This window comes from Psittacula echo (assembly GCF_963264785.1).
Source record: "Psittacula echo genome assembly, chromosome: 7".
Taxonomy (NCBI): Eukaryota; Metazoa; Chordata; class Aves; order Psittaciformes; family Psittacidae; genus Psittacula; species Psittacula echo.
Genome location: NC_137740.1, coordinates 47,085,340 through 47,229,518, shown reverse-complemented (window position 1 = coordinate 47,229,518; position 144,179 = coordinate 47,085,340). Strand labels below are relative to the sequence as shown.

The following is a 144,179-nucleotide window of genomic DNA, read 5'->3' as shown; positions in this document are numbered from 1 at the left end:
CAGGGCTCTTTCCACTAGACCAGGTTGCTCAAAGCCCCATCCAACCTGGCCTTGAACACTTCCACGAATGAGGCAGCCGCAGCTTCTCCAGGCAACCTGTTCCAGTGTCTCACCTCCCTCATGGTGAAGAATTCTTCCTCACATCTAATCTAAATCTACCCTTTGACACTGATCTGACACTGCCTTCCTTCACACATGTTCCCTCCTCTACTGTGCATTCAAATATGAAAGAGAGGTCTAGCCATCCTTCCCTTGTCCAGAAGTGGAAGGTCAGCCTTCAGCTCCAGTTCAGCTCATTTATTTAGGTCTCATTTACTTTGCCCCTCATTCCCCTTTTCCCTGTATTTAAAACAGAGACAGCAATGCTCCCTTCAAGGAGGACCTAATGTTTTCTAAGTGCTTCAGAGGGCTCAGACAATAAAGGTTACAAAAGAAAGAAAATCATCCTGGTATTCATTTGATCTCCATGTACATCTGTTATGCTTGAAAAGACAGAATACCTCCCATGCACAAATTATTTGGGAAGGCCAGGGTGATGTATGAGTTTAATCAAAATATCTGTGAAAAGGTTTGTCGTGGTTTAAGCCCAGGCCGTAAATCAGAACCACGCAGTCCACTTCCCCCCCCACCTTTCTTCCCTCCGCTTCTGGAGGGACAGGGAGGAGAATCAAAAGAATGCAACTCCCACGGGTTGAGATAAGAACAGTTTAATAACTAAGGTATAACACAAATCACTACTGCTACCACCAATAATAATAATGATAAAGGAAATAACAAGGAAGAGAATACAACCGCTCACCAACCGGTATCTCACCCCCACCCTGCAGTGATCCAGCCCTTCCGGGCCACTCTCCGTTCTACCTCCTGGGCATGACGTGCTGTGGTATGGAATACCTCTTTGGCTAGTTTGGGTCAGGTGTCCTGTGCCTGCTTCCTCCCAGCTTCTCCTCCTCCCTGGCAGAGCATGAGACTCACAAAGTCCTTGGTCAGTCTAAACATCTGTGTTATCAGCTCTGTTCCCAGGCCGAAAGTCAAAAACACAGTGCTGCAACAGCTACTAAGAAGAAGAAAAAATGACTGCTGCTGCTGAACCCAGGACAAGGTTCCACATCAGGATAAGCTGGGGTACATGAGCAACAGCAGAAGGAATGAACAGCTGGATGAAGAGCAGTGCTGTTACAGGACATCTAATTAAAAATAAAAATCTTGAAAAAGAGACTCTTATTTCTAGTCTTCCTACAGTAGGAAATAGGTCTTTCCAGCAGCACTGCCTACGCAGGCGAGGTTCTATTTGTTTCTCATACAAAAGAAGTTCAGCACAAGATAATACTATGAGAAGAGTCTTAGAGACCTTTGCTTTAGCATTTGTGTGCTATTCACCAAGTATTTTTTTCACTGAGTACTGTTGCCATCTGTGCCAAACTTCAAAAGCCATTACCAGGCCCCAAATTCAGTTCTGCAAAAGACCAGCTCAGTCTTAATCATAAAACGTTTCATCAGCTGAATATTTCAAGGTTTTCATTACCATCATAAGGAAGCATTAATGGTGATAAAATAATCAGTCAGCAAAAATTCTATTACTTCTGCCTTAGTGAATGTGATCATTACATCCTCACTCAAAATTCTCTCATTTCCTGAGGGATCAGAACAACTATTAGCTAAAAAGCACAGAGAAGGTAAAACTGACACCCATTAAATGCATAATCCCATTGCCATAGAGAAACCCCACTGAAACTGCACCCTGAATATCTGTTTCAGGTAGGTGGTTCAAAGTCTTCTTGCTTTTATTCAGATTAAGAACAAAAAATGTAGCAGAGAATGATGTAGCTGTATAACACAACTCTTCTCCTTTCTCTTGCATTTTGTCTTTCTGCACATTGAAAATTTATTCTTTTAACTGGATTAGTTAGTTAAAATGCACAGTATTCTTTTAAAACAGCTCTCCATATTTCTCTCTATGGATTACTTTGAAGCACAGCATGTCTATTCTTTTAAACAGATTCACTCTCTTCACAGGTGTTCATTAAAGTGAGTTCAACTCTAATCCCCTTAGCACTGAAGTATGCAGCTTTTAAAAAGGACCTGTGCTAAACCAGTATTGCTGAATCCTTCAATGCTGTGAAATGCAGACCTCCAAAAAGAAGAATTTCTTCAGTGTCTTAGAGACCACACATGCTCACCCTGAACAAATACCGACCTAGTTAGTTAACCTGTTTTTAAAATGGCATTTTATCTTTGAAGTTCATAGAGGAGAAACAACCACATCAGAATACAGTCAATTTGTATCTCTCTAGTTGGTGAGAGCACATATTGGAAAACCCACCACCCTATAAATAATAGAGGTGATTCTCTCGGCAGCTTGTTTACTGAAAAACTGACTTCATGGAGGAGAAAGGTTGAATAAACAACCAGCTTTTTAGATGCTTTTCTCACTACCCTTTGCAAAACATTCATGCAGCATACACAGAACATAGCTTCTCATCTACCACCCTTCCCAAACTGTCCTAGATTTGGTCCAGATTAAGTAGCATTAGGCTAGGTCCACATCAACAAATACTTTGACACAACAGTAACGGATCAGTAAGTGAAAGTGGCTGATGCTTGGCCTCCTGACATCTCCACTATATGTATTTCAGATTTACGTCCCATTAGATTTAGTCTGGCCCCTGGATTTAAATGCCCTAGATGAACATGTGCCTCTGCACATGTGGTTTGATGCTTTCACCTCTTGGGTCTCCTTCACCAGAGAAGCAACACACAAATTACATTCTGGCAGTTTTCCTCATGGCTATGCTGCCAACAGTCAGAGATTAGGGGCTCAAGAGATGAGCTGAAACTGATGGGACTGCATCGCCTTCAGATGCAGCATTACCAATAAGGGCTTGAAAACTCTCAGATGGGGGGGAAACACTGAGATCTCTACTGTGAGCTCAGCCAGTGACTGTACCTTCCTAAGGCAGTTATTATCAAAGGCCCCCAAAGCTAGAAAGCAAAAATCTCCTCTTCCTTGGATTTTTTTTTTTTTTTTTTTTTTTTTTTGCTATATAGATGTCATTGTTAACAGGAATTGGTGAAAAGTCAAAAAACTCTTACAGTTTTCCCTTCTTTCATGACTGTTCAAACATCTTCTGCATGTGCCAGTTTGATCAGGCTGGCAATCCAAAACATAGCAGGAGGCACCTGCTATATGTGCCAGTGCAGTTTTGCACCGTAAATTCAATTTATAATTCAACAAACATTCATAGATCTTAGTGAAGTGCATTCCCTGTAGGCAGCAGCAAGAGGCATCCACCACCAGCTTTCAAAATAACCCTTTGTAGGGCACTGGCAAAGTTGGATCCCTTTAAAACTGAATTTGTCTCATTTAAGCTCTTCTTGCACACTTCTCTGAAGATTTCAAAGCACTTAGAAAACATTACATACATTTCTCTTATTTGGGGAAGTATTAAAAACCACTTTACCAATAGAGAGATGAAAGAAGAGAGACTGCTAAAGGCAGCAAGTTGCTGGTAGGGGATATAAACACAAAAACAAACAAAAAACAAAAAAAAAGGAAAAATAAAGAAAAAAAAAAGGGAAAAAAGAAAAAAAGAGTAAGAATCCCCATTCATATCCCTTACATTTATCTGCCAGTGCTGTCCTAATACATGGGATTCAAGCATAGGGAAAACAATAGTAACCCAAAAAAGAAAACCCAAGTGCCCACAACTGTCACGTAGCACTTCACGCGGGAACAGGGGATAGGAACACCACAGTCTGCTCAAAGGATGTTTATGTAATTTACATGAAACCACACTTAACTAATCTGTCTTGGACCACAATTCTCATCTGCCCTACCTACGTAGGAACCTGCTCTAACCCTATGCTAAAAGCGTCATCCTTGTGACTTGCTCTTTCTGACTCAGTGATGACTGTGAAGAAAAGGACTCAAAAGAACAATGTCAGTACTGGGGGTAGCACTGTCACAACCCCTGGGCTACCTAGTAGTAGAAATACTAAGGGCTTGATCCTTCAAAAATGATTTTTACCTAATGTGGTTACTGGTACAAGTAAGATAAAATTATAAAAGTGATTCTTATGTGAATGTACTTTGGACAACATAAAGGAAATTCAGACACATGAACAATTCCTGTTGAAATAATTCCATTAATGACACCTGGCCCATAGACACTATGACTTTGTGCAACTGCAGCAAACTTTCATGTGCAGCTATTGAACTGGAATCATGTTTTGTTCTATACTGCATTGCAGAATCTTACGTATGTGTAAAATATGTATGGAGACAATTGTTGTGTAATGGTTCAAAATTCACACATGAATTGGAATTCCCAATGTTATGAAAAAGCTAAATATTTTGCTGTATTGTTGCATTCCCAAAATAGGACACCAAAAGGTCAATTTTCTCTAAGTATTGCACAATATTGTGTGCCAAGAAAAAGTGAATATTCTTGATTTGAAGCAGAGTGTTGTGCTCCGATATTTCATGAAAAACAAGCAATTGACATTTCCTAAATCCATGTACTTCATTGACATTTTGATGAACTGACTTAACCTTATACTGAATCATGACTCCTGAACTTTAAGCCCCATAAAGCAACAGACCATTTTTTTCCCAGGCAGTTAGCTTCCCAAAGCAAACTTCTTCTTGCCCAGTGCACCCTGTCGCACTCCTTTCAATGAACTCAGAGAAATCAGTGCATTTCTTGCCATCAGCCTCCATCTTTTTTCACGAACTTCAGTTTCCATAAGACGTCTTGTGTTTTACAAGGTAAAAACATAATTGTGGATACACTCAACAAAACCTTTTGAATTAGATCAAATTAACTTAAAAATGAAAGAACTAAAAAACTATCACAACCTTTATGAAAACTAGCCAAGGCAAATACTTCTTTTTACTCTTGACAGAAATATTTCCAAATAACATATGGAGAAAATATTGATTTTTCCAAAAGACAGCTTTCCAGTATAAAGTGAATGACTGTACTTGATACCCAATAGCTTGCATAATAAGAGTGCAGCAGAGGCATTTGTCATATTAAGGATTGTCCTGACAAGATCCTGCATTTGTACTGCACCCCTCAGTAGCATTTCTGCTTTTAAATGCCTGCTCCACGACCCTGCTAGTGCACAGAGCTCGCTCTTACAAATCTCTTTCCCAGTTTTGTGGGCTGTAGAAGCGCAGAAACATATTAGGATTCTTGATGTTAAGCCAAAATCCCTGCTCCAGCGAAAAAAAGTATTTGCGCAGATCTTCGCTGCATCAGGGCTCACATCTTTTCTAACTTAAAAATGCACATTTGTTTCTGTTTCTCAAAAATGATACTAATTCTAATTCCATTTAAAGCAATCCAGATTTTAATTGGGAAAGTAGGAAGGAAGAAGGTCTCTTCATAATGATACCGAGGAGGGGGGGAGGGAGGGAGGAGACACTGGTATAGAAGAAAAATACCCAAAATCATAGACATTGATAGGCCTTTAATTTCTAATAGACATTGAGCCAAATACATGCCCATCTAAAATAATAAACATGGATCTATTATAAATGTGACAATAACATTCTCCAGATAAATGTGTTTCAAATCACAAAAAGTATTTGAATAACTGGACGATTTACTTTTTGCACCAGCTACTTCTAAAGCGAAAATGCATCTACATCTTTTTTCTCATCTCATTAACACAGGGTTATTAATCATTGCAATGTGTGCTGGCATTTAACATATGCAAGATGATCAAAATGCATAAGCTTAAGCAAGAAAAAATACCAAGACTATATCCTTTCACCTGGAATTTTGTTGCTGTAAGTACGCCTTGAAATTATATCACTTTATAATATCTTACTGATCAGCAATTAAATCATATCTCCACTGTCAAAATAAATTAAATCAATTGAACTTTCCACTCTATTAAAACAGAAAATATTAACTTTAAAATATTTAAGAAAGCAAAAGCTGTGGATTCTGATGGCCTGCATAGTCACAAGCACTATTATAGAACTACAGACAACAGAAAGAAAAGTTACTTTATATATATATGTGTGTGTGTTCAGTAGTTAAACGCCAAATTCTCATTATTGGCAGATTGTTTCCTGTTTAGCCATGGAGGTGGAAAAAGTAATAAACAGTCTTTAGTAGGACCAGATAAAAATAGTATATATGCTTTATTCAGAGTGAATGCAAGTCTTGAACAGTGCTCAAATTCTGTAGCACTTTCAAATTAAGATCTAGATTAGACTTCAATGCATTTTTTACTCTGCAAGGTCCTTTGTTCAGTACACAAATTTTACTGATGATACTATGGTATGATCTCAAGTCTGTTCATCAAATACAACATCTGCAGAGCATTTTGATTGAATCTTAGCATAAACCAAGATTTTAGCCTGTGAGTTACCATATGAACATATTTTGCTTACACAGAAGGAAACCAGGTGGTTTGTGTGTTCAGATAGCGCAGTCAACTGCAAGCAATCTCCTCCCCAAACCTGTAACGTACACATCACCACTGTGACTGTTGATCTAGTTGGACAAAATGTCCCCTTACTAAGGAACTTTTGGATTCTTTTTACAGTTCACCACAGTCAGGTGTGTCACCAGAGCCTTCTGTACACTGTAGAGAGCAGAGTTAAGAGAAAGCACCCTTTGCTCCATGCTGCTGTGGTGCTGCATTTTAATCTCTGCTCACCAGCAAAGAGCCAAACTCTGATTCCTACTAGGTTCGCCTACAACATCCTTCCAAAAGTTGTTTCACAAATTCTTATTTAGGAAATTTACCTTTCCACACTAACGTAACAAAATCAGACCAGTCAACATTTGGCAGATGTGGTTAGTTTGCCAAAGGGAACAGAATTCTCTGTAGTCCATATTCACTCTATGGTATACTCTTATCCTCCCCTTCTCCCCATGGATTGCAGAAGGTTACCAGGTTACACTGACTGTATGCCAAGATATTCCTGATACACACCTTCCATGGTTTCTGCATTCATTTTGCTTCTCCACACTTCTGACACATGGTGAATCAAGTGGGCTTTTTGGACTCTATCCCACAGGCAGATAATGGTTTCAAGAGGCAGCGAAAGAGCCTGGAACTAATCCGAAGCTGGATACCTTCAGATTTTCTATGGATCGCTTTTCTAATTATAGCAGAAGTAAATATTTCCCTCCTGGCACTTTCCCACCGAACACTCACTGAGACATGGAACCGCTGATTCTAATGTCACCATCCGCTAATTCCACATACCCTCTCATCCTTGAAATGAGAAACAAAATTATCACAAATCCTACTTAAGATAAGCCAGGCCTTTGCTGCTTCTGATATGATAAGTAGTTTTGCTCGTTAGCTTCCCTGATTTTAAAGAATTATTGAAATATGTTTATGAAAAAAATCTGCTTCCCAAATTACCTCCAAAACCAGCAAGGCAGCAGCTGTGCTACCTATCCCTTGCAGCACCAGGAGGGCGAGAGGGTCCTCCATTTTCTCTGTCTGGGCTGACCTGAGCTGCTTGAAGAGAATCAGATTCACCCTCCACCTCCTGAAGGCAAGCAAATGGAAACTTATTTTCTACAAGACAAAAAAGAGTCAGCTTTGCTGATGAGTGGTGCCAACTTCAGCTGGGCCACGCAAACTCAAATAAAAACCTGACTCTGTGTGTGGGAAACCAGGACAGAGGGAAACTATTAGTCAACTCATTTCAGCAGAACATTTGTGCTGTTTTGGTAGAGATACTTTATACTTCCTGCAGCTGCTCAGACGTGCTCTCCCGGAGCTCTGGTTCTGCATGTTACTTACCAAACAAGTCCAAACTCCTCAGGCTCCCTCCAGTACAAGAGCCAGCCTTAGCAGACTCTGATGTCTTCTGCTTTTCCAGCTGTCAGTCAGCAGCAGGAATTCCCTCCCTGTATAGCTTTGTGGACTGGGGTTTTGCACCAGGCTTACTCCCAGGAGCACCCATCTCCATTTTAAGCATGGAGGAAGGCAATGGGAAGCAGCTTTTCACTGTGGATTCTTTTCTCAAAGATACAGACTTTTTTAAATTACATATATCTGTTTGTCATCAGAGCCTGCAGGGCAAAACCAGAAATGATCAGAAACTGATTCCTCCATTCTCTGCATGGCAGGGAGTCAGGAATACACTAGCTCCACACCAGTACAGTTTGACCAGCTGTATTCTTTTAAAAGGAGAGATTTGCTGGTGTTAAAATATTCCAGCCAACAAACAAACTGCAAGCTTATATGTTTCTAGATCCATTCTTGACTTGCCCTAGAAATTAACCCACTCTGCTTCTTTCCCCCTCTACCAGGCATTATTTCACATGTTTACAGTCTTACCCAAGACCTCTAATCTCTCTAATTTACCTGACCTCTAAGTAATACCTGATCTCACACACCTAATGTCTCAGATGGAAAACCATTACTCCTCCAGCTAATATCCTTTCTAAAAGGACAGCTTTTAAAGGGTTAGAACTAGCGCTAGGTTAGGAGTTTCAATAACTCTTTTAGCCACTTCTTTTACCATTGTGGTACGTAGTATTATAAATCTTAAAAGAATAAAAGGGGAGCAACACTGCCAGTTACAAAGGATGTGTCCTTTCTGTTAAAACCATATAGAGTTTTCTCTGAAAGAGAAGTTGTTCACACTACCCAGATTCTCTCAGTAGGGCTCCTAGCGAGGTATGTAAACTTGGCTGGCTGACTTGATCAGCTTAATTGTTCATTCTGACTGTTTGGCTTGATAAAACCAACTCACACGTCCTCAGATATTCTTTGACATGTTGCTGCAAAGACTGCTGGTAAGAGGGGAAGAATAACTTGATCTTCATATCTGCAGGAAGTAGTAGGCTTAATGTATAGCAAATATGACTTAAGCTAGCTATTAGGCAAAGCTTTGCAGTGGTGAGGATAATTAACAGATCATGGAGAGACTCTGATGTCTCTGTCCTTGAAAGTTTTTCGTTATAGCTTAGGCAATATCACACGGGGATGGGCTGTCACTGACAGTCATACTTCCTACAGTTCTGTGTATCTGTACTTGGATACAGAAGACACAGCCTCTAATGGCTAATAGAATCATAGAATCATAGAATAGTTAGGGTTGGAAAGGACCTTAAGATCATCTAGTTCCAACCCCCCTGCCATGGGCAGGGACACCCCACACTAAACCATGCCACCCGAGGCCTCATCCAACCTGGCCTTGAACACCGCCAAGGATGGAGCATTCACAACAATAGAGCCACTACTTCAATTTATCTAGTAGGTATTACAGAGATATCACAAAGTATGATATGAAGCATCATCAGATTAGTTAATACATGATAATTCAATAGTACTGAGAAGTCATGGAAGAAGTAAGTGGATGAACAAAACAAATGTACCTTTTCGCACAATTCATCACTCCACTAAACTTAGCTTAATATCTGCTTGGGTCTCTAAATGCCCTCTGGCTTGAAAACAGGGTAAGGAGACTGAATCAAAGACCTATGGCCTTTTTATGGCTATTATTTAATATGCATTTTTCATTTCTATTCTTAACTTGTTTATTCTTATTAAGTTATAGCCATCAACAAAGCAGCAATAGTAAAATACTTGGACCAAATTAAATTATGTCCTGCAGTGGACATCGCAGACATGTCAGTAAGTGAAAATACACTAAGTATAACTTGGAATGTGACATGTTTTCTTCTGCTAGAAATCAATTAAATTCCAGTTCCTCTGAAGCTGCATCTCCCTGCTGTTCCTTACCCAGATGAAGAGATTGGTCTCCCACAGGATTTTTAATCCCTGTCAACTTTTGCAGGAATGATGTGACACTTTGCTTGTCTTTTTGCTTACTCCTATTTAAAAAACTAAAATCTCATCTTAGCATGCCTCACACCTGCCAGACACATTCTAGCAACTGGTTGAGACTTGCAGGAGGATTTAACTTTTGCTAATCATCCAGAGGTGGATTGCAATCATGTAGGTGGAAAAAACCAAGTAGAAATAGCAAAATGTCACAGAGGCTCAACAAATATATCCTCTGAAATTCTCTCCATCAAATTGTTCCTGCCTTTGAAAGTCAAATAAGCCTAAATCAAATCTGAGCAATGATTGCATGCTGCAATACGCAGAATACGACTCCAGCATTTCCCAGAATTATTCCATCACTGAACACAAGAGAGCAGCCTTTCTCCAGCTTATGAAGAATCGCCGTGTTTTTCCCTCTGCTCTCAGAAGGCAAGACAAAATTGACCCCTATCATGAGAATTCAGTGCACTCCACGGAGAAGAATATTCAGATATTTGATCAGAATGGATTGAGCTGTCACTCTACTAGGTAGCATAATCACGGCACTTCTTATGGACACCAGCTGATGGCAGTTTCCACCCAGCCTTCAGTTACACATTTTTATTGCAGACTGTGTCTTCTCGTCGGGGTTATTTGTATTAGTGCAGTACCTAAAACTAAAACCAGACATGGCTCCAAAGGGAACTTGAAATTGGTAAGGAAATGCTCATGTCTGTTTGCAGTCTGCATTCTCAGTTTAAAAGGGTGTCCTGGGTTCAGCAGCAGCAGTCACTTCTTCTCCTCCTTAGTAGCTGATGCAGTGCTGTGGTTTTGACTTTCGGCCTGGGAATAATACTGATAAAGCCGATGTTTTCAGTTACTGGTGAGAATGTTTACCCTGACCAAGGACTTTGTGAGTCTCATGCTCTGCCAGGGAGGAGGAGAAGCCGGGAGGAAGCAGGCACAGGACACCTGACCCAAACTAGCCAAAGAGGTATTCCATACCATAGCACGTCATGCCCAGGATGTAGAAGGGAGAGTCCCCAGAAGGGCTGGATCACTACGGGGTGGGGGTGAGGTACCGGTCGGTGAGCGGTTGTATTCTCTTCCTTTCTTATTTCCTTTATCATTATTATTATTGGTGGTAGCAGTAGTGATTTGTGTTATACCTTAGTTATTAAACTGTTCTTATCTCAACCCGTGGGAGTTGCATTCTTTTGATTCTCCTCCCCGTCCCTCCAGGAGTAGAGGGAAGAAAGGTTGGGGGGGGGGGGGGGAAGTAGACTGCGTGGTTCTGATTTACGGCCTGGGCTTAAACCACGACAAAGGGTTAAATGATAAAGTAAGTTAACAGCAACACAGGGAATTGGACAAAAATGGCTTTAGCGCTAGCTCTTTTCAGTATTGTGTGCACTAAGCTCACATGGCTTAGGCCTTTGGAGTGTTTAGACTATACACTGAAATAGCAGTAACGGAATCTAAAATTAATTCCTACCACAGGTTATCATCAGGACTGGCAGACATACAAAGTTTCTTCCATAACCCCCACCAGTGCTTGGGCACATCTCTGACAAGGCCTTTTGTGGGGGAGACTGTTGTATCATACTTCTGCAGAGATGGCAGAAAATGATAGCTATTAGTGTTGCTCATAACAGCAAGCCCGTGACACATAAAACCTGTCTCCTGAGCAATGCAGCATGGTTTTCAGCTTCTCTGCTAGAGCCCTGAATCACCAGGGTGAAACACCACCAGTTCCACTGCTAAAAATCCACTGGCAGCTTCATTGCATTTCAAATAGCTTTAGTAAATACCATTCAGTTCAAGACACAACTTTAAAAGGCACAGAAAGACGTGTCCCTTGCTTGTCATAATACACAGATGTTCTTTTCCCAGGTGATGATATTTTTTTATACCTCTGGTATGAAACCCCATTGAAATAAGATGTATAAATGTATACAACAGCTATACGTATGTATTTAAAGCAGTACTGTCTTCAATGCTTCGCACATTAGCACTTAAAGGAAGTCCTAGTGTTGATAAGAATATAAATCATAATCATTGTACACAATTCATCACCATGACCATCAGATAACCTACATTCAGGCAGCAGCAAAGACGGAAGCAATGATTTTCAGTAGCAAAATCACAGGTCTCTATCACTTCAGTTCAAAAGGGTGTTATCAGATACAGACTTACTAAGGCTATTATTCTCTTTGGCATAGACAGCACTAGTAATTCCTTGGACCTCTGCCCTCGCATCACATCATTATTTCTATTTGTTCTCTTGTTCTAAATTGAAATGTTCAGAGCAGGGCAGTGTATTTTTGCTGAGTGCCTATATGTTTCCTAGCACAGGAGCTGCAGGGGGCCCCGAATGCAGCTGTGGTACAAATCATTAATTGTTTGTTTGACAGAAAGAAATCGCTAGCTAGACCTACTCCACAAGCTTTCTGTGACACATTTCAGGTTAACTTTTATAAATACTTAATCTGTATTTAAGTAAGACTTCTTACGCAAATGTTCATTAATATATATATACTTATATATATATATATATCATTAACATGAACATCGCTATGTCACAAGCAACTGTCCTGGTTTAGCAGTAGCAGTCATTTTTTCTACTGGTGCAGTGCTGTGTTTTGACTTTCGACCTGGGAATAATATGATAAAGCTGATGTTTTCAGTTGTGGGTCAGAATGTTTACCCTGACCAAGGACTTTGTGAGTCTCCTGCTCTGCTAGGGAGGAGGAGAAGCCGGGAGGAAGCAGAGACAGGACACCTGACCCAAACTAGCCAAAGAGGTATTCCATACCACAGCACGTCATGCCCAGGATGTAGAACGGAGAGTTCCCAGAAGGGCGGGATCATGGCAGGGTGGGGGTGAGGTACCGGTTGGTGAGCGGTTGTATTCTCTTCCTTGTTATTTCCTTTATCATTATTACTATTAGTGGTAGCAGTAGTGATTTGTGTTATACCTTAGTTATTAAACTGTTCTTATCTCAACCCGTGGGAGTTGCATTCTTTTGATTCTCCTCCCCGTCCCTCCAGAAGCGGAGGGAAGAAAGGTGGGGGGGGAAGTGGACTGCGTGGTTCTGATTTACGGCCTGGGCTTAAACCACGACAGCAACTAAGCTTTGCCCATTAAAGATATGTAACAAACCACACAGGATTCATTATAGACTGAGTCTAATTGCCTTGCTTGCTAGTAACAGCTCAGTTTAAATTAATATTGTATTAGGAAGCTTATGTCTTGAAAATAGATACAGCTAGTCTCTATGTTTTGTGATCCAGCTCCTTTCTTTTCCAGAAGACAACCCTTGCTAAACCCAGCTCGCATGAGATGGAAAGGGTGGAACCAGAAGCAGCCCCGGCCACATTCCTACCAACATCCAACCACTCACTACATGTTAAGCATGGCACAACTGCATATAAAGCTGTGAAAGACCCCTTTGAGGTAAAAAAGGTATTGGAGCTTTATAAATGAAGACAGAAAACACAAACACTGAAAGATTTACTGATGGACCTGTTGGAATCTAAGACCAGAAAGAAAGCATTCTACATACTAGTTTCTAACCCTGCTCACAAAACCTTTGGTCCCTTTGATATTTTGATAATTTTGATCATATTTAATATTGATCCTTTTCTTGTCTGAAATACCTAAAAGGAAGAAGATATAATGCATGCCTCAATAAGCAGCACTCTTTACTTCAGAATTCCTGATATCTTTCTGGTAACAAAACTAATGAAACTCAACTTCTCCACATTTTTACTGTTCCACCATACAAAGAAACAGTAGAAAGCAGGAAATGCCTCATTTGCATAAATTTAGTTCTACGGTAATTACTGCATATGAGGAAACATTTACTAGAGCGTAAATATGAAGAACTGTGGCTATTTGGTTTAAAATATGGAAATGGAAGATAAAAATGGGCTACAATGAAAAAAGAAATAAAATTAGGTTTAATAATATAAGCTTTGTCTCCATTATTCACTTATTGAAACAGGGATGTTAAACAAACATTCTCAGATTAGTCAAGTTGCAAATTCAAATAAAACCTTTAAATTAATTGTGCAATTGTAAAACACAAAGCACCCAGCAAAGTTGATAAGTAATTACTCTAAGTCCTCTTGTGGCAAATGAAGATAGCAGAAAATAATTGCTTGTTTTCAAAGTATTGTGAGATGAGTATTTGTGGGGGGAGGATGGGAGGAAGGTTTGCTTGGTTTGATTTTTCAATGTAAACAAAAGAACTCACAAAGTTACTTTTGTCATTTTCTTTCTCTTCCTGCTCAGCACTTTTGGTGCTGTATAGCAGAAACTCTGAACCAGAACATCACTAATAAAAAGCCTTATTTTCTTAAATTGCAATGACTTTTATACTAGCTCTTTTATACTATACTAGACAGTGCTGGTCAAAAAAATGCTGTACACAATGGTTTCCCCAAAGAAAAATGCAGATTTGATTAAGTTAAAATATCCCACAAGAAGTGTCTTTCATGAGAGATTGAACCATGTCATTTTTTACATTTTTCTATGAGAAAATAATCATAGCAACATTATCAAATATTCTGATAAGGATGAAGAAAGAATAACTATTTATTTTGGTAAACACTTATTTTTCTTTTATTCAGGCTGAAAACAGTGGACAGAAATGCAATTTGGGTGACATGGTCTACTGAGAGGTGTCCCTGCCCGAGGCAGGAGGGTTGGAACTAAATGATCTTAAGGTCTTTTCCGACCAAACCATTCCATGATTCTATGATTCTCAGCTGTTAGAACAGCTCTGCTAAGTTCAACTGAATTCAGGAAAAGTCTCTCATTAGCTCAAAGAAGCTCTAGAACAGGCCATAGAAATACAAAAGAACATGGAAGAACGATGCTGTGTGTGTCTCAGTCTTAAGGATCTTCTCCAGAGCTAAAACCTCTCCAATATTTGTTCAATCCAGGACTGCAAGGTATAGGATACCCTTCTCTAGTTCTACTGTCAGTTCAATTCTACAATTAGCATAGAGACTGATCTTTCTTAGACAGATGGCTTTTGCGCCTAAAATATTACAGATCAGATAATAACTGATGAATAAGATCCTGGTCCTTCATTGCCCCTATTGCAGTATACTGAATCAGAATACCATGGTCCATGGAGCAATATTTGAATTCTAATTCTGACTTTTTCTTGACCTTCTTTCATCCCTTTACACATCAGTCATTGCCCATGTCCCCTTTTTCCTAATTTGGTGTTATTTACTGCTTTATAATACATGTAGACATCTGTTATCTTTGATTGTCAGTAGTAGATACTCAGCAAAGAAGCCTTAACTGAAGGCTGCTGACAACAGTAAGACTTATCAAGTGATGAAATCTGGCAAGACAGAAGCAATGAACATCACTCCTTTGAAAAGCCAGCATGAAAGGTGTTTTCAACAGCTCCTTTCTATTTATGGACAGAAAATGCCAAGATAATGGAGTTTTCAACCACTTACCTGAAGGCAAGGAAGATGACTGTACTTACATTTGGGGTTTTTTGACCCCTTTATTTTTCAGCCAGAATACAAAGTCTGATACTGAAGGTAATTGTGGAAGGCATTGAGAGTTCTTCAATACCTTCCACAGGTATCCTAAAGCTCCAGGGTACCATACCAGTCTCTCCTACCTGTTCATTGGGAAAGAGCACCAAAGCACCTCAGCTTATGAGAGCGCTGAGGTCTATGGCAAAAACAACCCTCAACTTCTCAGCAACACTGAGGTAAGACAGGCATTAGGAACTGTAAGTACCTTTTGCATCACTGGCACTGTGACTGCTCAGATCCTGTCTGTTCAATCTGACTGTGATGCCAGTTACCCAGGTAGAGTCAACACTGAAAATACTTGGTGGGACCCAATGCTGGAAAGATCAACTACAGGAATAAAGACAACTTCAACAGTTGCATCTAGCACTACAGAACACTATCAGCTACAAGCATGCCCTGTATCCTGCGTCGCTTTTTCTTCATCACATAAGGTTATCAAAATTATCACAGAATGATGCATTATGTTACAAATCCTGTGTTTATTTTGGTGTGCACATAGCTAAGGACATGTAATAACTGTTACAGGATCAAGGCTGAAATGTTGCATTTTTCTCCATAACATCCAGATTCATTTTGGTAATCTTTAGGACCTCTGTCACTGTAGGTTCTTTCAGTAGACAGAAAAGAAAAATACATATGTGAAGAAGGGTATTTAACTTCCTTAGGCCTGAATGGAGATCTTGTTTTGCTTCATCAACTAAGAAATCTGGAGAGTCTTTCCCTCATATTTTAGGTGCCTCAAAGTGTCTAAACTTAGATGGGATGCAACCTAACGCCACAATCTCAGTGTGATTAAAAGCATCAGTCACTGTGTTCTGCAGATTGTCTATTTTAATTTATCAATACCTGAACTCTGTACACCTCGGCAACAAAACAGGAGTAAAAAAGATGTCGTCTTATCAGATGAAAAGGAACACAGGCCAACCAGATACCATTTATGAAAAGCAAGCATCAGAAGTGACAACTGAAGCCAACACTCCTGGGAGAGGGAATATTAGTTTGTCCTGTAATTAATTCATCCTCCCTTTGCCAAGCTTCCTAATCCTGTTTTGAGTGAGAGTCATTTTCTGACAGGGAAAATAACGTATATGGAATCAAGTTGCTTCAGGCAGAGTAGAGAAGGTGGGAAGAATGGGAAGCACACTCTATAGTTTCAACTCCTGCTTTCTGCCCACTGACCACAAGCTGTTGCAATGTGAACTGCACAACATGCTGTGAAGACCTGCCCAACCAAACACCCATCCTGCCATGGCTTCCTCTCTGCCCAATGTGTTTCCAATGAAGACCATGTCAAGGGAGCAGGAAATGAGAGCCTGATAGTTGAGACACTTAGTTGTTTGACCCAAAATAACCTCATCCTTTACAAAAAGGTCATGAGAACTTTTGATGCAAGTGTATAACCAAGCCCCTATCAGAAGCCTCAGAATTAGGCTTCAGGACTGGACACCAAGTCTTTACCTTGCCACTGACTTTCTTTGTGGTTTTTAAGAGTCTTGTCTCTATTACCCAGCTATATCACAGCATTGATAGAATATCAGATACTCTAAATCCTGCATGATTCTCTAGTCAGGGAAACATTAGCACCTCAAATATGATAGCTTTCCTGCTAAACCCAATTTCAAGTTTAGAATTATAGAATCATAGAATATCAGGCTGGAAGGGACCTTAAGGATCATCTAGTCCAACCTTTTGCAGCAAAAGTCTAGGAAAAAAGGCCCAGTGCCCTGTCCAGCTGAATCTTAAATGTATCCAATGTTGGGGAATCCACAGTTTCCTTAGGAGATTATTCCAATGGCTGACTGTTCTCACTGTAAAAAATTTTCTCGTGTCCAACTGGAATGTCCCTGGGAATAACTTGTGCCCATTACCCCTCATCTTTTCCATGTGTCTCTTTGTAAAAAAGAAGTCCTCATCTTTTTGTAGCCACTGGAACATGGGCATAAGGTCTCCCCTGAACCTTCTTTTCTCAAGACCAAACAAACCCAGTTCTCTCAACCTTGCCTCTCATGGCTTCCCAGTCCTTTGATCATATTTGTGGCCCTTCTCTGGACCCTTTCCATCTTCTCCACATCTTTTTTGTATAGCAGGGACTGAAACTGAACACATAATTCCAGATGTGGCCTGGCAAGCGCTGAATAGAGTGGGTTAATGACATCTTTGTCTCTGCTCATGATGTCCTTGCTGATGTAGCCCAGCATCCTTTTAGCTTTCTTCACCACAGCTGTGCACTGTTTACCTGCATTGAGCTTGTTGTCCACCAGGACCCCCAGGTCCCTTTCCACAGAGCTGCTCCCCAGCAAGGTAGATCTTAGCCTATGCTGTACTCCTGGATTGTATTCCCAGGTACAAGACCTTACACTTGTCCTTATTGAACTTCATAAGGTTCTTGTTAGCCCACTCCTGCAGCCTATCCAGGTCTTCCTGCAAGGTGGCTCTCCCTTCCAAAGGGTCCACTTCCCCACTCAGTTCAGTATTATTGGCAAAATTCATCCAGGTACACTTGATCCCACCTTCCAGTTGACTTTAAAAGATATTAAACAGCATTGGGCCCAATATCAATCCCTGGGGAACCCACTAGTGACAGGTTGCCTGTTTGAAAAAACCATTCACTACCACTTTCTGGGTGCAGCTGGTCTGCGAGTTCCCACCCAGCGCACAAACCACTTGTCTAGATCGTAGCAGACCAGTTTCTAGGATGGGGCTGTGGAAAACAGTATCAAAAGCCTTGCATAAATCTGGGTAGAAAATGTCCACTACTCATCTCACATCAGCTCAGCAGGTTACTTTGTCAAGCACAATTTGCCCCTGGTGAATCCATGCTGGCTTTTCCCAATCACATGCTTCACTTGACTTGTGATAGCCCCCAGGATGATTCGTTCCATAAACCTTCCCAAGGACTGAAGTAAGACTGATGTGCCTATAATTTCCTGGATTCTCCTTTGAGTCCTTTTTGTAGATGGAAATGACATTTGCTTTCTTCCAGTCTTCCGGGAGATACCTCGATCTCCATGGCTTCTCAAAGATTATGGAGAGCAACCTTGCAAGGATGTCAGCCAGCTCTCTTAACACCCTCAGGTGGATATTATCAGGGCCCATCAACTTACAGGTGTCAAGCTCCTGTAACAGTTCACATACTAACTCTTCTTTCACTGACGGTCTGTGCTTGCATCAACCTGGATTTTTGTTCCCAACGCTGGGAGGCCAAGTGTGCTGCTAAGGACAGAGTTGAAGAAAGTATTGAGAAACTCTACCTTTTGAGCATTGTTGGTGACTAAATCCCCTCTTCTGCTTAGCAGTGGGCCAATTTTTTCTTTCTGTTTCTGCTTGTTGTTTATGTACCTGAAAACCCTTTCATGTAGCTTTCGACATCTCTGGCCAATTTAAAAGCTGATCTTCTGCTTTTCTAACTGCATTTCTGCATATCTAGGCAATGCCCTTGTAGTTTTCAGTGGTTATTCATCTGCTTTTCCATCTCCAATATTGTTACCTTTTGGTTTTGAGCAGACTCAGAAGCTCACAGTTAAGCCAAAGGGGTCTCTTGCTCGCCTGCTTCCCTTACCTTTAAAGGGTAATAAATGGATGCAATCAAAAACTCAGGTTTAGAACTTTCTCCTGTAAGTCTGAGCACATATGCAATCTTGGGTTTGGCCATTATCTCCAGCAAAGCGAGTCTTTGCTGCATATGTGCACAATATAGGATAACATAGTTGCTTGTTAAGAAGGGGTTAGACAGATTCTCTGCTTTGCTCTAAGGGAGGCTTCAATAGGGATTCCTGTTCTAACTGAAAAACACTGATCATTAGCTGTTTCCAACCAATTTTATGGAAGTGTAACAATTTATAATAAAATTCTACTGCAGGAACACTTCATCTAGAAAAAAACTCCGTCCTGAACTGAGGACTGTTTGGAGCTCCTGCTTGAGTCAAAACAGTTTGAGGGTCTTTCTGAGATGGCTAAGATAGTTCTTTCTATTGTTTAACTGAAAGGTTAAACTTTTTCAAGCCCATCAGATGACTTGGATGATGAGGCAAAGGCAGAAAGACCTGATTCAGAACTTCTTTCCAATATTAACCATCTAACAAGAAAATAAGTCAGATCGTTGCTTCATGCATGACTTGTTCTCACTACTGTTTATTGGGTAACATTTGGTTGTTTGAGAGTTATTTGGCACTTTTCCAATACATCTGACAGCTAAATAATATATAATCTGTTTTTCAGCAAAGCAATTACTAAGTGAACCTGAATACACTGGAGAAGTAAACGACAGGTTACAACACCTAGAACAAGATGCCACACCTGAAAAAGCTATTATTACCTGAATAACTATTATCTGTAATCACCAGAATACGCTGAAATTATTGCTTTGTTAGTGGAAGATTAAGCCACATGCTCTTAAAAATACATGCTAGGATCTTCTTTACTGCTCTTCCCCCCTCCCTCACACTTAAGAGGTTCCGCAATTATTCCGGTAGCACATAACTGGAAATAATGCGTGAACCTCAAGTTTCAGGGCCAGACTGTTCGTAGAGACAAAGTACTCTTAATTAAGCTACTCACCCCTCTTGAAAAGCAGAGAATCTGATCCCATATCAGAGCTCATAATTAGAACTGTGCAAATAGAAGATTTTCAGAAAAATGAAAGAAGATAATCTAAAGTGAAAAGTGTTCCATCTTCACTCTGAAACAAATCCTCTGATTCCACACTCTCAGCAACTATTTTGGAGTGTCAAGAATAATACTACATTTGAGCCAAACCTCAAAACTTCATGTCCTGTCCAGCTGAATGACTAGGAGCTTAAAATGTAAATTTATTAATTAAAGCATTTCTATTTTCTCCCCCACATTCGGTTGAAAAAAATATAGTTAAAACATTTAAAAGAATTTAATCCATATATTTTGGAGGAAATGTATCCTAAGCACTTTCCCATCACTGAATGAGAAATTCATTACTTCTTGTTACTATCTTTATTATTATATTATTTCTTTATCATACTTATCAGAAAGTACGATAAAGGCACCAAGGCTTTCTATAAACAACCCTCTCTGCTTTGAATTTCACAGCAGTGACATTGAAAACAAGCAATAATAATCATCGTCAATGGATCTCCTGAACCAAAGGTGTTCAAATTGTGATGATAATGACCACAGTAACAAGCTGCAGAGGGAGAAGGCACAAATTACTACTTCCCTTCTACTCTAACAGCCCAATGCCTGTGGCATTGTTGCATCCATCATTAAGCCCAGCACATCAAGACCATGATTACAATAACAGAGCTGTTTGAACACCATATGTGCCTTATAAAAAGGGAGCCTAGTTTCATTAAGGTATTGTTATTCGCTGTAGGATTTTTCTGAAGTTACGTGTCTGCTATGAAAATCATTACACCATAGTGGTAAATACCTCTTAAAGCAATTAAATGCATTTATGCAGTTTTCAAAACCAAGATATTCTATAATCTCATTCATAAAATAATTATCTGGAATAAATGTGCTGTTGGAAAAGGAGCTGAACCAAAACCAGATCCCAGCATCTAACCACTCTGGAAGAATTTTGGCCCAGTTTTGCACTTCCCAGCAAGCATCTTACTCTCTCATAAGCCAGACTGAGAGTATGTGTACGTAGACTTCTGCAGACAGATATGAATAAGCTTTGCCTTCGCCGCAAGCAGCTTCCACCCTATTCTTCTGGCATAAGCAGGATGCAGTGTCAAAGGCAACACCTTGCCCTTCGGCAGCTCTCATCTCCTCAGTGTGAGCACTGTAATAGCCATGGCAGCACAGCTTCTGATCCAGGAATTGTGCACACATGGCTGAACCACTTAAGTGCCTGCTTACACATTGCCTCCAGACTTGCCTTGCAACTTCTCTGCCAAACACCCTTGCACTCACAGAGAGTCCCATCTTAAATCCAGACGTGGCTCTCAGCTCAAGCCCATTTCTGAGCAACTAGAGTTAAGGGCAGCACACATGCAGTACATACAGGCATACACTGAACCTAATCCTGCGCTCACTCCTACACACTACTCCCACTGACATTGGCTGTAATCCCTCATCCAAGAAAGCCAGTCAGGGCATATAAGCCTATTCTTTCAAAGCTGACAGTGCTGGGAATCTTTCTTCTACGTTGTTATCATTTCTTTGCATGTTTTCATACTCTAGTCTCTGCAAGCATGAGTAACAATGGAGCTCATGAAGGGTTTTTGTTAGGGTTTTCTTTTTGTTGTTGTTTTGTTTTTGTTGTTGGGCTTTGTTTGTGGGTTAGGTTTGTTTGTGTTTTTAAATCTCTGCTCTTGTGGCCAATCATTCTGTTCCTTATGTGCCATTTAATATCTCATTTTTATTTGTAAACCTCCAGGGATAGATGACCTGCCATTGCTAGGGGCTGAAGGAATCCCTTCTCACTCCGACCTCTTATTAATTACTTTCTATTTACTTGGACATAATTACAATGGCTTAAAAGGTTGGACATTATCAAAATGATAATCAATAAGCACCAGCGCACGCCATTTGTTTCAGGGTATGTAAACTGTCATGTGATGACTGTACAAAGTTTTATTGTGTTAATTATTGTATGCCTTGAAGTATGTTTTTATTCCATGTGTTTATGTTTTATTGAATATACTAATGCATATATGTCTTGGGTTCAGCAGCAGCAGTCAGTTTTTCTGCTTCTTAGTAGCTGGTGCAGCACTGTGGTTTTGACTTTTGGCCTGGGAATAATACTGATAAAGCTGATGTTTTCGGTTGCTGGTCAGAATGTTTACCCTGACCAAGGACTTTGTGAGTCTCATGCTCTGCCAGGGAGGAGGAGAAGCCGGGAGGAAGCAGAGACAGGACACCTGACCCAAACTAGCCAAAGAGGTATTCCATACCACAGCACGTCATGCCCGAGGATGTAAAGGAGAGTTATCCGGAAGGGCTGGATCACTGCAGGGTGGGGGTGAGGTACCGGTCGGTGAGCGGTTGTATTCTCTTCCTTGTTATTTCCTTTATCATTATTATTATTGGTGGTAGCAGTAGTGATTTGTGTTATACCTTAGTTATTAAACTGTTCTTATCTCAACCCGTGGGAGTTGCATTCTTTCGATTCTCCTCCCCGTCCCTCCAAAAGCGGAGGGAAGAAAGGTGGAGGGGGAAGTGGACTGCGTGGTTCTAATTTACGGCCTGGGCTTAAACCACGACATTAATTTGGCTGACCTTTAAAAATATTCAAATTAGTCCATATTAACCCAATTATATTTAAGAGAAGTCTTGATCTTTCTCATGACAAAATTTCTGAATGTTACATACAAGCAGGTGTAATCAAAACTTTTCAGATTTTTTCAAAGTAGGGTTTTATCAGAGCTACCTAAATCAAAAGTGTAACATGTCATGTTTCTACATAAGTTAGAGTCCTGAAAGTTTTCATAAACTGCTAGCAGAATATCAAAAAACACTTTGTCAAAATATTCCTTGTTGTGGTTTAAGACCAGGCCGTAAATCAGAACCACGCAGTCTACTTCCCCCTCCACCTTTCTTCCCTCCGCTTTTGGAGGGACAGGGAGGAGAATTGAAAGAATGCAACTCCCACGGGTTGAGATAAGAACAGTTTAATAACTAAGGTATAACACAAATCACTACTGCTACCACCAATAATAATAATGATAAAGGAAATAACAAGGAAGAGAATACAACCGCTCACCAACTGGGACCTCGCCCCCATCCTGCAGTGATCTAGCCCTTCCGGATAACTCTCCTTTACATCCTCGGGCATGACATGCTGTGGTATGAAATACCTCTTTGGCTAGTTTGGGTCAGGTGTCCTGTGCCTGCTTCCTCCTGGCTTCCCCTCCTCCCTGGCAGAGCATGAGACTCACAAAGTCCTTGGTCAGGGTAAACATTCTCACCAGTAACTGAAAACATCAGCTTTATCAGTATTATTCCCAGGCCGAAAGTCAAAACCACAGCACTGCACCAGCTTCTGAGAAGCAGAAAAACTGACTGCTGCTGCTGAACCCAGGACAGGAACAAAACCTCCCCAACTCACTGAGGTCTTCACAGTCTAAGCGGTAACAGTAGATGGTGCTGTTTTATGTGGTCTTCTCTCCTCGCTTTGTATTATCACTGGAATTAACACTTTATTCTTAATGCATCTTTACAACATGCATTGGGGAAATTTAATATCAGGACCTTACTATTACATCAACATGTTTAATAATTATGTCATATTTATTCTTCAATGATTTCTTTATTGCTTTCCAGACTTCATTTCAAGATGTATTTCTTAGAATACCTTAGAAAGAGAGGGCTGTCCATTTATCAGTCAGAACAGCATTATCAAATGTACGACAGAACTAATCTTTGTCATAACTTTGTCTTGAGAGGGACACATCCTCCCAAATTAATAGTAGAGCCCAGCAAAAATAACTTCAAATTTGAAGAACTCCTGGTGCATGAGCCCTATAGAAATTAAAATTAATTATAAATTTAAACCTGGAAAGTGAATTGTTTGACCAAGAAAAAACAGAACAGACTTGACTGTGTAAGAGATTCCAGATTTTACTGATGTTGGTTTCAACAAGCTAACACTTTGTTTATGATCGAGTGTCAGTGTTTTTCTTCCTGTTGTTAAAAATAAGCTCCAATCTCTTGCCCACTGGACACCGTCCCCCATTCCTATCACTCTCCCTTGACCGACTTGCTCAACACCACATTCAAGCTTCTTGTCCTAACTTTGAAGTTCTTCACGGAAATAGCCTTCTGCTGCCACTTCTATTTATAACTAATTCCATGATCCTTAATGATTCATGAGTTATGTTAGCTTAATGGATGTGTCTGTTTATGCCCTCATCTACTCTACGCTTTCCTCTGTGCTGCCTACAGGCTCCAACACATCTGTAAAGCAACACTTTGGTCTCTTACACACTTTCAATTGTCTCTCCCTGAATGATAAGAATTCACTAACAAATAAAGAAACAGTGCAGATGCTCTAAAATTGAGAACATTTGTATTTCTGTAATATTTACATTAAAAAATTATGAGGCCAAGACACACATATGCATGGTTAATTTCAGACATTCTGACACCTCAGTAGGAATATCCACTTGCTTGCAAACAGACATGCACAAAAATCTTTACATGACTAATTGCATGGCTTGAACTTCCTCTGCGTATTGCATGCTACTTGTGCACAAAAGCAGCTCAAATTATCAAAAACAGCTGAAATTTTAGATGCAAAATTTCTTTGCATGTCAACACAGAAAACAAAAATTCCCAACAGAAAATTCGTATGATCAAACAAAAAATCAACAATATTGCACAAGGCAACAAGCAAGCAGGAACAAAGTCTTGCATGCAACTTGTTCCAAAACACAGACAGGTTTTGTTTTCAGAATACATACTTTTTTCCACAAAGATTTCATGTTGGTTTTCCTATCCATAAGAATGGACATTTGTAAGCATTCCCACCACTTTATTCCCTCTCTCTGGTCACTACTCAGAAATTTTCAGCAGCAAAGGCATTTGGAAGCACTAGTGTCAGAACAAGGAAATCAGCCCCATTTCTTCCCTTCAGTGCAGGGAAAGGAGACAGTCAGGAGAATTCGTCATCAGGTCAGGCTTGTTCATGTTTTTCAACCATTCTCCTTGTCTGATCATGCAAATTCCTCATGTACATATTGCCATGCAAAATTCCAACCCCAGAGCATACTACATGTACACAACTTAACCAGCAACATGGACACAACTATTCACTTGAAGTAGTACTCTCCTTCTAGGAGAGCTCATGTACTGCATGGGGATTGCCTGCCTCTCCTTGACATCCACCATCCTCCTCCCATAGGAGGATGGACTGGACATTCCCTTATGTCGTGAATTCAGGCTGAGTTCTTTCTCCTACACCTTGCCAAGGAACTCGCTCTCTTCACATGAACGCTTAAAAGCTGCCATATTGGATCAGGCTGGAACTGTCTCGTATGACACGAAGATGAATGATGCAGTTGACACGCCTAAGGGACAGGAAGCTATGCAGAGGGATTAGATAGGCTCGAGAGATGGGCCATGTTAACCTCATGAAGTTCAATGGGGCCAAGGGCAGCGTCCTGCACCTGGGTAAGGACAACCACCAGTATCAATACAGGCTGGGGCAAGAAGGGATTGAGGGTAACTCAGAGGAGAAAGACTTGAGAGTACTGGTGGATGAAAGCCTGGATATGAGCCAGCAATGTGCACTTGCAGCCCAAAAGGCAAAACTTATCTTGGGCTGCATCCAAAGGAGCGTGACCAGCAAGTTGAGGTAGGCAATTCTATCCCTCTACTCTGCTCTCATAAGATGCCACCTGGAGTACTGCATCCAGCTCTGGAGTCCACAGTTCAGGAAAGATACAGACCTGATAGAGAGGGTCTAGAGGAGGGCCACCAAAAAACTATCAGAGTGATGGAGCACCTTTCCTATGAGGAACAGCTGAAAGAGTTGCCGTTGTTCAGCCTGGAGAATAGAGGACTCAAGAGAGACCTTTCAGTTCTTAAAAGCGGCTTATAAGAAAGATGGGAAGAGATTTGTTAGCAGGGCCTGTTGCGATGAGGCTAGGAGTGATGGTTTTAAACCAGGTTGCCCAGAGAGGTGGTGGGTGAGCCATCCCTGGAGACATTCAAGGCCAGGCTGGGTGTGGTTCTGGGCAATGTGATCTAGTCGAAAATGTCCCTGCTCATTGCAGGGAGGCTGGACTAGATGACAGATGACCTTTGAAGGTCTCTTCCAACCCAAACCATTCTATGATTCTATTATTAGGCCCTGCAAATCCTGAGCAGAGATAGCATCTGTTATCCTGTGGTAGGACTGGGTCCTTGTTGTCTTGCTGTTTTAAGACACTAGGCCCAGCTGTAAAACCTTCAACACCACAGCAAAACATTAAGCCAATCATTTGCCAGAGTTTCATCCTTGCCTGCTCTTTGCTTCACAATTTTTTTCTGCAAAAAGTTGGGACAGACAACGCAGCCTGTCCAAAGGTTTCTTACTCTGTTATTCTATCTGATGGGAAAGCACAAAGTTTTTAAAGATTTAGTGTTTTTTTAAAAATGCATCCAATTGTACACTGACAGCCTCGGTTTCTTCACTGTAGAGCACTTACTTAGACTTGGTTGGAGTTACATCAGGCGTTTAGGATCCCCCTTTCTGGCACACACCTTCTCCCTCCACAACAGGGAGCCTAAGCCTCCCCTCCTTTCATCAAAGCCCGCTCCAGCAAGAACTATCCCTTCTACCTCCCTGAGTATGTGCCCCTCCTTTCTCTTCTCCCAAACTTCCTTGTTTTTTAAACCCTTACTCAGACACCTCTGCCAATTGCTTATCCCATTTGCCGCTCTACTCCCCACTCTCCAGAGCAGGCTTTAACACATTTCCTTTGTTCTTTGGCATCTTCACACACCCTTTAGTAAGTCAGACATTTCTTAGAATTTTAGTGTGTCATGCTACTCTGATTACTCACAACTACTCCCACATCTCCTTGGAAAGTTGGACATGCAACTCTGCCACATTTTTGACCGAATCACTTCCCCAGTCCTACTCACCATGCAGCTGTTTAAGGGCCTGTGCCAAGGGAGGGAAAGCAGATGGATGACCACAAGATACCACAGGTGAGAGAAGAGCAACTCTGCTCTTTGGCAGCAGGGTACTGGCTGAAATTACTCAGTTAAAACCCTTTCAAACCCAAAGAATGGACAAATGCAAGCAACTCGAAAGTACAGTCTCACACTGTGACAAATTCACACAGTTAAATTCCTCTTTTGCAGTGTTGCTGCAAATCCTGAGTGCTCTCCTACCTTTGTCAGAGGTGATTCCTGCCTGCCTCAGACTTTATGCTCTCAGATGGTAGGCAGTAATTTCTGTCTTGGCCAAACTGGCAAGTATGAACATAAAAATCTCTGCAAATTTTTTAATCCAGTTAGTGAGTAGCAACTTCTTGTACACCTGATTCTTTACACCTGATTCTTATTAAGTGCCTTTGAGTTCTCCCTAGAAAGCCATTGAAACTAAGTGGCTGTGACATTTAATCTTTATATAGAAGATGTAGGGTTAAATTTACATATTTTGCTGGCCTTTCATCTTCTGATGTTTACATACCTTCTTTAGATAGCAAAATGAAGGCCTTGAGATCTCATCAGCCTCTGTCCTCTATCACATTCAAGAACAATATTGCTACACAGACCATTTGATTCTGTTCGCCTCGCTGAAGAATCCAAGTGTCAGTTCTGGGATTTCTTACAAGCTCACTGCCAGCTGTAGCAGAGTCAACTAACTCAAAGGTGAATTATTCATCGCTTGGCTTTGCTTAGTACAGCTGTGGGACTGCTAGTGGTGTGCAGCTCTTTGGACTGTGTGTGGCACTCCAGCACCTGCAATGTGAAATGCTACAGTGAAAACATGCTGATGGGGTCTCCCAGCTGGTAGGATGGAAGTTAGGGAGACAAAGTGCCAAACTGCTCATTAGGTAAATCTTTAATCTGATTCTAAGAAAATATCTGAAGTATCCAAGACATTATAAAAATACTAATTCTATACTATACTTCCTTTACAAATTTCTTTATTATACTTTCTTTAAAAATTCTCTACAAAAAAGTCCTTCAGCGCTATAGCTGTAATAGTCAGTAATAAATTTGTAAATTCCATAACTTTTCCTACTATAGTACTACAAAGATGAGAATAAAGGAGGAAATTCTGCTTTCATAAAGTGCACAAGTATTTATAAAGGATCCTCTGCCTATATTATTCCCAGCAATTTCATCTAGGCATTGCTGGCTCATTAAGTTCCTCTTAACCAAATAGTGGTACAAGAAAACAGCTTTTCTCCTTCTCTTCAGTCAGAATATGAATATCGTTTGGTGTGTTTACCTGGAGTGCTGCATGTGGTTTTCTTTTGCCACATTACATTTGTGCATTATTCCTTGAGAACACGTGGCAGAGCATGAGCAGCACTGGACAGCAGAGGGAGAAGCTCTAACGCTCCACTGTCTCTCTTTCTGCAGGACAGGATATAAACACGGACACCAGCCTTTCTCTGGAGAGATTTTATAAAGACTGACCTGCTGGTATCACTGTAGAGTAACTATGCTAAGAAGCATTCACACAGGCTGGCATCTGGCCCGTGCACCATTTTTTTTTTTTTTCACTTCTTGGAGGTGAAACACCTGTAGGTGCGTGTACCTATAGACTGCTGCAATTTTTCTATACAGCAGCACCCGCGTTTTCCCACACAGAAGTGACTGAGCGCTTCCTGATCCCCATAAGTTAGCTCCTGGTCAGTCAGCTAGGATGAAGTTCCTTTGCAACTCTGTCATTCTGTCATCACTGTTCACTGCCACTCTCTTAACGTACTCTAAGAATGAAATGTCAGACTGTACTTCAGAAAATTTATCACAGAGAGAAATCTCTTTGGAAGGAGCAGTCAGCAATTTTTTTACCTTATGACAGAGAGAATCATAAGACATTCGTTGGATTCTAGTGACCGCTGAAAATTGAGCTACAATTTTAAAGTAAACTTCAAAGTAAGATTTAATTGATAGTGGGATATTTTCTACTGCACCATGTTCATTATAGCTGTTCACATTTTTATACCCTATAAAATAGGACCTCACCAGAATCCAGTAGAAGTGTGTTAGGAAGTATTCACCTATAGCAATTAATTTCACATTCAGAAAGCATGCATGAGAATAATGACTCAGAGTGTGATTTAGTTTACAAACCATGCCCATAAAAGCCAGGGAAAGTGGAAAACGTTGAATTTAAGCTGAATTCAAGCTGAATTCTAGTAAACTGCTACAGTCAGCCTCTCTGAGGAAGGAAGAGAAAGTCACACATGAATGTGTATTTAAACACTGACATTTTATATAAGTGCATCTGGGAAAGTTAAGGTAACAGTAAATTCCGTTATTTGCACACAAGGCACTTACCACCATCAGCAGCTTTTGAATATTAAGTGCTTATCCTGGTCTATTTACAATAGTCAACAACAGGGAAAAAAGCATGCACATTATTGCAGAAACACAACAGGGCTGACCACCATCCACCGCTAAATCTAAGATTTCATTTAATGAATCTGACCAAGATCTACTTTGCTTTGTTTTGTTCCCAGCTCCTCTCAGAGAATCTCATAAGAGCATCCAAAGAAGTATAGGCAACTTTCAGACATGGGTATCACTTGAAGACCCTCTCTCTGTAGCTACATTAACAATTTTCTGTTACTGTTAGGCAGTGCCTGTTGCTGATGCCATTTTTGAGTAACTATATCTGTCAGGATATTTGTAGTCTGTTCTTAAACATGCAAGAAGCCAAAACTAAAATAAACAACCCACTTACCACTACAAACTAATCCAGGAAAGAAAAGAAAAACAATTGTCAGCATTACATAGATAAAGGAGTATTTTCTTTCTGCCAAATTTCAGTCCTGCTAAACAACCCAACAAGCAACAGATTAAAATTAACATAAAATGAAGATGCAGAAAAGGAGAACTTGGATTGTTTTTACTGCATCCTTGTATTACAGGGCTTCCCAGTCAAAAATATCTCAGATTCTCATCATCTTGATTCTGCTATACCTCCTGCCACTGTAGCTATGTGAGATGTAAAGACCATAGAGGACAGCTAAGGCTAATAGCGAAGAACTGTCAGCAGTTACATGCTCGCTGTAAGAGCATTCAGGGCAAGCTAAAGTTCAACACTAATAAAGATCTGTGAGCCACTCCTTAAGTGTCAGAGATCTCTAGTTAGGTAAACAGAGACTTCTACACAATTTAAGAATAATCAATGACTTATTTCAATTAAATACAGTAAGCATTGACCCATATAACATCACTGAATAGAAAAAAAGCAGCATCGTCTGAAAAGTTAGTTGATGTCTAAAAAGTGCCTTTGATGGCCACAAGGAGTCAGGAAAGCCATTGGAAAAGCTAATGAGACTGCTCACAGCTATTGCAGAAAAAGCACCTCGTTTGATATTGCTCCACAGGAAAGAGAAGTCCTTTACTGCACCCCAGCCTAAGATTACACATACCCCATAATTGTTCCAACAAGCAGAACAACTGAGAACTCATGTCCTTGTCAGCTCCAACAAGGGTTTACTGGGAGGCTGCACAGATTTTTTTTTTCAGAGAAGCATTTGTGATACACGGCTGCACAGTATCCATAGACTTCTATCCAAAACCCAACAAGTCTCCACTCCGTGTGAGTGAAAGGCCACAGCTTCCAAAGATATTGTTTATGGCCTGACTCTGACTGCTTCACCCCTGTCCATAAAAGACAAGTTAAAAATTACCAAACTTGTGTGTTCAAGTGAAATGACAGGGAACAGGACAAGGAGATATTGAATAATTCTCTTTAGCAAAGGGAATTTACATACTAGCCCATTTATTCCACACTTGTACATGTGCTATTTCTCTGGCAGCCAGAGTATGTGGCTAGATATCACCATTCATATAAGATATTCATATTACTACTTTAAATCTGTACCATTCAGCCAACTGGGAGATGAGGCTGGGAAAGGTTACAGTGAGAAGACACAAAACAACTGTAAACTACCAACTATAGCAAGGTGAAAAAATACCAAACCTGCATTTATCTCTCATTTTGGTATAATGCAACTGCCATGATTTATTTCCCTGGGCATCTCTCATATCTTGGGAGGATCTCTATGTCTAGGAAGAACATGGCTGCATGGCACGCCACAAAAGTGCAATAGCTGATGAACTGATTAGTCAGAATACAGCATTTATCTTTTCCCCTGCAGTCTTTTCTCCACTTTACCAGACACACAGCACTGTTACCCATGTCCACACTAGCTTATTTAAGCTCATAATTAATCAGGTGTTGCAATCCCATCAAATACATGGTCTATAAAGTTAAGATGCCTTAGCATACCTTTTACAGAGCTACTCAAATATAAAACAAATATATACACAGTATATATATATACTGTGTGTATATATAGAAAAACTATATATTTATATATATATAAAAACTCCATGACACAGGAGAATGAGCTAATTAAAACATTCTGACTTTTTGTGATACATATATTTGAAGAATTAAAAAAAATCTATCATCTGGGTTTGGCAAAAACTAAGGCACATTGTCCATACGGATATTTTTCCATGAAACATATTTTTTTGTCATCTGAATTGAAAAACCCTAGTGGTTCATATATTTTGCCTGCCTTTCTGTGTGATTGTGTTGTATCCACCTCACCTTTCTGAGGTCCAACTGCTTATAATTTCCAGCAAGTATCAAACCAACCATGAGGACACTTCTTTGGAAAATATTAACAGTATTCCAAAAAACATTTCAGGTGGGATCTGGTATATTGATTTAAATTAAATCTGTATTTAAACCCATCTAAATCTATACAAATATTTGCAACTATATCATAGTACCTTAAGAGGGTCTTAATTCAGTTAGATAAGAGCACCCACCCTAACCTAAATGCAATTTAACTCTGTTGCCTTCACAAGTTGTCTATTGCCAAGGAAGCCAGTGCCCAAATTCCAGTCATAAAACAAAATGAAGCTGTTCTACTCCATCTCATAATAAAAGAAACAGAAAACAATAAAGTTCAAGAGTACAGGACTCTACAAGAGTAGGGGTTTTGAAGGTGATAATTTGCTTAGCGGCTACAACTACATCAGATTTAGTTCCATATGCAAGACTCAAAGAAAAACAAAACCACCTTAAAAGTGAATAGCCTTTACCAGAACATCACTGCACTAGTTAAAACCCTGTACTGTGTCATACCACTGCAACCTACTGATGCAGATGGACCACTGACTTTCAGATCCTCTCTTCAGAAGACACAGTTGTACCATTCAGCACAAAGAGTTTCTTTAGAAAAAACAATTCTCTAATAAAACTTGAAAAACAAGTGAGGTACCTAAAATCCTATTGCTGGTTTGGAAAAACGAATTAATCTCTAAAAGCAGGAAGGCCCTAAATTGCTTATAATTAATAAAGGGGCTTATTATTTTCCCCCCTTCTGTTAATAATGCAAACCCTACATGCCTCTGAAATTTACCATTTCCTGTTTTATCATCCAAATTGACACAAGAAAAATTTCTCAACAGAGCTGCAGAAGTATAGCCAGGTTTTGAAGCAAGCTTCTCCAAGCTGCTGTAAAGCTAACACGAATGCCAGAAGGAGCAGTTACTCTTCTGCCTCCTAAGGCAGAGCCTCAGAGTACACAGAACCACAGTATAAATTTTGCCAGCTCATTTTTCAGCCTTGAAAAGCCATGCTTCCCATTTCCATAAACTTATATTATCATCATTCAGAATATCTGTCTGAAAATCCTACTAAATGCTTTAGAGAAAAGACTATAAGACAGTAACAAATACTTTTTAAGCCACATTCTAGAACTTGGGGTTTGGGTTGATTTTGTTTGTTTGTTTTTAACAGAGTTCAGCCAGCCAGTTTAGCTATCTGAGCACAATGTAGCCATCCATTCCAGCAAGCAGTTAATAGCATCCACTCACATCTCAGTGCATTGGTAAATATCATCATCTTGGTTGTTATCCATCCTTTGGTCTTCAAAATTCACATTAAATAGCAATTCAAGTCTTCCAGGCTTCAGTAGGAATAAGGATGCAGTGAAAAATGAATTAACTGCTGGATTTGAACCTTTTGTATCATTCAAGTTTATTATAATTTTCTGATTTTACCACACTACAAGGAAATGTGATACTAAGCAAAACTAAACATTATTTTGGTGCAATTTTTGTACAGGAAATTTTTTTACTTTTCATAAGAACCATCCCAATCCAAATTTTAGTGAAAACAACAGAAATGGTTACACTGACTCCCTCCACTTTGGATCTGATTCTACGTCTGCAAGACACTATGTCTTCTGTGCTGTGAAAAGATGAACTCAGGATGTAGCTCTCTGCAGCTCTATTTGTTCAGCTTGTGTCGTGACAGCTTGAGAAAAATTCCCAGTTACTCCTCCAGTGAGGAAATAAGCTGAAAATAAACAGCTCACCAGAGTACCGAAGTGAAAGGAAAGATGTGATTAAATGCCAGCATTTTGCATCTCTTTTTTTGTCTTCTTAAAAAAGACAAAGACATTAAGACCTTTTAGCTCAGCAAAGTGCTTCCCAGAAAGTTCAATAAAAGTATCATCACCAACCTTCAGGGGAACAGAGCTGGGCCCTTGCAGGATTCATTAGAGAATCCCACTTTAAACTCCAAAATAAGCATTGACAGCTTGGGTCACTAGAAGCTTGAAGACCTCCAGTATCTAAATGCACTGCAACAGCAGTTGGTCTTGTTGAAAGAGGAAACGTAATTCCCAATTACTCCACTCTTTTCTCTGCTCCTTTTTGCAAACAACTAGTGGAGTGTTCATCCCACATTCAAGTGGAGTTAGCCAAGGTCTAGGAAACCTCAGGACTCAGAAGAATACTGTCAAGGCTTATTCCTCTTCTGAGTCTTTAGCCTCAGATTTCTCTAGCCAAAAAGCTTGCCATTCTTCTGCCTAACATGAAGTTTCAAAGCCATACTAAAATCAGTGATATTGCTACTCCTAGTGTTCTTTCATTTTATAATTTATTGAGCACTAATACTTTCCTCTCCTCCTTGTACAAAAAGGAGTTTATGACCAGTCAAGCATCAGAGACAAGTTTGACCTGTGTGCCATAATGAATCAGAAGCCAAGAGCACAGGAAGGGTTAGGAAGCATACTAAAGTCACCACTGAGTTACACCTGTGGTATATGATCTACTCAAAAGATTTTTGACCTCATAACACAGGCATTTGTTTTCAAAGCTTGCAACAATGGCAACAACAAAAGGGGGGCAGAAGGGGAGAGAATATGAGCCATTGTAGGTCCAATTTCACAAAAACATGCAGACTATCCAGATTTCCACAGAGAGGATCAGTGAATCTGTTTTGGGTTTTTTTCAATGTCTAAACATAGCTATAAATCTGACTCTTATTTTCTATACATTTTTCCTGTTACATTATGGAAAAATGCTGCTAGGACTAAATTCAACCTTTTGTTACAAATTCTACTGGAATTATATCAGAAGTTATAACTGAGCTTTATAGATGATGGCATTGGTGCAATTGTTTGAATTTAGCATTCTCATTGTAGGCTAAATTTATACAACGTATTTGGTCTCCAGACCATATTCCTTTTCCCTGCATTCTTTTCCATCTGTCATATCATCTCTGTACTTGACCTTGAATATTGTTGTAGCTTTGGAATACAACTTTTCTGTGGCTTTTTCTCAGGCCACTACTTGGTGTGGGAAGGGGGAGTATTTTTTGTGGTCTCCAGAACAATATGAGGCAGAACAGGCAAGAGTCCATACTCCTAAACAATGCAAACCAAATACTGAATCTCGAAGCTCATGCAGAGGTTCCACTGAAGTCAACAGAAGCCACATGTGACCGTCATCTATGAGTTTGAAAGTGTTTCTCTTAGTCCTTATTGGGGTCAAAAAGACGTAACTGGCTTGCATTTGTTGTAGGTGAACTTCTAGCAACAAAAAGTGTCAAGCAAGAGTAGGACAACTGCATCTACTCAGACAGTGTCTTTTCAAACATCATTAAGCAATCCCCCTACTGTCATTGCACTCAATCATTGCTCTTCCATTCTTAATATAGCTTCTCATGATTCAGGTTTCCATTTGCAGTGTCTTATATTTTCCACTGACTTAGGACATTGAAACAAAGAGGTTTGCTTGACTTTTTGCCTGAATACTATTTCTGTTTCATTTAAGTTTTTGAAGAGACTACAGTAGAATTATATTTTTAAGAACAAAGGGAAAGAAAATAATTCTGACATCTGTTCTTTTGACTTCCAGCTAACTAGAAAAGTTGTTTTGCTGAGTGCTACTTGTTTGCTGTTGTTTTTCTTAAGTATTTTCCAGCATTTCCCATACAATCCTAGGCTAAAGTATCACTTAAAGCATCATACAATCTACTTGTTGCTAAACCAAGATAGTATTCACTCCTTGCAGGAGTAAAGGATTGCTCTGCTTTTGATATGTGTGTATAATCATGACAACTGCCATTGGCAAAAATGACAACGGTTAATGAGATAATATTTTAAAAGAATTAGAATATTTATAGAAGGAAAATACATTTTGTCTTGACTGTCTTGATCAGGGTCTGTTTTCTGAAACCAACAACATGGTAAGCTCATGTTTCTAATAGTAGCTGACCTTACATAAATAAGTGGTTCAAAAGTCAGCAATACCTTCTTGCTATCATAGGACAGACCCTTCCTGATATTAAGAGCACTATCTTATAGCATGCCAACAGTGGAAAGGAACTGAAAATAAGGGAAAATGAGCTTCCTAAATAGATTTGTCTAAAATAGGCCATTTAACAACAGGTTAAATAAAAAATTAAAAAAAAAAAAAATCACAAAGTCTCCTGTTGCTCCATTAAAAAAAAAAAAAAAAAAAAAAAATTATGACTGCATTAGTACATTCCTCCATCATTGTCAGTCTGCAGTTTTGTGTATCTCTGTGTTTAACACAGGGAGGGCTGGTTATTCCAAATTTGCCGACATCTTCCTTTTGTGCTTAAAGAGGCGAGCTGAGAACTCAGAAGACCAAATATCTTGTTTAAATAGATATAAATTAGCACCAAGAACAATTGCAGAGGCTTAGTGTTTCTTGAAGGTATTGCTTTAGAAAGGACTTTCCATACATTCTTAGCTTTTCTGCCAGGGCCTGCCAAAAAGTTTGCAACTATCAGCTGTAAAGTCAATGGCAATAGTATAGAATAACCATCCACAGGACTTGACTTGTCAGCACCAAAACAATTTAGTGCCGCTGTATGGTAATGGGGGATGAGGGGGATGTGACACATCAAATTCAAAAATCAATTCAACAGTAAGCTCAGCAAGCTGTTCCCACTATGTCTTTGATACTAGGAAATATTTTCCAGCACCTGAAGCACCCTTATAAGTGATATTCCTGCTAATGGTTCGTGGCTAATATTTGTAATGAATTTAAAATAGGATGCTCTCAAAATAGCTCTTTAAAGTCACAATTCCTTTCCACAGTAAAGATACATATATCCCTGCTGACAGACATGGAGTCTAGTGATTGTTCCTCTTACCTCTGTTTCTTATTGACTTATATCCTAGCTAAGTCTTATAAGATTTTCTTACAAAAAGGGCCTAAAATCCAAAACTTGCTTTTATTGTTTCTCCTTTATTGTTGAGTTTATGAGAGATAAAATAAAAGGCAGCAAATTCAGAGGAGCCATGAAGGAGAGAGAGAAACATCAGTTATGTAGATTACATCACTGGCTGATTTCATCTTCCCAAAACCAGAATATGTTCTATTGAGTTTGATGTGCCAGGACCAGAAATTGGGAAACATATCAAGACAAATATTTTAAAAAGCAAGTACACATTGTTGCTCTAAGATAGGATTGTTTAAAATATAAACAGTTATGCAAATAGGAAACACATTGCGTGAAATATATGAAATGCAATGCACAGTAACCAGCAAAAGTAAAATCAGGCAGTTTGATCCTTAGTTGGATCTTCTTAGCCCAGCTACTTTGGCATCATGCAGCTAGGCCCTTTTCCCATGAGCTGAAGGGTTGGCCCAGATGTGAGTATAGATAAGGTGTGACTATTCTTAGGCAGTACTGGAAACCTACAATGCCCAGTAAAACTGCTGGTTTGCATTTGCAGTTTCTTTCTTGCCTTTCCCCTCTCTCCCCCCTTTAATTATGCTTTCTTCTCTCTCTCCCCAGCAAAATTCCCTCAACTGTAAGTGAAACAGACTGTGATCCACAGAGCATCCATACAGGCAGTCAGAACAGCAGGACTTACTCTATATCAATAAATTATCCCCGATTTAAGGCAAATTACATTCATGAGACAGTTGTTGCAGGACTGCAGTAAAATTTCACAGAGTTGCAAGAAAGTTAAAGCTACACAACTCTTCTCTCTACCTTTCCTTGGGATTTGGCACTCACTAGTTCGTCATGGCAGTGAAAATCTCCCACAGTAAACTCAGTTCCTGTAGGCTCTGTAAATCAAAGATGTCAGGCATTGTGGAATGAATGGGAGGAAACTGGGAGAAATTATTGGTTTTTCTTTAACTGCATCTTTCCTGAAGCTATGGCTGATGGGCTGAGCAAAACACAGACTACTACTGCCTCAGAAACAAATATGAATGTTCAGACCTGATTCAACTGGATCAGCACTGAGAGCCCAAAACAATAGCTGCTTATGAAGTCATTGTGCTTGTTGTGCATACTCCCCACCACTGTGCCTGTTCTCACTTGCCAGGCTGAAAGGGGAATCACGTGACTGTGGCTAACTCAGGTTAACTCTGCAGAGAAGATTTAAATCCATATATACCAAAATCAGCTCAAGAAATTAACACAGCTTATCTGACTGTGTGAACATTGTGGTATATGTAAGCTAAAGGAAGCTGACAAATTTATGCCACTAAGCTCTTTTGATTAAATCGGTGCTATAAAGAAGGCACAAACAAAAGTTAAAGAAGAGGCTGTAGGGCATAGATCAGGTAAAATTTATCCATCCATTGGGTAGCCAAGATGAACAGCAAATGAACACAACCAGCAATGACAGTAAATAACAATGGAGAGTTCAAAGGAGACTTGCATCCATGTTTGTGGAAGAAACCAGAAGCCACAGCCACTGATTGAACTTGTTAGTTCAGAGTGGTGATGGATTGGTTGATTAGATTTTTCCAGGGTTAATAAGGGCAGGCCTCAATGGGTCAGTAAGCTTCTCTCATCTTGTATACATTCTCCTGGTATGTAAACTAACATCAGACAGTCAAAGCAAGAAAAAAAAAAAAAAAAAAAAAAAGAAGTGTGATGAAGCTCACTGGTTCCTCTTTCAAGGAATAGCTGCTTTCCCTTGTCACAAGGGTGATGTGAGCAGCTGTGGATTCTGCAGCAAAGCCTGAATGTAAAACACTGAAGGGCAAAGTACTTCATTTTGACCTAAGCACATTCGGGTGGTATAATGATGAAAGACAAGAAGCAAAACTTAAAATGAAAAATAAGGAGACAACTGAGAAATATAAAAGCCTAAGGTCTTCACCTTTGTCCCTTCTTTTCCGAGTAATGAAAAAACAAGTCACAAAGAACATGACACCATTTAAAAGAAACATGTCCCACAGTGCGTCAGGGGAATCAATTTATTTTACTGCAGTCTTGCCTGACTGCAGTGTGAAATCATAGCAGAACTGCAGCAGAAGAACCTCAAGAGAGAGCAAGAAGACAGAATATGCAGAAATAATTCATCCAAGAACGATCAAACACCCAAAAATTCATAGCTTGAGGAAAAAGTAGATCCTTGCATCCTCCTAGGAAGCAGTTCAGCAATAACTGTGAAAGGGAAACCAAGGCAAGCAGCCTTCAGGTAGGTGAAATCTAGAAGAAAGTGTGCATCTTCTGGCACTGAGAGTGAAAAGAAACATTGGAAAGGAGAAGGACTAAAATTCCTCTGTTGTACAGAGGGAGTAGCAGGTAGTACAAACTTGCTATTAGACTCTGGGCTAATTTTCAGGGAGAGGGTCAATGTATATGGGTCTTCAGTGACAGAATTTGCCCCTAAATTGAAGATTGAAGCCTGATCAGTGTAAACAAGACTTCTGTAACTGAAACCAACTGCAAGCCTGTGCAACACAAGTGGACTAAACAGATTACGTGTCTCACAGAAAGTGTGAAACCAGAAGGATTTTCAGAGGTCTGTCCCCAGCACTGGTCTACCCAGAGCCAGCATTTATCTAACCTGTTCTTGAATGACTCCAGAGAAAAGGTTTCTTAAATCTTCCTCCATTAGCTGGGCTATCGCTCGTGCTGGGAACATCTCAGAATATGTAAATCTTTCTCTTAAAATCAAAATGCAATAAAACTTTACAATCAAAGAAGCCTAAAATTTTATGTCTATAATCCAGTCGCTCAATCAGCTGTATTTAAAACACTTTGCACCGTAACAGGAAGCTCTGTCTTTTAAAAAATGCTCTGTTAAAAGTAACTAGATTCAGTAACCACACTTCCACAGTTGATTCCAATTTTCCATAACAAGGAAAGTGTTCCTGGAAATATGATTCTTATTGTTACTTAATGTTGATGAGTTACTCAACCAAAACTAATTAGCTGTACAATGGAAAAATGGTATATGTGAGTTAGGCATGGTCTCTGGAAAAAGCACTATTGTAGATCAACCCTACTTTATGGGATAAATGCAGGAAAGACAGATAGGCCATTTTTGAAGTCTACAAAACCCATCAGAGTACTACTGCACCTTTACCTTTGCACTGTCTATTAATACAAGGAGAGCAGAGTAATTGCAATTATCTTTAAAAGGCCAAGAAGCAAGAATAAACTAAGTACTTCCCAATTTCAGAGCAACCCTTGAAAAGTTTATGAAATGTAGGTGATTCCAACTTGTCTTTACTTGGCCTAAGCACCACACGGCTGATCTATTCAAGTGATTTATGTCAGCAGGTAACAACAGCTGTTTCACACTGTCTTCTGCTTTGGCCTTGATTGCACCACACAGTCTTATCTGACAAAAACTAGTAATAAGTTCAAGATACAGTTGTGAAATTAAACTGGAATGAAGAGGCGTTAAACTGGCAACAGCTATTAGATATTTAGCAATCTATCCTGTATTAAAGATGCATTGTCAGCCCTCAAGAACTAAGCACATGCAAACCAATGTTCCAGATTTCAGAAAAGAAAACTAATTCTCAAGTAATTGCTATGCTGATTGAGTTTAGTATAGAGGAATAGATTATAACTATGAAGCCATCTTACACAAAAATTCTCTGTTCTTCTAAACATTACATACTAGTGCTTACTTTTTCATATATAGAATTATTTTTTATCAAGTTGATTAAATGAAGTAAATAGATGTTAACTTAACTGATTAGTGGACAGAGAGACCCCAGAAACTGATACACCAATATTAAAATAAAACAAGTGAGTTTAAAAGCTCTCAGGAACACTTCTATTCCATTTCATTAACCACAGAGTGTGTCTAACCTGACTAGTTTTTATTAAACAACACCATATCACACTGACATAGTGGCAAAATTTCTTGGAAAACCCAGAAGTGTAGCTCAGTCATCAAAAAGATATAGAATCATAGAATGGTTTCTGTTGGACGGGACCTTAAAGATCATCTAGTCCCAACCCCACTGCATAGGAAGGGATGCCTGCTACTAGACCAGGTTGCTCTAAATCCCACCCAATCTGGCTGTAAATACTTCCAAGGATGGGACATCCACAGCTTGTCTGGGCAACCTGTACCTGTATCTCACCACCTTCATAGTAAAGAACTTCTTCCTATTATCTAATCTAAACCTACCTTCTTTCAGTTTAAAGTCATACCCCCGTGTCCTGTCAGCCCTTGTAAAAAGTCCTGTACAGATTTCTTGTAGGCCCCTTTATGCATTGGAAGACTGTTATAAGGTCTCCCCAAGCCTTCTTCAGGCTGAATGATCAGGTTATTTCCTGTGTAGTCCCAGGAATGCTTAAACTCAGAGCAGTTTCTGCTAGATTGCATGTAAAAATCATCATGGGAACTGCATAGAGACATTTTATAAATGGCAAAACTTGCTATAGACAAAGTCACCAATTTGCAGGCTAACCCCACCCAGGGACATCAAAACCCTAGAGGGAGACATGATTCAAAAAGTTCTGAGTCACCAAACTATTGTCATAGCTATTTTTCTGGCCCAAAATTTTCCATTTGTGGTTTTTCTATTTTTCAGCAGGTTTGAAAGGTATTGTTTTCATGGCAACTTTCTGCAGGAGGTGGGGGAGAATACCACTCTTTTACCAGTTCTGACTGGAAGGGAGGGAGGAAGGAAAGAGAAGAAAGAAGAACAAATTCCCTAAAGATCTGGACAACTCTTGCTAAATTTAAATATGGTTGAATTATACTACATCACTAAATCACTTAAAATTGTTAATCAAATCAGTTTCTCCAAAATAACCATGAGAGATTCCTGAAGCTGCAATTCTTCCTCTTTAAACACCTATTCCAACATGAAGCACTAAAACTATTTCAGGTAGGGGTCAATACAAACTTGAAGTCCCTGAGGTTAGCATTTCATCCAGTAATAACATGTAATTTAGGTATGTTGATCTGAAACATGCAAACAAGAGTAACATCCAAGGGGAGAAAACTGATGATGAGCAGAGGTTACAGAAACAAATCCTTTTGCATCACAGACTTATTGGTACAAGTGAAGAAGTCTGCACATCTGACGTGAAGGAATTTTGAGACTTTTAGAAAATGCTGAGCGTCCAAACCTGAGAACAAAACTAACTGAAGAAATTTAGTTCAAGAAGTTCAAACTAACAAAGCACAGACTCTCATATTTTTAATTTGTGCAAATGAAGAAAAACACTGTGAAATTAATCTGTTCTGCACTGGGTGGTACCCAAGTCCCCAGAGCTTTAAGAGTTTCATGACCACTCTTTCTGTAAATTATAGGAATTCATCTCACGGTTGACAAGTGTCCTGTTTTCTGAGTCAAAGAGAATTTTCAGATGCAAGTTGAAAACAGAAAGCAAGAAAGGAAGGAGGAAATAAAGAATAGAGGTGATGATAATTTTTTGTTTTGGTTTTGTTTTAGTTTTTAATAAAACCAGCAACAGTTATCCTCCAGCAATGGTAAAAAATTATTGAGAATAAAGGATTGCATTTGCTTTTGCAGGCATTTATGGAAAAATACAAGTAAATCACAAACATAATCTGATGTTTTAATTTTCTTTCCTCAAAAGCCAAGGAGTTCAGAGGTCTCAGACAAATACAAAGTACTTAAATTCAATGGAAGTGAAGGAATTTCTAAGAAGTGCATATGAGGAACACTGTACAGATCCTTAAGTGGTGTAACTCAATGAAGCAATACTGGCTTCAGGAAAAAGAGGCTGATTTGCAGTAGATGTGTGTTTCAGTAAGAGACCCCAACTAAAATAAGAATGGACATATACCTCTAAGAAATTAATTTTAGACTAATTTTTATAGTAGGCATTATAGAAATATATTATAAATTATATAAACATATTATATATAGAAGGCATTTATAAAAGATGGCATTTTCAGCCTATGCTGATGTAAATCTAATGGTCAGCAACAGATCTGGTAGATACAAAACTCATGGATCAAATTCCTCCCCTCAGTCACACTCCAGTAGGTGAAATGATGACTGTTCTGGATTTGAAAGCCTCATGCTGTCTGGCACAGCTAATCCTACCTCTTGCCTCTCTGAAAAGTACCAAATACTTCAGGGGGAAAAAAAAAAAAGTACAAAATATGTAAGAATTCTATTAATTGCAACATAAGGAATCAGACAGAGGTGACCTCTCCTGAAGTCACACCATCCATTCAGTAGAAATATTGAAAGTTTAAATAAAAAGTGAAAAAACAAAGAACTTGATCAGATGAAACAAACAAAGCAAAAGAAACAGGTGCAGCCACCTCTCGATTCTCACATGGCTCCATTGGCTGTAGCAAAGTTTGGAAAGTAATCAGGTGATAAAAAGAAAACAGGATAACAAAGTCCAGTTGGTTAATTACTTAAATCAGGATACACAGTCCAAGTTTCATCAAACTTGAAATGGTAAAGAGGTGGCAATGGAAGTAAAGTTTGCTGCAGTACAGCTATGATAGTGTTTACCTGCCTGTGAATGGCTCAGTGCAAAGGTAGTACATAGGACTGATGTTTAAAACCATAGTTGGTGCTTACAGTATGTTTACTGATTACTATACAACTTAGATAGTTACTGCCATTGTGCACAAAGGAGATTCATGTAAGTGACAGTGAAGTACTCACAAAGTACTAGGTTGCCAAGCAAGTCACACAGAGCAGTCTCATAAGCTACATATTCTGAGACAAGCCATCACGAGCCCAGTTCCAGCAGATAACAGTGAAAAAAACCTGGAAGAAACCCTTACACCTGCAATAGCCAGTCGGGAGAGAGGAAACATAGTTGGTGGAATAAGTCTTCATTTCAGCATTATTGACTGGGACAGAATAAGGTAGAGGAAGCCCAAGTCAGGAAGAGCCCTCAGTTGTGGACTCGCACAGAACACTGACAAACACGCAGGAAAGCCATAACAGCACTCCAATCAGCTCTGTGCCTGGAGCTGGCCACGATGAGTATCCTCCCCATGCCAAGTTTAAACAGCTTGCACCCTCCTCAAATGGGCTGTGCATTCAAGCTGATGCCAATGTAAGACTGGAGAACAAAAGTTGTTCTGCATCCTCCATATCCTGATCTTGTAGCACTGAAACCAAAGCTCTGTATGCATGCATAGATGTGAAAAATAGTTAGATGCTTAGGTGCTTTTCATCAAAGCATACAAATGAAAGTTAGAAAAATACTTCTTTTTTTTTTTTATGTCATTTAAAAAAAAGACAAAAACAAAACCACCACATTAAAAATCACTTGAGAAGGCAGCTAGGGCAAAACAGATTCCGTTTTGTTCATGATTCCAAGACTGGAGACAAACTCCACAATTCCAAAGGGCAGTTTTCTTTTAGTGACCACAAATTGTAAACTGTCATTTTCTAGAGAGCTCTTGTGAAAGCCAGGAACCCTGCCAGGCTAACAGTGCTCACTGCTGAGGGCAGATTACACTCCCTCCTTCAAACCCATCAGGATTAGCACTGATAAGCAAACATGAGAGAACCCAAGACAAGCTCTGACATTACCACTGCACTGCAATTAACTCATTCACTCAAAACACAGCAATTCAAATGAGTCAACAAATACAAGGGAGGTAGAGGAAAGAAGAGACAGAAAGGGTTTCACCAAAATTTCTGACTACATACTTTAAATAAAGCCACATGACACTGCATGACCAAATAATTTATGCAACTATCTAATGATTCTGTGTATCAAAATGTTTCAATAAAAATGCTCTGTTGGAAATAAAACTGATATGTCTTTATTTAAAGATGTTATTTTGGGAGGGAAGGGGGAAGCCGTAGTCTTAGCATTATGTCAAACAGATTTTTTTTTTTTTTTTTGGTCAAAGTGACCTCAGACCATGATATTTACAGGTTTTGTCGAAGCAGGGCTCATGCTCAGCACTGTAGGGGACCAGACTCTGTTTCAGTAGTCTGTTGCCACTATCATCATGCCCTTTCTAAATCACAAGCATGTATCTGTCTATAAAGTCCTCTCTACCTGATCCTCTCATAATGACTTTGGGTACAAAACCGCATACTGAACACAAGTTTAAAAGCTTTACCATACTGAGAGACCTCAGTGACTCAAAGCAAACGACAAAGTGGTCAGTATCAACATTTGACACCTGTGCCTACAAAACTGTAGCTGGCATTAGTCCTCTTCAGGTCTCCGGCAGTAGAAATTATATCAGCGTGCAACTGTTGCTGCTCCTAGCCAAGGAGTGCTTTGCTAGAACAGAAGATAAGAACAGCTACCCTGTACTGCATACTGGGCCTGGCCACAGGCTTCCAAATGAATCAGAAATATTGCAATTCTCTTTTGGATTATTGAACAGTGGTTATCTTATACACACGAGGCTACCTAGCTATGCAACCTCAGTTGTCAGAATCTTTTATGTTTGTGTTAATTTTATGACCCCTTCGGTTCCCCTTCTTCTTGCAGGATGAAAAAAAGGCTATGGAGGGGAGGGGTCACTGCCAAAGGTCATCTATATTTAATGAAGTTTCATGTGATGGGTCAGGTAGCATTCCCAGGCTGAAAAGAAATCTTTGTTGCCGGGACTTTAAAGAACAAGTTGAAGGTAGTGTGCAGTCACACTACAAACAGTTGTCAGTCAGGTCTTACTGTGCCTTCCAATTTCTGCAGAGTAACTAAAAAAGTTAGAGGGTTTCCTCTAAGCGCATCATTCTGTTACTGAGGAAAAAAAGTCTTTGGAGGGTTCATATTAATTTCATTCAAAACAAGCCCACAGGATTCACTTATTCCCAGTAGTATGAGCTCTATTAATTCACTAATCTTACTTATATGCCAAAGGATTTGCTATTACACATCCCACACCAAAGAGAAAAAAGAAAAACCAAGCGAACAGCCTATTTCAGCTGCTTAAGTTTGTAGTACATATTGCTGCACTTTACTGAGGTTTCAACTGCGGGAAGTGTGCTCGCTCAAGAAAACATGGCGGTACATGTTTAATTTTAAGCAAATGCTTTCCAAGTCCCACTACACTCATGCACATGACTGACAGAAGTCATCACTATAGACTGGCGCGCTCCTCTGAATCCAAGCCAAAGGATACTTGGACATCTCCATAAAGTCAATTTAGATGTTCCTCTGATGAGAAACAGATTTTCTTTCAAAATATCAGGCTCTGTCTGTCTATACGTGCAAGTATGAGACAGATGAAGTGACAAAAGTTTGCAGCATCTGACATGCAAATTACAGAGAAAGAAGTTAAAGACAGGTACAGCATCAGGCCTGCTTTAATTCTGGCACACTCGATTTTTTCTGGAATGCAATAGCGGTCACTGCCATGAACTTTTCCATGCATGAATAAATACAGCAGAAGAATGCTCTTAATGTGTACAGTTGCCTACAGGCTCCAGGAAAACCTGGTCACATACAATATGTATTTGAGTCCCCATGGAAGCAGAAAGTTTAATTTGTAGAGATCAGAGCTGTAAGTAATCAAAATGAACCTAGAGTGTAAGATTCAGATCTAGACATAGTTCACACACCAGATCTTTAAACAACCAAATCAGCTTACGCCAGATTTACACTAGTATAAGTGCAATCCAGAATATCTACCATTTTAGCTAGTCCTGATTATCTGTCATACCTCTGGAGTTCGGAGAACGACAGACCCTAATACACAAAAAAATGCATATGCACACATGTGTATACACATATGCATATAAAACTAGAGAACAACCTAATATTCATCAGCAGGGATTTCATCAAAGTAAAACTGGTCTGCAAGAAGGTTGAGAAAGCTAAAGTATTAATTTACAAAGGGTAAGTGGAAACTGTAACACGCCTGTGAAGCCATTAACGGAGTATCTCAAAATGCTGAAACTACATTCAAAGTGAACACCTCCCTAGAAAATAAATCCAACCCCCCACACATCAGCTGCAATGCACTACCGAAGACCATAATAAATAGCAAAAATTAGAGGTACTAAAGCATGATCCAAGATCTACTTTGTTTTAGCATGTTTCTTACTAGCAAGGAAGAAGGAATAAGAAGCTTCTGAGTAAGACCACCTGATGAGTAACATTAATTCAGAACACCAGTAAGGAGTGGAAAAGAAACACACAAAGATTAAGACAACTAATGAATCCCTTTCTGCTTGTGATTTCAAAATTCAAGGCACTTATTAGTATGTAGAACTGAATCTTGCAGATGCAAACACCTTCTCCATCTCCTTTTCCTACAGTGTCACAGCTCCTTGCCTGGGCTAACTCTGCGTTAAGTGCTTTGTGCTGCCCTCTTTCTCTTCAGTACTTTGTCTGGAGCAGTCTGAGCATCTCAGAGGTGTAAATCATACTTCACAGCCCACAGATCACCATGAATGGGGTTATTTTGGCTCTCCTATTCCCATTTCACACCCCACATGCAGAAAACCTTAAGTGGCTATAAAGGAGACTGACAAGGTTACAGATCTCGGGCTTCTGTGAGTTCTGGAAGCACTGTAGAGATACTAGTTTCACACGCAGAAGAAAGAAAATGAGGTGGACAATTCTCATAAGCAATGCTTCAACTTCCTTTGCAATTTCACATCATGGTATGTATGTCATTTAGCTATACCCTCTCCACTCTCACTCTCTTTCACTTCCAGTGTGTGCAGCCAACATGTAATGCTATGGAGAGACCAAAAATTACAGTGCCTTGCCACATTTCTATCTACCAAGAGATAAAGATGTATCTTTTGCTCCCCATTCTCTCTACACAGCAATGTGTCAGAGGTCTTGCTTGTCCTCCAAAGCAGGCATTCAACTGCTCAAGGCTGCAGGTAGGATTTATGCCACAGCTCCAAACGTAAAACTTTTCTAACTCTAGTGAGTTCACCAGTTTACATATCAGGAGTGGCAGATCAACCTAGTTGCACTGAAGTTACAGAAACACTGTCACAGCTGAGGATATGCCAGTGGTGCCATAGTATCCAAGTGTCTCCTCTCATTTTTACTAATAAGCAAGATCTCCTGGGCAGGGACAAAGGGGCTTTCATACACAGAAGAAGAAAGGCTAATAATGTCACCAAATGCCCTGTGGCTAACATTTACAAAGAGACATTTTTACTGCTGTATGGAGATAGGATAGGAAAAAGCATAGTCTTGTTGGCACAGACACACATGCACGCACACACAGGCGCACACTGCGCAAAATTGTTTGAAGAGCTTGTGGTCTTGTTGTTAAATGAGTTGTGAATGTTTCCAAAAAGCCTGAACACTAGACAATGGCAGCACATTGCTAAAGAATGTTAAAGGGATTTCAGCTGATCTGATAATTGCCTGGTAAGACAAAAGCAGAAACAGCTTACAGAAATAAAGGACATGGGTTTGAATGAAGTTTTTAAAAAGTTGATCTTTAATTTTTAAGATGACATAGCATACACTGCAAGGAATCAAAAACACCAACTACTATATAAAAATAGCTAGGATCTTCTGCCAGGAGAGCAAATCCACATTTACCCTTTCAGAGGACAGGCATCCAGAATTTTGCATTCAAAAGAGTCTTTCCGACCCTGAGCTGTTACAAGACACTCAACTAAGAGTGACTTTCATTTCATGCAACCCCAAGTCAGGAGCATTATATGAACACAGGCGACTTGAACTTTCATTTTTTCACCCCAAACTTTCTAGATGAAACAGCCAAGACATGTATAATGTAGACAAAACACTGATTTGTGCAAGAACTGCAATGCTGGTCTTGTTTCTATAGTCAAAACCATTAAATTGGAGTTGGATGAATCTAGCAAAAATACATCTGTGAACATTTTCTGGCCTGTTAAAATGCTTAAGTTCATATACTTCCACATCAGTATTCTGCACATATCCCACCCCCACATTTAGACAAAGAGAGCGGCATCTGGTTCAGATGGTCCCCAACCAGCAAATCCTTGGAGGCTGGGCAAGTACAACTGAGAAACTATCACCTTATTCTTATTATCTTCCTTCGGCACAGCTATCAGAGACAGAGCACTCTGATCAGAGCCAACATGGCTATTCCTTGCCACATGCATGCTGGTAAGCGGGAAACAAATTTTAGTTTTATGAGAAGAGGGTTATGCATAGTATCAACCTTCCTGCTTGCACACACACCAGAAACACTTAACATATCCCATCAGGAAACAGGAACAACATCTGATCACTCAGCCCAGGCTGAATTCATAAAACCTTTTTCTAAATATTGAAAGAATTAAAAATCTACAGATCCCTAAAATAGTCAACTCATGAACACTATGCACTTCAGAAAAAAATCAAATCCTGAACATTATAATTCCAATAGCAGAAAAAGTTAACACATTAATAAAATTATTTGCTTTACTTTGTTTTCATACACATATTAAGGAAAAACCTGAGCTTACCTACCGCCTGGAAAAGATTACTGTGCTCAGCTCTCTGAGCAGCCCTGGATCTGTACTGCAGGTACATACAATGTATCTAAGTAGTTCTATAACAAGGAAAGGCGAGAAATTGAGAGACCTTACGTAAGGCAGAAAACAAAGCCTCAGAAGACAATACGTGTGTGCTATCACAAAGCAGTGCCATATCACATGCATGTTATCACAAAGCAGTAAACACTGCTTTTTTATATTAACCACAGCAATATGTTCTATGTCAGAACTAATGTTTTCTTTAATACTGATTTTATTAAACATGAGAAAAAAAAAATAAAACAAACTGCAATCTTGTGTATTCAATACAACTCTGAATTAAGCTTGTGCAGCATTTCAGCACATATTTATTGCAGATACAGAGAAGCTCTGCTCTGTTAGATTTGTGATTGGCTGTAGCTACCATTCACTAGGACTGAAACATGCATTTCAACGAGAAACTGGCAAAGAATAAATACTTGTAAGAGACGGAAAAGGCAAGGACTCCAAATTCAACGAACACACAACCTGCTTTTCCACTAGATGCATTTAAATTACATTTTGCAGATGTTTTTCTGAATCTTTTGCCATAGCATGTGAAATTAATTTTTGAAGGGAGGGAACACAAGAGAAGCTTTTCTACATTTACATGTTAAAGAGCATTTGCTGGCCCAGGCATAGTAAAATGTGTTCTGCTGTTTGAAGGAGGCACTTTCCAGGGATACTACACATCAGTTTCCAGGTCTGAGCAACTCAGAAGCAGCAGCATTTCCCTGGACTGGGTATGTACATACCCAAACTAGTCCTCTGTGTTAAATACATTAAGAGTCTCAACATAAGATGTATTGCTGTTCTTCTTCCACCAAACTGAAGGCGGAAGCTAAAAATGCCACTTTTCACTGGCGCTGTAAAGTTCTAAATATCGGAGAAATCTTGTAAAAAGTTACATTCCAGCAACAAATGGATTACAAGGAAAAGAATGAAAGAAACTTCTTTTTCCATTACCTATTTTAAGCAATGCTTTGATTTATTGTGAAAGGGACAGCCAAACAAGATAAGTATGTAGATCTTCACTTGAGATGTAGGCAGCAGAGACCTTCCGGTGCATTTTGTGGAGTATTTTTTGGTTTAAGGAGTTCAAAGAATACTTTCCTCTTCAAAGTCAAATTTCACCACCACCGGCCGGGTCATGTTCCACTTCTTATTTCGATTCCTATCCTCGATGAACTCCTGGTAAGGATCTTGCTTTGAAATAGCTTTCTTCGAGCGTACATAACCAAAAAAGACAGTTAATGCCAAGAAAGAGTAAAACAACATGACAAAGAGGATGAAGAAATAGGCGTTGTCATATGGTTTGTATTGTGGCTCTTTTTGTTCTGTAGCATTTTTCCTTGTGTCCAGGTTCCTTTCCAGAAGTTGCAGAACACATTGTGAGATGAGAGAAGCTAAAGCTGTTTGGTTCATACTGGGGAATTAAAAAGCATGTCAGTAAACACGGAGGGGAGTGAGCATCTAGAGGCCCCAAGCAATGCTTCATTGAAGTAGGAGTCTATCCACTAGCTTTAACAGGAGTTGGATCTGGCCTGTAATCATTTCCTCTTTTGGTAAGGAATGCTGTTAAGCACTTATTGGGTCTCAGTCATTTGATAATGAGGAATTCGGCTGATAAGCCTGCCTTGCCTGTGAAGTGATGTCTATTAATAATAACAATAATGGAACAATAACAAACCACTGAAACATACATCCACCAGGCAGTTTTAAATGTGCAATTTCTTCCCCTATATTCAGGGAACAAATACATTCAGGTCACTGAGAGAGGATTTTAAAAACAACAGTGGGATACAATAGGTGTGGAAGGGCAGGAGAAGAAAAAGAAAGAAAAGGAAGAAGAAAAAGTTAAAAATATCACACCCCTGGAGAAAGGTGCTTAAGTCCATCTCAGTGTTGAAACATTCAAACGATCTCACACATTTTCTAACAAGCAACTCTAAATGCCATTCTCAGGTGCTTTCTTTCAGCGTCACAGATGACAGGCTTTGCAAGAGGATGTTCCAGATTCTGATGCCTTTCTACACAGTTCCTAGAGAAAGGCCACCAAAATACACTGCTTGTAGAGCAAACCAGCATTCAAGATAAGAAAGGGTTGTTGAATACTGACATGGCATTTCAGTCAGTAGCTAACTATAGCTTTAAAATGAAAATTTAAATTTCAAATCAAATATGACAGGCTCAGAGCTTAAGTGGGAAGTTGAATGGGTTTTTAAGGGTCTATGTAAGTATTAGGACTGGTGGCATGTAGCTGTGCGATGCCACAAACATGTACAGCAATGAAAATATGCAATAGAGTAATATCCAAAATGAAAAGAACTCTTGATACAATAGTTCTGGAAAATGAAACCCTTGACTGCCACTGACAAGTGGACTACAATGAATATTTTCAGACAAGGAGCAAGGGGGTTAAGTCTTCTCCAGTGTGTTTTGTCACAGGTCATGTCTACTTGCATAATAATAGCAGAGCAGTGCTCTGTGGATTCCTGCTTCCTATTGTGTTTTACAGGCTAGGTCACTCTAAAGTAAATTGTTGTTTTACAAAGTAGTGAAACCTTATCTCCCTACAAAAAAAGAAAAAAAAAAAAAAAAAGGAGTCCTTACTGCCACAAACGACAATGCCAGCTGTTTCTTTCTGTGATCTGAATTCTAGGGAGTAAGCACCATGACTTTGAAGTGGAGAACACATCACCCGACTAGCACTTTGCCAACTCTGCACTGTTTCTTTAGGCCTGACCCCCTGAACTGATTGTATGATGACTAATTCACATGCTAAGATTGCAGTATATCGGTATCACTAAACAGCCTGCATTTGTCATTAAGGGTTTCTTGTAAAAAGAAAGATGAAAGTGAAGTCTGTAATTTTATATGAGCAGCAGACTATGGTATAAGCACATCTAGAATATGCAACTTCTAGAAGAAATGTTCAGCTCCACATTTTAACTATTTGTTTGTAAATCAGCCTTTCAAAACAGAAAAAGATGAAAAATTCCCATAAAGAGCAATGCCAAATCCTGTGCTTGGTTGGGGGCAAGTTATGGGAGAGATCTCTTTCACCTATTCTTGTGTGTAAAGGATAACAGATATGGGACATAACCTTGTTCTGAGGAGAGACACAAAAAGCTTTATCATCAGTTTAACTACAGATAAAATACGTTCATTAAACCAGTATAAAACCTTCAGGAGAACTATGCCCAATTTATATTCCTGTAACTGGAAAACAATTTTCATTTAGGTATTGCAAATTTTCCAGAACTCTGTAAACTCTTACTGTTTGTTTGTTTTTTAAAGAATTTGCTTCAGTAAAAGGAGCATGTGATTCTACATAAATTAAATTGGACACGTGCTAATCCCTGTAAATTTTTTGCCCGCTTGAAAAATACATGACCTTTGATGGCCAAGTTTCTGGGGCTTTTTGGTATTAGCAAAATGTATTTTAAAATGGGGTGTAGGACACCACCACAACTGAACAGAGAAGTGACAAAAACCACAGCAGTGAATTCACAGCAACAGTTTTAGATACACCATGAAGTGAGTAGTGCTGTGCCTACACTACAGCATGCCTCAACTCAGAGCTGCAGCACCCTGCTTCTTGAGGTGCATAGTAATTATTTCTCCAAGCGGTTTAACTCACATTATGCTATGCAGTGAACTGACAGCCTCACACATCTTAGAAGTTTTTTAATGCTTCTTAATGAAAAGCACACAAAGACTTGTACTTTTCCCACCTTTCAGACAGTCAGATCCATCAACCTAAGCCTGGAAGCTAAATTACTGTGTTAACACTGAGCCACACTTATCAATACATGGGCTTCTTCCCACAGGTAGCTTGCAGACTCAGAATCCAGGCAAAATAAACTCAGCTCTACATCTTCCTTTCTAGACATGCCATAAGGTATTGAGGTGTTCCTATAGTAGGGGATACTCTAAACCAGAGTAAACCACCTTTAACATAATTACTACTACATTTCACAGGTTTCCCCATGATTACTCACGTCACCTAAGAAAGGATGATGCACAAAGGAAGACTCATAGCCTTAACATTGCCCACTGTAAGAAAGATTTAAAGGCTTTGCATACACTTGTACAAAAAGACTACAAATGAAGGAATGCACATACCATAGCAATCAAACTCTTCTGCCTTTCAACTCAAATGGCTAAAATGGACATCCAGACATGCTTCTGGGTAAGTGGTGAGGTCTCAGCTGCACTCTGATCAACTTTAGGAAGCTTTATGCCTTCCAGTCACAGCATAGCTTATTCCCTTCTGCTTCCAAAGAGCTTGGAAAGAACTGCTCAATAACAACCCATACAGCTCACCTATACTGCCCTGCTTTGCCCTTCCTGAAACACTTGTTTCCAAACACACCTGCATCAGGAGTTAGATGATAAGACCCAACCCCAATTAAAGGGAGATGCCCATTCAGCCTTCTGCTCCTTTAATGTAATTTGTCTTTTTTGTGGTTTAGGGTGTTTCTGTGCACTGTTTCTGCATCTAGTTGAACAGATCAATGCTCTGTTAGGCTACATAAACAAATACTGCTTTAAAGCTGCTTTTTCTCTCCTTTTTCTCCCCCTCCCCCAAACAGCTAAAAGTATATAATGGTGCTTTGAACAGGATCCTAAAGAGCTATTTCCATAAAGTGGTCCAATTCTTTTTAGAGATGTAAGTACATGAAATTCTTCAAATGTGGGGGACAATGAGTGAAGATTAAAAAGAAAGTAAAAGATTAAAAGGAAAAGACTATAAGAAAAACTCAAAGGGGGGGAAAAAGATCAAAAAGAGGATTAACCATGTTACTTGTTGTTTTTCAGAAATTAAAGAAGTATGGAGGATAAGGAATTTGTTTCCTTTTGGCCTTAGAAAAATGCCAATTATGGTAGCTAAATTGCCATGATCACATATCAGTATGCTTTGGAAATGTGAGAAATGGATGGGAAATATAAACACAGGGCAATAGCTTACAGTTATGTTATGAATTAAGCCACAAAAATATCAAGATTTAGTCACTGAATAAGCTGCCAAAGTTAATCTTTCCTGAGGAACTTGAGCAGAATCAGAATAGAAGCAACAGAGCTGCAGTTTCACAGGTCAAAATTGCCTTGTTCACTCATCTTTGCCATCTCCAGGTCCAAAACCACCTAAAAACTCCACTAAAAATCAAAGGAAAGTGCCTTGGTGCACAGGGCACAGATCAAGTTCATTATCTACTGTGGGTATCCTTTTTTGTAGGTTTTTTAGGGATAAAAAGGTGAACTATTCTAAGTTCCTTTTTGACAAGAGAGATTATGACACTATCCACACTCGCTCAGCTTTTGCTTTCCTTTAAATTTTTAGGACATAATAGCCAAGCAACTTTTTGGTGAGTAAACAGCTTCCTTCCAGATCTTTTAAATGCATGGCATTTATTTAGCCTTTTAGGGATAAAGATGACAAAAGGAGGCAGGCAGGGATTTCTGCCACAAGCTTGATTAGCGTCTAAACCCTATACATGATTTACCAAGATCTGTAGGGTAATTTTTACCCAAACTAACTATTTTTACTGAGGCTGAGCAGATGTTTTTGGTGTGCTCAGCTCTCACTGAGATGGGGCAGGCTAGTCCTGCACCCTGCTACCATCACTGAGAACAGCCACCTGGCCTGGGAGGACCTGGCCACCAACAGAGCTGACAGAGACTTCATGCTTGAGACTCCATGCTTGAGACTCCATTGGGCTCTCAGCACCAGCATGAATGTCTGAATCGAGATAGGAGCCAACAAAATGCTCTGAAACCAAAGCCAGCCCAAAGCAAAGGCTCACAGGAATGGTCTGTTTTGGATCCCACGTGCTGTTATCCAGCAAATTCCCAGAAGTCGGTCATTAGTGACCCTGATCCCAGCCACACCATGTTGCTGCTCACACACAGATCACCAGGAATCTAAGGTAGCTCCTCCACGTCCCAGAGTGGCACCTGCAAAGGGAGCAGGATTTAAGTTCACACAGTGCCTCATGTGCCAGGAGCAGAGTTCAGAAATGTCACAGGCTGTTCCCAGCCATTGCCAAAGGGCAGACTGGGCTCTGCCCAAAGGCACTCATACCATGGGCAGGAACACCTCTGCCCTGACTGCTTCCTCAGCAGCAAACAAAAAAACAAACCCACATGCTCAAGGAAAATGCACTTTTAGCAGCACTGAGAGACCATAGCAACTTCTTTCCTCCCCAGTGACCATGCACCTTCCCTGGGACAGCAGCACCCAAGTAGAAAACTGTATTTGGGCTTCATCTTCAGGATAAACCACCCCTTAGGTTTCTCAGGGGATTCCCAGCATGATTCCTGCTGCCTCCTCTCCCCAGGCAAAGGGAATGCCATGCTGTTTCCATTACACATGGCGGTCAGACACCCCAGCATCAGAGAGACAAGATAGCTGACCCATTAGCGCTCACATACCATAGAGCTTCATCCCACTGCCTCTCCTTGCCAAGTGCTGTCCTCATGTCTGCTCACCCCTTTGATCATCCAGCCCCAGTGAGACAGAAACAATCCCCAGCAGTGACTGTTTGCTCTGCTCAGGGCTGCCTGCTTCCATAGTTGATGGGTGTCCTGTCTTGGCTGCTTCCCACAGGATGGATGCTCCACAGTGTCCCCACACCATCCCTGCCCTAAACCTGCCATGGCTATGCTAAATCATGATTAGAAACCTGTTTGAGGTCTAAAAGAGAAGCTGATCTCCATCTTACTTTTAAACACATAGTCATTGTCCCTTTATTAATTCAGGCATCCCTGAAGTGAAGCACAAGACCTCAAGGTTGCTGGAGCCGCAGGGGAAAGGGACGCAAGGGGAAGCAGCCATGACACCACACGCAGACTTCAGCTGAAGACAATGGAGAACGAGTTCCGTGGAACACCAAGTAAGGGACTCAGCAAAGGGGAAAGACCCTGATGAGCCTGTGTACCTGTAACGGTGCAGGAAATGGATGATGTCCACCAGCCCCATCACCACCAGGCCCTTTGTCTTTTGCAGTGAGTCTAAAACAGGATTTTGAAAACCTCTGGAGATTTGTACACTTTGTAAGTTATTCCAGTGCTGACTGTGGGGACTCCTACACAAAAGTGGGCTCTAAAATGCTTTGTCTTTCCCTGAATTGATGAATTATAAAGTATTATGAGTTAAGTGTGCAGAGTACCTGTAGCATTCTTCCTTAAAAAGCTAAATATTTATAGTGTCTGCACTTCAGATCATTATGAATAAACGTATACATATCTGGGGAGAAAAATAGTTGTGTTAATGAAATGGAATCTGTGAGAAGAAAACATGGATAATTGCACAGAGGTATAAGAAAAACTGAGAACAAAATTGTGTACACCACAAGCAAAGATACCTGTGTGAGCGCTGAAAGGAGAAGAATATGGTCGGAAACAAGTAGCTTAACATTTGATTATGGCCTAAGGGATAAACTTTGCTGAAGATGAGACGCCGAATAGTTAATAAAGCTTCTGAACTGTTTCCAATTCTCAGACAAGGAAGCAATAGTTCTTCTCTTATCAGCAACTGCTCTTTCATATTTGTGTATCAAGCTAGCTTTATTAAATTATTCAGCAAAGGTCAAATGTGATGTGTCTTCCTAGTTTTATTATGATTTTTCATGACATTGCCTGAGTAGCTGAATAATAAACAGTGCGTGTCAGAACACTGCGGTGCCTTAGCTATCCACAGACACATAGGATTATGAGCCTATTCAGTCATCAGTTCTGAGGCAATATAAGGGCATTAAGCAAAGATTTAAACTACATGTGAACCTTGCAAAGTGTTGCTTGTGGAGCCACAACAGCAAAACAGAAGCAAGCACCAGGTATATGTATATGTATATGTATTAGATTTTGAAGCCTGCTTGTATGATAAATAACTTTGTACATTTTTGAAAGTGACTAGCTATCTAGCTAAAGCGCTTTGCTTCTTGTGACTGGTGAGAACTTCCCAGCCTATGATGAGCTGCTAAGGAGTGCTGGAAGAGAATAAGTAGTGAAAATCTGACAGACCAAATAACCTATTACCTACAACAACCACAGAAGCAGACTGCAGTTTTGGTTATTTTTCAATAGACAAATGTCTAGAGCAGATTGAGATCAACTCATGTGATTCTTTAAGATAACTGTATGACTCTGTAGTTGCTCTAGGCATTTTATCTAGATGTCATCGTAAAAGCCAAAAGAAATTAAAAATGGGATCTTCTAATCAGGATGAAGGCTTTCTGGCAATTATTAAGTGAGAAACAGAAAATTGAAATTAACAATATAGAGAGGTTTATGAATTCAAGCTGTTCCAGGTTTCTGGTGGTTTCATTGATATTGCCTTAAATTATTTTCTTGTTATTTTATACAGAGATACCTTTTAGTAATCCGCTATAGAATTTAAGGCCAGAAGACTTTGTGGATAGAAAACATAGAGAACTTCCAATGTTACTAACATAGCAAAAATGTATGCTGTACACGTTAGCAATCACCAGAGTGGCACTTTGACAGGAGGGAATACATTCCTTACACGTATGAGACTGTATCACAGAATTCAGACATAACAAGCAATTTGCGTGCTATAATCTGTCATACTTCTGAGAAAATGCAAATGCATCCTTATTACAGAAATTATTAGTGGTATTCGATAATTTGGGGTGGGTTTGGAACTTGCAAAATTAAGTAACTTCATATTTTTTCATCAAGTTTGAAAATCTAGGTTAAGCACCTGTAGCCAGACCTTAACCTAAGCACAGATCTTAACCTAAGGATGAGAAATCTAGCTCTATTATCACATATATTCAGAACTGATTTCTGAGGACATAGATCCTCTTTAACAGTCAGTTATTTTCAGTGAAGATTTGTAGGCTCAGATAGGCATTTTGTGCCTTTCAGAATGACTGTATGTCCTGGTTCAACAGCATCTGTCATATGGATAAATAAGAGACTTTTCAGCAATATTGAGTACAAGCCCCTGTGTGATTATTGGAGAAAGATATATATTTATAAGTTTTGTTTAAATGGTATGCACTGGATTATCCAGGGAGAATGGAAGGAAAATAGATGTCATTTTAAAAGGATGATTTTCCTACCTGATTCAGTAAATATTATGTATGCTAAAATAAAGGAATAATAATATATACCAATGTAAATATATGCCAAAATGCATATATTGTTTCTTTTTATGGGAGTAGAGATTATTAGTGGATAAAAGAAGATTTAAATGCAAAGAATAAATTAAAAATCATGGTTGTGACACAAGGATTAAATATTTTTTCAAAGCCTGTCTCTCAAGAGTTTCCAATCTCTTATGAGATGACAGACAGTTAAGTAGCTGTTATTTATTTCCACTTTGTAAAACATGCAAACCCCACCATCCAAAAAAAAAGAAAAAGGGAGGAAAAAAAAAAAAGAAAGAAAGAAGAGGAAGGACCCAGAGATCCATCCTTTGTGTAGTCATCAGTGAGTATGTTTTGGACTCCATTGCTATGAGCACATTCCTCCAATCTAATCCATGGCATTTCTGTCAAACACAATATCCATGGCAGCATAAGGGGCATATCCGTGCCCTTTTGACTTTCCAAGTGTTCATATTTGAGAAACACACATGACTCCCAAAAAACCTCTTCAGCCTTGACAGTGATAACAAGAAGGGATCAACGGTACCCCAAGTAATCCTCATAGCTCTGTCAAAGATTCCTATGGCACATCATAAATCAGAGAACTGCTTAGTCCCTCTGCCCTGGGCTCCTCACTTCCTTTAGCAAGAGCTCATCCCAGTTCCCTGCTTGCATATCTTGCCTGCAAGAGGACTGGATGATTTTCTCCTCATCTGTCTTGTTTCCAGGCCCTCCTGCTCAGCATTAGCCTCGCACACAAGGAAGTGCTTGGGAGACACTTAAAAAGAGGATGGGCAGCCAAAATACACACAGTCTAACTTTAGGTCAGGAAGGCACCTCAGTAGCACTGCGGGGACAGGGGAAAGAAATCACAGCTCTGTCCCATCGCCCACAGCTGCTGGAATAGAAAAGGACAGATAGTGAAGGTGGCATTTTTCAATCACCCTGCAACACACATTTCCTGGGAAGGAGCACTCACACAGATATTAGACAGTACCAAACTACAAGCAAGGAGGCTTTTATCCTATATTTTTCAACAAACGGATTGCAAGTGGGGAAAAAGAGGCTTATTTGGCCTTTGCAACAAGCCCAGGACACAAGACTAATGCCAAGGGCCAAGTCTTCATAGAGGGGAAGCAACATTGAAAAGAAAAAAAGAATCAGAAAAATTAGCAGTTTGGAGCAGGGAATAGATATTAATAAGAGACTTTTAAATTTTAATTGTCACAGAAATTAAAAGCGTATCAGAGAAAAATAAACTTGAAGAAAAAAATAAATCCACTTTCCCCATTTTTCAGCATTTGACATCCTGCTTTCAAAAACTATGTTCCTTCCTTTTCCAACAGAAGAAGCCTAGCTTTAAAATAAAACAAATATAAAACAAAAATAAAACTACTCACCCAGAAATAGAAGCTGAAAGCAGTTCAAGATGGTTACATTCCCCACAAACTAAGAAAACTGAATGTCCACCAAGCCCAGTGTGAGCCAGGATTTCCTCACACACTGATGTGCTACTAAAACATACTCCGTTCATTTTGAACGGCCTTCTCCATGTTTCAATCAGCTTGCATGTAAGCCTATTAAAAATTCCTGAAGAAAAAAAGAAACAGGACAGATACCACCCATAACCAATTACAAAGTTCCTGTCTTGTATGAAGCCATCCCACTTGCCCCACTTCTAGTGGATTTAAGCCCATTTTCTTTTCTTTTAAAAGCACAGCAAAGGTACAATGCTTTCCTCTTGGTGGAAAGGTGCACTACTGGTACCAACAGCACCAGGAAAATGCATAGTTCATTAGCAAACGCAGAACTCTGGGTGGCACATTAGCAGTACCTGTCCACAGGGGCTGCCCGAGGCTCCCGCTGCCCTAGGATGTGTGAAGAAAATCCTTACATAATGAATACAGCTTTCATTGAAGATAACATGGTTTATTTCTTCATGATATTCAGATTAAAATGTATCAATGTATTTAGCACAATACTACATTTTAGGACAAAATCATCAGTGCTTTGCAAGTCTTCATAATGTTTATTCATTATAAATAGTAAATATTTACTGAACTTTTTACATGAAACATTTCTTTTTTTGTTGTTTTTGTTTGTTTGTTTGTTGGGTTTTCATTGGGTTTTATTTCTTTTTTTTTCTTTTTTTTTTTTTTTTTACAACACTTGTGGTGTTGTAGAGGCTGCAGCATAAAGGTAATATTTCATTTTTCCATCACTCTTAAGACCAATGCGTGAACTAACTTCTGTACTGAACCTAGTCTAACTCACTACTTCATAGTCCTTAATGCTAAAAGGAATGTATTTGTGTTCTGCCTCCCTCTTTTGTTCCAAGAATAGAGAGAAATAAATAACACTGCCTTCCATCTTCCTCTCAACATCACAAAACACAAATTTATTGACATTCTAAAATGTCACAATGCAAACTTCTTGTAAACCTTGGTTTCTATAATTATATTTTCTATATTGGATATTACTGTATAATTTAAACAAATGTGTCAAGTACAGGTCCATCTCTGTGTCCTGTACATCACTAAAAAACCATGTAAACGTAATCATTTCTTTGTATTGTTTCCTGAAAATGACCTTTAAATCATGATTAGCAAGCTAGATTTTAGTTGTCCAGCAGACTGCAACATTTCTGTATTTTATCATCAGGAATTATGCACTGCAAAAATAAAAGTACCTGCAAAAATATAGTTCTGATTCTATCTATATGACTTTGGATGATCCCAAAGTTTGTGTGAGGTACACAGTATTGCACATTGCTAGGCAGTTGTGAAAATTCAGTCACGTTGTTAATTTTTCTTTCTCCTGTGTTTGCTTGAAAAGGTACAATAGACTAGGAAAATTCCACATACAAAAAAGGTAAAATCTGGTTTTCATGTTATATAAGATCTCATCTCTTGGTAAAGCAAAATTCATAAGTGACATTTATTGACAACTTTATTACAGAAGCATGGTAAGGTAACCAGTAAGTTGCTCTGGAAGTCATTCACACTTATCCCAGCTTCCTATGGACTGTGACATTTCCTCTTGATGACAATTTCCAGTGTGTGAAAAGAAAGAGGTTTTCCTGCCCTTGCTTCAGAAACTGAGCAGTTTTGAAGTTAGACTGAAGTCAGTACTGGATGTCAGATGAGTCAGAGTAAGCAGAGCTCAACTGCTCTAAGTTTCAAAATGTTCCGTTTGTGCCAATCAATGCACATTAATTTCAACAACAAAAAATGGAATGCTTTGCCAGGCAGTGACATTAAATACTGCTCTGTTTTGTATACCCACTCGTAATGAACCATGTCGTATTTATTTATTCATTATTGCTTTTGGCCTTTGTCTTCTGTATAGCTTTGTCCAGCCTTCAAAAGTCTTCTAAAAGCTATGACTGGAAAGAAAATAACAATCCTGCTTCTCTCGATGGGACTGCCCCAGTTTAGACTGCAGTGTGTTGAGAACATCACTCGTATATCCAAGCCTTGGAGTGAGACCGGAAAACAAGACCAGCTTTAACTTGAAGTGGACAGTTCATTTATGCAATATCTGGCTTCAGATAATGAAAGGCACCTGCAAAAAAGCAAAAAAAACTTTTTAAGTCATACTGTGACAACCTCACAGCATGGGGCATGCCAACTACAGGTTGACATTGTCATATTTAATACTGATATATCAAAGGAAAGGGACTAATATTTTTATTCCTAGGACAAGCTTGACAAAACTCTATGTATCTGGGATTATATACTGTAATGATTCTTGAGCTGACCTCATTAAGAACATGTGGTTCTAATAGTGGAATGCCAGTGGTTATTTAATTTTGGACAACCCTTATGTTTTACCTAATGGCAATCAGGTTTCATGTCTCAACAATTAATAACATCAAGATGTTGTTGACATCACTTAAGAAAATAATTATGCAGCAGAGATTTTGCTTGAACAGTCAGCTGTCTCACCAATGCACTCTGCTCACTTTGGAGAGAAGTAGTAGTGAGCCATTAGGATCTCTGCTCATAGTTTTCTTTGTTACAGGCAGAAAGTACAGACCGTTGATAAATGGGTACAGTATTGCACAATGCAGAAGTCCTAATACTCACTTTGTCCATACTGTCCATATTGGTAGCCTGTGACGGGGTCCATGCTGTAACCCGTGGAGCTGTAGGTCGGTGGGCAGTAGGACTGGGACGTAGGCAGGCTGTCTAAACTCTTCATATGATCCAGCCGCTGGCTGCAGCTGGCTGAGACAGTGGTGGTGGGCTCCAAGCCCCCAGTTAAAGGGGACAGGGCATAATCAGTTTGGGGCTGGTGAGGCACACCACCGTGGTTAGTCAAGAGTCCCATTACCTAAAAGGCAGAAAAATAGAAAGAGTTAAAATATGTGAAGAATTATATTGCTTACAGAACTACAGGAGTTCTCCAGTCTATCCTTTGATTTCCTAAAATAGGTAGACCTGGTATTCAAACTATGCTTTGAGTATCTAATCAAAAGAAGAAGTGGAATTTGGTTGCACCACCCACCAAAAGGAACCTGATGTCTAACAACCAATAAAAAGTGAAACTAAGGGCAAATAAGGAAAAATCATTTTTAAAACTTTTATGATTTTAGACTGCCTGATCCCATGACCAAGCTGGGATCTCTACAGATGTTTATTCCTTGAGAATTCAATTATAAGACAATAAAAAGCTGCTTGTACGTGAGTAGTTATGAAATCAGCAGTTAAGATTAGTTGAAAAAAGATGACTTGAAAATATGTACTTGTCCCCATAAAAGACTTGACTCTCTAGGTCATAATTTCCAGTAGAAGAGCAAACAAAAATTCAAAAACACTTGTGCTTTCAAGCAGAAGTGAAGGAAGTTACATTGATAAGTTCTTTTTGTATAGAAGTCATTCGCACTATAGGTTGGTCTGCATTTCCTTTCCCATCACATCTCTATAGCACATTTTGAATGTAAGTATGACTGAGAGAATTGCTTATTTCTGCTGGAGATAGTCTGAAGCTTCTAACAGATGGATGACATACAGCTTCTGCCAAAACAGCATATTCTGATAATTTGCAGGTTGTTCTTCCTCCAGAAAGGCATTACAAATATCTAATGTACGCTACTTGATGATCATTTTGCTTCGTTGCACTCCTTACTATAAACTAAAAAGAAAAATGGAGTCTTATGTAAAGAATGAATTAATGCTCATAAGAACATGTCTAATTCCTAAAGAACGTGTCTAATTCCCAAAGATCTGATGCGCCATCTTGAATTGTATATATTTTTCATCACAAAAGAAAAGGGATTAATATTTGGAGGGAGCCTGTGGTCCCAGCTCTGAATTTTGTTTGGTTTTTAATAAATAAATGAAATAAGACCCAGGGATCATGATTTAAATAGAAAGGAAAACCTATCAAGGTCTTACATTTCTGATAAGGAAAAGAGCAAGAGGCACAAGCAGGGTATTTCAAAAAAAGACACCCAGATACCTACATCAAGAACCCAAAATCGCATCAGATGCATCCGAGACATCTCACAATAAAAAGAAAAGCTGAGAAAGAAGTTCAATTACTACTCACAGCACTAGAATGTTCACTTCCGTTTCACTAAGCAGAAAAACATGAGTTTAACTGATGGTATTTGCTGACTGTTTCTCTAACTGAAATATTTATGCAACAAAAATAAGTTTCAAAATGCATCCAAAGGCTTCATTTAGATACTGAAATCTTATAGCATTTAAGTTAAAAACACAAAAGAAGAATTTGGATTCAGGCTACATTTTCTATTTAATTCAAACAACCCTTTCAATGCACAAAACCTATTAAAAGAATCTGAGGTTAATAAAAACAAAACAAAACAAAAAAAAAAAAAAAAGAAGATAAATTTTAAAAAACCTCTGGAATCACCAGATTGAAAAATCATGTTATTTGCACAGCAACCTGCACAGCATTTTGCTCCCAAACCCCTTAAAAGCTGAAATAACTAGGTTCTCAAGTTTTTCTTCTAAAAATTGGTTCCTGAAAACTATTAAAATTTCTAAATATTATTTTAGTAAATTTTTCTATTTTAGGAATTGCAAATATTTTTCTTGTACCTTTGGAAAATCTTACAGTCTTGAAAATCTAGCATGCTTAATGATCTGACATTGCATCAGCAGGATACAATATCAGAAACTATGTTCATTTAGGTTATATTAATCCTTGTCCTTTAAAATTAACACTAACAGAGTTAAAAGAAGAGAAAGGTCCTCAAAAAGTATAGCTTAAACATTTACATTGAAAATTGCTACTTTGGAGAACATTTATGCTGGCACAAGTACCATGGTTTTGATGACAGCTTAAACCACACATGGTTTATCAGAAATCTGAAGTGCCTGCAGAGCCCCTTCCATTCCCACAGAGCACCTACGTGACACCCATATTTACAGGGCTTTACTACACTCTGTTCCAAGTTCAAGATCAGGGAGCATGGGCCAGGCTCCATCACCCTAGCAGACCTGCTGGAGTCCAAGCACAATCACTCTCACATCACACACCATCTCCACCAGGACTGCTAGGACCAATTGCAGAGTTGAGCAAATAGCTATTTCACCAACTATGTACTTTAACTAGAATTTTTTCTGTTTAATATTTTCAGTAGGCAGCATTATTTGGGCTTTTCCAACAAAAAACAGTGAGCTCAAGAATTTAGGATTTGGAAGCAATTTTAGTTAGAGATTAGCCTCAAAAATTAAACCTGGATCCAGACCAGGTTTCAAAAGCCACTCAAACTTCAGTAGCATCTGTATTTGGATAGAGATTTATCTTCTATGACAAACTAAAATGAGCATTTGATAAGATTTATTTTAAAAATTTTAACTTAATTGAATAATAATACAAGTCTTTAGGCATATTTTTATTAAATGCACACGCACCCAATAGACACTTGGGAGCAGAAGTGACACAGCTCTTTTCAGTGGAGAAAACTGAAGTCTGAACAGTAACCATCTTTTCAGAATATCTTCTCCAGAGGCTTTCAGAATCATCCTGCAGTTGATTAGTATCTAAATAATTAGATTTTTGGTCATGTCTGTCTTGAAAGCTACAGGGGAAGTAGCCTCAGGGCCAAAATCTTTCCTACGGTATGTGCCCTGACCTTATCACCCATACAAGGAGTTACAGGAAGGGCATGGCTGACTTTCACCTAATCAATTAGAAAGCCATTAATGGGCTACGTCTGTAAGATGCCCAACACCCTCAGCTAGTAGTGTAAAAGAAACACATGAAAATCTGGATTTTGCAACGCAGGTATTTTCCTGGTAGTTCTAAATAGGTAAACAGATCTGATTGTTTTACAATAATTAAGGAAGAAAACTCATTTATTCAATCCTTACACCATTTATATTACTTTGGGAAAGCCAAGGTAGCAATTGTCAACCTTGCCTCCCTGGATCCCAAAGAAGCTGAAAGAAAAATCAAGGACTAATCTAACACCTAGAAACAATTGCTGCTGTAATTATTCAGTTTAATTTAGAAAAGTATTCCTATAAATGCAAAAAATCAGGCTGTATGGTTTTTGTCCACATATATTTTCTCCTCATTATTTACAAAACACATGCAGAAATGTTGATTATGAGCTTTTGAGCTTATATAATAAATGACAGTATATATAATTGATAAAATTGTTCTATTCTATTAGAAAACAAGAATGCAAATAGAAGCAAGCAGAGAACACAGTGAACTGCAACAACCAAACTCTACAAAGAACTTTTCAAACGGCACATCCGAAGCAATCCAAAATACTCATCAGGACAAATCCCTCGCTGATGAGGTCAGCACAACATCACTAGCTGAAGATATGATCCAGAAAGAGGAACTGAATGATGAAAGCCTCAAAGACCACGTAAGCAACATCTGGTCCATTATCAGCTATTAGAAAATACTTCTATTATCAACAAAATAAAGGCCATTAAACTGAGAAAAAGCTTATTCCATTTAAATTAAACTTTATGCCTGTTACTGTGGTGGGTATTTTAGGATGTAGACCCTACCATAGGCACAATAAAATGCTCATATGTTTTAATTCATTTACGCATGCCTGCATTTAATATGCTTTGTGACCATGTCTGCAATTAATATGATTTATGAGAAAAGAACATGTGCAATATTTTTTGAGTACAGTGATACATTTTTTTCTCCCCTCCTGTGAATGAAAGATTTAATGAAACAGCTCAAGGAAAATTGTTGGCAGTTAACATATTAAGTTGAACTGACAGAATCATGAGTAAACTTTAGTGAAGTTAATGATATCCTCTTATCTGACCCTGACACATTTGCAGCATGTAATTTACAGAAGCTCTGTCCAGGGAATCTTGACAAATGCTCCTAACTATGTCAGGGCAATGTTCCATTCTAATGTAAAACAGATGTGGGTCAAATACCCTCATTCATCACTAACACTGAAAATTTTAAACTCCTTCCGAGATGAATGGCATTACCTGCTGTTAACTCTTTTCACTGTAGAAAAATTTCTCAAAAACAAAATATTGCACAAGAAAGAACACAAAAAGGATGGTTATAATGCATTTAAATGAGATATTTTAGAAGACTAATCAAAATTAATTAGCTACATGGATCTATACCTAGAGAATTCTAGAACTATGTTGCAGATTCATTTTATATATATTTCTGCTGAATGTATGAAGAAATCCAACAAAAAGAATTTTTGTGCCAAATGGCAAGCACTGGGAACCACATACTTGGTTAATGAAAACAGGAGCAAATACATTGGCTTTGAACATCTGATGATCTGACCTTCTGCATACTCATATCAAATTAGACCTCATACATATTTCACACCACTAGACATCAATGAAATTAGAGAAGGTGCACTAGTGTACATTTAGAATAATTAAAAGGATAACTTGATCCTGCATGAATTACATTTTTATCTACAGGAGATTACTGCTGTTCACCACATTATCACAGTCTGTCACAAAACTCGTGCCTTTTTTCAGGTGCTAGAACCTGGAGTAACAGGACTAGATAACGTTACTGGAATAATCCAGAAAAGCTAATTCTCTAGCTCCTGGTTGTATGGAAAAGCTTCAAAAATTGAATATCTGAAAAGGTAAAACAAAGACCAAAATTGATCATATAGTCACAATTTATGTGAATAATATATATGAATCTATAAGTATATATATAAAATAAAACATCTCAAAACTTTTTCAGGCAGTCTCAGAGATTGCAGGCTTGTGAGTTTAAATGCTCGGATATGGCAATATTACTTACAACAGTTCATAACAAGCCTAAATTTGAGATTAGGTTGCTGTGTGTCTGTGAACTCTTCTCCTACTTTCTACTCAATCAAAAACGCAAAAGGAGGATTGTGGCCATCATGAAGCCAGCCCAACTGCCACTAGCTGGGCTCTTGCACACTTTCCCTCCACAGCTGGGATACATGGTTTTATACTCTGAAAGCAAAACAAACCAAAAATATACCTTTTTTTTTTTTAATTCAAACACTAGTTTTATTTTTTCTGGCAGATGGCCAGGATATGGGATCTGCAAAGCTTTCACATGAGGACTCTCACCAAAGTCAACGTTAATGTGTGGAGTTAAAAAAGATGATGGACACGCATAACTGGAGGAATCCAACCTGTAAGGAAGGGTTTATTAATGAGACTCACATTAACATAGAGGCCAGGGCCCTCTACTCTTAGGCTAATCAGAACTGGGGACGAAAAAAAAGTATATCTTGCTATTTTGATCAGGGAAAGCCCCTTTATATTCTAATTCAGTTCTCAGTCTTTCTTTCATATGAGAATTAGTACTATTATTGACATCTTGGCAAAATGAAGGTAAAAATAGTTCTCTCTAAGCGAGGTAGGAAAATATGTAGGAAATTGAACTCAATACATTTAAAGATAGATACATTGTTTTCTAAGGACTGCTAAGGATCAAATTCTGCTCTTTCTGATCCCACTGCAACATATGCTTTTCACTGAATCATGCTGTGGTATTTTTAGCATTTTTTTTTTAAACCTAAAATATAGGGCATAATTAAGGACTCAAGTGAGCCATCTGTGCTTACTCACAACAAAACCCTCACTTGTGTACCAGTCCTTAACTGAATAAATATGCAAGTATTCAGATTCCCATTGATATTTCTATTTTGCAAATTCATTAAAGAACTGGAAGTTCACCAACACATGCCAGTCTTGCACTCTATGAAGGGCTGACTCATACATTCACTTAACAAGTGGTTTAAGTTGAACTTTTAAGTGTAGCAAAGGCAAAAAAAGACATTATTTCAAGGGCTGCAGTGATGCTGAATACTCACCCTGTGTATATTCTAAATGGTACAAATTATTATGATGATAAGTCAGTCACAGCAATATCATTAAAAAGGGGTTAAAAAAACCATGAAACTGATGGCATATTATATATAGTGTCATTTTACACTTTTTGTATTTGAGGTATCTGTATTTTTTATTGTATTTCTAAACATTTATTTTTATGGAGTTACAGTAGAATTTGCTTCAGTTTTCAGAAAAGTCCAGAGTGTTTTTGTACCTCTGTGTAAATTTTCTGAGCTAAGAGGAGACCTTCTGAAGGCTGAAACTCTCACTTTCCTGCCCCAACATTTCTAACGTGGTAGGGATGGAGGTAGGAGTAGGCCCAGAGAAGTTAAGGTGGGCATTCCAATGTAAGGTCACCTGTTTACTGCGGTTGTTATATTAATGTATTTTATAGGTTAAATTATCTAAATATGTACATTAATAATATATAAGATAATGGTGTTATTCTTGCATGATAACAATCATGAAACTATTTGAGCTCATATGTTTGCATCCACAGAAATAAAAATAATACCACTGCCTGAACTTTCTTTTTAATTAAAAAAACCTGAAACAAACACATGACAAAACAAAAACTCATGTTCACAAAAATTATATCATATGAATTAATTTTCTTCCTCACAAAGAAGTCCCTGATCTCTGTCTCATGTTCTTGAGTCATTAAGTGAAGAGCTCTCAAAGTCAAGTTCATTGTGACAGAGATCATGACCTTCTCATTGGTGCAGTACTTGGATCCAAATGAAATGTTTCTGTGGGCAATTAGTTGTATAGTAATTCAACAGAAAGCATAGGAATAAATATAATAAATTAATAGTTGCTTTTTTTCCCCCTCCTCGTGTCCTTCTTAATGAGGAAATGAAAGTTTTTAGCTACTGGTTCCTGTGTTACCCTTATAAACAGGGTTAACAAGACAATACAAACATATCTAACTGGTTTGACAGCTGCCATCTGATCCATACTTCAGGTTAATGAAAAACAAGTGCTCTCAAAGACTAAGTCTTAAGATCTATCTCAACAAAGAGAGTTACAGAATAGTTCTTAAACTCAGGCAGCAAAATGTTTTGACAGTAAAAGAAAGAAACCTTGAAACAGCTTGCAACTTTACTACTGTTCACAGAAAAGCCTGGATTTTTCTTATCAGGATTATTCCTGAGCTCCAGGTAATGGCATGAGAACTGCAAACTTTTTTAAAGACTGTTATAATCTTCTACACAACCCATTCAACATTCAATCCACTTCACAATTTGAAACTTTAAAGCTGCTGGCTTGACTCCGCTATGGGGAAAAATGACAAGGCAAAGGAAAAAGCAGACCTCAGAAGTGTTCTAGAGAACAAGTAGGAGAAAAACTATGTCCAGCAGGAGACAGGTTATACACATTTGTTCTTCCTCCAGTACAAACATAACACGTAGCCCTCTTTAAACCTGGGTATCCTACAGGTTAAATACAGGAAGTCAGTGACCTCCTCAGCAGCAATGGGAGCAGAGCATTGCTGCTCCACCTGAATCTACATGCAGTCCAAAACAGTGAACTGCCTGAACCACCTGGTATAGGGCAAACTGCTGGTTTGACACTAATAAAAAGCACATGACAAGGTCAGGGGATGCCTATGTACGCCGGAAAAGCCTTTTTCCTTATCTTAAATGAAGCAGTTCAAAATATTGATATCCTGCCTTAAAAACAATCTGCTCTCCAGTAAGACCATACACCTGCAGTTGTGAGACAAGTGCTTTTGCAGTCACTTTTCTGCTTCACATTTAGGAACCAGTAAAGACTGTTAATGCTGGGATCAGAAAGTGACATACCAATTCAGAAGCACTCTCAAGTCCTGTACACACATATTAAGACATAGAAATGCTACCCCCTAATAATTTTGAGTTAACAAATGTTTGTTTAAAGAAAATGCACTGAGCAACTGAAATCTAATTTGAAAAGGAAATACAATATTCCCATGCACATACACATGAAAGCCAAGAAGCTGCATAATAGGCATAACAAAACATAAAAATATGCAATTTACATATATTACACACTAATAATCTCCATTCTGACATTATATTGAAAGAGCTCTGGCTGAGATGGCGAGCTTACATTTGAGTTGTTTTTCCATGAAATACAAACAAGGACACTCCTGGCTACCAGTTCCCTGAGACATTAATCCCTGTCTTATTCCTGCAAAAGTCAACCCTTTGCAAGTCTGTAAGACATAGGCTCGCTCACCACAGCCAGGTAGTAATGAGTAAACCCGATGAACAAGGAGAATAATCAGTCATCTGGAAGAGATCTGCAGACCTTGTCTAGATGTAAGTGCTGAATATTAATAAGATGGACTTCTTCTGTTTTCTTATTTTATTTAACAAGAGCAGCAACATTTTATTACACAGCCTGCAAGACAGGTATGTTATGGAGCATTCTGCTTCCTTAAACTGACCAAGACATACAATCTTTTCTAACTTGCTAAGGCTAACACAATAAAAATAAAATTACAGCACCCTAGCCATCTGCTTTTGTACTCCCAGCACTTGCCTTACACAACATATTTGTACATCATATTCAAGAAAAAAGTTAGAAAGGAAACATCCAGTGTGGAAAATGAAGCTTCCCAGGGGGATCTGCATGTCAGACCTTCATTTGGAATAAATTGAAGTCAAAGGAGAAAAGGAGGTTTAAGTCTAGTAAGAATATGAACCCATGAATCTTAATATTAGATTTTGTTCTGCACATTCTAAGGTCGGGTTTCTTTTAAATCACAAAAGATTATTTGGGCTTCAGACAAAGTGTCCCCCCTACTCCTGCTAAAGTCGCCATAAATTCAGCTTTGCACACAGTAAGTCTGGAGCACTTGCCTGCAAGGAGACATAGATGGGTGGAAACATTATGCTAATTGCTCACACACCCAGATTTATTGTGGTCAGAAATTCACTGGCTAGTAAAAAGACCCTCTTTCTTTCTCATCTAAATTCCACGCACACAGGCAGAGCACTGCAACATGTCCACTCAGCAGGAAAACTGTTTCTCTTTCTTCATGAAATCCCCAACACAGAATTGGCTTTCAATTTTCCAGCCACTGTTACCTCAGCTGCTCGGTCAGCACCTGGGTGTCTGCAGGAAGAGCCCAGAGGAAGTGATAGGGGGATGCACTGCGACATACCCCATGGCTAAGGGCATTTCACACACTGTAACTTCTCAACATACATGACCAATGTCTGAGGGTCTTTTGAGCATAAAGACACTCACTGTTTTGCTACAGTCCCACAATTTACATATCTGAGGCTGAATCACTCCCTTACATAAACACAAAGTCTAGGTATGTCCCTTTATAAATATATACATTTTATACATATCTCTAAGTCATTGTTTAGGCCCCAAAACTGGTTTAGAAGAGGTCTTGGTAACACTGCATGAATTTAGGGCTGGTCTGTTTTTTTGATGGAAAGATCTTTATCAGCCAGTGAAGGTAATCACTCAGTTGCCAAGAAGCTGTGTAAGATCTAAATGGATATAAGTAATCTCCTGTATACATTCAGTGACAACTGCATGATGTCAGCTTTTTAGCAACTGGCCTTTTCCTAAACCTGTTGGTAGAGATGCAGGACACAGCCAGGAGATCTGAGCACTGGGGTAGAAAAAGGTTTTAAAAGTCTGAAGAGAAAAGGCTGTAACAACTGAAATTTCATAGCAAAAAGACAGGGCTGGGTGTAAAGCAGCACAGCAGCTGATTAAAGTAATCTAATCTGCTCCGGGATCTCCTTTTGATTATATCAAACCTCAAATCAGCAAGATTTTGTGGGTAGGAAACCTGGCCTCACATTTTTATCCTGCTTTGCCCAGACATCACAAGATTTCTTTACTGTTGCGCTCCACTTCTGTGTCACAGACAATAAAAGCTTTGTGAAAGGAAAGAAAAGATCACATTTTCCATAGCCAGGACCAACATACATTTAAACTGACACCAACAACTACTTTTGATAGATTAACAGTGAATCACAGAAAGATATTTATGTCAAAAATGTGGAAGCCTTGTGCACTGTGAAACTGGCCACTTAAAAAAGTACATATACATAAAAAAAGAAGCAACTAATATGTCACGGCTTTTCTTGGAGATTGCATTTAGAAATAAGAATCCTTTAGAACAAAATCCATTCAAGTCTTGTTGAAAGTACATCCGTTTGTTTTTCTGTTGGTATTTTTTCCTGAGGTTTCAAACCATAAAGTTTTGTACCTCACTCTATGCTACAGGAATCTGTGAATCTTAATTACATTTACTGTTACAAAAAAGGGTTTATGAACTTTTGCCTCTGGGCAAAAATGTTTATTTCATTGCCTTTGTTATTCATTCTTTTCAACTCCAGTGCCTTTGAACTTTTCAGCTGCACAGAGTTATCACCGTTGCACAGGAACCGGGAACTGTACTCCCAAGATGCAAACCACAAGTTGAAGAAAACGAAGGAGGCAAAGATATACGAGTCGTTATTTTGGCCACCCTTTGTGCCATTAAAATCTCATTTTCTGCCTATTAGAATGCCCTCTCCCTGCTTAGGCAGTGGAGATAGTCAGTGATTAGTGTGTAATTGAGTATAATTGTCTTTTCACTTTTCATTTGTGTCATTCTGAGCTTCTCTCTGTTTTTCTAACCACTGAGAGGAAAAAAGGGTAGAAAGCAGATAAAGCTGTTAAAACTCTCACTTTCAGCCCTGAAGAGATTCCTGATTGTAATTATAGATTGCATCCTCTTTGTGACTTCTCAGAAGCTAGTGGACATTGCTTCCCAAGCACCTGAGCAAAGCTCTTGCTAATAAAATAAACTACCATCTATTCAAGCTTTAACTAATAATATCAGCTTCAGTTGGATGCTGCTTGTAGGAAAATTTAACCAACCTTTTGACACTCAATTATCAAGGCAATTTATTAACATGATTTCCTAAAAAGAGCTCACACAAATTAGAAAAACAATTATGGTATTCATGCATTTATATATTGCCAAAGAGAAGTAACAGTCCTAATTTATGTATTTATAACTCAATTATAGCTCATCTCAATGCACACTGCTCAGTCCTTGGAACTGTCCTCATATAACTTGCCTGTAATTTTCCTGGACCACTGGTGAAACCTTGGTGAGGTTATCTTAAACATATATTCAAAAAAAACCTACATGATCTACTTTCTGTACCTAGCCACGGACCTTCAGGAGAATAGCAGTAACATTACAAATGCTTGACAACTGAATTTAAACATGAAGACTGCATGATTACATTATAAATCGCTGGAAATTAAATATAAACTATGACTCTTGATTCAGCCAGTAGGAGGAAAAAAATAAAAAAAGAAGGAAACTAGCAAACTGAAATCATGTGGCTTGTATAAAGAATACATTATGGTTTAAATTTGGCAATTCATTATACCGTGGCCTGAGGGAATAGACTCTTTGGTTCTGGTATACAGCAAATCCTCTGTCTGAAAACACAGGACTGACCTGAGGTGAAAGGCCATTGCCAATGGCAGGGTTCATGGGATTTGAGGGCCCGGATGGAGGCACAAAGCTGTCTGTATAGCTGGAAAATCCATGCCTGGTGCTGGGTAGGCAATAGGCAGAGCTGCTCTCTGGATTCGAAGGGAGGCTGCTTTGGTGTACAGTGCTTGGAGGGAGAGGCTGAGGTCTATGGACGGTACTGCTTGGATCAGACACGGCTAGAAGCAAAAGAAACACGTTGATATGTTTTCCTCTCTTTTTCTGGCATAATAAATTCATTATGTGAAGCTCAACTTGACAGAATTGCATCAGAACCTGCATCTAAGCACTAGATAAGTAGAAAGGTAAATCTTTAATATTGCTAGATATTTAACTGGCCAGTAAGATTACACAAAAATTCTAAAAAAGACAATAAAATCATAACAAGACACACAGTTGTCAGACAATACTTAATCATAGAATCATAGAATAGTTAGGATTGGAAAGGACCTTAAGATCATTTAGTTCCAGCCCCCCTGCCATGGGCAGGGACATCTCACACTAAACCATGTCACCCAAGGCCTCATCCAACCTGGCCTTGAACACTGCCAAGGATGGAGTACTCACAAACTCCCTGGGAAACCCATTCCAGTGCCTCACCACCCTAACAGTAAAGAATTTCTTCCTTATATCCAATCTAAACTACCCCTGTTTAAGTTTTAACCCCATTACCCCTTGTTCTATCGCTACAGTCCCTAATGAAGAGTCCATTCCCAGCATCCTTGTAGGCTCCCTTCAGATACTGGAAGGCTGCTATGAGGTCTCCACTCAGCCTTCTCTTCTCCAGGCTGAACAGCCCCAACTTTCTCAGCCTATCTTCATAGCAGAGGTGCTCCAGTCCCCTGATCATCCTCGTGTCCCTCCTCTGGACTTGTTCCAACAGTTCCATGTCCTTTTTATGTTGAGGACACCAGAACTGTACATAATACTCTAAGTGAGGTCTCACGAGAGCAGAGTAGAGGGGCAAGAGCAGAGCACATATGGGCACATATTGTCAAGAATTGATACAGCAATATTTATATAGATAGATACGTATAAAAGAAAGAAAAAATGAAAAGCTTTATTTGCTGAAAGAACTAGTAAGGGGCTTTCCTTGCCTGGTCACAGCACAGAAATTCTACCATGGTTTGTAATGAACCTCAGAAGCCTTGGGTTTTGAAAAAATTCCATAATTAGAGCATCTACCAACAGTTAGGATGTAAATGTCAAGGAGGGAGCAAGAAGAATACAGTAATTTGTTTTATAAAATCTCAGCTGTAAGGTTTTTCTTTAACAGTGAAATCTAGCATAGCCTATATTTGAAGCTCTGTTCCTCCCTGCCCCCACAAAAAACCCCAAAACATCAAATTTCAGAGAGTTTCTGATAACATTGAGACAAAAATTTTACCATACTGAGACTTGCTACTATCTAATGTGAAACAAGGTGGTCTAAATAGCTGTTTTTTTCACTATCAGATAAATATTCAGATACTTACGGAAGTTTCCAATGCACCATCGTCAAAAGTAAGAAAGAAGACAGAATCAAATTCTGCCTCCTTCCCCACCACACCAGGCACTCTCAGCAACGAGGGCCAATGCAATAGAAAGGCAGGGAAGCATCTACGTCGCTTTATCAACACGGCACCTCTGCCATGCAGGAGGTTATTATTTCTCTAGCTAGCTCCCTTCATACGTAACCAGCCTTTTCTTGCAGCAAAACAAACCCAAGTTCTTACATGCTTCAAATAAATAGCCTTGCAAAGTCCTCACTTACTCAGACCCTAAATTAGCCAACACCCCTTTTTCTCATTAGAAAATACTTCTATGATGGACCAACACAGGAAACCTCCCAACACTATTTTAACCAAGTACCTGTTGGCTACTGTACCTTGCGGTATTGAGGTGGGTTGATAAGAGGGCTCAGAGAGCTGGTAGGTCGGCAAAGTTGGCATGGCACTGGGTGGAAATCCTCCTGGGATCAGATGGTTGAAAGCCATCAGTTGATTGGCTCCTGCCTGTTTCCTCCATCTAGCACGCCGGTTACTAAACCAGACCTACAAATGTTTCAATTAGGGACATTTGATGTTTGTACATTTAATATCGGTGCATCAGAAATAATGACATTATATTTCAAACTCATTTAGTGTCTGAGACGAGAGATACAGAGATGTGCACTGGGGTTGGAGCTCCTAGATAAGAAAAGAGCCCTTGGCACACACTTCCATGGTTCAGCAGACAGGACACAAGAACTGCAAACCCTAGTTTCCTCTCAAATACAGCCTCTCCTGAGAAAAAAGCTGACTAATGCTTTCAAACTTGACTGCTTTTAATAGCTATTAATCACTATCATTACTGTGCCAGATTTAATGAGAAAGGGAAAACATCTCTCCATTTGATGTGCCAGCCAAACCTATTTGGTCTGGATTGTATTGTCTTTATATTTAGTTTGCTGAAGATTTAGCTGCATTGCTTAATGCACTGTTGGAAGGTGCTTGTACTTATATATTAGGATACTATATTGCCTAAATGATCAACAGAACTTTAAGCTTTTAATTTGAAAAATACAAGCCCAGTGTACAAAACACACAAATCCCTCCCAGCAAGTATTCACGTACATTCACATGTGTACAAAACATCTCATAATAATCTTGACATTAACAGTAGATCAGAATTTCAGTACTTGATTAGCATTTCAGAACGACTTTGAAATCTCTTCCCAGGACGGGGTACCAGACTGATGGGGTTTGGATTAGTAGCTATAAATCTGCTTTCCTTCACGTCATTCTCAGTTCATATTTTAAGTTTCCAAAGTCTTGGATGGCTCATATTACCTCCATGAAAGGAAGAGGCAAGACTTCACAAATGCAGACACAGTAAGAGTTCCAAAACACATAGATTAATATTGATATTATAGAGATTACACTCGCCATGAATCAGAAGAGTAACCAACCACAACAGGGGTGCCTGGACCAGAGTGCATGCACACTACCTGTCTGAAGCTTTAGAACAACTTCTAGATTACAGCGCCCAAGTCCATGAAATGCACAACCCCAGAAAAGAAAGAGATAAGAGAGGTTGCACACGCTTGTAAATGAGCAGACAATTACTCATAACTACACCCGGAAGCAGTTGCAATGATCTTCCATGGATATTATCAATTAGATAAAAACTTAACTGGGTGTTAGCATTTTACAACGTACATCTGCACAGCCTGTAAAGCCTGGCCTGAAAGCCACTGAGGTGTGTTAGCTGAATACATCTACAAACACGTAGGTATATTCTTAAAAGCTGGGTCTCAGATCTGTCACTCTTCCTGCAATCAGCCCATGCTGGCTTATGAATCAGCCATCACAGACTGGATTCCTAGGTGCAACATCATTCACAATCCATGAGTGGCCCTTACATAAGAGTGCAAAAACATTTTGGACTACACTGTGGGCTTCTCCTCCCCTTGCTATTTCATAGGAGGAGTGGTGGGACTCAGTGGGCCATCTGGTTTCTGACGTGGGCCATCTGTCACCATGTAGTTTGATCTGGCTTCATCCTCTTTCCCAGAATGAGATGCTCAGTTCACACAGCTGCCTCCTTTGACCACAACTTCTATCCTTCAATTACATACTCCCACTCCAGTTTAAGATTTAGGACAGAGGGATAGATGGAGTCTCTGCCTACCTCAGAATCCCTCTCTTGATGTTTTGCTGTACATACCTACCCTCCCTCTACCTCCACATGAACCACTTTTGAAAGCAGCTAGCATGGACAAGACACCCAGGGAGAGAGGGAGAGTTAAGGATCAGTCTAGATTCAGCAATATCTTTTTACTTCCTCATCCTACAGACATCTATATATTTTTTCTTCTCTCTCCTTACATCTGCTTCCCACACTGGCATTTAAGTCTAAATTTCTTATTAACTCCTCACAGATTCCTTCCACCTGCTTATGTCTCCCAAAGCCCCCCTGTCTTATAATCTTGCAGTAGTATCTTTCGAAGACGACCAAAGAGAAGGAAAAAGGGGCAAGACACACTGAGTAGGGAAGAAAAGGCTTTGCTAAAGAGCTGAAGAGCATTTAAGAATGATAATGGAGGTCAGAGAGGGAGCAGGGAACAGTAAACGCATGTTGTAATTAGCCTACCCAGGTCATTAAATATGGCTTTCTCCATGACACTCTCCCTTCTCCAGGTCAAGGAGGTTATCTGATGATCTTTAAACACTTTAGAAACACTAACTGAACTACACTACCTGAGTGGATTTCACTGAGGAAAATGAGGTAATTTTGTTTCCTCTACAGATAAGCATTTACTTTCATGCCCTAGATCTTTATTCAGTGGCAAGTGATTCGCATTAACATTGAGGTTTATGCTTTTATTTACAGACAGATTTCTGGCTCATTTTATAGATTCACCTTTTTCCAGAACCGCAGGTATGTATTACATCCCTGAAAGGGACACACTCAATGGTATCAAAAAGTCTACAGCAGCCCTGCAATGAACATACATGCACAGAGCTCTGTTGCCACCTGGAGCCCCATTAAATTCAGTTGGACTCTGCAGGGGTGCAGGAACCTGCCCAGGCTGTGCAGAAACAAGGCTGTGCATTAACCCCTCAGTCCCACACGACTGGGACATGTTAAATGGGTGCTACTTGACTGTCATCCTTGCCACATTATGCTGGCACAGTCATGGCTTCAGGCTCATCCATCAACTCCAGCCACTTCTACTTCACTGCTGCCCCATCAGCACACACACACCTTCTGCCACCTGCTGTGGGTTTTTACTTTCCCTGGCTGGCAGAAGGCAGATGGCACCTGACTGGCACCAGAGTTAGCCCAAAATTAACTCACCAAAAACCCTTGAACAAATTCAAACATGCAGAGCAAGGCTTATTGCCACTAATATCACACACACTTGTCACTACAGGACGGTAGAGGCACGTTAATTAAACAAAAAAATAAGAAGAATAAAGAAAACACACCATACTCCATTACAGTGAGCAACAAGGGCCTGACCTGCACACACACTTGTTCACCTTTGAATTTAATGGGGTTTGGACCAGCCCTGGTAAAAATAATTTATCTTTAAAATGACCATAATCATGGCCCCAACTCTTGCCATCACTGTTTTTTATAAATGAACACACTGAAGCTCTGAATCTGTAGTTCTGTGTGTTTTAACACAATCAGTTTTATTATTGTTATTATTTACTGTAATGGCCTCTCCTTTTCCACATGGCTCAAGATTTGGTTTGCAACTGTGTTTAACTCCCATTTTATCCCACATAACTGCAGAGTTTAGCTGTTGTACATGACAGAACGCAAAGAAGATATAACATGAGACAGGCGTTAAAAATACAAATAAAACTAAATGGGAGAGTTAAAGCATTGAAAATAGGTTTGGAAAAGTCAAGAAAAAAATAACTAAAAATAATAACTAGAAAAAAAAATAACTCTAAATATTTTATTTACACTTTACATAATGTTCATTAAAATGAGTCAGATCCCAAACTTAATTCAGTAGTAGTTACATGCTTTCCAAGTTAACTGAGATGGTTTATTTTATTGTTACTTTCTAGCCATAGTATTTCACTTAGACACATTCAGCTGCCTTGACTTACCCTCAAGAGTTCAGGAAATTGTTTTATTTTTTAGATCAGCATATATCCTGTAGAACCCACATGCACTATTACCAATGATTAAAGAAATCCTGACAAATTTTGCCATTATCAAGCCAAGACTTAAAAACAAAACCAGTCACCACAAGCCAATGTGTCTGCTTAGAAACATATTGCAAACACCTGGGGAAGTATTTTATTCTGTTTGTACATTTCCAATATGATGTAAACACCATGTCCTCTTATGTGCAGCACATTTCAGCTTCCACCAGTATAACAAAATCCTCACCTTATGAGTAGCCTTTTCAAATCTAGTGAGTTCCCAAAGGATGGATGGTTCTGTTCTCCTACACCTCCCTTCTGAGAAGGATGAAGAGATGCTCAGGATATAATATAGCCCCTGGTAAAGACCACAGGTGTCACACTGTGAGAAAATGCCACCCTGCAGTGGGTGACAGAAATCAACTCTAAATTATCTGTGCCTACTTAATCTGACAAACTAATGTGTCTTATGCCTTGCATACACTGGCAACAGCATGGATCTCATTGGAAGGCGGACCAACCCTAGCTAGTACTTCACCACTACCACACAGAATTCCCTTATGGAAACAAAAGCAGTGGATAAGCAAGCTATTGCATTTTGGAGACTCCAAATATAGCATTCTTACACAAAGAGTACTGTGTCTGAAGGAATATGATCCACTTGTGTTGGTGTCACATGAAGGAGCTCTAAATTATGTCAGCATTGTGCTTCATGGTGTGCAAAGGCAGACATGGGCAACGTGGTTTGTCTGAAAGACCCAAGCAACCAAAAGTAATGTCTGCAGCAGAAGCCAAGTCACATTCACTTTGGTGAGGCTCTGGCTGCCCAGTTTCTATGTCACTTTTAAAGATGGAATATAAATTACCCAAAAGGTAACAATATTGAAACCCAGTGTCTGGCCAAAATTTACATCTCAAAAACAGATCTGAAGAGAAAGAAATTAGAGCAAAAGGAGAAAAAAGGAAGTAAGTATTGGAGGCTTTAGTTTTTCAAGCATCTAGAACTGGACTGACCAAAAAAAGAAATCACTCCACTGAAGAATATTAAAAAAGGTATTTTGCATCAATGTAAAATAGATGAGGTGAACTAATCAGTTTCTCCTGTCTCTACCTTCTAACGTTTAGATTCTGCCTTTTATTACAATTTTTATTTGAAGTAGCTTGGAAGTGATCATGCCAAAAATCTTATTTTGCTCAGCTCAACAGGATATTCTTTAAAAGATGCATTTATCCACTTGGGAACACACTAGTGTAATTAGCCTTGACATTTCAACAAGTCTGATCATAAACACAGAGTGCTCCATGTGCTTTTAAGGCAAAAAGATCTCTGATACAACAGGGCAAAATATTTGAGATGTGAATTTTGCAGAAAACCCATGGATATTTTGTTATACACAGTCCTGACCATTGCAAGCATCAGTGCCAAAAGCACACAAAGTCAAAAGACTGATGTATTGTTAATGGCACTTCTAATTTTAGACAGAAGGGTTTTTTTGGTTTTTTCCTCTTTAGCCTTATGATACTTTTCTCAGTAACTGTCTAACCCACCCACCATATCATCTACCTCCCTTCTCTCAGTGTTCACATGTTCAAAATGAAGTCTAATCATCCTGCAAGCAGGAGTCCTTAGTGGCTGTGTCATCAGGGAATGAATTTGGGGTGGTCAGAAGCAGTGGGTAGGCCCTACAAAGAGGGGAGAAGGGAAACTGATAATGAAGCTGGGCTGCACCAGCAATGACAGAGCTGACTCTGCTACCTTTGCGAAACACAGCAGGGTGACTTCTAAAGACACCTGCAGCATCCAATCCTGCAGTCCCTGCTGATGCTGGACCCACATTTACTTCAGCAGCCTTCAGAGCAGTCTGTGCTGGCATTTTCACCCTCTCAGAAGGCCAGCTCCTGACACCAGCCCATGCGCCTGCCTAACCCAAAGGGGAAAACACAGAACAGCAGGGAGAAAAGAAAGGAAAGAAAGTTTTTTCTTCCCTTTTCTTTTTTTTGCAGTAGGGTAAATTTCCACCCTGTCTCACCGTGGTGTTAGATGAGCTCCAGGGAGAGCACTGCCAGGGACCAGTCGTGGGAAACAGAGGGAGTAGAAACAGAATTGCTTTTCAACAAACACTAGTTGTTAAATCAGCTTCATTGCAACACCTGCACACCTCCAGCCTCACAGGAATAAGGTCTCCAGCAAATACAGGGAGGCATGCCATTGGTTGGCCTGCTTCTTCACAACATCCTAAAGCAGTGCTGCTAGCCTGCTGAGAATGACCTGCTGTGACCACCAGTGCAAGTTCTCTGCTTGGGGTCTGCCAGGAGCTGTTGTTTATGGTCATGTTGGTTGGGATACAAGGAGTTATCCATTTGACAGAAACCAGAGTTCTTTAAAAACAAAAGCAGGGAGAGAGCAAACCACCAAAAAACCCCACAAAGCCATATACACACAAGAAAAGCCCACCACAAAAAAAGACCCACAACAAAAACACACAAAATCTAAAAAGACCCGAAAACCAGTAGGGAACAAGGACTTCCAACCACCTCGAAGCATGATCCAACACATTTAACTGCTATAGGTTTCTTGGAAAAGACTCTGACTCAGCCCCACACAAATACTTCTAAAACACTGCAGTTGAACAGTTCTGCAAAATATTGAGTAATAAGCAAATTGAACTGTGTATTTATAAATTAAAGTGCCACTAATTTGAGCCCTTAGGCAGCAGAAACCAGAAAAAGTGAATCAAAATCACATCCTTTCTTTTCCTTTGTATTTAAAAATGTCTTCTTGGGTCTGCATATGCTTGTAGTTGACTAATTTACTCATAAGAATTTCTCCTTTACCACTGGGGAAAAAAAAATATCTGCAATTACAAGGATATCTACTACAAGAATGCACACAGCACTTTTTTTCTTTATCCTATATTTGACGCAAGAGGGACAGCCTCAAGAAAAGGCACTAGAAATTCCCCATAAACCACATCAGGAATAACTGTAAAGATCTACTGAAAGGTCTTAAATGCTCCTGAATCCATCCTACATTCTTTTACCCCATCTTCCCATTGCACTGAGCAGTCCAACATACTGGCTCAGAAGAACTGAGGACGAATTAAGACTTTTTTTGGCACAGGTCCTCCCTCCCCTATGATTTTCCAGTGAATACCTTTCTCAGTTTGCTACTGAGAAGAAACTGTTAAAGTTGAGAGCTGGACTTCAGAGCTTTCTAACCTTACTCATAGCTTAAGGGTCTTAATTTCTTCCCTTAGCTTTCCTCCCACTATCTTATTTTCCCAACCATCTCTTCCCCTCCCTGCACCACAGTGAAACAAAGGAAACAATATGCAAACACTTAAAAGAATATCTTTATCATTTTTCTTCTGGCTACTCAAGGCTTCCGAGCTCTTGGGACTTGTTTTATTTGCTGAGGTTGTAATAAGCCTTTTACAAAAGCTTACAAGCTGATTACAAGTCTGACATGGGAACATTCAACCCATCCTCGTAGCCTGGAGAGATCTGCCTGAATTTTCAGACATGTTGTTTTGTTAAATCTTTTTTTTCTTTCTGGAAGTTTTCAAGCAAATCAATTTAAACCTGGGATTTGGCCAAGAACCACCTTTTCAGGACAGGACAGACACACGTTTCAAAATTCTTCCTGACTTCACTTGCTTTTTCACCATTATTCATGGACTGAAACAGTCCAAACAAATTTCTCCTGTTGTCCTTTGGGATTAAATAGAAAGGCCATGTGCCAGCTGCTTCCAACGCAGGACCTCCTGTCCCACACAGTCTCATACACCTGGGAGTACATCTTCAATGCGATCCGACACACAAGCCTCAAACATCAAATTTCTGATAATTTGGGATGCCTGCATTCAACACACAGCCAACACACATTCAACATCAACACAACACCTGCATTCAACACACAGGAAGATCTGTCTGACTGGCCTGCCCCCATCAGCCAAAGCAGGCTCCTGGCCTTCTGCCTGCTACAGGACAAACCTTAACTTTATTTAAAAACCCTTCACTGAAAGACTGAAGTAAACACCTCCCACTGTCAATCTGAAACAGGCTCCAAGCTGCTGACAAAGTTCACCCAGTTCATACAGGTCTAAAAATAAGCCTGATGTGGGAATCAAGAGGTAGCCAGAAAAGATGCTACCCACTTCATTCCTAATGCACTATTTATTACACAAACCGCAGCCGCGCTGCTCTGAAGCTCAGAAAGAGCCTTTGATCTTTATCTACACTTGGGAAAATATCACTTTTAGAATTCACTTTCAGATTGAGTCAGTAAAAATAGACTACAGACCTTAAGGGCCTGCACTGCAACTTAATGATGGTTTTAATGAGGTTTTAAACTGGACCAGTAAAGCACTGCATGATTGTGATTTTTACTCTCAGCAGGTGAATCTTTAACCTCACATTCCCAGGGTATCACTGGAGGGTGTGTGTGTTATTTATTTATTTAATGGTCATCCTTTGGGACTCTACTTATGTTTCTGAATTGTATCTGATGAATGCACAAGAGCAAAGAACTTTTCCCCTCCTGCTGCCTCTAACATGCAGAGAAGAGCCTGAAGCCATTGGAAGAGGCAGCAGAAGAGGTTGTCCTGGCTCCACACCACATCTAGGCTCAAACACAGGGGAGAAAGATTCAACAGTCCCTAACTGGAAAGACTCTTCAGAAGGAATTGCAAGGAACGTTTTAACTTCTTATTACGCCCAGTGCTGAACTATTTGCAATGATTCTAGCTACACATCTCGTGACTCTTGCAATGTGAGGTTTGTTGCAACACTTTCTTGTCCCCACAATTAAGTACACAAATAACATTCACAGTGTAAAGTCTGTTTTCAGTTGTTTGTAGCTTTCAAAAAATTTCCCTTAGGGGCTGAAATGTTCTAAACTTGATCTCAGCCCAGAAGCGACTTCTTTTCCCCACTCCAACAAACCCGCTTAGAAACATGTATTTGGTTACCCTTCAGCAGTGGGAAAGTGAGAAAATAGATGGTTAGGCAGCTTAAGATTCTTCCTTTCAGAGAGTGCCTCGGGGAACAGAAGGAAAGGGGAAGCATCGGGGTGGCAGGGTAGAAAAAACACAGCATGAGATGCAAGCACTACAAGAAGGGACTGAGGGAATAGCAAGTTGGTCCAGTTCTAATCAATTAAACAACTTCCTAGACAATGTGAAACAACTCTACAAAATTGGACCTTGCAGCTCCAGAGAGAAAAATAAAGTTTTCTGGGCTCAGCTGGACTTAGGCTGCAAAAAAGCTAGCTCTTTTAGATAATGCTTGATTGGGAAGCAGTCAAAGAGATCTTTGTGTATATATCCATATAAAATTTGGTATCTCTGATCTCTGTCATACTGCTACCAAAAAAGAAGTGTGACTAAGAAAGTTTGAATGCTGCATCAGTATGACTTTCCAGCCCTCTCAGCCTCAAGTCTCTTGGGTTTATTTTCTTTTCACAGGTTGTCTTTTATTTCGTGCCCATCATAGGTGGCTATTTTAAGGAGTTATAGAGAGGTGCTGAATGCTGATAAGGCAAATCCTGTATCCCTTAATCCACTGCTGAATCACTCTGCCAGTCTTCAAGGGTACCAGACAGATGGAGTGCACTAGGAAACTGCCCATAGACTGGTTACTTCAACCCCAGCTCGTCTTTAATCCAGAAAGGTTTTGTTCTGGTATTTTAATAATTGATTGACTGGGAACTTTATTCCATGCTGGGTTAGGTAAAATATCCATGTCAGAGTTACTGGAGAATTTGTGAGGCTGTAGATCATAGGAGTGGTGTGAGACAGAATGCGTCTCAAGGGAACCAAGGAAGCCATAAGGAATGTAAAAAGTCACAGGGTTAAAGCCACACTAAGACAGCTGTTATGTTAATGAGAGTTCTGTTTTTCTTCTAGCTGTGGGTCATTGATTTAAAAAAACACGAACAAGATCTTTTTCATTTTATCATATTTTTGCTCTGAAGCTAACATAGCCCAAAACATCATATCCTAGATCCCATTTGTCTTGCTAACAGAACTTGTGCAGGAAGTTATCTTTATTATGTTTGTGTGTGGATGATTCCTAGGGTTTGATTTGGTCTTACCTGATACAAGTCTATAGATGAAGTTGTTTTGCAAGCATTTCACTTAGCAAACATGTTAAGAAAAGGGTCATGCACCACTGAGTTTGCCTTCCAGACAAATTCATCTACGCATCTGATTTTGTTACAGTCATAACAAACACTTACAAAAAATGTGTTGTGAAGTCTTCTGCAAAAAAAAATATATGTTTAGCAGGTAAAACTGAAAAAGTCTGGACCTTTCAAGACAGATACTCAATAATACAGCCATGCTGCTATAGGTGTGCTTGTCTTAAAAAATCAGAGACAGGTTTTCTATTGCTAATTTCAGTTTGCAGAGTCTGAATGACTCAGCCTGAGCTTCAAATATCAAAACATAAAAACAGAGTTTCACAAAAGCAATCAAATTCACCTGTACCCTTGGCTAGATCACAAGTTACCATTCATTTCTCTTTCTTGGTTAGATCGCAAGCGACAGTATTTTCCTTGTTACCCAGTGACATATTTGCTTATGAATGTTTGCAACTCAGACAGATTTAAATGGGCATGTTTTTCCAAATGGCTCTTAGAGATCAAGCAGTGCAAGAGCAGCAGATGATTCCACCTGAAGTATTAAACATTTCACAGGACATGCTGCTTGGCCATGAAGCAGAATAAGTCCAAACCTGAACCTGAACTCTAGGGCACAGTTTATTTCAGAATTATTTGGCTGCTATTTGCCTGGTCTTATACATCTGAAAATCCAGGTTCATGCTTCTTTTTAATTTAAATCAACTCCATGGTTTACTCCTCCAGCACATTAGCTTGGTTTAGGCAATCTGGTTCTACACGAAGTTGTGAAGACCTAACAGTTATTTGAGGGTTTATTTTCTTTCAAATGAAACTGACAGTGAGATTAAAAGAGATATTACAAGGTTTAAATAAAGTCAACTTCAAAAGCTAACTTAAAAGTAAACTGTAGATACAGCACCAGTAACCTTGCTCACTTGCATGGCTCTACAGACACATTGTCCTTTTTAAAATGTTTTCCTCTCTTCTATTAGTGCCTGAAAGACCCAAACAACAACAGATGAAATCAGTTAAGTAACTATAAACTGGCACAACAACTGACCTGATTACATACAGAGTGCTGTCAAATGCATAAAACAAACAAACTGGGATAATAGACCTTCTTCTCCAAAGGCTCAGTATTGTATTCATGGTAGGTATGGAACAATTACTGGGGAAAACACAAATGTTTTTTTTCAAAGCAGTTGTCTTAAACAGTTGGAAAACCAATGTCCATGTACAGCAAAAACCCCTGAGGTTGTAAACAATGCAGCTACGCATTTTCATTCTACCCCAGAATAGGATCACTTCAGAATATAAAAGGAATGACATGCTAACAGAAAAATAAATTCCCTTTTTTAGGCAGCTTTTGAATACATACCTGGACACGAGCCTCTGTGAGTTTGGCTCTTTGAGCAAGTTCTTCCCTAGTATAAATATCAGGGTAGTGTGTCCTCTCAAAAGCTCTTTCCAGCTCTTCCAGTTGCTCTGCCGTGAAGGTTGTCCTGCTGCGACGTTGCTTTCTTTTTAAAGGTAAATCTGGTTCAGAATCGATGTCAGAGCCTTCATCAGACTGGGGTGCTGATGCTCAAAAAAGAAAAAAATGAGACAAAAATTGTCTTTAGTTGAGTGGAAAACAAAAAGCAGAATATTGGGTCAATCGATGATATGGAAAAGCTGCTTTATCCCCATGACTCAGAACTGAGTGGGCAAATTTAATAAAAGGAAACAAATCAGAGTTAAATGTGCTCAAACAAATAAAGAATTGTCAAAAGTTCAGCTATGAACTTTTAGCACCTTCACCTGGGCCTATATTGAGGGACCTCTAGAAATCTGTTTGAGTAAATGAATTACCCAATTCCCTTAACTCCTCCAGCAGTTTGCAAGTGTTTTAAAAACCTGAGTACTGCTTAGTACCAAGCAATATGTCCTTGTTCCATTCCCTGAACTAGCAAACAGATACAAATACTTGTCACACACACCAGTGTGAACGTTGTAACTTAAACATTCACAACAGGACTGCCTAATATAACCTTTGGACAGGCCAGACAAATGTTAATATTAAATATAAAAGAAAATTTGAGATGCACATTGCACAGAGAACCCCTGTAAGAATAGCTTAGAGCAATAGTTTGACTTGACTCTTCCAGTTACTACAGCAAGGAGATTCCAGAGTATGTGATGACCAGAGCTGAAATACATGGACTGCATGCTTCCTTCACCTAAGGTTTCATTCAGCACAGAGCACAGCTACATACAGATGTGCTGATGCCCAGCATCCAATTAACAGTCCAGGATGTGACTGCAAAACAGCCAAGGCTATGCTGGATCAAGGGCCCCTCACACCACATCCCAAATCAGTACTTAAGGAAAGTCAGCAAAAAACAGACCACGTACAGCACTGTCCATGACCCAGGAAGGGACTATCAACTCTTGAGATCACCAGTAACCAAACTCTTTCTGGGTTTCATGGATATGAAGAGAGTGAAATCACACACACACAGACAGCTCCTGGCATCATCACTTTTTTCCCCTGCGGTCCCTGACAATCAAGTGGATTCCAGCTACAGCCCAGTCATGGCTGAATCCGCAGCTATAGCTGTGAAGGCAGCTAAGCCCCTTCCAGCACCCAACCACATTCTCTTTCTCCAAAAACCATAATGAACTAAAAGGGTAGATTTCCAAAACCAGCCTTTACTCGCATCAGCTGCTGTCCCAGGCAACAAGCATTCCTTCTTGTCTGAGTCTTCAAGGGAAACCACCTAAAGAGGGCAGACACTCCCCAGTGATGCTGAAACTGTTCAGCAAGCACTGCCTCTACTACTTCAATAATGTCAAACGAATTATTGATATAGACATTGATTTAAAATAATCTTCTTAACATGATTGATTTGGCAGTAACTGAGAACACAAAGCCAAGAAGAAATCACTGTTTCTCAAGATCCAGCTAAAACCCTTCACCATGTTCATTTCTAGCTATCTTACATTCCCAATTTCACTCGAGCTGTTTGAACTAATAAATACATCTAATCTGTTTACCCAGTGTTACAGCATGAGAAAGACAAAATGCTGTTTCAGACGATACAGATGAAGACTTTATGAATTTGTCTACCAAAATAAATAAATAAATAAATAAAGAACAATTACTGCTAGACGAGAGACTTTTAGGTGAAAGCTGTCTTCACTGACCAGACACCATCAATATCTTGAACCCAACATACACAGAACACCAGGAGAACCTCGCATAAAGCTCACCACTGATGTAAGTGTGAAAACATCTGACTGCCAGAGTCTTCTACTTGCATTTAATTTTTGCTCCAAGTCAGACTCTGGTTCTTGAGAACATTGTCCTCAAGAACAAAAGGGAACCAACACAAACATCCTATTCCAAACAGTTCAAGTTCATTCGTTACTAGACAAATAACCTAGGGTATCCCAAAATGAACATAACGCATTGTCTCAATTAATGACAAATCCCAGATCTCAGTTGGGGTCCCAAGTGACACCTGCCTTCCTCAGCAACTGCCAAGTTACAGTCCTCCAGGATGGCTTCATGCTGCTGGTTCAAGAATAAAACCAGGATACTTAAAATCTAGTTTCCTTATGTTAGATTCGGATACAAATCATGGACTTTAAGCAGAGCAGCTGTGCTGACAAGTTAGTCTAATGCAGGAGAGCACACCAGCCATGCTAACAGGGTCATAGTGGCTAGCACCACACTTTGACCATACCTGACTTGTGGTAAGATCTGCAACAGAGCTCAGGAGGAGAGAATTTCTGTGCCAAAAGTTGCCTTTGATTGTGTAGAATGAGGGTTGGTTGTTTGTTTTTTAAATCAAATAGTCAAATCCCCAGATCTCAAGAGCTCTTTCAGTACTCTCTTTCAGGCTCCACAAGTACATATGGAACTTCTTCAAACATCTAGTTATGCCTATAAAAAGCCAGCTTAAATTGTCTGATTCAGAGTGGATATTTATTGTTAAGTTTCTGAAGTGAATTCCCTCACCAGCTGGTGGAAAGCATCAAGAGACCTATAATGATCTTTCTAAAAATGGTTTATAAAGTCTTAGCAAAAGCTTGTGATGTTTCCCCACACCTTACATCCATGCAGCAACAAGAATGCAGAACTGAAATGCTGACTTGATTTCATTTTTCATTTTAGCTTTACATTTCATTAAGCTGTACATGAAAGGCACAAAGGTAAACCAGTCAACAAAAGCTGAAGTATCTGAGAGTCCGGTACAATACGTCTAATCAATTGCAAACATTTAGAGAGAAAGTAACAAAATTAAAGTAAGGAGAAAATGTATATCAAATGAAATGGCTTTCATATCTTCCTGATTCCACTGGTGTTAGCCTTCATCAGGCCTGGTTGCTATGTGCAGCTTTATTGAAAACACTCAGTTCCTTTGAGTTCCATTGTCTTGTCTGATCTGTGATATTAAAATCAGACAAATGTAATCTTAAATTATAGCTATGTGTCTGTACTACAAACCACACTTTTTATTTCTTACAAAGTCATCTTAAATATTATTAGATTCGAAGAAGTTTTTATTCTTTTTTTTTCCCTATTAAAATACCATTATTAGACATTTATATAGGTAAGAAGCCAATCAGAGCACTGCCTAAGCACATTAATTTGACATACCTCAGCCTTTAAAAAGGCAGTATTTGTTTTATACATGCTCAATAGCCATAGCACATTGCCCTTTGGTAAGCAGTATCTCATTAACAGATCCGTTGACTTTTATGATGCAAAAAGATACTATTCAGCACAAGTAAAGGTGGTCAGATTTTAGATAGCTTATTCCTATCTCCATCACCTCGGCAGACACGCACACAATATGTATATCGTTAACCTTTACAGTTGTCCTAATGATCTTAATACTCCATCCCCTCAAGCTATAAATAGGAGAAAGGAGGACACTCACCAGTGCCCTGGGAGATCTGCAGACAGATCCCCCAGTATCCCCCCTCACTGCACAGCTGAAAATGGGAGAGGCAGCCAAAAGCATGACCAGTAGCTGAGCCATGAAGTTTAATTGAAGAAGGAATTACACAAGTAAAGAGCAAATATATGTCTCTTAACCCTGTGTGACCTGAGGAAACATTGCATGCCTGTTATCACCACGACACGCAAAAAAATCTCTGCCCAGTGTCGCAGGCATTCGGTCACCTGGAGCTCTGCAATGATCCCTTTTTTAAACACCATAAACAGGCACGAAGGGGCAAAAGCCGAACAACAAAATAACGCACAAGGGGTCATTCTGTGGGTTGTTCTTCCTCTCAGCAAGACATTTCATTCGAATAGTTAAATATCAAAAACATGACAACCATTTAAAACCCATATATTATTGCTGCAGCACAACGCACCTGACAGATGCAGGCAGAGGTTATCTTTTTGCCACTGCGAAGGCATAAGTTCTCTGACAATCCTTCAGTCGCTGTGAAATGTTTAAGTACAATATTACACAGCCTCTTCCTATAAGTATAACAGCCTGGGGTCTGCCCTAGATAAATCGTCTGGCCACGGATCTTGCTAAAACACAACTGAAAAAGCCAGCATACAGAGGCAGAGATGGTGGTTTATTTGCTGGCTATCCTTCACAGATCTTCTCATTTCTCTGTTTACACATGGATAATTCCTCAGGCTCTCCCCTTCGTGCCACATCTCTATTCCTTATGGCTGTAGCCGGGGCACCCCCAGCTCTGGGGGAGCACCGGGAGGCAGCGGGTACCGCGGGGCTGCTGCCGGATCCCTTTCATGCCATGGAGAGGCAAGTGACCTGCCTCGTGTTTCCTCGGGTGCAGGCGAGGAGGAGTGCAGCAGGGCTGCTACCCCCCACACAAACCCACAGCAAATGACAAATGACACTTTCTCTTTGTGATCTTTGGGATTTTTGTTGACTTATTTGGAGGCTTTTGTTGGGTCCTAAGAAATGGCCTGTGGCTGAGGCCTATTCGGCCGATTTCCACGCTCCATCTGTGGTATCCATCAGCAAGGCCTTTGCCCGCATTCAGGGCTCTGACACCTGCCTGGCAGGATGCGGGAGGCACAAAGGAGGCTGCCTCGGACGCGACGGGGGCGGTGGGGAGGGCAGGCAGGGTGAAGGGGATGCACAGCAGGGGTTAATCCCAGCCACCCCGTCCCCAAACCTCCGCACCTGGAGACTTCCCTCCAGGAGTGCCTCTCCCTGCCAGAGGTAAGGGGGCTCAAAAGCAACCCTCCATCATGTTGTGGATGAATTAGAGAGGAAAGGGAGAGAGAGGGAAAACCGCCCCAGGATGTGGGCCGTCAGAGTCACCCCAGGCGCTCGCTAAATAAACCTCTGGTGCTGGCTTGCTGCAAGGGCTGGGAGCAGCAGTAGGTGGCCAGCAGTGCATTCCTCCCTGGATCCTTGTTTGTGTTGGGGTAGGCTTTCAGCAGCTGGCGATTTAACAGTCAACGGACTAGAAACACATCAGGCATCCTTTCTTTCCTCAAAATAAAATCTACAGGAAAAGAAAACAGCATCTTTTATTTCCTACTGACAGCCTCCCTCCTTTTTCTCCCCTCTGAGCAGTCATGTTTAGAAGCAGGCTCATATTTGCATACAAAATGTAATGAAGACTGAAGCCAGCCAACTACCTCCCTCCCAACCCATCGGCCCTCGCTTTTGCTGTATTTGCCTAGGGAAACATGACTCCAGGCTCCCCTCTTCTCCTCCTCCTCCTCCCAAAGCCTCACTGTCACAGCAAGGAGCCATTAAAAAGAAAATGGGCCCTGCCAGGTCTGCGCTAATCAAAACAGGACAAATAAACTCTGACACTCAACAACTCCCGGAGTGCCCACCGCCCTGGGTGGAGACTACAGATTAGTTATGAATATGGCAGGCAGCAGGGGCCGCGCTCAGGGGGTCTGAAGTCACCCCTCAGCCACCTGTGGACTGTTTGAGATGCCACAACCAAACACTGTGTTTATCCAAGATAAAACAGGCTCCAAAGATTAGAAGAGCCCCTATAAATTTTAGGCTGTGGCGCTCCAACCAGAGCAATATGGATTCAGAGCTGCAATTTTATCCAATTCACAGTTCACTTTCTGTGCTTCACCGTCAACAAGGGAAGAGGATAGAGAAGACATTCAGGCACCCCCATTTTTACCCTATTAGGTCACAGCCCAAAATTTGTTAGCAGTTGGAATTCTCTGACATGAAAAGCAATTTTCAAGAAACAAAGAACAAAACAAGAAGCCACAAAAGATTTCTCAGTGGAGTTAAGATAAAACATGCTAATGTAGCTGCACATTCCTATTTCCCTGTTAGAAGGGAAAATTTAGGGTCAGCAAATATATAAGAAAATTCCCAGTTTTCCTAGAAAGCAACAGAATACCTACGTTAAATACTCAGAAGTAGTAAAATTGCTTCTAACAATTTCTACCATCATTTTGACTATGATGTATCAAAAACTAAGAAACAAAACCAAAAGGCAAGCCTCTGTTCCAGACATGAATATTGCTCATCCAACAAGGATTAAGTCACACTTCAATTACCCCTTTGAAAACCGCTGCTATTTGCAAAGGGCATACCTACAAAAACATTGTAAATGGCTTTTTTTTTAAACTCCACAGGCACTTTACAAAAGTCTGAAGTGAGAGAATGAGAAAAGTGGGGAGAAAATATGTTGCTGTTTAAGTAAACTGATTAATAAGAGTAATTAATCGGTTACTGGAACTGGAAAAGAAAAACTGCATCTCCTAAGCTGGAATGTCAGCACAGAAAGGGAACAACCACCACAACAGTGATAAAAGTGATCTTGAGAGAAGCGGATGGTATTTTTATTTTGTTTGGGCTGATTCACATAGAGAAATGTGCTTTGTACAGCAAAGTGAAAAGGAAAACAGTAGCTGCAGTAAAAGGAAGTGGCCAACAGTGACTTTTATTTACAATTACCAAGAGACAGGCTATTATTGACCATATGTGCCACAATCGCCCTCCTTATCATGGGTTGGCCATCATGTCCATTGGGAGCTGTTAATGAACTGGGTAATTGAGCTGCTGACATGTGTTACCAAAACAAAACAATAGGAAGAAGAGACAAATGAACATTTTATTTGCCAATCAGAGTAGGTTCCGCTTTTCAGAGAACTGTGCCTAAGTAAGTGGCTGAATACATAAAACAGTGCATTGAAGGCAAGCAGATGCATGCACAATAATGGTTAACTGACAGCCTATGGCCCATCTGTGCTTAACATTTTGTTAAAGAAATTACTTGACTTGCTAAAGAGACAAATCATACAGCTGCCCCAAGTGCTGCATTATAAGAGATAAATCATTAGCTAAACTGTTTCATGCTTAAAATGACAATGCATATTAACAGTTATGCAGGGACATTTTGTCAGCACAGCTTGATGCAGTTATAACTTACAAAAAATGTGACAGTTCATAGCTGTTCAATGGTTTCAACGTAGAAGAGAATGACAGCACTGTGAAAATAATTTCAGCGCACAGACAATAGACAATTCACAGGCTCTTCTTTTTAAAAATCTATTTAATTTTTTTTTGAATGATGAAATAATATGGGAATTAAAAAAAATGGCCAGTGTCTAACTGTTCTGCACCATTAATCTGCTAGCATGTACTTCATTCAAAACCACAGAGCATCAAAAAGGAACACATTCCATTTTAAATATCAAAGCCTGCATCGCCAGCACTAAGAATAAATGGCTAATTCTCAACTCTGCATGAAAGGATAAAGAATTTCTAGAGTGAAAGGAAGGGAAGAGGAAACTGCAAATACAACTGCAAAAATCTCTTCTTATGCCCCCACCTCCTTTTCCAAGAAGAGATTTGTTTTGTTGATACAAGTAACATTAAAGTACTTAACAGCTTTGCATGTGGGCTTGTATCCACTCCCAAGTTTCATTGCTGTAAATTTGCACTGGGAATTATCAGCACTATTATTCTTTCACATTGAAAACTAAACATAAAGGAGCTGCAGTTACCACTCAGGTCCTATTGTATAGGTAGTACACACAAATGCATGCGTGTATAGCCAAGGAACCTGCTCAAGGGAGAGCAGAACAGACCTCCTGGGGACTCTGTTACACAGACCAAGGCGATCCAGATCCTCAGCCGAATTTATCTGAGCACCTGCTCTACCTGGGATAAAACACACACAGACAGACAAATAAATGACCCACACACACCCAAAAATAACTTGATGTGGTAAAACCCGTGGGTAAAAAGCCTGTGGGAGCTTTCCCCATTGTTTCAGAGGCTGGTGCCCGCATAAGGCTTAGCTAAGGTTTAATGACTAAATAAAATTTAAATTGATAGCTTTTCCTATGAAAACAAGACTGCCTTGCTGACTTCATACAGCCTCTATTCACTGGCCTCCAAGGATTACTCTGTTGTTATAAAAGCAAAGCTGGATCCAGGCAAGCTTTGGCCCTTGCTCAATCTCTCCATCATTAGCAGTAGATCCAAGGAAGGAGTTCAGCAAGAGGGAGCCAGCACTGTGATAACCCCAGGCACAACAAAGCACTCCAGCATGAACCTGTACAATCTCACTGTCATTGGACTCCAAGTCATCCCAGACCTTCCCTCAGAGAGACTTTCTGAAAAGCACAAAGAAGAGTCACTAGCACGTCCCTTTGATTTTCACTGGGAGCTCATGAGTGCCCGAGTCTGGGGGCTTTTCCAACCCTTCCCACAGGGAGCATCTGTAGCAATGCTGCGAACACGAGTACGGTATTTAAGCATTGCACCATCTTCTCACTTAAAAAAAAACAAACCCCAAACACACACAAACTAGGAGATTTCAAAGGAAAACTTACAAAGTACAAAAAAACCCCACAAACACACCACAAAAAAGACCACCAAAACCAACTTTACCTCCTAAATTTAGAAAAAGGTGAAGGAAACTAAATACTCAACTCCAAATGAGTTTTGGAGGCTGATGTTTTAGGCTATATTTTAATATAAAAGTCAGGGAATCTTAAGAGGAAAGCTAATCTCTCTTGTACAAATCCCAGAACGTACTAAGAAAGGATTGGCATCATGTTTTCAAGATGGTATCAGCTGATGGAAGAGCCGATTGGTAACAAATTAAGATTGAAAACATTGAGTATCCTGGGAGATGGAATTCATCAGCTGAGAAATTAAGTAAAGCAAATGAAGGAGTCTCTGGATGAATACTGAGACTGTATTTGTGAGTTAAAGCATTGCAAATAATTGAGCTGTCAGCAATCTTTCCTGGGGCAGGCAATGTAGATTCTTCAGAATTAAAAATAATCAATGGATTACATTTGTCTCAATCCTTTGCAATAACAGCTTGCGAACAAAGCTCCTAAAAAGTTATACAACATTTTCAGACTTACTGGGCACACCAAGAAAAAGCTTACACGCTTTTCCATAACCAGCTCTGTATTGCTTCACTGGGTTTTGACCAACTCATAGCACTGCTAATGTTTGAAGACACAAGAAACTCTACAGATGCCTAAGGTAGAAAATAATGAGAACATTTTAATACACTCCCTATCTCTCTCAGCTAATTCTAGCACCTGAATTAATACCATCCTTGATTCAAAACAAACACTGTCAGAACAAGCTGTTGTAGATAGCTTCATCTCAATGCCAACATTACAGTCCTCAAAGTCTATGGGAAATCAGGCTATCATCTCTTCTTACACCCACAGCTACAGCCAGACCACCCCTCAAGCCACTTTTACACATATAGAGCTAAACTGAGTTAAATGATCATCTCAATCACTCTCAGGACATAGAATGACCAAAATAATTCCAGACTTCTTTTTTTTTTTTTTTTTTTTTAATGGAATATTGTATTTTGTCATTGAATACTCAATTTCCTCTAGAAATCACTTCACTTTGTAGAAGATTTCTGGAATTTTTGTGGAAGAAAACTAAAAGTGCTGACTTTTTTTCCCCCTCCAGATTTCAGTCAATAAAAACAAAAAAATACATTTTGCATCAGATAGTTTTCCTGTGATTTATTTTCTAGGGTATTAGCTACTCCTGCCAAATGCTTCTATTCCAGCCAAATCTGCAAGTAACTCAAGGTCACTCCCATCACAACTACATAAGAATTGGGGTGCTGACCTCAAGATCCATCATCTTCTGTCATGGGACCTGATCCTATTGGGTACTGAGCCCTCCAGGCCCACTGGTCAAAGACAGCTTTTGCCTTCATGGTTGTTCCAGTATTTGGGATGAAAGGACCCTACAATGGGACAGGCTGTAGGGTGCTCATCGCCTCCTCGTGTTACTTCCTATGGGGTTTTTCATTCCCAGATCCTGCCTTTGGTAGCAGCCCAGGGCATGCAGGACTCTTTTGTGCGTGAGACCTCCCAAAGCAAACAATGCTGCTTCTTTAATAATAATGCCAGTGATGGCATTGCAGTAATTAAGTAGAGTCCATCTAAGAGCCAATCACCTGCAGATTCTCCTTGTCACTTGCCCAGTGGAGTCTGTATACAAATGAACTCTTGGCATCATCTTTTAATTATCCTTCCCAGTGACTGTCACCTGAGAGCTTGCATGCAGCACCTACACGTAACTCAAATTGCTCTGGTTAGGTGAAACGTGAGCAAACAACCCTCGCAGAAGCTTTAGAGCTCGTAGACACCACCTGACCGTACCATATTACAGATGCTAAATGGACATGAGAAATTAAAACAAGACATTTTCCACTTTTTAAGCAGGCATTGAAACAACTGAAATGTAGGTGATTAAAAGAGTTTCATGCACACACACAGTGAGATAAAGAGATTAACATTGTGATTGCCAATAATGAAGCGAGGTATACAGTTTGCTATCTCTTTAAAAGAAACATGGAGAGCTTAATTTCCAAAGAAAACTCACAATTCTTCAATCCGGTAAGAAAACCAGAACAAAGCCCAACATCAGCCGAGCTCAGGGTGATCAACAGAAGTGACTGACGTGCCATGCTGGGCTGCAGCCAGTGCTGCAGCATCTTCACAACACAGAAAATGCGTCCAGCTGGAAGTCACTCTTGATCCATTCTGTACAACACACACATGTGAAATTCCCATACATTTGCTCTCATTTGCTACTTGTTGGCAGATGCCAATTAATGCCCTTCAAAACATACAAAAATGATGGTTGCTGGTGAATGCTTAAAGGCAGAGATATCAGAAATCATTTGACTAAACATATACACACCTACATCATTTGCTTCGAAACCCCTCCAGATATTAATAACAAATTTAACTCTCTCTCTAAATTATTAGCAGCCCTAAAAACTGAACAAGTAACTCTGCACCAATTTTGAGAGATAAACATGGCTCTTCTTAACTGTTCTGCCACACACATAAGGCAGAATCAGCAGGATTCCTGTTGGTATATCCTGTAGGCTTTGCTCGGACACTAGCATTACAAAACACATTTTGACTCATTTCTTTTTCCTCCCTCCCACAATATTATTTATTTTGAAAGAATATTTGTTCATGAATCAAAATGAAATAAAGTTTTAACTGATATCAAGCCCCTTTAGATAACTGACTTTAACAGAGACTTAAAATAATGAGAAATGAAACACGTGTTGATGAGCATGCTATCCACAGCATGCATGGAGCACAACTTACATAATGCTTACATTGTTACACCAATATAAAATGTCAACTAAACTATTTGCTTTGCTGTGTTAATTACAGCAGACTTCATCCTGGTACTTAGCATTTTGTTGCTGTTTAAAAATAACTATGATTTTATGCACTTCCCTAAAAAAAAATTTACTGCAAAGCATTTACTAAAAAACTGCAAATTAAACAAAACACAAAACCCCAAAATTAGTTCTATGCACACCAGTGCTATAAAGGGATTAACACTGTGATTTGCTAATAATGAAGCAACATATACAGCTTGCTACCTGCACAGAAGAAACAAGGGAAACCATGGTTTCATTAGAGCCAGGCAAATTAACCAATAAATAAGGTTGCTTGATTGCGGGGTGGGGAGAGGAAAGTACTTTCACTCTATATTAATATATAATTCCTACAGGCATCTAAAAGACTGTCTACACCAGTGTTACACAACCTTTATTTAGCCCACGAACAGCAGCAGTCCCCAAGAGGACAGTCTGTGAAATGTCTGTTGGCTATAACCATTCCCGCACCACACAGGCTGCAGGGTCAGTCAGCCCCAGCTACCATGCAGCTTTTGGCACAGGATTGTCATGAAGGTCTTCAAGGCATGGAGTCCTCACCGCCCCTTTTTTGGGGGGTGATGTTTTGTTTGGTCATTGTTTTGTTGGGGGCTTTTTGTTTGGGGTTTTTTGGAGGAGGTTGGGGGTTTTTTTCAGTAATTAAAACCACAGAGTTTTAGTTGCCAGTACATATACTGTCCGCTTCCCAGCTTTCTCTAACACAGTGCAATGTAGTGGAATATAAGAAGATCAGGGGATTTTCCTCAAGAGTGTTAGGTAATCTTATGAATAGGCAAAAATATGTAAGAGCCTGAGCAAAGGGACAAAAAATTAAACTGGAACTTAGGTATTTGTTCAGTTTCTAACAGCCTCATGGATTTGAGGCTGCTTTGGGCCATTTAGCTAATCTACCCTGTATTTGTTAACAGCTATGAAGCACTATAGATCCAATACTACACCTCTGCTGCACATCAAGTATATGGGACACCTTCTGCATCCCACCTGTAATTGCAGCCTCCTGGATCTGACACTGAAGACATGCAACCCAAGGTGCCAGATCCCCGGTTCTCACTGTCTTCTCCTCCTGATTATTTTCCATGATTTTCCATTCTCATGCCACCTCACCCTGCTTTGCTCTTTCCAAATCTAGCTCACTGCTCTTCAGTCTTGCACATTCTGTTAAGACTGACAGCAATAATCATCTGGTATGAAAAAAAGGAGAGAATAGAAAACAACTAATTTTATAAAGGCACAGGTGTGCTAGAAGATCTTTGGTATTCCAAGCACACAGATCAAGGCAGTACTATGATATATGAACATTCTATGTAGCATCCCTACAACACAAGTGCCTGGAGTTTCAATGACTTAAAGTGACATGACAGACTAAAAGGAGTATTTAAGTCATGTATATGGTACAAAACAACCCATACTAGCACTCATTTGCTCCTTGCTGTTCCCAGCGGAAGAAACACTGAAGAATCTAGTTCTTCATCCAAAGTATTAAATGCAAATCTCTTATTTTGGGTGGTCTCTGAATCCAGGCCCTAGACTCAGATGCAGCCCTCAATCACCCACAGGTATCAGGAAGTTCCACACACACAGCACATGAGCTAGATGGTCTTTAATTTAGCTCCTTTTACCCAGATGGGAACGCAATGAACCAGACTCTGCTTTTTCGGAGCGTGAAGAGAAGTTCATTGTCAGATAATCTCCCACACCCTGAAAATCAATGGATTTACCCTCCAGAAATAGGGCAAAGTCCCCAAGATAAGTGGCCCCAAACAGATTTACAATGTTTAAAACAAACAAAAATAATAACATGTAAAACATAAGGATCCAAGAAGGTTGATAAAATGCCTTATTTCTTAGCTACAGTCTTTCATCTCTGTTAAAGCAGCTATCTTGAATTGCTAGGCTGTAGGGTTAATTGATAGAATCTTGTTAAAGATTCTCTTTGTTTCCCAGAGTCCTCAGCACTACAGGGGTAAAAAGAGGGGGATTTGGGAAATACTGTATGTCAACTATAAAACTATAAAAATTGCCTCCTGCTTCATCTTGCCTCCCAGGGCTATTGCACCATTGAGCAAAGTCCCTGTTTGTTCCACTTGTACACAACCAGAGCACCAAGTGAAGACTTTTACATGTGATGCTAGGTTCCCAGTACCACAACAAGTGAAAGTCTTAGTAGCTGTACCACTAAAACATATAATAAGAGCACTTTCTTCAGTGGAAATAAAAGTAGTTCTCCTTGTTTCTCCCGAAAACACTAAAATCCTCCTGATACTGTACCACATTCAAAGGCAAGAGGGTTTCTTAAAAGCAGACTTTCCACAGCTCCAATGCTTAGCATTTGCCTGCCATCATATGAAACCATAACAGGTCCTCAAACAGAAGCTTAGGTTTGGCTGCATGCGAGCCATATCTCATGTTTAAGTCCGGTCTGAAACAGAAATACCCCCATGATGAATACTGGAAGAAGTACAACCACTAACACAAAGCCTGCCTCCCCCTGCCTACACAGACAAGCAGTACATATTTTGGTGGGTTTTTCTAGAAGCTTAGAAAAGACAAGTATTCAACACCCATGGAATTTCAGCAAAAGTTATGCACTTTGTTTATTTGACAGTTTCTTCAATTCACACCCTATGGATTGTGAGATGCAATTCTCTGGCTGCTCAAATGCTGCTGAGAGCCACGCCAAAGTATTAAATACAGATTAGGAAGTCGAAACCTGTCCTGCAACCCAGCCAGACAGAGCCCAAGGACAGGGCCTGACAGATGCCCCAGATGCATATGGGGAAGCCTGCCAGAGTGAACTCTGCACAATAGCAGACAGACAGAAAAGAATAAAAGCCACATGCTCCCAGCCAGCCTCCTGTGTCTGCAAAGGAAAACACAGATCAAGAGAAAAAAGCTCTTTACAGTTTTTCTAAGTGGTTTCCTTTTTATTGTTGGAGAAGCAGGGTAAGGATATCCAGGATCCCAGGTTTAACGCTGCCCAAGGGGATCACAAACCACAGAAACAAGAGAGCTACCCTGTGGGGGCTGTACTTGTGGACTTTTCGCCTTCACCTACTGTTGGCCAAGTAATCAGTGTTTCTTTATCTCTGGTAAAACGCAATGTTGTGGCTTTGGGCTCACAGTAAGAGCCTGGAACATTCATTGTCACTATGGATATCAAATTATACAAGAATTCTAGAGAGGTTTCATTGCTCACCAACATCTCTGCTGCAGTTTGGGTATCAGTGGGATGAGAACGCTGCTCATCATAGAGCTTAAGAGCCTTCATCTCTGCTTTAAAGTCTAAACATGTCTGTGCACTGTCATATGCTTACATCATTAGGTCCTTTTCACAGGGACAGCTGAAGATGTGTGTTGGTACAGGTCCCAGCACAGTGGCAGTCCGTGAACAGGGATCCTGTTTATCATAGCAATACAAGTAACAACAAGTGGCTGAGCAACAGATGGCCTGGAAACATTTCTGATGTTTTCAGTGACAATTACCTTATTCAGACACTCTAGTTAGACTTTCCAAATCATGATTTAAGGGCAGTTACCAAATAATACTTTACAAACAAACTTTGACCCAGGTCAACATTCTGGTCACCTTTCACTTAGTTCTAAGATATATCATCACATATAAATGGATTAACCAACATGTGCAGGGAATAACTTCACAGTGAATAGTCAAATGGTGATCTTCAAAGAAGAGCCTGCATCTGCCATTAAAATAAGTCATGCTGTTCTATTAAGATATCAGAATTTATATTGCTAAAATCCTTGCTCTGTTTTGAAAGTCTCCTTCAAACATCAGAATTGTTTTCCAAAATTGAAACATCCAGGGGTTCTTTTGTTGTTTTATTTTTTTAATTTGACTGCTCAGCAAAAAGAGTTTGCAGAAACAGTTCAATCAAAGCAATCTCATTCAGGCTTCTATGCTTTGTCTTGCTTTTTCAATCCCACATCACTCAGAATATTTCCCATGTTATCCTATATAATGCACAAAGCCAGTAGAAATTCCGTTGAGATTTTCTGATCAGGATCTAACCCAAGAAAAATAATTAAAGTCAGGGTCTGTGTGAGGAAGAGTCTAGACCATCTTCTGATAGACTCACAGTGAGTGGGACATTGTTGTCTGTCTTGGAACAGTCACACATTTAACTAGAATGACAAAAGCAAGCATCGTTCCATCCAGGAACATTACTGCATTGCAGACTTGAATTTTCATTACAACCTGGGACCATCAATGTTCAGTAGAAGGTTTGTGATCTTTCTAAGCAAGCCTGGACTTTGTTTTGAATAAAAAATAGGCCTATTTCTGGGTTTGCATCAAAGTCATGTGAAATGTGTGGTTTTGCATGGATTCAATTAGAAACAAGCCTGAGGCACAAAAAGTTCAGATCCTGATCTGGATCCAGACCCACCCAAAGCTGAGGGACATTTAGACACTTGGTTTTTGTCCATCTCTGATTCTAGCATGAAAACCAGGTGGGACCCACTTTCAGCAAACCCCCAGATTTTTGCAGCTTTTCCAACCTGACATGTCGGCAGCTGCAGGAGGGCTCCTATGGCTTCTGATGGGATCTGAAACCCTTAAGACACTGCTTGAGTCTCTGCAAACCAAAACCATGGCATCTTCCCAGATTCACAATTAAGCTTTAAGCCATAAGGAAAAAAGAAAACCCAAATTAACAGCCATATTGACAGTTTTATAGACCCCTGAGGGCTCTGCCTACATCCAAAGATGACAGTGGGGCTTTTTTAAATTAAAGTGAATTAGCAATCAAGTTCCTAAGAAGGATTCATTTAATAAAGGGCAGAATTCAAAACAATTTCAAAAGTAATCCTTTGGCCATAAACCATTCTCTGTACAGTGGAAAAATGGAACATTGTCATTCTGATGCTTGTCTTAATTGACATTCAGTAATTTTCCTCTTTTAAAGTAATTGTTTATTACGTTAGTGGGCATCATCTTGCAGTAAAACTGATGTTGCGATCAGCTTCATTAAGAGCAAGATAAGCTCCTCATTACTTTCTGATAAGGCCAAGTCTTATTTGGCTAATTTTTTGCAACAGGAATTAGGGAGAAAGAATTAGAAGTAAATTTGATCCTGCTAAACCACTGAAGGAACCAAGATTCCATTCTCCTCCTCAGCCTCTGTGTCCACCAACACACTGAACAAACTTCTGGCTTTCTGTTTCGCACCCCACGTACAGCATGGTTTCAGGATTCTGTTCCCATGAAGTGGGGTGAGCACTCAGCTCACATTAATTAGCAGAGCTCCGTCAGGACCAGACTCTAGCACAAAGTATTTTACAGGGCTTAAACTCACAGTTTAGCAGCACATATATTCTCACAAACAAAGTTAAAGTCAATCCAGCAAACTCTTTTGAGTGTTTATATCAAACTCAATGCAGCTACCATTAAAAGTGACGACTCACAGACTCCTAAAATACCATTCCCTTTAATATGATTTCCTATGGTAACACACAATTCATTGGAAGGCCTTTGCACCTATTTAAGAACAGACAGACTTTCAAATTAACTTCAGTGGTGCCATGACAGATTATACCAGCAAAGGTTCAGCTGCTCTGCTGTTTGGGTATGTTTCTAATTGATGTCATTTCATGCTTTCAGACCATGGTTGTAACTTGGTGAGGAAGGGAGTATTTGCCCTTATCCTCGTTTCACATTTCTCCTTCCAAGCTCTCTCCCCCGCCTACCCTATTTTGTGTTAGCAGAAAAAACAAAATCTTGTTAAAGTATTTCATGAAAAATGGAAAGAGAGAGGGAATCATCTGTCTCTAGAGGGAAAAGCACATGGTCATGGCACTTGTTCAGGATGCTGTACAAAGGAAACCAACCATGCACTGGACAGTCTCTGAGACCAGTAGCTCCTTCTCTATTTTCACTCTTTGAAATGTCCAGTGAGTGCTTAAAAACAATAGATCAAAACTCAAACAAAAACACATCTGTCTTGCACACACCTAAATAAGCCCAAGTATTTGAACTTGGCTTTCCCACACCCCAAGCAAGCATCCTAATGCCCAATAGGTGGTAGTTACGCAGATGAAATGAAGGAACTCTGAAAGGACCCACAGAGGTCTGGTTACAGCTTTTCCTTCAGCACCACGGAAACACGTCCCTTCCTTACGGCAGGGAGCTGCCCTGCTCATAGCAGATGGGACAGGCACTTTCTCCCCATACTTCCAATCAGGAATTCCAGCCGGAGTCAGGAAACTTCTCCTAGCTCCCAAGCAAAGCCTGTTTTGTGCAACAGCCAAGGCCTGACAGGAAATGTATTTAGTCTAAAAAACATTGAAGCTTGTCTGTTACAGCTCAAGCTTCTTTCCTGATATATTTTACCAACACAAAATTCAGAAAGATTTACCAAAAGATTTAATTAAAAGGCTGAAACTATTCTGGTACAACTGCACTGAAGAGCAGCAAACTCATTACTGTTTTCAGGAGCACACCAAGGTTTTCCACTATGCTAATTGATGCCTCTGGAGTTTAGGACTTTCCAGTGCACAATATTATGTAGTAAACGCACAGTTGAGGGCTACAGCAGTCACACTGCACAGGTTAAAAAAATCTAACAGATAATCTCTTTTCTGCCACTTCTTGCCACACTGGTTCTCTGAAACACCCATTATCATTGTACATTATATTTTAATCAACATTCAATGCAAACAGGATCTGCTTTAGTGAACAGTCATATTTGTTATTCCTACATCTATGCTTTTCTCTTCCCCTCCAAAGCATAAGCAAAGTTGCCTTTTTCAAACCAATCTCCTTAGAAAGTCAAGCAAAGTGCCTCCTAAACGCATCAGAATAATAGTATTTAAAAGAACTGTACTCCACTTCTTTTTTTCTTGCTTGTTTCAATGGGAAGCATCTTAGCGTGGAACTAAAATAAGTCAACACCACGAAGCACAAAAGATCGCAGGGATTTTCTGCAGCACAGGCTTGTCAAAGCAAGCAGGCAGCCTTTGTGTGCTCCGTCGCAGCGGGAGCATTCCTCCAGGTCTGAGTGGCAGAGCGCCCCCGGCCGCGGCTGCCCTGGGCGCCGGGGTTCCCACACCCAAAGCGGTGGGAAGAGGAGAAGCAGAGCTGCAGAAGCAGCATTGTAAATGGGATGAACTGGTCAACACGCTTCTTAGGAAATGCATGGCTTCCAGGAAGAGTCACGTGGAAAGATTTACAATGCCTCCACATCAAAGGGTTTGACGTTGGCTATACTGGTTCTTTTCAAAAGAAAGCCATGTTTGTCCCCTATAGCATCTACTGACTCAAAAAGAGTGCAAAGACATTGCTGAGAATCCTGTATGTCCATACAAAAGTATGGTTTAGCTTTTGATTTAAAAAGGAAAAAAAATAGAACCACACTAACAAAAATTATTTAAATACAATCCCCGTTTTCCTTTGCTCCAATTACAGATGTCACAATTTAAGTCTCAGCCTCATAAACTTTCAGGTTCCCCAGTTAAAACTTCATATTTCTATTTTCCTTTAACACCTTGCACCGAGGCAGCTTTAAGGATGACGCCTGTGTTAGGAGTGTCAATGCGTGACTCTCCAGTATACACTGACCCAAAGATAAACTTTGACCTGATGTTTGCTAATAACACTTCTCCTTAAGATGCCTTGTTTCTTTTATGAACTACTGCTTGACTCTAGGATCTAGAAGCTGACATGCATTAATATACATCTCTGGGTGCCCTTTGACTTGGCCATCAAGACCCTTTGACCCCAGACTTGATTCCTAAACCCTGTCAATTGTTTGCAAGTGGAAAAAACTTATTTTCTAGTAATAATTAATTTTGTTCATGTTTTATTAAGCATTTCTCCTCTTTTTAAGCTTGCTTTTATTTGAACTTGGGTATAATGGACCATTATTTATTTTAGTGGTTTTCCAGCTTACAACAACAACAATGAAAAACAAGCTTAAAGATACTCCTTTAGAGTTTAATCCTTTGTTTTCAGGCTTTGTAAAACTCCCAGTAATACTCAAGTGCCTTGATGTTTCAAAAGAAAGCATCTCATTAACAATAATACATTTTTAAAAGCCTCTACTGCTTTTCAGATTTATCTGTGCATTTCTGTAGCTTCACAACTTTTACAGATGACTTTGCAGCATGCTTCAGATGTGATCCCACAGCCATAAAAGCCAATGGGAAAGCTTCCATCAATTCCCACATCGGCAGGATCCAGCACCTCGGCTGAGGCACTCTACACCAGTTTTCAGCCAGCACTTGACATTTTTAGGCTTTATTCTTGAAAGAATAAATTTCCGTATCTAAGCAAAAGAGTAAATATATTTATATTTATATTTATGTGTATTTATATGTCCATATATTCCTACACTCTGTACCCTCTGTTTTCTCTGTACTAAAGAAGAGGGCAAGGAGCCTGCCACCAGCCCATCCCACCATCCGAGGTACACTGCTGCTTCCTGGTACATTCCAAGATGGAAATTTCTAATTCCTGGAATCATGTTACGTTATGGCAGGAGTTGCTGCACTTCTGCCTGTTTTACATCAGGGCTGAGAGATCGCACAAAGAGAATGAGCGCTTTCCAGCTCTTAGATGATGTATCAAGTGTACGTCGCACACATAGCATTATAGCAATCAGTGTCTGGTAAGGCATACCATCAAATAAAAGGCCTCCAGTCTCAAGAAGGAGCACTGGGACATGGCAAATGAGGGGTTTGAACAAAACGAAGCAACTAACCTTTATTTTTGTTCATAAAATGCAGTACAGCCTCAGCAATTATGATGTTATATTCTTAGAGCTGCTCTATTTTCTTGCTAGACAAAAATGTTTCCCAAAAGCTCCAAGAAAACACAGTTAAAAATTAAGTTTGACATTAAAAAAAAAAAAAAAAAAGAAATCACACAAATCCTCACACCACCACCCAACACTCACTGAAGGAATTAACGGGAAGGGACATATCAAGCCATTGCATCAACAAAGATAGACAGGAGCCCGTTCAATAGGAGACATGCCCAGGTTCCACTTCTTGCTGTTGCAAGGTGAACAAGACTCCAGTCTGAGGTAGTGGAATAGCCAGATAAGAAATGTTGTGCTTCTAAGCATCCCACAGCTGCCTGAGGAGTGCAGCCCAAGCACTCATCCCATGTCCCAGGTTCCTTTGCTAACTTTGAGGGAGCAGCTCAGGGCAGCCTCCAGCCTCAAGGCACACTCACCCCACAGATATGGGGAACTTTGTCACACACACAGTATCTAGGAAACCCTAGCAGGCAAACAGCAACAACCAAGGTTTGCTTGGGATTCTATTTTGTTGCTGGGGTTTGGGTTTCTTTTTTTTTTGGAAGAGGTTGGTTTTAAATTCCTATGCATGTCTGAAAAGACCCATAACGCTTTTTCTTGCTTCCGGAACAGAACATACCCCAAATAATGCAGGTTTTGAACTACTCTTTTCAGGGCTTTGGGCTAGATGGCTCCCCTGGACCAGGCAATTGGATAGATTTCTGTAGGACTAAGCCATGAGTAGAGACTGCTGCAGCAAAGAAAGGAGACCTGCTCCAGGTCTTGGCAGGCAGCATCTCTTCCACTGACACGCTATGCAGCCAGGGCTTGCTTGGTTCAAAACCTAAAGTTAAGGAGGAAGCAAAGCCCCCTGAAGCTCATGGGACTGAGACTGAGGCAGGTATCCTGACTGTCCATGTTTCCCCAGAACAGGGTATTCAAAACCAAAGCTGTTTATTGTTATTATCAAATTACAGATAACGCACACCATGGGATTATAATGCCTTCTGTTTTCTTCTCCTGGCTCAGCTGACTCCATGCAGTCACCCTTTCTTCACTTCATTCAAAATATGAAGAAAATTGCTTCCATTTTCAGTCCTATGCTCCAAATTTTAAGTCAGCAAAGCCTATTAAACTGATAGATTACCCAACAGAGTGGACAACACCTCTGGGATGTGGACTAATCTTCCTTGCTCTAGGCAAATACAGCTACGCCCAGGAAGTTAGAACAGAGCGCTTTCCATTTCCAGCAGAAGAAAGAAGCTTAGATAGCATTTTGAAACAGCTTGAAATCAAAGGAGACAGACAAGGAAATGAGACCAGCTAGTGAATTACATCAAACAGGACTTCAACTGCTGTGTATCCTGCTGGAGATACAGGCAAGGCAGTCTGTACCAGCAAAGGCTGTATGCTCCTAGAAATCCCCTCTATTTTCAGCTATGTAATGATCATAGTACCATCGAACGTTTTGGGTTGGAAGGGACCTTAAAAATCATCCAGTTTCAACCCCCTTGCCATGGGCAGGAACACGTTCCACTAGACCAGGTTGCTCCAAGCCCCATCCAGCCTGGCCTTGAACACTTCCAGGGATGGAGTAGCCACAACTTCTCTGAGCAACCTGTGCCAGGGCCTCACCAGCCTCACAGTAAAGAACTTCTTCCTAATGTCTAGTCTAAATCTATCCTCTTTCAGTTTAAAGCCATTCCCTGGTGTCTTGTCATTACATGCCGCTGTGAAAAGTCACTCTCCAGCTTTCTTGTAGGCCCCTTTTGGTACCTTAAGGTCTCCTCATAGCTTTCTCTTGTCAAGTCTGAACAACCCCAGTTCTCTCAGCTTGTCTTCATAGGAGAGACACACCAGCATCTGATCATCTTTGTGGCCTCCTCTGAACTTGAAGGTACTTTATCAGACTTGATATGTTCAGAGGGATCCTTATAAAGCCTTATGCTCACCAGGCTCTAATATTAATAAAGTTCTCCTGTAAGGGGAGAACCTTTTAAAATTAAACAAAATAAATTTATGAATTTAACTCCAACAGACTACAGATAAAACCCTACGGACACCAGGAGGGAAGCGTACAAAAGAAAGAAGTCATTGGTTCAGTATAGTTATTCCAGCTGGAATTCTTGGACAGTGAAGTGTTCACATAATGCCAGTTTTTTCTATTAATATGTAGCTTTGAAACTATGCTATGTCTGACATACACAGGAATTCCTCTTCTTCTCCTTTAAAAAGAAAAATAAATATAGTGGCCACTATAAAGGAAAAGCTGGTATTTCTTTTTGTATGATGGCAGAACCCTTCATGCAAGCACAACCACACTGAATAGTCTCTTAGATTATTTGTTAGCCTGAAGCTCAAAGGAGGATGCAACATAGCCAGGAAAAGAAAAATAAAATAGAAAAAAAAAAAAGAAAAAAAATCCCTCTGGTTAAAATTTAGCATGCAAGATCTCAACAAAAGTGATTTTTGACTGTGCCAATGCTTTTGTTTTCTTAACAACAGCAACAAAAAATTATTTCTTTCTTTCCCCCCAAAGAAAACCATTACCAGCTGTTGATGGAGTATCTTTTTAACATGCGTTAAGTCATACATTGTCCAGTTTGCACGTAAAAAGCATTTTTTTGCTACAAATCCTTGACCATCTTATACCAATAAATCCAAGATTATCACCCAATCTTGTTATATGGCTTAGGGCTTATTAGCGCAAGTGGGGTTCTACCAAACAGGATTGTGCTGGAGACTCAAGTTACCTTTACACAAAGGTGACTGCAGCATCATGCTCTAACTAATGCAAAGCCTTTTGGCGTATTTTGCCCCTACAAAGCAAGAGCCACTCTTTCCAGCTAAACTCCATTACAAATTTTAAAAAGACACAGGTAGTCAAATAATGTTGTAAAACTTCACGTTTCAAGACGGTTCTCGCTACACACTTGTGTTCATGTGCCTGTTATTACACAATTCTCTGCATCAGCTGGATCAAGATTAGAGCAGTTCTTGCTCGGTGCAAATTCATTATTATCTCCTCGTTTCAATAATGGTGACAATTCAGTGCAACTATGAAGATAAACTCGGGAATCTCGTCTTACGCCAGAACCTTGAAATATGCCTGTTTATGGGCACATCCATTTATGCAAATAAAATTGTGTATTTGTTTTGCATGTGCAAATTCAGGCCAGTGGAAAATTAAGGCCCATGGGGATAATTTAACTAACAATACAAAGAAAATTGTGAGGCAAATCTGAAACTTTGTCCCTAACTTACCCTGTTAGGGCAAAATAAGGCAGGAATCTCATACCATGTGTGCTACAGCTCTTAGGTACAACAGTGTATGTTAAGTAAGGAAAGTTGAGGCCTCAGCTCTTAATCTCATTGTTTATTGTGGTTTAGAGTCTGACCCTTAACGTTATATGTGGTTTAAAACTATATTTGGACAAAAGAGAGTGAAAATTGCTCTCCTAGGTTCATAAATGTGTTTGTCTTTAAGGTTTGTTCCAGAGGAAACCATGTGTGCCCTAGCTTGCTCCATATGCAAACCCTTACATGATTTTTAAACACACTAATGCTCACATTCTGCATCTCAGGTTAATCACGAAGGGTTTTTTGTTGGTTTTCTACTAGCAGCTTGCCTACAATCCACCAACCCACCACTCTTTATGTATATATGTTGAATAATTATGAAGCAGTGAGTATTTATCACCTTTTCTGAGCAGTAAGCAGAAAGAAATACAATACTATTACTTCCAGCTACTGGCTTTCCCAAGATAATTAGATAACACAGTGGACTGAAGCCTTGGTTAGTCCAATGCTGTTCAAGTTAAGTGATTGACATGCCTCTGTCTGGCTGCTCTATTAACTGTTTCATTTTGTTGCTGTTTGCAGTTTGCTTGGCTAATACTTCGAACAAATACAGACTGTTTCTTTAGCCCCTTTTTTCTCTTTGACCTTCTCCTGCCCATTTTCTTTGAGTCACTTCAAACTGCCTTGAAAAGGCCTGTTGAATACGCACAGTCCATCAGAGTCCCAGGTTCATCCCATTCCTTGCCCTGAATGCTTTACTTCAAAGATGGACCGCATTCTTTAATTGCCCTTTGAATTAATATCAAAGGGTCACAATGCGAGTGCCAAAAGAGAAAGAGGCTTTAATGAAGCAAAGAGCTGCCATTCATTTGCAGATAAGCACGTTTTTATGCCTGACTGGTCACCATGGCTAAATGCTTCATGAAGAGGAGGCAGGGCAAGGCAAAGAGACTTTTACTTAAGTGGTGATTAGTTCAAACAAACAAGAGTAAACAAATAAAAAACAACACAAACATCCCAACAACAGAAAATAAGTTCATATGGCTGAAGTGTTAAAAAGCAACCAACATCCTATTGTGCTAATAAGGCCACTAACCCTTTGCAAAAGGCTGGGGTTCAGCTCTGCACAGCTTCAGCTCAGCTCTGCTCCAACCTCCTTGTTTCTCCTTCCCTTCCTCAAAAAACCATTTTGGGGGTTAAACTTCCACCTTAGTCTTGGAACAAAGACACAAATTGTTTTAATACAGTTGTTTCTAGAGGTATTAAAAAAATAAAAATCTCCGACTTTGCAATAATAAAGCAAAGGAATCGGCAAGTTAACTTTGCCTAATTTTCTCTGCGATGGGGCATGTTCAATTGTTTGCATTTTAATGCCTGTGGAATAACAAACTCCATACTTGAATTATTTATTGATTTACATTTTGCTAATGCGTTCAGTACTGTGCTAAACTGTGTGAGTGTCCATCTTAATTGTTTAAAGGTCTCCCATATTTTGTTTTCAATTTCAGTACTTGGGATTTTTTTGGTTGACTGGCTGGTTTTGCTTATTTGAAACCTATGAAGCTGCACTAAGAAAACTTACTCAGCTTCTTAATCCTACCTATGGAGTCTTCCATTTTCTCTTTAAGATACCAAGAATATAAAATTAAAATGAGAAGCTTTAACGTGCATTGTCATGCAATTACAACCACAATGCAAGTATATAGAAACAAGAAGTTCACAGATGTCTGCATTCTGACTTATTCTTTGTGGACTCAGGTTTCTCTTTGCACAGAAATAATAACTTACTTAACAAATACAAGGTTGTCTTATTGCAGTAAAGTTCTCCCCCCATGAAAGAGGATTAGCTATACTCGTAACAATGTAAAAGTGCCTTATGAGTGCATTCACATCAGGAATTGTGCTGGTATCCCCCATAACTAACAAGGTTGTAGGGGTACAAACAGCCCAGAGAAACACAGAACACATTTTTAGCCCTACTTCTTAAAAAAGGATTTCTCCTTAATACTGCATACATTGAAGCCTAACCCTGTGTGTAATATCTGACAAGACTTTCCCTTACTGACACTTCCTGTGATTTATTTTCTTTACCCCTCCTCTGCTAACCCTACTCCTACCTTGCTCAGCAAGAGAGCTCATCACCCCGATCCCAGCTCTGAATCTTTATTACTCCTCAGAACGTGAAGAACTTTGACTTTAAACATCCAGCTGGAAACTCAACACTGACAAACACTGGAAAAGCATCTTGCATTTGTGGAGAGAAGCAGCATAGTAATGAAAAACACACAACAGAAGAGCAGAAAGGTGTTAGCTGCAGAAGAGGGGCAGAAGCGGCTTGGAAGTTTTGATGCCAGCATCAGCATCTTTTTTCAGGATATATCTGCTCAGCATATACTGAGCAGACTGCTGGGAAACAGCTCAATTGTACTGTCTTAAATTAAAGGTACTACTGAAACTTTTAATTTGGGTGTTTCTTTGAGCTAGCCTGATTTGCAATCCCACTTTAATACTTGCCCAGATGCTAGACACTCTGAGATTTGTTTCAGTAAATGCCCAACGCCACCAAGGTTGTACCGTTCTTATAACGCCTGATGATCCTATGTTTCTGAAGCGTTACATTTTCCAGCACATTTTTCAAAAAAAATACAAGTTAACTTATTTTTCCCTATGTTTTCTATATTCCAGATTATTAATTTCACTCTTCCTCAAATGCTCGCAGACAGTTCTGTACATTACGCTAGATTATACTGTTAGCAGGTAATGAAAGACACACTGTCCCATTTGAATGCCTTTTCTAGAAACCATAGCATATCTGACTTCTCTGCAACGCCAGCCTCAGTAGAGCATTAGAAGTGAAACTGCATCACAATACATTTAGAAATAGTTCCTTATACACCACCTCCACTCATGTAATGCAAATGGTTTTCACGTTTGCACTTGAAGTACGCTTAAGAGGAAGGCTGCGGGGACAGAGAGTCAAGCAGCAGATTGACGCACAACACAAGCTCAGGGCTTGAGATGGCAAAGCCATTCCTGAGGGCTTGCTCCAAGACAAGGGACTAATGCTTGGCTGGCTCACAGTACTGAACCATGCACCAAAACAGCCTCCTCTGTGCTGCAGCCTCACAAAAAAAACAGGGGGCAGGTCAATCTGGGTGCCACCAGGTTTGTTAGCTTCACAAGCAGAAGATGAGGCTCAGACAGAGACATCAGGGCCACGAAGCTGGCACAGCCTTAACTTCACCTCTATGCAGGATCTCACAGCTATCCGCAGTCATGATAGATACTACCGTACCATTACAGGAGCTGAGACCCTACGTTTTGACCAACACCAGGTCAAAGCTAGTTCAAGTCAAACACATCTATCCACACACTAATTGCCACAATTACTATATTATTGAAATTATCACCAGACATATCCTCTCATGACTAGGACTACAATGGTGTTCACAGTTTGTATAGATGATCTTTGAAACAAATTGCTCTTACTCATTAGCACACAGTCTATAATTCCTAACTATATTACAGAAATTATATACACAAAGCTAGATCTGGAGTTACAGGTTTTCAATAAGGATAGCTAGACTTTCCATTGGGAGCATACTAAGTATGAAGCTAATAAAATAAAACAAATAGCTTAGATGTTTTCCATCTTTCAAATTTAAGTAACATTGCTTTACCCTTATACATTTAAAAGAAAAAACAAACAAACCATAAAACATTAAAATAGAAAAAAAATGGATTTCGCTATTAATTCCTTATTTTGTCTGGTGTCGTTCCAGCTTCTAGCATACATAAATACTCTAAATACAGAAAACATATTTAGAGTTACAATAATAACTGTTCTAAAATAGCCTACTTAATGGGCAAACCAGAAAAAACATTAGTCAAGCCACCTGACCTACTCATTACCATAAAGACAGTTAAATCACTTTATTTTGTGAACCAAAGGAACTCTTTAGTATTGTGATTATCATTATTGAATTATCAAGAACCACCATAAAATTCAAAACGTAACCAAAGGGATTTCTTAGTGGTTTGTATTACGTAAGCTCTTTACTGATACAAAGCAAAACAACACCATTCATAGATACAAACCACTTTCTACATAATGAGGGCATGAACATAACCATCACTACTCCCCCTTAAATAGTTAGCTGTCCATCCAGTACTGTCGAGGGCATATGTGCTCCTGGACAGTATTTTCCTGGAAGTTTTGTGACAAATAATACAGGACCATATTGTGATAACTGGATTTAACTATTCTTTACTTTCTGTCATCTTTTCAATATCATTTGTGGTCCTAAAGAGGTTAAACTTCAGGCTTCAAACTCTGATTATTAAGCTTTTTCTATTATCTGCAACTTCAGTAGTAAATGCTATATAAAATAATTCAATAGTGACAGTGGCTTTCTGTAATTATTATTATTGTTACTAAACAAAACAAAGATAAATAAAATGCATATAATGAAAAAATGAATCAAAATACTTTAGTGCTTAATAATCATATAATCTTCAGGAGATTCAAAGTACTCAACTACAACTTGAAAGAACAGCACTCCCCTATCATCTAGGTACTATGTTCAGAAATAGAGTCCCAAACCTGATACAATCTGCTATTTGAAACCAAGAGCAATCTCATGGCCATTCCAGTAAGTAATTGAAACCCAGATGTTGAACCTGTATCAACACACTCCTAATACCATATTTGACTTAATCCAAAGTTCCCAATACAAATCATACTGTTGTTCAGCCTACTTGAAGTTCACCGGGACAGCATATCCACAAGAGCACCCTTCATGTGGTTTATACAATGCCAAACGCAGGTGGGAATGTCCTCATTGATCCCCTGCCCAAGCCCTACCTGCTACTGGGATATCTCATCAAAATCTTATGGTCTTCCTTAAAAGCCTAGGAAGTTTCTAAGTTGAACAGATGAATTGACATCTGACTTAAGAAAAAAAAATCTTAAAAGAACACTGAAGCTAAAAAACAAATCAGATCTTAGGAAACATAAAATCCTCAGAGTTCAAGACTGAATTTCTAACAAAAATGCCTAAAAAAACCAAAATCTATGGGAAAGCATCTAGATATACTTTTACTGTGCCATTAGCTCTCAAGATCCTTTGCAGCAGGACAGCCGCTCTCCCAAGGCCTCCAGCTCTAACACAACAGAGTCCTGGAAAATGCCAAAGGCTTTAGACATATTTTCCAAAGTTTCTGTATTGGATTTTTATTTTATGAAGTTCAGCCTTCCTATTTAATTTCCAGCCACCCCAAAGTTGTCGAGAAGAGGATTTATGTGTGTTAAAAAAAAAAAAAAAAAACCAACCTTTTTTTTTTCCCTACAAGTTTCATGGTACATCTGCTTAACCTTAAATCCAAATTAACAAAAGGGTTTGAGGGTTTTTAGTCTGGAAATGTTCCGTGACAAACTTATCAAAAAACAAACACTTCAGACAGTTACGGAAGAGAGGCTTCTAGTTTTCACACATACAATACAGCCATCTTCAAGGAAAATTAGAAGCCATATAAGAGAATGAAAATATGACCATATGTTAATTCTTTAATCTTAAAAGACCATTGCTGTGACCCCAAAGCACATGCTATGATGTAATCTACCCTACACGCTCAGCCCAGAGGGCCCAGTTTTACTCACATTAAGTCAACGAGAAGCTTGTATTGACTCCAATAGAAGCAGGCTGCTCCACAAGCAGCTCCCAGCTGAGGATGGCAGCATTTAGTTGGTCTCAATCAAACCACCAGTTGTGAACCATAGAAAATATTTTGTGATCAAACAAAACATTGCCATCCCTTCAAGAGTTAGTGGGGAGATAGGAGGGACTCTCCTGAAACACTGGTCTGCGCTTAATACCACAGAGACCCCCAAAGCACACTCATTTTAGATGAACTTTACTTTTTTATTTCCCCCTTAGTCCCCAGTAGATCTCAAAACCTGGAGGACACTTTTCTGCTCCACCATAAAGAGCAAGCAGTGACTCCTGTGCAAGGTTACAGGATTTAAAGAGGAAAATAAATAGGATCCAAAGAAAATTTCCAAACAAATATCCTGCTGAAGGCCTCAATAGGAAACCTTTGTTATGAAGTAATAAGAATTTACATAATTTTGAGGAATAGCTTTTTTCAAAGTAATTCTCTTTTTCACCTGCTTAGGACTTGACCATGTATGGCTTTAGTTAAGTTTTGTTGATGGCGGCTCATGTTTAACCAACTGTTTTTAATTTACAAATTAAACTTGTCAGAAGTAGAAATCCTTCCCTTGGAACCCTTCCAATATGTCAAGAATTAATTCTAATGAAAACGGCATTGCCTAAATGCAGGATGGCCAGTTACTTACTTTATTTACACAAAGTCCTTCTCAGTTTCTTTGATAAAAGCAGCTAAATCTTTTTCCTCTTTCATGTTTTGTCAGCACTTGATTCCTTTTGTCCCCTGGCTATTTGCCTAGCTGTGGACAATAAGGCAGGAAGAATAGAAGCAGATTGTTGGAATGGCCCTCAATAAACCTAATTATGACATGTTGACTGCACTCACCATGACATATTCAGGAGATCCAGGCTTATTCAATTACCCTTGCCAGGTTTCTCTTTCAGACCTAAAGTTATCCTTTGACTGTTTGTATTTCTGAACAGTATTCATGTTCATTGTGAAAGAAAATCCCCTGGACTTTGAGGGGTTTCTAAGTTGATGCTGTTATTGTAGCTAATTTTTATTAACTGAATGATAACATGATAAAGAAATAGACTTTTGTTATGTAATAAGAACAAATCAGTGTGTGCTTAAAGTTACACCTTTCTTTCCTTCCTTCCTTCCCTCCCCTCCCTCTGCGGAAGACTGACAGCACCCATAACTTGAGTTAATAAACAAAACCGTTTTCTCAACCTGTATTTAAATTTCAATGACACCGAATAGAACCTCTCTGAAAACTTTTGACAGCTGCAGAAATCTTCCTAAAGAAAAAATTACAGCATCCTCCTTCCCACAAACCTCTTTATCCTCAACATCCAACAGCAGCTGTGGTGCACAGCGCTCTCAGCACCAAAGACCATCTTTCCACCCATCCTTGCATGTCAATAGCTATTTCTATATCTGTTTCAAGCAGCGTAGACAAGATTTTTGATTACAAGTCAGACTATAAGTTGGGGGAGCAGTTTATTCCATGGAAAAACCATTCAGGAACCGTGCCAACAGTTTCTGCAAGGCCACTTCAGAGAAGCTATGTGTCAAGTGGACAAAAGAATAAAAAAATGAAGGAATGCTAAATGGAGAGAGAGAAAAGAAGCAGCTCCGACCAAACTCAGCTTATACGTCAAGCGGCTCCCAAAGAATTAATATTCATGTCTCTATTTCAAAACACTGCTCAGTTATAATTAACTGGTTTGCTGCGTTGTCTGCTATTTCCCTGAGCAGCTCCTGTGATTTTAAATTAACAGAAAGTCAGCAAAACAAATTGGGAAAAGAAAATAAGCTTTAAAGATATTGCATGAATCACCTCTTTTTAAGCTAAGTGACAGATCAGATTTACTCATTACTGACACTTACTTCTACTGTTTGCTGCAACAGCCTCCACTTTTACTTTTCAGGACTGCCCCAGCCAGTAGAGCTAAGTCTTTCCCACCAGCTTTGATGCCTGCTATCACTGTACAATGCTCTGCAGAGAAACACTGCAGGAAACAGCCACCACAAATCTGCTTCCTTACTTCAACAACGGGCTGCCAACTTCCCCACATCCCACAGACTAACTGGTCTGTGTAAATCAGAGTCTGAGGAAAAAGGAAAAATGTGAAAATACTGTTTCTGACATTTCTTCACACTCAGACCTCTGAAGGACCCTTTTTGGAGTAAGAAATTCTGGTCCCCAGAGAAGTTTGGTATCTCAGCATTTGTTTTCCTTTTGGTTAAGGACAGAAATCTGAACATGCCTCAATAGCAGAAAACTGCAGAGGAAAAATCTTTTCAAACACATTTGCTTTGTCTCAAAAGCAACAAGAAAAAATCATTAGGCCTTTAATCTTCATATTCTAATGGTAAGAGCTTAAAAATTAGAAACGATTTTTTTAAACATCAAATATAAATATTTAGGTTTGTAAGATGTTGAAATGAGTGATTTTATGTAGCTCGAATTCTTCCTTCTTTTCATTTACTTCAGAACAACATGTTGCTGTAATTGCCATGATCTGATGGGAGTTTCATGCTCCATGTACTTGTATCTTTCCAGCATTAAACAATTCAGATATCTCCTGATCAGCGCAACCTCTAAATAGTATTTAGAAAGACAACAGCACAAAGTATTTCAAAGGACATCAACAGTGCTCCAATGGAGTGATGCCCAAAGCATCTTGGATATAGCCTCATTTACTAAATTGTCAGTCACATGGAATGTATGCATATGTTTGGGTTTTGTTTGAAAATTGGGGTCTGGGGTGGGTTCTTGTTTTGAGTTTGTTGGGTTTTGGGGTTCCTTCTTTTTTTTATTGTTGTTGTGTTTTGTTTTGGGTTTTTTGGACAGGGGTGTTTGGTTCTGGTTTCGTTTTTTTTAAATTGGAGACTTTAATGAGTGTTAACAGCAAGCCTTCTGAGCAGCAAAAGAAACTTAATACGCACAAAATCCTCTATTGGCATCCTCTTACAAACAAAAGCAGGTACAGCTTTGTTTAAGTTGTTTAATACACATCTGTCGTAACAAGTACATGATTTACTTCTGGCTGCACAAGCAATGTGTCTGGTCAAACTCAGCTCTGCCCCAGTACTGCCTCAGCAGCTCCATAGTTTGCATATATCTGCTGTCTATATGTGTAATGCTTGTGGGTGGAACATGACACACACCCAACAAGCAATAGTTACAGAGCATCATCCTTAAGATCTATAAGGCTTCCTAAGAATACATTTAGGGCACTAATATCAGATAAACACATACATCAGACTAAAGTGTGCTTTGCCACCATGTTACACAAGATGTATTAAAAGTGAACAGAAATCTTTCAGATTTACCTCAATACACGGCCTAATTCATTCCATAACTTGTTTTATATAATTAAAGATCCTCTATAAACATCAACTATATCCCCAAAGGAAAATTTAAAAAATAACTACACCTTGAAACACAAATAGTCCTATGCCTGGCAGTACATTCTACAAGCCCTTGCTTAGGAAAAAGTCCTCAGTTGTTCAAACTGTACAATTATCCATGAAGCCAGTCAGTTCTCTGTTACACTGCTGGAAATCAAAGGACTTCAAGAGGGGCACGACTCTGATCTGATGCCAGCAGGCATTAGAATTGAAGCCAGATCAGAATCTGGTCTTTAAACATATACTGTATTAGGGCATTAATTCCTGCCAGTTTATTGGAACATCTATGTGGAAGTACAAATATGTAATGCCTCAGTTCATTATTTCATGTTTCACAAAAGTAATTAGATCAAGTCAGTATCTCAAATTATGCTAGTTTCCCCTTTGTAACCTATCAAAACATACAAAACAAGATTAGAAATTGTTCTGTCACTAATATTTGAATCAGAAATATACAGGAAAAAGGAGATGATGGTGACTGAATCTGATGCTGAGCTCCTTACAGCACTTTCTTCTCCATGCAATCAACAGCAGAAACAGATAAATGCCCAAATATATCCTGGATATTTGTGTAACAGAAACTTGCCTGTGGCACATATTCCATGAGTGATGAACGCCTGATGAAAAGTGGTAGCAAAATAAGAATCCCTCCTGGTCCTCCGCTTTCACCTGTCTCAATCTCTGACAAATTGACAGTGGTTTAAATTACAAGAAAGAATAGGGCAAAAATAATACCCTGAATTTATCTAGTACTTTCCACTAAGGACATCAAAAGACATTTATTTCTATAAAAATAAGTACTTTGAAGATGAGAAAACAGAGACATGATCATGGTCAAAAATGTTATATTCAAACTGCAAGAGTCTAAAAATGCTCCAGGCAAGTGGGAACCAAACTCTCTCATTTCCCAAATATGTTTCAAACTCTGTAAAACTGATGCAAAACAAGGACTATTACCCAATCCCATTAATGGTCTAAGACCGTCAGCCCACAGCAGAACAGGAATCCAAAATGCTCCTCTCTACTTTTGAAAAACTAAATCCCCACTGACAACAGTCTACCGAATTCAAGCCTGTTGTCTTATTTTCAGCTGTAAATCCTATTTATTCTTTCACCATTTTCCCCAAAATGGAAGATACAAATAATTGTAACTGTCTGTTCACAGACTCAATTTTCAGAGAGTTGGATGGCATCGCGTCGTGCCAAAAGGCAGAACATGAATAAGTTGTGGTATTGTGTGCTTGAAAACTATTATAAAACAGCAGCCGTTCAGATGACCATTTTCCACAGCTGCGTGTATCTTTGTTCTGTGCTCCCTGATGATCCCCTTTGCTTTGCTAAATGCAGCTCTCTCAGCAGCAAAGCTGAACTCATCTGAAATCCCCAGTGCAGTGGCCACCATCTTTTTTTTCACGTAGGGAAGTGTTCTTCAATAAGTGTGCAGTCACATAAGAAATTTAAGGCCAATCAACGCTAAGGCAGCTTTTCTCAGTTACTTTCCACTGACGGCTTCAAAGCAGTCCATAACCTCTGTCTATATAAACCATGTAATGCACTCCTGGCAGATATAACTGCAACTGCTGCTGTTGTGGGCAAATCATTTATTTTCAACCTAACCTTCACAGAAACCCCATTTCCCTCAGACACCCTGACTGAAGCCAGGGATGCCTGAGTGTGTATGACAGGCTCGAGCCAAAAGACAGAGCATGCAAAATCTTCCACATCATCCCAAAGTCTTGCTTTCCACTCTCAAAGCCATCAACTCAAACACAATATGAAACAGAGTTACTGAAACATGTTATTGCCAGCTTGTTCATAATTGCTGGTTCTTCTTCCCTGCTGAATGCATAGCTAGCTGAATGAGGGTAGTCATGAAGAAGGACTCAAATTGTAAGTCTGGCACAGCTAGACAATCAGGATAAGAACACAGAGCAAGCACACAAACAACCACCACTGATCTCCTTTTGCAGGACTGAAGTCCAAATACAGGCTAACACCAAACATGCTTTGAGAGCAGCCCACCCAAGCCTTCTCTGACACTCAGATGCTACATGTTTCATGAGAGAGGTGACCCAGCACTCTTCTCCCACAGCTTTGCTTGATGACTGGCCTCATGATGGCACAAGCTGTGGGATGGCACATGCTGATGCTCACATATCACCCCTGGATGTGGGCTGGCAGAGGGCTTGCTCTCTTGCCTGTACAAGCATTTCTTGAGTATTAAAGCCAAAATGCTGCAATATTTCTTTTGTTCCAAAAGGTGACTGTCTTTTGCTATCCCACTTCCCAGAAAGCAAATAGCCTTGTGTGCATCAGTAGGAGGGTCAGCATAGAGGATTGTGGCATGGACAACTCTGCTTTGTGGTATTGGAAAATAAGAGTTGCTTTCTCCACTAGACATCCTCTGGTTTCTGTGTTGTGCCCCTGCCTTCAACAAAGGATGATGTGACACAGTCTGATAAAGTAACAGTACTTTTTTTTTGCATGCCTCCAGAGTATGCAACACCAAAACTGCTGCTTAAATCCCATTTCGACCTAGATGAACGACTCCATACTGCTGTATTTAACATCCTGTAAAGAAATTCCTAGGTAAAAAAAAAATAAAGCTTTTAAAATTCACAAAAAGAAATGACGATGTAAGGTCACATTGAAGAGCTTTGTCTAGATGTTATTTGGAGTTTCTATTTCCTATCACATAAGCATCCCCTTTACAAATCCTGGCACTGTGCCTTACATATTGACAGACATGATGTTCAGTGACTGCTTTAATGCACAGGAGATATATCCTTGGACTACTTTATATTAACATATCAGGGCTGTTTTCTCATCTAAAAGGAAATTTATAGCGTATAAATAATGAGTATTTTTTGGAGGCAGAAAAGTAGATCTTCCCTAGGAACACAATTAGAAAACAGCTTCCCTTTTCATTTGGTACCTTCCCGGCAAGGCAGAAGTGGAATTTCTGAGACCTCTTTATGAATAAGCAATAAATGACTCATGAGATGGGATGAGTTAGTACCCTCCAAAAAGGCACATCAGCTGGAGACGAGATAGTTCAGGCTAGGCACCTCAGTTTGCACATGATCTATTTCCTCCTCTGCTACAGGAGGAGAGACAATTCCCAGCATAAACAGCTCTCCCCATCTTACCTCAAGAAAAACCTGTCAGGAAAGAAAGAGCCTAGCAAGTTTTTACTTTGGCCTTTGAAGTTCTTCCTTGGCTGACTGATGCTCGCCCATACATAACTAGAAGAAAAGACTTCTATTGTGCTGCTCTTCACACCAAGCATATTATTCTCCAGACAAAAGCTTTCGAGTCTAACTTTTAAACACACCTCTCTTTAGGGTGCACTGTTTCTAAGCCATAAAATCTTTTTTTGTTCATTAAGAAAAAAAAATTAGACAGCTTTTCCCCCTCAGGCAATCTGCTCTTCTCGGTAGGTTTTTTTATTACAGTTTGCAAACGGATACCACAGATGCACGGCAGTTAGCAACAGAACAGCCAGTTCTCTTCCTTAGAAATACAGTATTTTTCCACAACATAGTCCCCAGTGGCTTATCCAGCACAGCTTTAAACACAGCTTTAACCATTGTAGGAACTCCCTGTTTTTAGACGAGACCTGGTGAATAATCACGCTCCCTGAAAACACCTCCAACATCTGGCAACTTGCTGCTATTTGCAGGGTCTGTGCTCTGGGTCAGGGCAGGGATGCAGGAGCAGGGCAGGGGGTTAAGCAATGAACATGCTCAGCACCTGCCTGCTCTCTGTCTGATTCTAATCAGTATTCTCCTCTCATGCCCAGGAATGCTAGAATTCCCCAGTTTCCTAAATGAAAAAGAAACAAAAAACTTTTTCTCCCTCAAGGAAAGGATGGAGGGGAGCCCTCTTAGTTTAGGGTCTGACCAAATTTTGTTAAAGACAATGCAAGTCTTGTCATTAAATTCAGCAGGCTTTTTTGAGGTTTATGGGAAATCTCACATGCTTGATGTTATTAGAGGAATTAATGGTGTTAAAGAACAAATTAAAACCACAAATCAAACCCCACAACTTCATGGTTTAAAAACCTGCCTGTGACAACGCCTCAGGTCTCTAGAGATCAGTAGAAACTCTAAAAATCGAATCTTGCCTTACTGCAAATCGTACTGCACTTGCATATCCAAAAATCTTTTCTTAAGACTTGTTGACAAGTTCAAGCCAGTCCATCCAACTGGACCTGGCTCTTCAGCTTTTCAGCTCATGGCTTTATGTCCAAGTCACTAGACTACTTCTCTCTGTCAGGAAAAATGTTTATTAAAAAAAATAGGTAAATACAGATTTAATTAAAAAAAAAAAAAAAAAAAAAAAGGTTTAGAACCTTTAGAACAGTTCTTCTCTAATCAGTCTGTGTAACACAAAATCCTACCACTGAAACGCTCCTGTTGCATAAAGATTTTGAAAGCTGCAGTTTTAAACTATAAATACTAGCAATATACACCAAAAGAATGTTTAAAGCATGAGGTTTGTCTCCTCTTTTTTTCTGCTCTGTTTATAATTCTATTGAAAAGTACAATAGTAAAGAGAAAAAATTCGATTTAAAAGGAATAAAATGTTTTAAGCAACTATCCAGAAGTTACGATACATTCTTAGACTGCAACAGCAACACCCAGTTCCAGAGAACAGTGCAAGACCTGCATGCCCAGTCACAACCACATAAATTTCAAGCATCAAATATTTGCTTAGAACCAAATATCATTTGCATATATTATTGAATAGATTTTCCACACCACATATTTAAGAAAATTGCAGGCTCTTCATGGGAAACCGAGCTAAACCAGCATGAAGTATGTATCATTAGTTGTTGTACTCCATAAAACACATTGCGGCTCAGAGCCCCAATATATATTCAAGCAACATTTCTGAATTAATGAGCTTAATCCCAGATCATGCTGATTATTGTTCATTTGCTTTTACTGTAAATAACAGTAATAAAAGCATTAGAAATAAAAATGCTGAACCTTGATCTATTTCATCAAAATGCACTCACCTGCAGCTCTGAGCCAGGGGTTGCGGCATTACTATGCTCAGTTAAGAAGTGCTCTGCACCACAGGCCACTGGACCAAAGGGCACTCACTGGCCCCTCTACAAAGAGCCTAGTGTTCCCCAGCTCTGCAACCCCAAAGGCTGGAAGTCCAACTGCTCCGCCAAGGACTGGCTGTAATCCTTTCTAGCCACAAAGTGCTCCTTCTGAAACACTTTTCATCTGGATTTCAGGTTTCAACCTATGAGATAGGGCAGCTGAACCTATATAGCACTTTTGATTTCTGGATCCCAGACACTGGAGGAGAATATAATTTCTAACCGATTTCTAAAAAAAAAAAAAAAAAAAAAAAAAAACAAACAAAAACAGACAAAACCCACATAAAAAAAAACAAAGAGAAGAATTAGCCCAACAGGAGCAAGCCAATGCAGGCAAACCTCCTATACTCCAGCCCCTTCCTGCACACACTGCCAGGATGCATACCAACAGGAGACAATAAGAGAAGAGTGCAGAAAGCAAAATACAACAGCTTCTTTTGGGTCTGGGGGATCACAGCCCAGAGGCAGACACCAGTAACTGAGGAGAGAGAGTGAGTAGTCCCATCTCAGGTGGCTCAAGGCACAGGCAACTCAAACACTGAGAAACAGGCACTGGGAATCACAGAGCAGATTACACGAACTCAAACCAGCCCTTTTCCGAAACAAACCAAACTCTTCTAACATTAATTCTGCTATGACTACTTTTTTTTTTTTCTTGTTTGTATTTGGGTGTATCACTTACTTACAAACACATGGGTCACCAAGATCACTCTTTGCTGCTCAAAAAGGGCATTAAAAAATGTCATCCCACTCTAAAGATGCAGAACTACACTCGTCATAGCCCCGTCAAAAGATTATTAAAGCCTATGGAAAGATGCCTTCAGTGGCCCATTTCTCACAGCTGTGGGAACTTCAGCAGCAAACCAGAACCAGCTGTTCAAGTGGGGAGAAGCCATTTACCTCAAATCATTGGGACTTGTGGCATCTACTCAAAGAGCTGAACATCACCTAGTGCAAAATACCACCTACAAAGCACAACTGCAACCACCACATCTTCACCTACAGAGCACAACAGTCCTGTGGAAGCTTTAAACTTCACATTAAATAAAACGAATAAAGAGTACTTACAAGCTTCCCAGAAGAGAAAGGCAGAGCAAACAGCTCCCCACATTGGAAAGAGGCTCACATCAACTCCTAGCTGGGCTAGGAAACACCCCTTCACTTAAAGGCTCTGCACCCAGTCCTGAATATTGAGGACTCTCCTCAGTGCTTGGAACTCGCAGGCAGAGAAGCACAATGAGTCTTTTAACCAAAGAATCTTGCCCTGCAAAACTGGTCCAAGGTACCCCAAGGGCATGCCACCCCTCAAAAGCCCTGAGGCTAAAACGTGAACAGTAACACAGCAGTAAGACAAAGGGCATCCAAAAGACTTCTCTCTGCCATCGCGGGAAACTTGCTGTTTTGTATGCTCTTCCCATGCTTGCCAGTGGCCAAAAAGTAAGCACCAGGTGGCCTATTTCTTTAATAGACTGACTTTTCTGCATGGTAACACCCAAGACTGAAAACAGATGAGTCGCTGCTCCACTCTTTGATCACCTAGAGGATCTTCTCTCCCCCCCCATTAATTTTCATTTATAACTTCCACTATCAGGATTCACATACTAGATGTATTTAGGATTCTTTTAATACTCACTCAGATTAAGAGAAATATTTGTCATCAATCATCCGTCTTTTCAACTGCCAACACAGTGGAAGTATAGTAACTTTCTTTGAATTCTAGCATGTTTTAAATTCTTCCATGGCCAAGTGACCTCTAAGAGCTTGGAGAAAACTCCTCTTTATGCCTGTCATAGCATAAGGCTTGACAGCCATTTGAATTAGAGCTCCCGATTTCTTTCCCAAAATTTCATTTGCTGTGTTGATTAGGATCAAAAGCCAAGGGGAGGAATGCAGTTGAGGAGGACAGCACACGCCTCCCCTTGTGGTACCTTTCAGCCAGGGAGGAGCCAGAAATCAGCCGGAGCAAGCAACGCACTGCCTCCGGTCCTGCCGGGACTGATGGAGCAGATCAGTTACAGAGCTTCTTGCAGCAGAGCGCCAGCGACTTTGCCTTTTTTTGCTAAACCATGTATTAGAAAGGTTTAAAGTGCAGCTCTCTAAAACAGCTCTTTTTAATTTGCTTTGCTTGTAACATTTTACTTTAACCATGTTTACTTGCTATGTCAGATCTCTTATTTACCAACAAAAATAGATGTTTAGCACTATAAAGTCTTGCTGAGTCTGAGACAGCAAATGAGTTCACACAAAACTGAAACATAATTAAACTTTCATATTGGGGCCAAATTCAACCCTAAGGAACCCATGCAGCCCTGCTGGGAGCGGCGGATTGTTCAGATGCAAATGACCATGCAATTTGTCTCAAGACCATTTTAAATATAGATGAAGAAGGAAATATTAAAGAAATAAACAAAATGTCTGCTGCATGCAGCCATTTTGCATTTTTACCAGGGGAAGTGAGCATCCCAAGAGCCTGCAATACTTTTCATTGCTTGAGTCCCCACTGGGCACCAGCTCAGCGCAGTCTGGACCCATTCACCTGCCTCAGCATGCGGAACATGCAGTTCATGCCAGTCTCAAGGCAGTTCAGAAGAGGTGGATGAGCAGATAGGTTTAAGGGCTTTTCAAAGGTAGCACTGCATTTGTTAGAAAACAAACTGTGGGTGCTCAAGCAACAGGCATTTGTGTGGTTTTCTGTCTAGCTGCCAAATATTTGAGCATTTTTGCTTGATCCTGTTGATTTAAAAGGGAGCAGGTCCAATCAATTGTGCAAAACCGGGGATGAACCCACAGGGCTTTTTCCAAACTGCAACATCTATTCTACGGTCTTCTAAACAGATTCCAAAATGGGGTTTTTTTCTATTATTTTCCAGTTCCACAAATGGCAGCAAAGAACACAATTAAGCTATATACCGTACACGGACGGCTACCATGGGCAGCAGGAGAGGTTAGAGCATACAATGTCTCTCTCTGCACTACATGTGTTAAAAGAGGTACAGAAAAAAGTGTCAATCTCTGTCCGGAATACTGCACCATAAAAGTCTGATGACTACTCACTTAAAACATCACTCCTTCTGTAGGCAGTCCTTACCCAAATAAATTTTCTGGCTTTGGACTATTAGAAGTGGGCAGATAAATTTGCAGGATGGCAGTTACATGAAACTACCCCTGCTTACGTGGAAATACTGATGATCTAATTCAGCGTTTCTCACACACCAGTGTCAGTCTTCCATCTGCAGTGGAGTTAATCTTGATTCATAACTTGGTAAATGGAGTTCCTGGGGTTTGTGGGATATTTTTGTGGGGTTTGTTTTTTGTTTGGGGTTTTGGGGTGAGATTTTTTTGGGGTGGGTTTTTTTCCCAAAATCCATACTTTGCAGGATTTCATTGTGAAAATGGGAAAGCAGTGCTTTCCACTTTCCATTCTCATGCTTCTTTAGCTAAACATTTGCCACTTCCCTTTTTCCTGTCAAAATGCCTCCTTTCTGAAAACAGCTTCATTGGCTGCTAGTGAAACCAGTGGAAACCTGACTTCCAGCTACTTCTGTGCAGGTTTCTTCTCTGCTGTCAGCACGACAGGAGGGGCTGGGTAGGTGTCTGAGTGTTCGTTGGGAAAATGATCCCCCCAGCTCACACTCCAACCCCTCAGCACCTCACACCAGATCAAACAACCAGCTCTTGGGTCAAAACTAAAAGGAAGTCCTGCACTTCCACATCACTTTCAGCAAAAAAGGATTTTCTGTGGAAGCACTCCCTGCTACTTCGTTAGCCTGGTTTTTATAAAACCTGTCTGTATTCATCTCCACCTTTCTCTGAGAGCCAGCTAAAGACATAGAGATGGAAAGTAGTTTTAAGTCCAATTTGCTTACACTGAGCGGTGCTACTGCCTCACAGAGGGGGGGTATGTGGATTATACATTGGTTACATTCTAACAAAGAAGAGAGTAATTTTGCCAGAAGAGCTGTAGCAGTTGTTGCTCTTATGGGCTGGTTTATGGAACAGATCCCAATTATATCAGCATAAACAGTCCTACTCATTTAAATAAGGTGAATAAGATTTGACGGGGCCTGAATAAGCTGTCTGCTTGCAGAAATGTCAGCTGCAGTTTATACCTCATACTATTCAAACCACTGTGAACTATGTGACAATATATCTGATAAAGAAATTACTACATAGTCAATTTTGGATCAGACATCCAACATGAGGCATTGCATAAATGCAAAAATCCTTAAGACAGGTCCTTTTATGGGCATGTGCATGATATAAACATTGTTCATGTCTGGCAGAAAGTCTACATCCAGGCAAATATCCATTAGGAAAGGAAAAAGAAAAGAAAAAGAAAGAAAGGTAGAATGTGTGTCACTTTTCTCCCTGCAGCTCTCCAGCAAATGAACAAGTTGAGTTCATGGACTTTAGGAAATTTGTCCCTAAAATGCTTTCAAAGAATTCTAGCTATTACTCTGGGGCAAAATGTCTCCTGAAGTAGCTGAGTACTCGTAAGGCATGCACAGACTGATATTTTATTCAGAGATAACCAAACAAAATGAAAACAGAACAGAATGAAAGGAAAGGGAAGGGAACGAGAAAATGCTGATTTTAAAAGTTCTGGTTTATCCCTTTACTCTGCTGTTTGCAATACAGCAGAAGAGGCTCACCCACATAAAAATCAATGTGACACCAGAGGAGGCTCTCCAGCTTTACTAGGCTTCTTACTACTGTTTGTGAAGCTGATTTCTGTGTCCAGATGTGCCAGTGATCTGGATCTATCGCTCACATACCCTACAATTCAGATGAAACTTCATATCAAAATTACAAGCCAACATAACACATCCAGATTGTACAGCCTCTTCTACTGAGGATGTGGTGAAATACATTTTACTGTCTCTGAAATAAGTATAGCTTTCTGTAATGAAACAAGCAACTGATTATTCTCAAGGACTTTTGCTCACTTTTCTGCACAGCCTGGCTGACCTGATTTTCCCCACTCTATTTTAGAGGAGGAGCAGTACAACTGTCCTTCCTGATGCAAGCAAAGTCCATAAAATCAAAACTGAAGAAAATGCACACAGAAATACTGGAAGCTCGTTTGTGTTCCATCTATACTGAGAACCAAATCTGGAGGACTAGCTCACTCCTCAAACTCCCTTTCTTTTATTGGCAGCCCTAGACTATTTATCTATGTGATTTGGTATATAAAGACAACTTTTCTGGTATATAAAGACAACTTTTCTTTTTCCACTTTAGGCTGCACTCATCAAAAAGATTACATGCAACAAAATTACTTTTACTAAAATTCATTTAAATATCACATATTTTACCTGTGGTAATAGTAAAATTTCAGTGCACTGCATACTGAAAATAAAGTGAATCAAACAAAACCAAATCCAATAATGCTAAACAAAACTCCTCCACAAAACTGGAAGAATGGACAGTGCATACATCGAACAGACCATGCAAAATAAGGATTCCATTCAAATTTCACATCTCATTAAAGACAATTTGGCCATTAATCCATACGGGTTTAGGAGCAAGGAAGGATTTTCCAAGACAGATACACTGAAATGATCCTCCTTTGATCTTCGAGGTTAAGAATCAGTGACAATGGAAGATGAACAACAAGGGGCAGAACTACTGGCCTTTTTATGTGCCACAATGGCATCAGCAAACAACCACTTAATCAATATTTGGCCAGGGACACTGAAAACTTCCTTTTCAAATTTTAATTCGTAGTTGTAAAACAACTGTAGGGCAACCAGCAAGATAAGACATTAAACTGACTGCTTAATTGCCTTTTACTGTCCTAGTGGTTATATATGCACATTTGTAATAGTTTGTGAATCTTTATTTACTGGGATGAATAAACGACCTGTCAACAATTCTATCAAATTCCACTAACTAAATTATCTCAGCACATGGCACACTTTAATGTGTCCTCAGTGAGTTTTAATTTCATTATGCTTCATTTTTTCTTTTTTCTAGGCAGAGTGATTTAAACTGAATTAGTTTAACAGCATGGTGCAGGAGTACTCCAGGGCAAGTAAAGTTAAACGCTGTGCTCACACTACACTAAACAAGGTCTTGTGGTGAATTATATTACTGTACATCATTTTTATTAGCCAGAACTCAGTGTTTGGGGAGCACTTGGAAGTATCCCTCACTTTTATTTCTATATTTTGTTCTTTCTCTAGCCACATGTGTTTGTTACACAGGATTTAAAGTGACATTTACATGGAGAAATTCACATTGACTGGCTTGCTCTGATTTATTGCTTTGCGTTTCACTCAATTTCTTCTTAAATTAACCAGAGAGCACTTTGTAGTTCTGCTTCATTTCCCAATGCAGTTTTATTACACAGCTCTGGGGACTCGTGATAATTTATCACTATCAACTTTAGTGGCTTCCCTCTTCTAAACCCTGTTCCAACTCTTATCAATAAGTAAACCTAATACCAAACTAAAACTTCCCCAAGTAAGTGTTAGATAAAAGCATTGTCTTTGACTGATACAAAAGAAAATTAGTATTTGAAATCAGACCCAGAAAATAATCTGGTTTAAGCATTTCATCAGCATCAACTTTTACTTTCAGCATTAATTGCTAATTAGTTTTTTATCTATCTAATTAAAAGCCCTATCTGTCTGTCTGCTGATTCTATCACTACCTCTGTGTAAACACAGATGAAGAGATCCTTGCCCTCGATAAGAGTTTTGCCAGAGAGTTTCACTCGGGATTAGAGTCACACTCTTGTTTAGTGGGTACTTTCTATTAACAGAACAAAACAAATTTGGGCCCCATTCCTGCCTGCCCCAACCCACGTGGGTAACTTTACTCACATGAATAGGCTCTTTGAGTGAGACTCCTCACTGTTACCCGCATATGAGGGCATTTGCAGAACTGGAGGTCTGATACCCGATCCAGTAAACCCGTCTTGCATCCTAAACCTGAGGATTTCTCCCTAGAGCCACAGTTGCTCAGCACATTATAGAGCCAGTTTCAAGAAAAGCCTGATCTCTACCATAGCAAATTCCTACTGACGTCAAGGATTTTGCAATCGTAGGAGAATCCAGAAAGCCAAAGGTAAAAATCACGTTTCTGAATCAAGTCCTAGCCACACTAAAGTCGACCACCCGTGTTTCTTGCCTCAGCCTTTCAATAATGACAAGACTATTTGATTATTAAGATTTTCAGAGCAACCAAATAAGATGCAAACTTTGGTGCAAATTCAAGTTGTTCTACTGCTGCGTGTGAAGCAACCCTGACACTTGCTGAAATAACATTTGCCTTTGTTCTAGATGTACGCAATTAGAAAAACTGGAAGCGATGCCCACAGCAGTTCTGTTTGAATAACTGCCAACTCGTTTTAAGTTGAAGAAAGTGTCCCTAAGATGGCAAAAGATGCAAATCCATGAATGAAATCATCATTTCAAGAAAGGGGTATGATGTATCTATATATTACTTTAAAGAGACACTGCTAGAGTAACACCCTTTCTTCCCAAAGCTGGAAGTATGACTAGCGCTTATGTAAGGCGATTAGCGTGCAGTTAGTCTGACAATTAGCATCTCCTCAAAGTCCCACAGCTTGCCTTCAAGACAGGAGGGCACAGGCTGCTCCCGGCATCTCTGGAGCAGAACTCCACTCTGAAGTCACCCAAAACACAAACATTTAGCAATGTTCTGAAAGCACTCAGCGTGCTGGGACGTTGTGCTCTCGCTTGATGGTGAGGTCAGCATTGATCGCTGAGGTCATCAGTCATTATGATTAGCTCAAAATAATGATTTGGAAGTGGGAGCCTGGCCCGGAGCCCCACAGAGATGATGGGTGAGGGAGAAGAAAATGTATTTGGGTTGTGCAGTGTCACCTACATTGGAATGTGCTCATGCAGCTCCCGGCTTTTCTGTCCAGGACTGGACTCTCACACACTATTGGGATATGAGGAAAGAAAGAGGAAAAAGGCAGACAGAAAATACTGTTAGCACTATCTGCCTTGAGCTCAATCCTGGAGTCAATAAGGAGTTTTTCTTAATTAGCACTATTTTCTTGTCAGCTCCTGAGAACCTCAGAAACAAAATTCTGTTCAAGTTACACGAGCTGGTTTCTTAAACCTGCTAGTGATGAAATTCCAGTCTCAAGAAGATAACTGCCTGCAGCCACAGTCAGCACATTTCATTCAATAAGTGAATCTTTACCAGCAACATTGAGCAGGAGAGCACATTGCATAAGACACAACAGTATTTCACACAGCAAATAAGTACTCTTACCACCATGCCCTGGGATGAAATGCTGGAGCAAAATCACAACAAGCCCTGCATCAGAAAATCACAAGCAAACTCTAACTCAGCGTCCACTTTGCCCCATGCTTTGGCCACTAACCCAGCAGTCTACAATGCAGAAATGAATGGGATGACTCAAAGCAGTATCTGGTGCCTACATGCTAATCCTGTCCCTTAATAAACTGCCTTTAATAGTTTTACAACCTAAAAATAACTGGCTGCATGATACTGACCAACCTTAATCAAAACATCTGCAATCCCATCTAGCCTGAGCTACCCTTTAGATCATGTGCCACCACTTCAAAGCGTGTGCATCAAGTCAGTAATTGTAACATTGCATCTAAATATTTAAGCTAGGGGCTGGTAGTCGCGTGTCCCATTTACAGTCAGCATCTGTCCTCTAATTCCATTACAGTACAAAGCAAAAATGTTTCCCAAAACTTGCAAACAGGAAAAGCATCACATAGCTAGAGAAGCAGCAGTAGCTTGAACTTTCTAGCTGCTGAGCAGGCCTTTTGTGCTAAGGTCCCTTTCCCCCCTCCCCGCTTCAAACTCCACATACACACACTAAAATAGGGGTGGTGCCGAAACTGTATTAATGTGAGCCTCAGGCACACAGAAAAAAAGAAAAGAGGAAGGGGAGGGAGAGGGGGGGAAGGGTTTGGTCCAAGATGAAAGTAAGAAGGAAATAAAGGAGGCAATTTAGTCTGCTGTAGCCTGAATTGCTCTCAGTACAGCCAAGGGTAGAGGCTTGGGATGAGTAGGGCCCTTTTTGGACGGGTGCGCATGACTGGGGGAGGATCCGTCGGGACAGGGCCTGGGGGCCAATTCCACTGGCTGGGAACAGAGGCCCCCTTTGAGGCCGGGCAGGGGGGTCCCGGCCCCAGCCCGCACTGCCCGCTCGCAGCAGGCCCGAGGACCAGCTCTACGCCCCATCGTTTGAGCGCTGAAAGCTGTCGGTTTCTGCCAGAAAACAACAGCTATCTTATGGAGGGGGAGTTATCAGATTAGTCAGCAAACCATGCCGCGCATAACTCCCGCTAAAGGTACAAGCGGCTCCCTCTTCTGTAGCGGTTATGCTAAAAATATGCCCTGATGTGCCATATAACAGCACAAAAGTGTCTCTCTCATGTTCTTTATTTATGGCTTATGCCTTTAAGAGAAATTTATCACGCATGCAGAAATACAGATATGGTATTATAGAATTATCAGCTTCCTGATACGGACTGCAACAACAAAGGTTTTCATCAAATATATATCCAAAATCAGGGTACAGAGTGACACTGACAGAAGTGCTGAAATACTGCAAAGTGGGATGCACGTGGCATCAGTAAATGCTGGCCAGAGAATCATACTTAAGTGTCTGTGGACAGAGGCTGAAACAGAATCACAGCAGGACGTATGAAAGTTTACCTACGCTTATATATATGTGATGGGAGAAATCCCAAGCCAAATGACATACTGGTTCTATCACTTGTTTATCAAAAATATCATGTTTCTTTTCTCTCTAATCCCACTCTGCTGTAATTACTCCCCAGATCTTGAATTAGGTACCATTAAAATGACAATTGTTTTCCTTGCCCTCAGAAAAAAAGCCTGTCCCTGAGCCACTCAAATATCCATGTCAAGGAGGGGATTTCAGGACACGTCAGCAAGTGTCCAGCACTGGATGTGTGCTCCCAAGCATGAGGGAAAGTCCCCGCTCTGGACTCGGCCCCAGGACTTGCTTTCTGGCTTATCCCACAGCCTTCCTTTACGTCTCCTCGTACTCACACTCCTGCTGTTGGGACACCTCAAGCCCCTGAGACCAGCACTATAAAACCCACTCATACCGCAAAAGACTCGGCACTTTTTTCACTGCATAATGTGGAGCACTCCTGTGCGGAGCACCCAGCAGTGAGCTACCATGTGGGGGTTTTGCTGCATGCTGCCAGGATACCCTTCAGACATATGGAAATCAACCCTAGTCTCAGAGAGGGCATTGAGAGGCAGGCACCCTCTGCCACACCAGGCTGGTGGGTGCTGGCAATTACAATCCTGCAGCATCAAAATCCTCAGAAAAGCTGCCAGTTATTTCAATAAAAGAGCAGGATCTGACCTGATGATTTTTATAGATGGACTGAAATCAAAGCTCCCCTGCTGGCAGCGGTAGTCGAAACAGAAACTTTTTTGTTGGCCAGATACAGAAAGTAGTAGCAGAGTTATTTTATGGTGGGTGGTTTTTTATGTGATGAGTTCACTGGTGTGCTGTCCCTGTAGTATCACACTATACACACATTATGTGTATGGTAAGAAATCCTTTCTTGGGCAGCAGCTCTCACACTGCAGCATCCTGGCCACCCCAGCAATAAGATTAAGCAACAACTTGCTAGTCAGGGAGGTGGAGCGGGCGCTGCTGTGGGGAAGAGCACGCTCTCCCTCCAACTGCCAAACCTTCCCAGCCCTGTCACAGAACAGGCAGGATTATCAAACTGCTGTTTCCACAGAACTGCTCGGCCATGGTCACCCAGCAAAAAACCCCATGTGCAAGGACAGGATAGGGCTGCACTATCTCATTTAGTCAAGGGCAGTTTTGCCACTGATTAAACTCAAAAGAAGCAAAGTAGGACATTTCTGTCCACAGAAAGTGAAGGAGAGGTTATGTTAGAGGACAGAATGCAGCCTCCTCGTATGACCGTGCTGGGGAGCATGAGCGAGCCCCTGCTTGCAGCAAGGCACTGCCAGCCTCAGTGCTTTTCCCACAAGAGTCTGGAGGCTCCACCAGGCTGGAGGTGACAGCCGTGTGCCCAGACACTGATTTATGGTAGATCAGGAGCCATGCTTTAAAGAGCAGAGTCAAAGAATGGGAAAACTGTTTCAAAGAGAAGTAGAGGGGTAGGTTCTACTTTATACAATATTTTTCTTTTGCTGTCTCTATTAATTACAGTTTGTTCCATAAAGCAGGGATGTTATCAAGGCTTCCTATCTTCTGTTTCTAATCTCTGTAGAGAAATTCAGGAAAGCAGAACTAGTTATTCTAACAGCTAGGGCACTGAGTTTAGCTATTTTTCCCTTGGTGCATGTCCATCTCAGAACAATTCCTCTGTAGAAGGAAATACTGGAGGCAACTCTGGACCCATATAGAGGTCCCCCTATAAAGGCAGCTAGGCTGGGCACTCAAACTGTGCTTTCTGGCCTTAAAAACCTCTTACTTCCATAGCATCTTTCTGCCTGTTTATATTACTAACTTGTTTGTATTACAAAGCTCCTGAATGCTTAAATAACAGAGTTGAAAACTAAGTTTTAGGGAATGCAGGTTTGCTCTTACACAACAAGGAGATATCCGACTGTTAAAGGACAGGTTTCAATTGTCCTTCTTGAATGGCACTCGGCATCTCCAGATGTCTAGAAATGCTAGAAACTTTTCTAGGTAAAAACAGCTACTTTTTCCACAGTGGAGAGTCCATAAAACTGCGTGGAGCATCAGCTATTAGGGGCTCATTGAATAATTCATCCCTCATTGCAAGCCCATAATGTCTTTTCTCAGCCTTTTGTGGGGCTGTTTTCTCTTCTTTTCTCCTTGAATTATAAAAAGGTTGCCTTCTTTTGTTCACATCAAGCTGCTGCTAGCTGAAGCTTTGTCTGTGCAAAGCCAAAGTGTGAGTTTCAATGGACTCCCCCCTCTTTGTTTTCCAAGTTCATCTCCAAGTGTAGATTGTGTATAGAAGGCCTTCTTTGTAAAAGCTGGAAAAGTTGTACAAATGTTTGACCAGCTCATTTGGTACTTTTGTCTCGCTTTCTCCAGTGCCTGTGCATGTGCTGGGCAGCCACTTCCATGCACAACCGGCCCAGCCAGGCCCTTGTCTGTCCCTCACCCTGGGTCCAGCTGGGCACAGAGCTGGGCACCACTGCAGCAGGGGCAGTGGCTGCCCCAGAACAGCCCTTTCCCTTGTTCAGGTTGCAACCTCCTCGCAGCTCCTGGCCAAGCACCAACACAACCTTTTCCCAGCAGTTTTAAGAGGAGAGAAATTAAACTTGTGGCTCTTTGCCTTGCCCATGGCTGCAGAGACTCAAGGCTCCACGGCCTTTGGCTTCAAGCACCCGTTCTGTGCAGCTGCAGCCTTTTGCTAGGATTCGGCTGGGAAAGCAGCGCCGTCACCGTGCCAGGGGCTCCATTGCTGGCTCCAGCCCTCCCTGCTCCCTGGCCCCATCCCTGCTGTTGAAAGCCAAACCAGTGGCGAACCCCACCTTTGCCCGGACCTCTGCACCATTTCTGCACAGTTCAGGGTCATACTGGTGGGGGAACAGGATGGGATGGGATGGGACAGCCGTACTCCTTGCCCTGTGCCATCTGCTGCACTGGCCCAGGGACAGACGATCCTTGGGCAAAGGGGAGTGACACCCACCAGCACCAGAGGCGGGCACTGGCCAGTCCCAGAGCTTCACGCAAAGCAGGGTGAAATGGGACTTTACCTCTTTCGCTGAGGATGCCGTCAATGCTGTGCTTGGCCTTCTTGTCGCCTTCCTCCACCTCCTTCCTTTCCAGCTCGGCCTCCTCTTCCTCACCTTTCCCAAACTTGCTCCGCAGGATGCGGCTGATGGAGCTCACTTCGGGGGGAGCACAGAGCTGTGATGTGGCTCGTCTTCAGCAGCCCCCGCACCGGCCAGGCCGGGGAGAGAGAGCCCTAGCAATGCCTCTGCCCCCGTGTATCCCCCGGCCGCTGCCATTCGGGGCTTTGGGGGGTGCAGCCGCCCGCTGCCCTGCCCTCCCCTCCCTCCCCGCGAGGGTTTTCACAGGCACCGTCCCGCTCCGCGCTCCAGCTCTGGCACACAGGCCCTGCAAGATTCTTTCCTCCAAGCCCGGGCACTGGTGATGAGGAAAGCCCACAGATACCCGCACAAACACCGCTGCAGAGCCGTGCGCACCCCCCCACCCCACACACCCCCCCCCAACAGCCCACCGGCACACGGCTCCCAGCGCCGGGTCTCCGGCAAGCCCCGAGCCCTCCAGCGGCAGCAGCCCGGCGGGCAAGAGGAGGGAGAAGGAGAGGAGGGAGACGCAGTTGCGATCTAATTGAAAACACCCGCGCCGAGCGAGGGAATCCCGCCGGGACGCGTGTGCCGGTACTAGCGTGCTAACGCTGACCGAGCCATGGGCACCAGCCCGGCAGGGGCTCCGATCCCTCCGGGCACGGGGCTTGCCCCGGATATCGCGTTGCCCTTCTTGTACTGGCTCCAGCCCCGGCCCTCAGGGACGTGTCTGAGTACCCTCCGCGACGTACCTGACGGCACCGTGTTGCGGTCACACACACCGTCCTTCAGCAGCTTGTCCCGGATCTCCCAGCTGAACATCCCCGCGTTTTCCCGCTTGTATTCCTCGATTTTCTTCTCAACATCCGGCGTCGTCACCTGCTTCAGTAAAGACAAGGCGAACGGACACAGTCTGAAGGGCCGGGAGCAGCCGCGCGAGCCCGGGCTGCCGTCGCCAGGACCCCAGAGGCTGCTTGAGCCTCCCCACCGCTCCGCACCGCTACCAGAGAGAGCCGGCATCGGCTCTGCTTAAAAACCCCGTTATAAAACCTCCCGAGGAAGGGCAGGTTAAAATCCGACGGGACATAACAGGTAACAACGAGTCCGCGTAAAACAAGAACCCTTCGTCTTAAACGAAAGTTCCAAGAGAATCCTCTGGGATTACAGAGGAAGGAGGGATCGAGCCCTCGGCAAGGAAAATCCCAGCTCAGGCAGCACCCGCTGCCATGCGGCCAAGAAGAAAATCCCGGGGAAATTCTAGATCGCAATTAGAAGAGGACTCCGCGTCAGCGAGGCTCCAGGTCAGGGAAGTTTCGGCTGGACAAAGTTTGCAGCCCCAAATAAAAAGTATCGAAATAAACCGCTGAGAGCTCCGAATACCAAGAGGTTTCTTCGGTGGCCTCGTGATTTTACAATAAAGCCGAAATCAAACCAAACAAAGGTTCTCGGCTGGAAACAGTCTGTCGTTCGGGTAACAAGCTTATAAGAAATTATCTCTAGTCCTAACACTGAAAGGGAAAGTTCAGACATCACTACCTTAGGAGCGGCAAAGTGGGGGGAAAATAATATAGCATCAACTTTAGTCAGAAACTCAAGTCTTTGCTTTTGTGGGAGTGAAAACTTATAGAGGGAGGAGGCTGATCTTGAGACAAGGATCCATATTTGTCTGCATTATCGTGAGCGCAAACTTTTTATCGGCGTAGCTATAAATATGCACAGCTTTGGGGAGGACAGAAAAACAAACAGAGCCGGGAAGCAGCAGCAGGCAGACAGATAGGCAGAAATATGGATAAATCTTTCGCAGCGAAGCAAGAGCGGGCCCGATCCTGCCGCGCTGTGCAAGCCCTGGCATCTGACTGACCGCTTCCCCGGTCCGGAGGCACCGAGCCCTCCCGGCGCTGAGCGTGGGGCTCTCGGGGCTCTGGACAGCCAGGCGGTCATAAATTGACCCCTTCCGCCTTAGTTTCGTTTGAGAAATTATTTCTTAAAATAGTGTTTTCATCATTTAATAAAACAAAAACAAAACAAAGCCATCGCCACGAGCTCCAACTGTATTTTTTAAAGCCTCGAAAAGCATGAGAGCAACAGGCGGTGGTGCGAGCGGTGACTGCCTGCGCACACGCTGGGGCCACAGGGTACCCCCGGCACTCCCGGGGTGCTGCCTCCCGCCTGCAAGCCCACGGTGCCGCCACCCGCGTCTGGGCACCGGCGGGGTCTGCCCTGCTTCGGGCGGGCGCGGAGGGGCTCACCTTGGGCTTGCTGCCGCCGATGGCTCCCGGCCGGATGGAGCCCGTCTCCTGGTACCTGCAGAGAATTTTGGAGACGCAGCCGTGGGACACTCGCAGCTGGCGAGAGATGACACAGGGCCTTATGCCATGGTGGGCCATCTCCACTATCTTGTGTCGGATATGGTTGGGTAAAGGCCTGCCATTGATAAACACTCCTCCGAGCTGATTGACTCTGCCCTGGCCTAGAGGAGTAGAGACTAGAAAAGGAGGAGAGGGGAGGCAGGAGGGGGAAATGGCGTTAACGTCTCCTTCGGACCCTGCTGGGTCTTTTTTTTGTTATTGTTTTTTTCTGTAAGGCAACTCGCCGCCACCCGCCACCCCCGCCCCCCCTCCGGCCGCCCCGCAGCGCGCCCGGGGCCCGCCGGCGACTACAACGCTGCAACGCTTCACCTGTTGCACTAGCACCGGAGCCGGGGGTCGAGGCCTGCCCGACTCCCGCGGAAAAGGGGGAACCTGGACGGGAGGCCCACGGTCTCCCTGGGCAACTCGGGGCCGGCCCGCGGCTCGATGGAAGCCGCTGCGGTCCCGGTTCTGCCCCGAGCAGGAACTGCGGGGCTCCCCGGTGCTGCGGGGCTCTCGCATCGCAGCGGTCTGGAGCGCGAGAACCACCACTTGCAGCAGCCCGGCCCAGCCGAGACCTACCCTCTTTTCTAGAGTCCCTTTCGATTTCGTTTGCATTGCTTTTATTTGTTTGGGATTTTCTTCCCCCCTTTTTTTTTTTTCTAACTTTTTCCTCACTTTTTTCCTAACTTTGCGCTCCCCGAATCACAGCCCTTCACTTTGCTGAAGTGCGGAATCAGGTCCCGCTGTGCCGCAGACCTCAAGGTCTGTTCTCCTCTCTCGCCGGCCGGGATGGAGCTCTCCTGGGGTTCTAGGCCTGCAAGTGGCCCCAGTGTCGGGCCAGAGGAACTGCTGTTCAAGCCCCGCCGAGGAACGGAGGCTGTGACAGCCCGGGGGATGAGCCGTGAGGCTGTCCCTGCAGCCCTCCGTTCTCCGACTCTCGAGGTGCTGCTTTGTCCCGGCCTCCCAGCACGGAGTACTTCTCCCTTTCCTGAGTGGTAGCAGCGCGGGCGCGGCCTTACCTTCCAGCGGGAACCCGCTGCGGGGATAGTTCTGCCCGGCTCCGGGTCTCATCATCCTGGGGACAGCTCCAGCCAGAGTTGTCATCGCGGCGGCCCGACAGGGTTATATCCAGATGAGGGCTGATCTAGGAGAGACCCGCGCTGTCAGCGGGTCCCACAGAATCAGGAGCGGTCCCGGGAGGGGGTGGGGGATTCCGCCCGGGGGCGGGGAGGAGGCAGCTCCGCCGCTGCCCCTTTGTCAGTGACCCTCGCTGCCCCGCACCGGGAGGGCCGTAGCCGGAGCCCCGCCGGGCGGCGACGCTGGGCTCGGGGAAGGGAGTTCGGACAGGAGAGTTCGGGGGGGCGGCGGCGGCGCTGTCCGTGTCCCCGGTGCAGCGGGAAGCGGCAGCCGCGGGGCCGGGAGCATTTATCGGCTCCGTCCCCGGCGCGGCTCCGCAGCGGCGCCTCCGCGATTGGCCGCCGCTGCCCGGCCCGGCCGCGCCGCTCCCGCTGATTGGGCGAGTGGGGCGGCTCTCCCGCATCGCCCCGGCCGCCGCGACGGCAGCGTGACCGGCACGGCACGGCCCTGCGCTGTCCGTAAGGGACGAGCCTTCTCGCCGCGGGCAGAGAGCGCCCGGCGGCGGGGAACTGCTCTGTGCCCCGACGGCAGCCCCGGCCCCGGGGAGGGGAGCACCAGACGGAGGCGGCCCGGCGCTTGCATTCGTGAGGACCCCGTGTCACTGGGGGGCTCCGCCGGGCCGCCTCTCGCCCCAGACGGAATGCCAGGCACTAAGGGTCAGCCCCTGCCTCTCTGCCCGCGACGTGCTCCGTGTCCTGGCTCCGCTCGCCGAGCACTAGTGGCGGGAGGCAGCGAGGAGCAACCTCCCTGAGGCTTTTTATTTTTTTTATTTTTTTTTTTTTAGAGAAAAAAAACCCCTCACTTCCTTTTATTTACTTATTTTGCACCGAGATTTCTCGTCGTCCATAAGAAACATCTTTGGACCAAACGGTGTAACGCTTTCGAAAGCGAGAGCTGGCAGTGAGATATCCGTGGGGATTTCTGCTTTTAAAAATCGATGAGACTAGTTGTGTCCTGCGTTACGCGCGTGTGCGTGAGTGTGCATATGCGTGTGTGCATGGGTGCGAGGCGGTGCGTGGTGAAGTCTCACTAATAAGCGTTTGTTCCCAGGAATTTATTGTAGTATTCAAACTAAACTGCTGGAAAAATAAAAGAGGTAAAGTCTGCCTCGGAGCTGAAGTGACCACAGCAGGATATGACGCCAGGAGTGTTGTAAAGACTGTCTGTCCTTAGAGAAGGTACTATTGTGCATGGCCTTTTATTTATAACTTGGTAAGTGCCAGCAAACTCGCCTCCTTTACACTCTGAAGTGCCAGCCCAGCTTTCCACAGTGCTCTTTATTTGCAATAGTCTATTCACTAACTGTCACTCCCGAGCTTCAAGTTATTCAAGACCTTAATCAATCAAAAGGATGAGAATCGTTCAGGTTTCCTCCTTTGAAATGAGGGAAACAATGTTTTCTAGGCTCCCAGTACGCTGCCCCTTTACGGGCCGGGCGATCGTTTCGGAGCTGCTATCGGCCCCGGGAAGGGCCGGAGTTAGTGTTATTTGGGCAGAAATCCGGAGCTGGAATAAGGAGAGAATCTGCCCGCCGAGGGCAAGGCAGCGGCTCGGCTCAGGCACCGGCGCCAGGGAACGACGGCGTTGGCCGCGGGCTCCGCACCGGGGTACTCGCGACGGTGAAGCCGGAATGCCCGTCCCTCCGCAGCACGCCCGAGGAAGTCCGGCTGCTGGTCCGCCAGCTCCAGCCCGCACGCCCCGGCCACCAGACCGTGCGGTTTCCACTACGTTTTAAATGCACAAAAGCAAACCCCAAATCCTGAGCTCCCGGGGCCGCCGGCTCTGCCCGGGGAAGCTTTCCGCACACCCCACGAACAGGTTGGCAGTGGAAGTTCAAACGACAGTAAAAGTTCAGCGTGTGTTTTACGCAGCGTTTGTGTTTTACAAAGCACCCCGATGACCGAAGCTTTAAGAAAACCGCGGCCGAGACTTGCGGAAATCCAGCTCCATGAAATTGCGGCCGGAGCCGAGCTGTGGAGCGCGGCCGCCCGCTCGTGAAACGTTCCGCGGGTGCTGCTCGCACCCGGCTACTTGCCACGCGTGTTTTACTAGAGGAAGAAAGATGGTAGAAGTGTTATTAAAAAGGAAATCAGGACGAAGCTATCTAGAATTTAATTCGCCCTCAGGCAGCGGCTCATGGGAGTGCACATGGTGCGACCAGCCCCTTCGTGACCCCTCACCCCACTGGTACCGCCACGGCCCCGAGCGTGGGAGCCGAAGACGTCCCAGCCCGCGTCAGGGACTGGTGGCCGCCACCTCGATGCTGGATCCGTAACCCACGTCCACCTGGAGAGGATGGACGCCCTGGATGGAGCCCATCCAGACCCCTCTCCAGCGCAGGAGGAGGAGCGGAGCCGCTTACCCCGGCGTGGGAGACGGGTTCGGCAGTCACCGTGAGTTACCATTAAACACGCCTATCCCCGGTCCCCAAAGACACGCATCCGTGTACGTGGCGTGTATCCGCGTGGACACGCGGACGGCAGCCCCGGCAAGGCCGGTCCCACGCTGTACGGGGCGGGTCCGTCGCCGCTCCGGTCGCAGCGGGGCTGGGCGGCCCCCCCAGTTCCTCTCGGTTCTCCGCTCCGCGCCTGGCCCCGTGCGGCTCTCGGGGGACCCACCGGCCCAGAGCCTTCCCCGAGCCTCAAAGGCCGAGCTCCATTCCCCCGGGACAGGCTTCCGGGCCGGGCTCGCCTGGACGGATGCGGGAAGCGGTGAGAAACCCACCTAGTCTCGCCCTCGCTGTCCTGCGCTACCGGGCACCGAGTGCGCCGGGGTGAGCCTCCCGCATCCTCCCGCACGGGGACTGGTGTACAAGCAAGGGGAAAAGATGAGGCAGGAATGCCTGGCCCCGCTCCTCCCTCCCCTCCTTGCCCCCACCCCCATATTACAGTCGTTTAGGCCAGCAGAGATGATTTCACGGTTTTCCAGTGGAAATAGCTAAAAGTGCTTCTGCTAATTACAGAGCTCTTCCAGGCCAGGTGCACTTTTAATTGGATTAGTAAATGCTCCATATTAAACCTGCAGCACATCAAATGGACAGTGAAAATTAGAGCTATTAAGAACACAAGCAATCATTTCTGAACGATAAACACTACTGTTTTCCCCTCTGTTAGAAATAAATCAATTATAGTGTTTCCTGGTTTGTGCTCATACATGAATTTCTCATAAGGATTTCGAAAGCAATTCTCTGCCTTACAGCTACTAGGGGAGATGAAGGGGAGAGTGCAGCTTCCTAAATAGAAACGTGTAATAGAGGAGAGAAAGAGAGAATAAAGGGAAAAGAGGAGAAGAAGAAGAGACTGGCATAACCAGTGTGTACGGTCACCCTGGTTCCTGCTCCACTCTGCCCTTGCCATGAACACCT

At 40.9% G+C, this 144,179-nt stretch overlaps 1 protein-coding gene across 3 annotated transcripts; it reads right to left on the bottom strand.

Moving 5' to 3' along the window:
* Window positions 1-61,569: 61,569 nt before the first annotated feature.
* Window positions 61,570-140,782, bottom strand: PAX3 (paired box 3; the record flags this gene model as incomplete). 3 transcript variants are annotated; one of them, XM_080624312.1, is made up of 9 exons in its annotated part: window positions 61,570-61,604; window positions 62,129-62,375; window positions 73,830-74,044; window positions 75,733-75,898; window positions 86,995-87,200; window positions 137,271-137,405; window positions 138,080-138,209; window positions 139,577-139,812; window positions 140,698-140,782. In XM_080624312.1, 9 exons carry the CDS (start codon window positions 140,780-140,782, stop codon window positions 61,570-61,572), a joined length of 1,455 nt encoding a protein of 484 aa, XP_080480438.1. The 3 variants fall into 3 exon arrangements, with proteins under 3 accessions (XP_080480438.1, XP_080480440.1, XP_080480439.1); XM_080624314.1 differs by having other exon boundaries at window positions 86,995-87,194; XM_080624313.1 differs by having other exon boundaries at window positions 138,080-138,206.
* Between the last annotated feature and the right edge of the window lie 3,397 nt (window positions 140,783-144,179).